The 144,179-nt window shown below is 41.4% G+C and overlaps 1 protein-coding gene and 1 pseudogene across 1 annotated transcript; one reads left to right on the top strand and one right to left on the bottom strand.

Annotated features, from left to right (window-relative positions):
- Positions 1-38,348: 38,348 nt before the first annotated feature.
- ACSL3 (acyl-CoA synthetase long chain family member 3) lies at positions 38,349-114,294 on the bottom strand. Its single transcript, NM_001205468.2, has 15 exons — positions 114,041-114,294; positions 70,789-71,202; positions 60,887-61,064; positions 59,618-59,727; positions 58,628-58,766; positions 56,875-57,025; positions 55,582-55,705; positions 54,773-54,844; positions 52,788-52,927; positions 50,712-50,884; positions 49,019-49,093; positions 47,785-47,976; positions 46,094-46,208; positions 44,559-44,716; positions 38,349-40,434 (listed from the first exon to the last, which is right to left on the bottom strand). The coding sequence occupies exons 2-15, from the start codon at positions 71,164-71,166 to the stop codon at positions 40,277-40,279; spliced, it is 2,163 nt and encodes a 720-aa protein (NP_001192397.1). The 5' UTR covers positions 71,167-71,202; positions 114,041-114,294; the 3' UTR covers positions 38,349-40,276.
- LOC508628 (ribosomal protein S6 pseudogene) lies at positions 107,082-107,911 on the top strand (annotated as a pseudogene).
- Positions 114,295-144,179: the final 29,885 nt, after the last annotated feature.

The raw sequence follows: 144,179 nt of genomic DNA, 5'->3' as shown, positions 1-144,179 counted from the left end.
TGAATGATTTTTGTAAATGCAATTCAACCTCACTGTACCTCTATTCTAACTAGCTAACTTTTTTTTTTTTTTTACCATTTACTGTATGCACAATTTCATATAATCCTTCTCATGACCTATCAGTCGGTTCTGTTACCACCATTTGCAGAGATGGAAGCCGAAGCTCAGAGTCATTAGTTAACTGGCTCAAGGTCACACAGCTAGGACTCTGTGTTTCCCTCCAGGCATGTCAACCACAGCATCCACGCTCTTATCCTCAACACCAATGTCACTGCTCCTGTGTGGGACAGAGGTTCACAGCATGGCAATGAGCAAAACCTTTATGCACATCCGCATTCACATGACTGAGCTACAGATGGTCAGCCAAAGAAGATAACGATGAAAGTTCAAGGTTGCAGAGAGTCAGAGGCACATATTAGCTTTAAAGAGAAAGTCAGTACTTTGTAGGGAGGGGCCTTCCTCTGGTCCCAGGGAAATGGCTCCCAGGCTGTGGTGCAGGATAGCCGGGCTCTGTGAAAAGGCTGCCTTTTGAAGCATTTTTCTGAAAGAGGGATGATCAAAGCTGATATCCTCCACAGGACTTTCCTGGCAGTCCAGAGGTTGGGAATTAGCCTTCCAGTGCAGAGCATGGTGGCTCTCTCCCTGGTTGGGGAACTAAGATCCCACATGCCTTGGGGCCAAAACATAAAAACAAAAGCAATATTGTAACAAATTCAATAAAGATTTTTAAAATTATTCAAATCAAAAAAATCTTAAAAAAAAAAAAAAAAAGCTGACGTCTTTCTTGAATGAAGCACTCAGAGCCACTGAGAGCCCCACAATAGCATCCCTGAGATGAGTGCTTGTCCACTTCTGTGCTCCCGCTTTAAGAGGAGGGTGGGCAAGGTCAGGTTACTGAGGGTGCAGGTAGAGGGAGGGGCGAGCAGTGGGGACAATGACTAATAGTGGGAGCCCTGTAAAAGGGCAGCTGGGAAGATTGTCACAAGCACAAGCGGGAGACAGGGGGCAGACATCCAGAGGAAGTGGTTTTCCTGAAGGCTTGCTAAGAGCACCAGAGGTTCTGGGAACACTGAGGACGTCGTGGGAAGGTGAGTGACCCAGAGCTTATAATATGTGTGTGCTTCTTGAGATCAGAAGATGTCTACTGACTGGCCCCATTTTTTAAATTGGAGCCCTCGTGGATAAACAAGGCTTCCAAATCTAAAAATCTTCATTTTAGTCAAATTCAGCCTGATTTCCATTGAAGGCCATGTTGTTGTGGCTTCAAGACAAGGCTTGAAAGCTCTCCTGAACTTCGGGACACAGGTGCCAGGCTCCCAAACAATTGAGTCCACCTTCGAGGATCAGAAGGGAAAGCAAGAGCAGAAGCACTTGGTCTGTTGCAAAGGTGAGTTGTTTGTGTGAGACACAGGCTGGCCTCGGGTCTTCCAGATATCAAAATCAAAGTGACTATATCCAGTGCAAGTGACTGTATCCAGGCGGCACAGCACTAAAGAATTCAGCTGCAATGCAAGAGATGCAGGAGATGTGGGTTCGATCCCTGGGTCAGGAAGACCCCCTGGAGAAGGAAATAGCAACCCACTCCAGCATTCTTGTCTGGGAAATCTCATGGACAGAGGAACCTGGCGGGCCACAGTCCATATAGTCGCAAAGAGTTGGACACGACTTGGCGAGTGAGCAGACACATACCCAGTGCGAGAGGCCAAAGTGCCCCCCACCAGCCAGACAGGTGCCCTCTGGATTCCCCAAGGCCCTTGGCCTCCCTGCAGAAACAGGGCTTGAAAAGATGAGAGTTTTCAGCAGCCGTTCCATCTGAAATCCTGGGGTTCAAAGATGTCGACAGTGTAGCTCATGAGGGAAGCTGGCCAGCAGTGTTGCTTTCTTTAATCTGAGCATTTAATTTTATTTTATATGGGAAATTCTCTTTAATCTTACAACAAAGAGGTTTATTTTAAGTCTTTAAAAAATCCCTTAAATTAAGGTTTGAGCCATAGGGCCAGAAATAGAGACAGGCTACATCAAGAGATGATCGTTGATTTGTCTTGTGTTGTCTTGTTTTCTTTGGTTTGTTTTGTTTTCTCATCCCCACTTCTTGATCTTTTTCCTTTTATTTGTAATCTATTTAATAAAAGATGAAAGTGGACTAGTTCCGAAGACAAAGCTGAAAGGTTCTTTTACTCCAGCGAGAGTGTGTCCTCATTCAGTGAATATGGGCTGGGCAGATCTGAATAACAAAGGGAGAGGGAGATTGATGTCTTACTCTACGTCTTGTTGTTCTGCTTATCCATTAACTAATTTGTGAAGTTATGTGCTTTGCTGTGCTGTGCTGACTCACTCAGTCTTATCTGACTCTGTGACTCCACGGACTGTAGCCCGCCAGGCTCCTCTATCCATGATTATTCTCCAGGCAAGAATACTGGAGAGGGTTGCCATGCCCTCCTCCAGGGGATCTTCCCACCCCATGGATCAAACAGGAGTCTTCCACATTGCAGGAGGAATTTTTACCATCTGAGCCACCAGGGAAGCCCTTGCGAAGTTAGAGACATCCTTAATTCTTTTTTTAACTTTTACACTAAAATCAAGAGCAATTAACATACAACTATTATACTAGTGGGCTTCCCTGGTGACTCAGTGATAAAGAACATGCCTGCCAATGCAAAAGACTAGGGTTTGAGCCCTGGGTCGAGAAGATCCCCTAGAGAAGGAAATAGCAGTCCTCTCCAGTATTCTTGCCTGGGGAATCCCATGGACAGAGGAGCCTGGTGGGCTACAGTCCATAGTGTCACAAAACAGTCAGACACATCTTGGGCAACTAAATAGCTGCAACATTTCACTAGTACCGTATTCCATACCTGTCTTTATATTTATCTCCATAAAGTGAGTTTTATACTCACTAAATTGCACACATTTAATCTGTGCAATGGAGAAGGCAATGGCATCCCACTCCAGTACCCTTGCCTGGAAAATCCCATGGACGGAGGAGCCTAGTGCACTGCAGTCCATGGGGTTGCTAGGAGTGGACACGACTGAGCAACTTCACTTTCATTTTTCACTTTTATGCATTGGAGAAGGAAATGGCAACCCAGTCCAGTGTTCTTGCTTGGAGAATCCCAGGGACGGGGGAGCCTGTGGGCTGCCGTCTATGAGGTCGCACAGAGTCAGACACGACTGACGTGACTTAGCAGCAGCACAGCAATCTGTGCAATTTTTTGTGTACCAACAAAGCAGTTTAAAAAAATCTAATTAAAAAAAAAAAGAGGGGGAAGAGGAATGTCAGGCCACTTTGTCACACCCTTAGGCACGAGGGAGGAAAGTGTCAAGAGAAACTTTTAAAGAACCATGGACTCAAAGGGACTTCTGGGTTGAAACAGCCTTGGACTATATTTTAACCCCCAAAAGACTCATTGTCACCAAAAGCAGGGGGTCTGGTTGCTCCCTGCTCAAATACCATTAAAGAGTCAAAGTTGGTCAAAAGGAAAGTTTGCTTTACTTTGGATGCCAGCAACCCTGGGAGTGATGGGGGACTCCAGTCCAAAGACTGACTCCCCTCAGTAACAACCAATGGGCAAGAGCTTTTATAGGCTGAGGGAGGGGGCTCCATGCAGAAATAGCACAGTCAGCTCTGACAGTCATCTTCAAATTGTTCATCGGTGATCTGACCAGCGTCATCTTGATTGTTTTAAGTACAATTAACCTTCACTTCCAGGGTCGACTTGTTCCCATTTCCTTGAGGCCAATTCTTGGAATTGTGGCAGCTTATGTCATGGCCACAGTCTGGTCATCATGTAGTTAACTTCTTCCACCTGCTGGGGGTTGCAGACTCTACAAGACAGCTCACAGGATATGGCTCAGAATATTATCTATAGTCCTTGAGAAGAAACTAAAGGTCCTTGACCACGCTTAATGACTAAATTATTATCCGGGCTCCTTTGACTGTTTTCCTTTGTTTCTGCATTTTCTCACTTCTCTGAATTAAACTTGGCGGTGGTGGTTTAGTCGCTAAGTCCTGTCCAACTCTTGCGATCCCATGGACTGTAGCCTGCCAGGCTCCTCTGTCCAGGGGATTCTCCAGGCAAGAATACTAAGTGGGTTTCCATTCCCTTCTCCAGAGGATCTTCCCAACCCAGGAATGGAACCCAAGTCTCCTTCATTGCAGGCAGATGATTTAACAACTGAGCTATGAGGAAAGCCCTCATAACTTAGTCTTTGGCTAGTTAAACTTAGTCTTTGGCTAAAGTTTTTCCACAGACAAAAGCAGGTGGAGGACGTGGCCAGAGGGGAGGGAAAGCAGGGGGAAGGACCATAGGGTTCCACTCCATTTCATTACCACTACCGCAGATAGTCTTGAAAGTGAAACTGTTAGCCACTCGATCATGTCCAACTCTTTTTGACCCATGGACTGTAGACCCCCAGGCTCCTCTGTCCATGGGATTCTCCAGGCAAGAATACTGGAGTGGGTTGCCATTCCCTTCTCCAGGGGATTTTCCCAATCCAGGTACTGAACCCAGGTCTCCTGCATTAACAGCAGATTCTTTACCTTCTGAGCCATTCAGTTCAGTTCAGTTGCTCAGTCATGTCTGACTCTTTGAGACCCCATGAATTGCAGCACGCCAGGCCTCCCTGTCCATCACCAACTCCCAGAGTTCACTCAAACTCATGTCCATCGAGTCGGTGATGCCATCCAGCCATCTCATCCTCTGTCATCCCCTTCTCCTCCTGCCCCCAATCCCTCCCAGCATCCAAGTCTTTTACAATGAGTCAACTCTTCACATCAGGTGGCCAAAATGTTGGAGTTTCAGCCTCAGGATCAGTCCTTCCAATGAATATCCAGGACTTGTCTCCTTTAGGATGGACTGTTTGGATCTCCTTGCAGTCCAAGGGACTCTCAAGAGTCTTCTCCAATACCACAGTTCAAAAGCATCAATTCTTCGGCGCCCAGCTTTCTTCACAGTCCAACTCTCACATCCATACATGACCACTGGAAAAACCATAGCCTTGACTAGATGGACCTTTGTTGGCGAAGTAATGTCTCTGCTTTTGAATATGCTATCTAGGTTGGTCATAACCTTCCTTCCAAGGAGTAAGCGTCTTTTAATTTCATGGCTGCAGTCACCATCTGCAGTGATTTTGGAGCCCAGAAAAATAAAGTCTGACACTGTTTCCACTGTTTCCCCATCTATTTCCCATGAAGTGATGGGAGCAGATGCCATGATCTTAGTTTTCTGAATGTTGAGCTTTAAGCCAACTTTTTCACTCTCTTCTTTCACTTTCCTCAAGAGGCTTTTTAGTTCCTCTTCACTTTCTGCCGTAAGGGTGGTGTCATCTGCATATCTGAGGTAATTGATATTTCTCCCAGCAATCTTGATTCCAGCTTGTGCTTCCTCCAGCCCAGTGTTTCTCATGATCTACTCTGCATATAAGTTAAATAAGCAGGGTGACAATATACAGCCTTGACGTACTCCTTCTCCTATTTGGAACCAGCCTGCTCTTCCATGTCCAGTTCTAACTGTTGCTTCCTGACCTGCATATAGGTTTCTCAAGAGGCAGGTCAGGTGGTCTGGTATTCCCATCTCTTGAAGAATTTTCCACAGTTTATTGTGATCCACACAGAAAATACTGAAATCCCCAAGAATGCAGAGAAGGGGGAGGATAACAGTACAGAAGGGGACATGGAAGCCAATTGAGAGTGGTTCTTAATGAGGGATGGAGACAGGGTGATGGAGGGAAAGGAACCTCCAGCCTCACTACAGGACGTAACCTACACAGAGTACTCAGGTGTTTTTACCTGATTTGCTGGGTGGTTTAAAAACTTGCTGGAGGAGGAAATAATTGCAAATGAAGCAACTGACAAAGGATTAATCTCCAAAATATACAATCAGTTCATGCAGCTCAATATCAGAAAAACAAACAACCCAATCAAAAAATGGGCAGAAGAACTACACATTCATCTCTCCAAAGAAGACATACATATGGCCAATAAACACATGAAAAGATGTTCAACATCACTCATTATTGAGTGAGTGAAGTCGCTCAATCATGTCCGACTCTTTGCGACCCCATGGACTGTAGCCTAACCAGGTTCCTCCGTCCATGAGATTTTCCAAGCAAGAATACTGGAGTGGATTGCCATTTCCTTCTCCAGGAGATCTTCCTGACCCAGGGATTGAACCCAGGTCTCCTGCATTGTAGGCAGATGCTTTACTGTCTGAGCCACCAGGGAAGATCATTATTAGAGAAATGCAAATCAAAACTAGATGAGGTATCACCTTACACTGGTCAGAATGGCCGTCATCAGAAAGTCTGCAAAACAATAAATGCTGGAGAGGGTGTGGAGAAAAGGGAGCCCTCTTGCACTGTTGGTGGGAATGCAAACTGATGCAGCCACTATGCAGAACAGTGTGGAGATTCCTTAACAAAACTACCATATGACCCCGCAATCCCACTACCAGGCATATACCTTAAGAAAACCATAATTCAAAAGACACGTAAATGCCAATGTTCATTGCAGCACTATTTACAATAACCAGGACATGGCTAGATGTCCTAGATAACCTAGATGTTCATTGACGAATAGATAAAGCTGTGCTACATGTATACAATGGAATATTACTCATCCATAAAAAGGAACAAATTTGAGGTAGTTGTAGTGAGGTGAATGAAGGGAGAACCAAGTAAGTCAGAAAGAGAAAATCAAATATTGTATATTAACACACATATATATGGAATCTAGAAAAATGGTATTTGCAATAGCTACCATCAAGTTTTTCAACATAGGATCACTGGTAGGAAAAAATTAGAATCAAACTAAATTGAGGGTGAAAGCAAAAGTGTTACTCATTCAGTCATATCTGACTCTTTTCGACCTCCTGGACTGTAGGTCGCCAGGCTCCTCTGTCCATGGAATTCTTCTAGGCAAGAATACTGGAGTGGGTCACCATTCCCTTCTCCAGGGATCTTCCATACCCAGGGACCAAACCTGGGTCTCCTGCATGCAGGCAGATCCTTTCCTGTCTGAGCCACCAGGGAAGCCCCAAGTTGAGGGTAGGTAGGGTATTTAGTGAGAGAAGGCAATGGCATCCCACTCTAGTACCGCTGCCTGGAAAATCCCATGGATGGAGGAGCCTGGTAGGCATAAGTCCATGGGGTCGCACAGAGTCAGACATGACTGAAGCGACTTAGCAGCAGCAGCAGAAGCAGGGTATTTAGTATCATGCTGGAGTAACCGTGGGCTCCTGCAATACACCTGAAGACCAAGTTGGTGTCCATGAAAGGACCCTTTCTGCCTCTTAATTTCTGTAGCGCTTTGCTGGAAAGCTTTCTTAAGACATCCATTATAGTCTCCCTTGTTTTGTGTTTATTTGTACACTTTTCTTTTCCTTCATAATAGATTGTAAACTCCCTAAAACAGAAACCCGGTCTCTTCAACTTGTTCACACTCACTCCCCAGGAAGTTGCACCCACCCACCTGCACCTCGATGACCACGGATATGACAGGTGGACCAGCAGCCTGAATACACCTCCGCAGTGAGAACAGACCCCCAGGCAAGCGCACACTGGAGACAGCTCGTGATACTGCAAATGCATCTTCTTGAGCCCGAGGCATTGCTTCTTTTCTAAGTGAAAATAAATTGCTTGAATTCAAGAAGACATTTCAGTGAAACAGACACCTGGTGAAGACAGCCCTTGTGGCAACATAAATAGCTGACAGAGAAGGATGGAGAGGTGTTTTGAAGGAGAAAGACAAGGTCGCCCTGCCCTCGGGGCTCATTAGTGGAAATAACACTGCCAGGAAAATAACATCCTTTAAAGATGTCTCGAAGTTTCCTGCCTGATCATAAAATTTCTGGTGGCAATTTAAAGTCTCCAGAATATACAGAGCATACTGTCTGAAAGCAACTTGATTGGCAATTAGGACAGCACAGATTTATGGAGCTAGTCTTGCTCTCTTTAGCTGATAATTAAAAAATCAGTGACATAGTAGGGCCTTGATGCTACTTAATGGGCTAACACCCTTGATGGCAACAACTAATAATATTGGTGAATTCAGGATTTAATCCTCAACTTGATTTCCTGGGATGATTAGACGATGAGCAGCAAGACAGGTCATTTATTCATTTATATCGCAATAAAGCAGGCTTCCCTGGTGGCTCAGACAGAAAAGAATCTGCCTGCAATGCAGGCAGATGCAGGTTTGATCCCTGGGTCTGGAAGATCCCCTGGAGAAGGAATAGCTACCCACTCCAGTATTCTTGACTGGAGAATTCCATGGACAGAGGAGCCTGGCAGGCCACAGTCCATGCGGTTGCAGAGTCAGACATGACTGAGCAACTAATACTTTCAATTCACTTTCATGATTCCCCACAGTGGGAGCTATTGCCCTCAAGTTGAGGTCAGCAGCCTTCACATACAGATGGTGTTCTTGGAAAGATGTACAAGAATCCACGTTGGCCAGACTGCTTCTGGATCCAGTGCCTCCACGATGCAGAGATCATATCCAAAGCCCACAGAGGGCAATGTAGCAAAGACGTTTAAAAAACATGAAGTCAAGAATCAAGCAGACCTGGTTCCAAGCCTAGCTCTGCCTCTCAACACCCTCTTCTTGTAAGTTTCTTAACCCTTCTGAGCCTCAATCTTACTTATCTGTAAAATGACCATAATGTTAATAACTCCCTCAAGATTGTTGTGAAAATTAAATGAGATTAGGCTTAGTGGAGTGTTTAGTTGCTGATACGTGCTAACAGAAATAATATTATCATTATGTTTATTCATCTCTGAAGATGCCTTGTAAGTGAACCATCTCTCTTCACAGAGAATGAGCCATTTTGCAAATATTACTCCACCTGGGAAAGAAGAAAAGACCCCTGCTGACGGTGGGGAAAGAAATTAAATGGACACAGGTAGACTTCTGCCTTCAGCTCTTTGATCAAGGCTAGTTAGGACTCTGCAGGGAGCCTTTCAGATCCTACAGAGGAGACACTCCTTAAATAGTTCACATCATTGTATGTTTATGGTTTCAGAGTAAATGAGGATCTTTGAAGAGTGGTCTTCCATCAGTCATGTTCTTTCCTCTGCTCATAGAAAAAGATCACTTCATTTGGTGCTGGGATGTGACCATAAAAATAGGGATGGCAGACACAAGGCAGTGAAGTAAAACCCTGCCAGCTGAGTGGGACTTTGCATCATGACTAATGAAAAAGGGATGGCATGACAGTGGCCATTCATTAGGAAACGTTTGACTTTCCCCATCCCTGATGATGGAGTTATACAGCCAAGCTTGCCAAGAGGACGTGAGGGATGAGTTTTTTGAGACTGAGACCTCAAAAGAGAGAAGGTATGAAGTCCATCACTTCAGCTGATTGCACACCAAGATGTATAAACTATGTTGACAAATTCCCACCAACATGTATAAACTACTTTGGCCAGCAGAATCTCATCGCAGCTGCCTATGTCAGGGCATGCATGTGAGTGTGTGTGTGTGTGTGTGTGAGTGACTCAGTCACTTAGTCATGTCCAACTCTTTACAAACCTCTGAACTGTAGGACTGTAGATTGCTGGGATCCTCTTTCCACTGGATCCTCCAGGCAAGAATACTGAAGTGGGTTGCCATGCCCTCCTCCAGGGGATCTTCCCAACCCAAGGATCAAACCGCCATCTTTTGCATCTCCTGCATTGCAGGCAGGTTCTTTACTGCTGAGCCACTGGGGAAGCCCTGCCAGGGTATCACCGGCCAAAGTACAACTAAATGGTAGGGTTCATGGCCAAGATGAACTGGAAGAATTTTAAAAAAAAAGAGAGAGGAATGAAAAAGTTTGCCAGATGTTCAACAGGAATCTCCCTAAAACAAACAAAAAAATCAAAAGCCATTTTTCTCAGCTATATATCTGCTATGATATTAACATCTTCATTTAGATATCAATTTGTTGACTTTTAAAACATGGAGAAGTCAGGGTCACAGAGTTAAAGAACCTCTCCCTTGTCTAAGACCTACAATGTCTTCATTTCTATTAAAATTGGGCAAATAATTCCCAAATGCCAATGGGGAGTCCAGGGCTGGTCAGAATCATCTGAGAAACATACGGGAACTACGGATGCCGTGAACTTACCCCACACAGACTTACTGGGACCCCAGGGGTGGGGCCCCATGGTTTTAAGCATCTTGCCAACATCCGCTGGATCATGGAAAAAGCAAGAGAGTTCCAGAAAAACATCTATTTCTGCTTTATTGACTATGCCAAAGCCTTTGACTGTGTGGATCACAATAAACTGTGGGAAATTCTGAAAGAGATGGGAATACCAGACCACCTGACCTGCCTCTTGAGAAACCTATATACAGGTCAGGAAGCAACAGTTAGAACTGGACATGGAACAACAGACTGGTTCCAAATAGGAAAAGGAGTTCGTCAAGGCTGTATATTGTCACCCTGCTTATTTAACGTATATGCAGAGTACATCATGAGAAATGCTGGACTGGAAGAAACACAAGCTGGAATCAGGATTGCCAGGAGAAATATCAATAACCTCAGATATGCAGATGACACCACCCTTATGGCAGAAAGTGAAGAGGAACTCAAAAGCCTCATGATGGATGTGAAAGTGAAGAGTGAAAAAGTTGGCTTACAGCTCAACATTCAGAAAATGAAGATCATGGCATCCAGTCCCATCACTTCATGGGAAATAGATGGGGAAACAATGGAAACAGTGTCAGACTTTATTTTTCTGGGCTCCAAAATCACTGCAGATGGTGATTGCAGCCATGAAATTAAAAGACGCTTACTCCTTGGAAGGAAGGTTATGACCAACCTAGATAGCATATTCAAAAGCAGAGACATTACTTTGCCAACAAAGGTCCATCTAGTCAAGGCTATGGTTTTTCCTGTGGTCCTGTATGGAATGTGAGAGTTGGACTGTGAAGAAGGCTGAGCACCGAAGAATTGATGCTTTTGAACTGTGGTGTTGGAGAAGACTCTTGAGAGTCCCTTGGACTGCAAGGAGATCCAACCAGTCCATTCTGAAGGAGATCAGCCCTGGGATTTATTTGGAAGGAGTGATGCTAAAGCTGAAACTCCAGTACTTTGGCCACCTTATGCAAAGAGTTGACTCACTGGAAAAGACAGATTCTGGGAGGGATTGGGGAGAAAGGGATGACAGAGGATGAGATGGCTGGATGGCATCACTGACTGAGTGAGTCTGAGTGAACTCCAGGAGTTGGTGATGGACAGGGAGACCTGGTGTGCTGCGATTCATGGGGTCAAAAAGAGTCGGACATGACTGAGTGACTGAACTGAACTGAAATGATGATTGTGATGGGTGACTAACTTTGGGAACTGTGGGAAAAGGCCATTTCCTTACCCAACTTTACAGAATCTACACCAGAACATCATCTGCTCATTTGTGATCATCCTTGGAACTTGCCTTTGGGAAGTTGTCCAGCAAGTTCCAAGAAGATAATGTGATACCAGTAGCCCGTTTCCTCTAAGTATCCAGGAGTTTTCCTGCTCCTTTGCTGCAAAAAGTCCCTCCTTCCAAAGTCCTCACACTTCCTGCTTAAACCAGCCATTATCTTGAGCTGTATCTGAACCTCTCCACTCTCAAAGTGGAATCCTGCTTACCCCTTTCCACACTGAAGTCTTTTCCTGTTGAGAATCTGGTAAATGCAATGTAAGTTTACCCTTGGAACATAGTGGTTAAATGTCTAGTAAAAGAATAGTGGGAACCCACTCCAGTATTCTTGCCTAGAGAATCCTGTGGACAGAGGAGCCTGGTGGGCTGCTGTCCATAGTGTCGCATAGAATCAGACACAACGGAAGCGACTTAGCATGCATGCCTTGGAGAAGGTAATAGCAACCCATTCCAGTATTCTTGCCTGGAGAATCCCAGGGACAGAGGAGCCTGGTGGGCTGGCGTTTATGGGGTCGCACAGAGTCAGACACGACTGAAGCGGCTTAGCTGTAGCAGCAGCAGTGCCACAAAGTGAAAATATAGGTCACTAACTACAAACCACCAAACGGTTCCATTTCCACTTAAACCAAGGTCGTACACTTTATGTCTGAACTTTTTTTATTTTTTGTCTTCATTCATATCTTGGTAGTTTTCCCTGCTTTCCAATAAAGTTTTTCTATGAGGGCTATTAAAAAAAAAAAAAAAGAATAGTGGGGAAATAATTAGTCTGACAGGTGCTTAGTAAAAGTCCTAATGCATCCATGGAGTTTCTGCTCAAAAAAAAAAAAAAAAAGACTTTTATTTAGGCTGGGGTGTGTGTGTGTGTGTGTGTCTTGGAGGGGAGGAGAGTTTTGAGTCAGATTTAAGCAAAGCAACAAATTAATTGTGTGTTCCAATAGGGGAAAAACGATTTGACCTGGTATTTGGAAACTAAGGGAAAGACAAGCTTCTCTTTTATCCTTTTGGAAAGATGCCAGGGGTGGAGAGGCAGCAGAGGGCTGTGGAAGAGTAGTTTTCTTTTTCAATCACAGCTTTTAAATGGTTTAATATGTATTGCTTTGTCTACTCCCTAAATCATATTTCAGAGGGAAAAAAAAATCCTTTAACCTCCAGCCTTTCTTTGTGAGAAAGAAAGATGTCATGAAAATATGTTTGTGCCAAAAGCCGGAGACGGTGGAAATGATAGGATTGTTGCCATGACTCCGAAGGAAGTTGTCAGTCTCCCCACAGAGTCGGTAGTCAAGCATCAGGAACGGTCCCCTGGCTGAGACGCCCTGGCCCACTCTGTCCCATTACCCCTGCCAGTATTCAACCCAACCTCTAAAGTCAAATTCAGGTTGATCAGCTCTTCCATATCTTCCTCCCAACTCGGTGAGAGATCTTCCTTCCCCTAAACATTAGCTCTTCAGACCTTGAGTTGGAGCGATGGTTCTTAATCGCAGGACTTTATGCCTCAGGAGACTTGTGACAATGTCTGGACACATTTTTTTTAATTTATTTTTTAACTGGAGAAAATTTGCTTTACAATGTTGGTTTCTGCTGTACAATGCAAAACAGTCAAAATTTTATATATATATATATATATATATATGTATCCCCTCCCTCTTGAGCCTCCCTCCACTCCCCCCAGTTCACCCAGGTCATCACAGAGCACCAGGTTGGACTCCCTGTGTTATACAGCAGTTCCCACTAGCTATCTGTTTTATACAGACAGTGTACACATGTCAACGTTACTTTCTCAGTTCATCGCACCCTCTCCTCTGCACACTTTAACTACAAGTCCATCTTGTACATCTTTATCTCCATTCTTTCCCTGCATATAGGCTCATCAGTACCATTTTTTTAGATTCCATATGTATGCATTAATACATGATATTTGTTTTTTCTCTTTCTGACTTATTTCACTCTCTGTAACAAGCTCTTGGTTCATTCACTTCACTACCACTGACTCAAATTCGTTCCTTTTTATGGCTGTAATACTCCACTGTATATATGTACCACATCTTCCTTATCCATTCATCTGTCAATGGACACTTAGATTATTGCTTGCATGTCCTGGCTGTTGTAAATATTGCTGCAATAAATACTGGAGTACATGTTGGACACATTTTCGTGATTCAGGTATAGTTAATTTACAATGTTATGTTTGTTTGTACAGCAAAATGATTCAGTTATACACATACGTATATATTCTTTCTCATATTCTTTTCCATTAGGTTATTACAAGATAGTGATAACAGCTCCCTGTGCTATACAGCAGGTCCTTGCTGTTAATTTATTTTATACAGTACTGTGTACCTGTTAAGCACAAACTCCTAATTTATCCCTCCCTCTACCTTTCCCCTTTGGTAACCATAAATTTGTTTTCTATATCTGTGAGTTTGAGTAAACTCCAGGAGTTGGTGATGAGCAGGGAGGCCTGGCGTGCTGCAAGTCATGGGGTCGCAAAGAGTCAGACACGACTGAGCGACTGAACTGAGTCTATTCTTGCTTTGTAAATAAGTTCATATGTTTCCATTATTTTAGATTCTACATATAAGTTGTATCATATGATAAACCTTTCTGACTTACTTCACTTAGTACAATAATACCCAGTACCCACGTTGCTGAAAATGGCATTATTTTCTTTTTTTCATGGCTGAGTAGTGTCCCACTGTGTATATATAAATACATACCACATCTTCTGTATCCATTCCTCAATCAGTGGATGTATAGGTTGCTTTCATGTCTTGGCTATTGTAAATAGTGGAAAACTCTAATTCAAAAAGATACATGTACCAGGGAGCTCAGCTCGGTGGTCTGTGATAATCTAGACGGATGCAGGAGAAGGGAAGGAAAGTCTAAGAGGGAGGGACACATGTATAAGTGTGGATGATCCACTTCATTGTACAGCAGAAACACAACATTGTAAAGCAATTATGCTCCAATTAAAAATATTTTATTTCAAAACGAACAAAGAAAAAGAAACATGCACTCTGATGGACACACTTTTTTTATTGTCACCACTGGGAGGGAGGTGCTACTGGCATCTAGTGGGGAGATGCTGGGGGGTGCTGCTAAAGATCTTTCAGCTCAGAGGACAGCCCCCCAACAAAGGATTTCCAGCCCCCAACATCGGCAGCTGAGGTTAAGAAAGCCGCCCTGCTGGAGGCTGCCTCGCGTGCCGGCCCAGCTGACACGCAGAGCTCTCCCTCCTCTGCCCTTTCTCCCACTTGGCTTCCAGGACACCACGCCTGTCATGTCTCCTCCGGCCGCCCTGGTTTGTCCTCCCATCCCTCTGTGTCCCCGCCTCAGTGCCCCAACTTCTAAACACCGGTGTGTGTCAGGCTCGGTCCTTGGATTTCATCCTCCCGCCCAGTCTCACTCCGGTCCACACCTTGAAATACCTGCACCCCTACCCAGACCCCTCCCCTGATTTTAAATCTTGGTCCGGACCTCCCCCCCACCCCTGAATTCCAGGTTCACAGATGTTAATCGTTTCCCATGGACATCTCCAAGTCATCTCAAAACTCAGCACATCCAAAAGTGAACTCCTGATCTTTCCCCCCAAATCCTGCTCCCCCAACCAGCCTCAGTTTATGGCAATTCCATCTGTCCAGTTGCTCAGAGAGATAACCTTGCAGTCACCTTGACTCCTCTGTTTCTCTCACACTTTCAGTTTACCATTAAATCCTATTGACTCAAAACACATATGAAATCTGTTATCACCATGGCCCAAGCCACCCTCATCCCTTGACCAAGAGCATCACAGTGGTCTCCTAACAGGTCTCCCTGCTCCTACCTTTAACCCCTTCTCAGTTCAGGAGCCAGGGTGATCCTTTTATAAGACGAGTCAGAATCCTGTCACTTCTGTATTCAGAATCCTCAATGGCTTCTATCAAAGCCAAAATAAAGCCCAGTTCCTATAATTTCTTAGCAAGGTTTTACACGATCCATCTGCTTCGAAATCCCCTAGTCTACCCCAGCAGTATCTTGCTGACTCATATCCTACTGCTCTTCTTCCTTCACTCTGCAGCCATGCTGGCCAATCAAACACACCCCCAAGTTCAGGATGTCTGCCTTTGCAGTACCCTCTGCCTAGAACAATCTCCCCCGAAAATTCCCCATGGCTTGCCCCATCAGTCTTTCAGGTCTTATCCAAATGTCACCTTCTCAGAGAGACCACATGATTTATTTTTTTATTTTTTTTAATTTTATATTTTTTTTAACTTTACAATATTCTATTGGTTTTGCCATATATCAACATGAATCTGCCACAGGTATACACATGTTCCCCATCCTGAACCCTCCTCCCTCCTCCCTCCCCATACCATCCCTCTGGGTCGTCCCAGTGCACCAGCCCCAAGCTGGCGACTCATTTCATATATGATATTATACATGTTTCAATGCCGTTCTCCCAAATCATCCCACCCTCTCGCTCTCCCACAGAGTCCAAAAGGCTGTTCTATACATCAGTGTCTCTTTTGCTGAGACCACATGATTTAAAAATTGCAGACTTCCACCTCCCTTTGTCAATTTTAATACTTTTCCCACAGTGCATATCACCATATTTTTCTTATCTAGCTTGTTTATCACCATATTTTTTTTTAATCGAATTTGTCTAATCTTCCCAAGAGGATGCAAGCTCTCCACAGGCTGGGGACTTTTGGCACAGCCGCCAGAGCAGAGCCGTCTGCAGTAAACGCCCAATGTGATGAAGGATCGAATCCTCAGCTAGACTTCAAGATGCTCTGGGAACGGGAGATGCTTTGCATCACCCCACCCAGAATTATGTCCAGTCTCTCCTTTCGCTTCCGTCTGGCACTCGTAGAGGCACTCGTACACATTCGTAATTTCATTTAATTTATTAGGAACTCCATCCACTTCTAATTGAACATTCAGTCTGAATACTTAAAATGTCAGAAGGTATCTTCGCCACGGTGAAGGCTTCATTTATCAGTCTACCAGGAGTCTTGCTGAGACTACAAATCTCGCCTCGGAGGAGAGGCTGAGAGCGGAGTTTCTGCACCATCTTGTGGACAGAGTGGGAACTACACCTCCTGGACCGGTTTTTCCTGTGTTCCAGGGCCTGAGACTCGAGGCTTTTGTTTACCTCTCTCCTCCCCATCCTAAAAGCAATGCAACTCCTTCTCTCCTCACCATCTTGACGTCCAAACTCCTCCATGACTGGGAGTGTTTTAGATTGGTGATCTCCTTTTTCAGGAATAAATCGATTTCCTCCTGGCCCAAAAAACCGAGGGTGCCTGAGGTTTTGTCTTCTCCCAAACTGTTCTGCTTAGCAGCTTCACCCAATTCTAGTCAGTAAGTCAGGACATACTACAGGTAACTTCAGTGTTTCATGTGGAAAACAGCTACCCTACGAGGCACGATTTCCATGTCATCATGGAAGGCCAACCATCTCACCCACCAGCCTGTTGGAACTGCTATAATACGATACCTTTGATTTCACTATCAGAACTCAGGCTTCAGATTAAATACTCCTGGGAGAAGTGACAGCTTAATTTCCAATCATGTCAACTTACATGTCCGGTATCCAACCTTCAGGCATGTGTTAAAGAGTGAGGACAGAGGAAGGTCACTTGTCAGCCAGAAGGTGAAGTTTAAAGGCAGATCCCAAGGAGCAGAGCTTGGGACAAAGAAAGTTCAGCAGAGCCTTCAAATTCAACTTCACACACCCTACCCTTTGCTTCCTGCTCAGCCCAGAGTGATCTCACTACCTCCGTCCTGTGTATTTGGGCTTGAGGAGGGGAAAAGGGCAGATCAATCTTCATTTCTGAAAATTCAACATTAAAACAATTGATAAAGCAGTCCTATAACCCTTAAGAATCCCAAACTACAAATTAACTACAGCCACCAAAGTTTCACAAAAGACTGTGGACACAGATGGGTGGTTTGTCATTAACCCATGAGTTGTTTGAAAGGGGCTGGCACTTCCAAAGGATAAGAAGTTTCTTGAAGCACTTTAGCCAAGATGCAGGGGGGTTTTGTTTGTTTGTTTGTTTTTGTAAGATCTGTAAAGAACATGAAAGAGTGTGGGGTCTTGAGTAAATGTAAACAGGAAGGAGAAGGGAAGAGAATAAATATTTATTGAGAGCCTACTTATGGAAAGTTCTATCTAGACTTATTACACACATAATTATCTAAATTTAACAACTCTCTTTAGAGATCAGCTCTGTGACCTTGCACTAGTAATGTAACCTCTTCAAGCCTCATTTTCCTCATCTATAAAATGATTCTGATGCTGCAGAAAACTTTGATGATTCCTTAACACCTTAAGCTTAGAACTACCCTCTGGTCCCACAATTCCTAATCTGGTGTTACATCCCAAAGAAGTGAAAGCAGGAACTCAAGCAGATATTGTACACCAGTGTTCAATACAGCGTGGTTGTCGTTCAGTCACCCACTGGTGTCTGACTCTGTTCAACATAGCATTAGTCACCAAAAAATTGAAAAATGGGAGCAGCCCAAATATCCATAAACAGATGAATGAATAAACAGAATGTGCTACATTCATACATATAGTGAATCCAGCTTTTAAAAGGAATGAAATTCTGACACATTTTACAACATGGATGAAGCTTGAAAGCTGGGTGAAATAAGACAAACACGAAAGGACAATTGTTGTACATGCTGCTGCTGCTGCTGCTGCTGCTGAGTCGCTTCAGTCGTGTCCGTCTCTGTGCAATCCCATAGACGGCAGCGTACCTAGAATAGGTCAATTCAATTCATAGAGACAAAACACTGAACAAGGGTTACTGGAGGGCAGGGCAGGTAATGGGAATGATGCTAATGGGCACAGTTTCAGTTTGGGATGATGAAAAGTTCTGTAAATGAAGAGTGGTAATACTGGCTCAACCTTGTGAATATGTGAATTGCTCACTTAAAATGGTTAAAAGGCTAAATTTTATGTTACATGTTTTACCACAGTGATAAACAGAAAGATAGAGAATGATGCTGAGTTATTATTCAAAGTTGTGTAACTCAGGCTCCCAAAATCAATGTTCTTTTGACTATATTGTCTAATTCCAAAGGGGTTTTATTATGGATTTGTTAAATTTGATTCTGTGAGAATATCTTGAATAGATGTTGTGAATTAACTGTGGTGGTTTTATTAATTACTGAAGCACAGAAAGAAAAGACATGACCATGAATTTTTCCAAGTACACAATATGAAGTAGAAAAGAATCTTCCAGCTTTCCTCCCAAGCTGGACCAGGCATGTCACTAGGAGACCCCAGCAGAACACAAATTTTTCTTCTTCGGCAGTTCAATGAGAAAAGTCTCCATGATGGACTTTTTTTCCATGCACAGTGTAGAAGAATGACTTTTGTCCTCTACATTTAATTGAGATGGAACATTCCAGGGCCAAGAAAAAGCCATGCATTTGAGGATGAGTAAGCTGGACATTATGGGAATGATGGTTACAGGACGTAGCTATTTGCCAAAAATGCGGCCTATGGGATTTAAGGACTGTGTCACAGTGTTCCGCTTGATAATTTTTATTTAGATGAAATGAAAGTACCAATTTGATTTTCTTTTGAGGGGAAAAAATGTCCAAAGTACACTAGGATGTGTGTGTTGGGGGGGGGGTGGTCATGCAGGGGTGCTCCCCAACATATTCAGAGCCATGGGGAAGATGGGACATCACCCCCGACCCAGAGAACAAACAAGATGAACTAGCCTATGTTTCCCAGTGAACCAAACAAGGCAAGAGATAAGGGATAAATGTCCAGGTTATGCTTTCCCCCGGAAAGAAAATAAGCCAAGAGGACTATCACTCTGAAGACAAGTTACAGAATGAATTTCTCTAGATAGAGTACTTACCATATTTCCTCACCTCTTTCAAATCCTGCAGAAGTGCATAGTTAAGACAGAAAATAGAAAGGCCATAAAGTGAAGATTCAAATGGCTCTCCAGATGTAAGTCCATTTTAGGAGAAATTGCACTTGTGAGGATAGATAAAATTGGGAAACAGGAAGAAAAATGGGGAGCTTAAATGTTAAAGCTCAGTTGAAAAACCTTAATGGAGCACCCACATAGAAAAAATTGGGCTAGAGTCCATGAAATAGAGAATAAACATGATCTAAAAGAATATATGCACACACACACACACACACACACACACACAACTGAATCACTTATCTGCACATCAAAAATTAACACAATATGGTAAATCAACTGTACTTCATTAAGGGGGCTTCCCCAGTGGCTCAGCAGTAAAGAATACACCTGCAATACAGGAGACAGGTTTTATCCCTGGATTTGGGAAGATTCCCTGGAGGAGGGCATGGCAATCCACTCCAATCTTCTTGCTTGGAGAATCCCATGGACAGAGGAGCCTGATGGGCTATAGTCCATAGGATCACAAAGAGTTGGACATGACTAAAGCGACTTAGTCTGCATGCACACTTCATTGAAAATAAATAGAAAGAATAAACATCATCTACCGCCTAGAGTAATGAAAATAAAAACAAAAATAAACAAATGGGAACTAATTAAAAACTATTGCACAGCAAACGAAACCATAAGAAAAATGAAAAGACAACCCTCAGAATGGGAGAAAATATTTGCACATGAAGCAACTGACAAAGGATTAATCTCCAAAATATACAAGCAGGTCATGCAACTCAATATCAAGAAAACAAACAACCCAATCAAAAAATGGGTGGAAGATCTAAATAGTCATTCCTCCAAAAAAAGACCTACAGATGGCCAATAAACACATGAAAAGATGCTCAACATCACTAGTTATTAGATAAATGCAAATCAGAACTATAGTGAGGGATCATCTCCCACTCGTCAGAATGGTCATCATCAAACTATCCACAAACAATAAATGCTGGAGAGGGTGTGAAGAGTGTAGAGAAAAGGGAACCCGCTTACACTGTTGGTGGGAATGTGAACTGATCCAGCCACTATGAAGAACAACATGGAGGTTCCTTAAAAAACTAAAATAGAGCTAACTTATGACCCAGCAATCCCACTCCTGGGCATATATCCAGAGAGAATCGGAATTCAAAAGGATGCAAGCACCCCAGTGTTCACTGCAGCACTGTTTACAATAGCCAGACATGGAAGCAACCTACAAGTCCATCAAGAGGAATGGCTAAAGAAGATGTGGTATATATATGCAACAGAACATTAGCCAGTCATAAGAAAGGAAAAAGATAATGCCATTTGCAGTGACCTAGAGCTTGTCATACTGAGTGAAGTAATTCAGAAAGAAAAAGACAAATATCATATAATACCATTTACATGTAGAATCTAGAAAGACAGTTCAGATTACCTTATTTGCAAGTCACAAACAGAGTCACGGACTAGAAAACAACTTATGGTTACCAAGAGGGGAATGAGGGGTGGGATGAACTGGGAAACTGGGATTGACATATATATACTGCTACATATAAAACAGAAAACTAATGAGAACCTCCTGTATAGCACAGGTGACTCTACTCAGTGCTCTACGGTAGGTGACCTAAATGGGAAGCGACTCTAAAAAAGAGTGGATATATATGTAGGTATAACTGATTCATTTTGCTGTACAAAGAAACTAACACAATATTGTAAAGCAACTATATTCCAATAAAATATATATTAATTTAAAAATACTCCAAAATAAAATCAAAACAAACAAGAAAAAGAATAAGCATGATCCTCAACAGCCCAGTTTTTCATTTTTAAAAACCTAGTCTCATAAGCAGAAAATTATGTTGATTTGAATAGCTCATTAAATAAATAGCATAGAAAGTTCTATATGAAAGGTTGAATATATTTAACTCCTTAGTTTTGTTAAAATGGTAACCAGAAAATTTAAGTGGACATGAACCAGCAACAGTGAAGAAAATTAAAGGGGGTGGGGAGCTTAATGATAACTTAACACAGGTCTGGAAGTTAAAAGATGGCTGAAGACATGTTAAAATGAAAATAAGAAGAAATCACAGTCTGGTGAGTCTGTGTGGAAAGGCATCCATTTCAGGAAAAAAAAAAAAGTTGTCTATTCTGCCAATAGACAATCCCCAGTGAGGTTCAGAACTCAGAAACAGCAAGGAATGACGAATGTAGTGAAATGAAGGTATGTACAAGAAGCAGTTGCTCTGCCCCACTGCGCTCTTCTAAAATGCCTGGAAGCCAGACAGCATTTCCCACCCACCCAATTCCCTAAACACCAGAGAGGTCTCCTCAAAACAAATCAAAAGGCCCCCCTAGAAATATCTCTGCATTCTGGCATTCAGTTCAGTTCAGTTCAGTCGCTCAGTCATGTCTGACTCTTTGCGACCCCATGAATCGCAGCACGCCAGGCCTCCCTGTCCATCACCAACTCCCAGAGTTCACTGAGACTCACATGCATCGAGTCAGTGATGCCATCCAGCCACCTCATCCTCTGTCGTCCCCTTCTCCTCCTGACCCCAATCCCTCCCAGCATCAGAGTCTTTGCCAATGAGTCAACTCTTCGCATGAGGTGGCCAAAGTACTGGAGTTTCAGCTTTAGCATCATTCCTTCCAAAGAAACCCCAGGGCTGATCTCCTTCAGAATGGACTGGTTGGATCTCTTTGCAGTCCAAGGGACTCTCAAGAGTCTTCTCCAACACCACAGTTCAAAAGCATCAATTCTTCGGCACTCAGCTATCTTCACAGTCCAACTCTCACATCCATACATGACCACAGGAAAAACCATAGCCTTGACTAGACGGACCTTTGTTGGCAAAGTAACGTCTCTGCTTTTCAATGTGCTATCCAGTTGACAGGTACTGCCCACACACAGGACACTGTGTGTGGGCAGTACCTCACACTTTAATTTGAATGAACACAAGGCTAACCAGCCATTCAGGATAAAGACCTTTATTGCCTCACACTTTAATTTGAATGAACACAAGGCTAACCAGCCATTCAGGATAAAGACCTTTATTTTTTAATGACTCCAACCAATTTAAAGAAAAATGGGGTATAGATGAGAACTCAAAAAAAGAAAAAAAAAAAAAAGAAAACTCTAATTAGTAACTGCACCATAAAGCTAAATAAAGGAAAATTGTAGACCAAAATAAGAGCTATTAAATTTTTTTAACTGTCAACAGAACAAATCATCAAAAGAGTTGGAAAATAAAACCTTGATAACTTTACCAGAATCAGGTCCAAAATATGAGAGATAAAAAATGATGATATAAAAGATAGCAGAGAGGCATCCCTGGTTGTAAAGAATCCTCTTGCCAGTGTGGGAGACACAGGTTCAATCCCTGGTCCAGGAGTATCTCACACTGTGGAGCAACTAAGCCCATGCACCACAACAACTGAGCCTGTTCTCTAGAGCCCAGGAGCCACAACTACAGAAGCCCATGGGCCTAGAGCCCATGCTCTGCAACAAGAAAAGTCACAGCAACTAGAAGCCTGCACAGCACAACTGGAGTCGCCCCTGCTCCCTGCAACTAGAGAAAAAGAGAGAAAAGAAGCAATATACAGTCAGCCCTTTGTATCCGCGGGTTCCACATCCATAGATTCAACCAACCGCCAATGGAAAATATTCCAAAAAAATTCCAGGAGGTTCCAAAAAGCAACGAAGACCCAGCACAGCTGAAAATAAGTAAGTAAATAAATAAATGAAGCTATTTTTTTAAAAAATATGAAAACCTAGAAGACCAATCTATGGATCTAATATCAGACTAACAAGACTTCTCGAAAAAAGAGAAACAAAACAAGTAGAAGAAGATATCAAAGAAGTAATACAAGACAGTGAGAAGTCAGAGGTTCAGGTAGTAAGAAAAGATGGCAAAAGGGGGGTAGTTTTCATCTCAGCCTGGAAGGATGAGCCAGATTCTGACCCATGGGGAGAAGAGAGAATCCAAGACCTGTAAACAAGAGTTTAGACCAGGAAAAAGCATGGTTTGTGCCCATGGAAACCGCATAGAATCAGGCCATTTCCCTAGCATCAGCATCTCCAGGTACTAGTCTAAGCCCCTGCGTACTGTAGCCAGTGGAATCATCACAGCCAGCTTACAGCTCTCATTTATGGATCAGAACACTCAGCCTGGGAGAAAGAAGCAATATATAGCCCTTTGTATCCATGGGTTCCACATCCATAGATTCAACCAACCATCAATGGAAAATATTCCAAAACAATTCCAGGAAGTTCCAAAAAGCAAAACTTGAATCTGTCATTTTCCAGCAACTGTATTAGGTATTATAAGTAACCTGAAGATGATTTAAAGTATACAGGAGGATTGTGCAGATTTTATGCAAATACCATGCCATTGTGTATAAGACACTTGAACACCCGTGGCTTTTGATATCTGAGGGGGTCTTGGATCCAATCCCAGAGGAAACTGAGGGGCAACTGTGTTACACAGCTGGTTGGTGCTAGAGTAGAATTCACCCAGGACGTCCTCAGGTCCCAAATCCATCACTCATTCATTCAGCTGAGACTGATAAATGCTACAACATGGATGAACCTTGAAAATTGTATGCTAAGTAAAAGAAGCCAGTCCCCAAAGACCACATACTGTATGATTATAGACAATGTCCAGAATAGGCAAATCCATAGAGACAGAAAGTACTAGTGGTCACTTAGGGCTAGGAATATACCACAATGGAAGGTCACTGCTAATGGATATGTAGTTTCTTTGGAGGGTGATGGAAATATGCTTAAAATTAGATCATGGTGATGTTTGCACTACTCTGTGAATATATTAAAAAGCATGAATTTTATACTTTAAATGGGTAAATTATATGGTATGTGAATTATACCTCAATAAGACTTTTATTTAAGGCATGATTAGATTTATGTTTGGGAAAGATCAATCTGGTAGCAGTGTGGGAAGAATCAGGAATATAGAAAACGAACACATAAAGATCAGTGAGGAGGCTATTTTCACAGTTGAGGTGGGTGTTGGTGACAGACTGCACTACGGTGGTGGTAACAGGGATGGAGATACAGATCATTCAAGAGAGATTTAGAAGGTGGGATACACAGGAGTTGGTGCCTAGTTGACTAGTGGAAATAAGCGTGAGAGAGAAGCCCAAGATGACACCCAGGTCATGTTAGATGGATAAATGGTTCTATTCACTAAGAGAGAGCATACTGAAACAGCCAAGCTTGTTTTATGGACAGGATCATTATGGGTTTAATTTAGAGGTGCTTTGGGGCTTTTAAATATAGTTGTTCAGTAAACAGAGTCTCTGGATTGGTATTCAGGGAAGACAGCTGGGGAAGGCAGTGTGTGGATGGTATGCGTGCTAAGTCACTTTGGTTGTGTCCAACTCTTTGAAACCCCATGGACTTTAGCCCACCAGCCTCCTCTGTCCCTGAGATTCTCCAAGCCAGAATACTGGAGTGGGTTGCCATACCCTTCTCCAGGGGATCTTCCCGACCCAGGGATCAAACCCACATCTCTTATGTCTCCTGCATTGGCAGATGGGGACTTTACCATTAGCGCCACCTGGCTGTGGGTTCCCAGTATGTTTTGGTAATGAAGTTTGGGGCTTGGACAAGATTACCATGGGAGAGAAGAGGGCTAGGGGCTGAGCCTGAGCAACCCTGTCTGTTTAAATGGCTGGCTAGAAGGAGGTACACCCATACAGGGAAGCTGAAGAAAGACCTAGAAATGTAAGGGGAGTGGTGCCAGAGGGGAGTTATGCTTCCAGGAATCTATATTGTATTTATATTTGTCTATGATATTATTACCTCTTTTATTCAAATGTTCATTGCTCTATATTCATTCTCTTTATCTTCATTCTCCTTTTTGTTTGCATGTGCTTCATAATGTTCATTCTTCTATGGAGTGAGTATGGGTGTTATACATCCCATGCTGGGCTGAAGTTTTCACTCTGTGTTTATAAGCTCCATTTTTTCCCCCATAGCTTGTAACTGGCTCAATTGCTCAATTAAATAATTTTATGATTTTGTTCATTTATTTATTTTGGCAGTGCTGTGTCTTCACTGCTGCACAGGCTTCTCTACTTGCAGCAAGGAGGGCTACTCCTAGTTGTGATGCACTGGCTTCTCATTGTGGTGGCTTCTCTTGCGAAGCATGGGCCCTAGGGAGCGTGGGCTGCAGTAACTGCGGCCTGTGGGCGCAGTAGTTGCGGTTCCTGGACTCTAGGGGGCAGTCTCAGTTGTGGCACAGGGGCTTAGTTGCTCCATGGCACAGGGGATCTTCCTGGACCAGGGATTAAAAACCCGTGTCTCTTTGGATTCTGTGGGAGAAGGCGAGGGGGGGATGATTTGAGAGAATAGCATTGAAACATGTATATTACCATATGTGAAATAGCTCACCAGTCCAAGTTCAATGCATAAAGCAGGGCACTCAAAGCCAGTGCACTGGGACAACCCTGAGGGATGGGATGGGAGGGAGGTGGGAGGGGGGTTCAGGATGGGGGACACATGTACACCTGTGGCTGATACATGTCATGCATGGCAAAGCCACTACAATATTGTAAAGTAACTAACCTCCAATTAAAAATAAATAAATAAATAAAATTTTTAAGTGTCTCCTGCACTGGCAGGTGGATCCTTTACCACAGAGCCACCAGGGAAGCCCTAAATAATTTTAAATAGATGAATTTTAATAAGCACATAATAGTCCATCATAGGATTGTACCTTCATTTTAATCTATACCTCGGTGTTGGGTACAAGATTTCTTCCGTGAGCCTCGTTACATTCCCATCTGCAGACAGGCCCCGTTTGTGTGTATCTCTGCCGTGTGACCATGTCTAGTTTATTTAATGCCTCTAAGTCTCAATTTTTCTCAGCCTCAGGATTGTGTATGCACGTGGAGCACTGGTGTGTGAAGTACCCAAACAAGAGGTGAAGGGATTGCTGTGGACCAAGCGCCCAGGGAAAACAAAGATTTTAGATTCGACGTAGCTCAGCTCAAGGAGCCCAGTTCCTGGTGAGAGGATCTCAGTCCACATACAGTTCACAAGAGGCACATCTGCCTGGCGACTTTTACAAACGAACAACTACGTGAAGTGGACGGAGAAGAGGGGTCTGGGGTTGCATAGGAACACAGCACACTCTCATTCGACTGCCTCCTGAGGTGGGGTGGGGGAGACACTCCATCTACTGGTGCTCTGCTCAACAGCAGAACTGGCAAGCCACCCCCAGGGCTGCCAAAACTGGAAGAAAGATCGTGGGAAGATGACGCTGCAGCCTCATGAGACGGGAGAAGCCACAGAAGCAAACCCACCCACCACCACTCCCCCAAGCTGAGTGGGAGAGCATCGTGGGGAGGGCTGCTCTGACCATGAACCCAGAGAAGTCTGTCTGTGGTACCCAAGGACATGCCATCTCTTTCCTCCCCCATCTCTCCATCAAGGTGAAAGCGTGCATGTGTGCTCAGTTGCTTCAGTCGTGACTGACTCTTTGCGACCCTATGGATTGTGGCCTGCCAGGCTCCTCTGTCCATGGGCTTCTCCAGGCAAAAACACTGGAGTCGATTGCCATGTCTTTCTCTAGGGGATCTTCCCAACCGAGGGATCAAACCTGCGTCTCTTGTGTCTCCTGCCTTGGCAGGCAGGTTCTTTACCATTAGCACCACCTGGGAGGCCCATCAAGGTGAAAGAGCCCATAGAAAGACTGGGCGGAGGCCGGAGGGGAGCCTTCTGGGGCTCCAATGGGTGTCTGTCCCCTGTAGCAAGAGGCTTTGGGTGAAGTCGCCAGGGGAGAGGCGGCAGGTGTCTGAGGTCTCCCTGAAGGAGCCAGCCTCTGAAGCCACAGAGTTTAGAAAACCAACAGCCAGGCTGTTTGCACTGATGCCATACTAACGAAGTCCCAGAGGGTCCACAGTGCAAATTCTGTCCCCTTCCTTGAGAAAGAATTTAAAATCCCAGGATGGAGGCAGGAGGGAGCAAAAGAAGCACTCAGAGTGGCTATAAATGGGCGTGGGACATCTTTATGAGGTCAGAGAAACACTCTATAACTGGCTCGTGGTGGTGGTTGCCCAACTCTATAAATTGACTAAATTTCATTGAATTACACACTTAAAATGGGTGAATTTTATGGTATATAAATTCTACCTCAATAAAGTTTTGGTTTTTTTTTTTTTAAGAAAAAGGAAACCAGTGGATGGAAAATTTTAATGGAAAATGTGGCTCTCATCATCAGATGCAAACCAAAATAGAAACTACTAGAATGACTTGCATGTCAGGAACAGGAGAGCTAGATTGCCCCCTCTCAACCAAAGTTAACAAAGCTCCATTCTAAGGGTATAGTCGTTTTCCTGTCTGCACATAGCCAACGTGTGGTACCCAAGGACCATCATCGGTTTCAACATCATAGGCAGGGAAGTGACCAGTAGTCGTGGGTGTCTTGCTACAGTGCCTGTGTCCGCCATTCTCTCTGCCTCTGGAAATACACTTTCCTGCTGCCCAGAGTCCCCCAAGTCTGCAGGAGATCGCCTCTGTGTCTCTGTCCCATCAGGAAAATAAGAAGCCGCAGTTGATGACCATCCACATGCATGGTGGACAGCATCACAGGGCTGCTGATTCGTGGGAGGAGAAGGGTGGCAGACGGTTGCAGACAGAAGCATCAGTTATCCCCACGCAGCCCTTCCCATAAATGCTCCAGAGGAGGGAAGGCAAGATACATGACAGCAAGGCTGCCTCAAATTCTACAGCAAATGCCCATGTGCTCCTCTTCTGCTCGATTCATGAAACAGTATTGGGCTTACTGTTATTATTAGTCTATTTCCTAGGAAACAGAATGACTCAAAAGGCATATGAAATTATGATTTATAATCAGGGGGAAAAGGGAGGGATGGACGGAGGAAACACATGACCAAAGATCCTAACCCAACACAGGGTCCATAGTGGCTGACTTCTTTCCCCTTCTTTCCTGCATTTTAGCCCAAATTAAAGACTAAGTGATGAACGCAAATCTGTACAAAACACTTACTCAGAATCTCTTAGGAGAAAGACATAGTACACTAGACTTGGAGGATATAAAGAAATCACTACCCTCCAGAATTTAAATTTACCAGAGGAGTTAGGTTACATACAGTCGAAACAAAATACCAGTTGAATAGCCTGCAAAAATTCTAAGGTTTGATCTAGCCAGTCCACTATTAGGGAGCTATCCTGTAGATGAGTTTTAACTTAGGCACAAAATATTAGTAAGAATTGTCTGTTGTCACACTGATCCTAGTAATAAAAACTGAAATAACCTAGATGCCCAGCAATAAAAAATAATTAAATACATAACAATACATTCATGCTATGGAATACCATGAAGCCACAAGAAGATCAAATTATTAATTACTTAGGTAAACTTATGCATGGGTTTCCCTGGTGGTTTAGCAGTAAAGAATTCACCTTCCAATTCAGGACACCATCTGCAATGCAAGAGATGTGGGTTATATCCCTGGGTCTGGAAGATCCCCTGGAGTTGTTCAGTTGCTAAGTTTTGTCCACCTCTTTGCAATCTCATGAACTGCAGCATGCCAGGCTTCTCTGTCTTTCACTATCTCCCTGAATTTGCTCAAACTCATGTCCATTGAGCCAGTGATGCTATGCAACCATCTCATCCTCTGTCGTCCCCTTCTCCTCTTGCCCTCAATCTTTTTCAGCCTCGGGGTCTTTTCCAATGAGTCAGCTCTTCCCATCAGGAGGCCAAAATATTGTAGCTTCAGCTTCAGCATCAATCCTTCCAATGAATATTCAGGGTTGATTTCCTTTAGGATTGACTGGTTTGACCTCTTTGCTACCCAAGGGATTCTCAAGAGTCTTCTCCAGCACCACAGTTCAAAAGCATCAATTCTTTGGCACTCAGTCTTCTTTATGGTCCAACTCTCACATCCATACATGACTACTGGAAAAACCGTAGCTTTGACTAGATGGACCTTTGTTGGCAAAGTGATGTCTCTGCTTTTTAGTATGCTGTCTAGGTTGGTCATAGCTTTTCTTCCAAGGATCAAGTGTCTTAATTTCATGGCTGCGGTCACTGTTGGCATTGATTTGGGAGCCCAAGAAAATGAAATTTGACACCGTTTCCATTTTGTCCCCTTCTATTTGCCATGAAGTGATGGGACCAGATGCCATGATATTAGTTTTTTGACGGTTGAGTTTTAAGCCTGCTTTTTCATTCTTCTCTTTCACCTTCATCAAGAGGCTCTTTAGCTCCTCTTCACTTTCTGCCATAAGGGTAGTGTCATCTGCATATCTGAGGTTATTGATATTTCTTCCAAGAATCTTGATTCCAGCTTGTGCTTCATCCAGCCCAGAATTTCACAAGATATATGCCACATATAAGTTAAATAAGCAGGGTGACAAAATACAGCCTTGACGTACTCCTTTCCCAATTTGAAACCAGTCTGTTGTCCCATGTCCAGTTCTGTTGCCTTTTGACCTGCATACAGGTTTTTCAGAAGAAAGATAATATTGTCTGGCATTCCCATCTCATTAAGAATATTCCACAGTTAGTTGTGATCCACACAGTCAAAGGCTTTAGCGTAGTCAGTGAAACGGAAGTATATGATTTTTTGGAATTTCCTTGCTTTATCTATGTTGGCAATTTGATCTCTGGTTCCTCTGCCTTTACTAAATCCAACCTGTACATCTGGAAGTTCTCAGTTCACATACTGCTGAAGCCTAGCTTGAAGGATTTTGAGCATAATCTTGCTGGCGTGTGAAATGTGTGCAATTGTGCGGTAGTTTGAGCATTCTTTGGCATTGCCTTTCTTTGCAACTGGAATGAAAACTGACCTTTTCCAGTCCTGTGGCCACTGCTCAGTTTCCAAATTTGCTGGCATAATGACTGCAGCACTTTAACAACCTCATCTTTTAAGATTTCAAATAGCTCAGTTGGAATTCCATCATCTCTACCAGCTTTGTTCATAGTAATGCTTCCTAAGGCCCACTTGACTTCACACTCCAGGATGTCTGGCTCTAGGTGAGTAACTACATCTTGGTGGTTATCTGGGTCATTAAGATCATTTTTCGTACAGTTCTTCTGTGTATTCTTGCCACCTTTTCTGAACCTCTTGTGCTTCTGTTGGGTCCTTGCCGGTTTTATCCTTTATTGTGTCCATTGTGTATGAAATGTTCCCTTGGTATATCTAATTTTCTTAAAGAGATCTCTAGTCTTTCCCATTCTATTGTTTTCCTTTATTTCTTTGCACTGTTCACTTAAGGCTTTCTTCTCTCTCCTTGCTCTTCCTTGGAACTCTGCGTTCAGTTGGGTATATCTTTCCTTTTCTCCTTTGCCTTTCACTTCTCTCGGCTATTTGTAAGGTTTCCTCATACAACCATTTTGCCTTCTTGCATTTCTTTTTCTTGGGGATGGTTTTGGTCACCACCTCCTGTACAATGTTAAGAACCTCCGTCCATAGTTCTTTCTGCGCTGTCTACCAGATCTAGTCCCTAGAATCTATCTGTCACCTCCACTGTATAATCATAAAGGATTTGATTTAGGTTATACATGAGTAGCCTAGTGGTATTCTGTACTTTCTTCAATTTGAACCTGAATTTTGTAACAAGGAGCTGATTATCTGAGCCACAGTCAGCTCCAGGTCTTGTTTCTGCTGATTGTATAGAGCTTCTCCATCTTCAGCTGCAAAAAATATAATCAATCTGACTTTGGTACTGACCATCTGGAGATGTCCATGTGTAGAGTCCTCTGGAGTAGGAAATGACAACCCACTCCGGTATTCTTGCCTGGGAAATTCCATAGACAGAGGAGGGTGGCAGACATGACTAAGCAACTAAACCATCACCAAACTTATGTGTACTGACCTAGGAAGATGATCATTGTCCACTCACAATGAAAAGGCTAGTTTCAAAATATACATTGTGGTCCAATTTTGTTCTATACTAACTTGCTGGGGCTGCTAAGACAAATACCATGACCAAAATCTATTTTCTCACAATTCAGGAGGCTGGACATCAGAGGTCAAGGTATCAGCAGGGCTTTTTCTTCTGAAGCCTCTCTTCTTGGCTTGTCTCTCACGTTCTTCCTTCTGTGCACGTCTGTGTCCTAATCTCTCCTCGTAAGGACCAGCCATACAGGGTTAGTAGTAGTGTTGGTGGCTCAGCTGTTTCTGGCCCTTTGTGACTCCACAGACTGTAGCTTACCAGGCTCCTCTGCCCGTGGGATTCTTCGGGCAAGAATACTGGAGTGGATTGCCATTCCCTTCTCCAGAGGATTTTCCTGACCCAGGGATTGGCAGGTCTCTTGCACTGCAGGCAGATTCTTTGCCATTTGAGTTACAGGGAAGGCCCACTCTAAAGGCCTCATTTTAGTTTAATTACCTTGCTAAAGGCCCTGTCTCCAAATAGTCACATTCTGAAGTGCTGAGAACACATGGGCTTCAACACATGAACTGGGAGGGGCATGGGGGAGGGGGCAGAGGGGGGGAGCTGGGGCGGGGAGGCGGGGTTGGGGGGGGCGGAGTCGGGGGTTGGATACAATTCAGCCCATAACATGCTCTTTAAAACATTCTGTGTGTATATGAAAAGTTTTCATTTTCAATCTATATTTCTGAATTGCTAGAAATTTTATGAGTGTAAATTCATGTTAAGTCAGCCATTCTTTAAAAACATTTTTCCAATGTTTTATGTCTATAATTACTTTCAAATGAAACTTTCTTTTTTTTAAAGTGCCAAAAAAAAAAAAAATAGTGTGTTTCAGTAGGCTGGAGCCACAGTCAGGTCCTTTAAAGATGCTTGGTGTCATCACTGCAGGGGAGGCTGCTGGCCTGGGGACAGAGAGGAGACACGACAAGGACACACCGTGCCGAGAACCAGAATCAGAAAATCAGCCAAAGACAGAACCAAAAGGCAAACGAGAACTTTTGCTTTCAGGAAAAAGAGGAGGAAGGTGCCATCTCTCTGATTTTCCATTTCTTGTGGGAGCTGCTTTTAAAGATTTGCAAATTCTCTACATCTGTGACCCTCAGACCTGTAGCTACCAAAGGAGGGGGGACAAATTAGGAGATCGGGATTAACATACATATATACACTACTATGTATAAAATTGATAATTAGTGAGAGCCAGCTGTACAGCACAGGGAACTCTACTCAATGCTCTGTGGTGACCTAAATGGGAAGGAAATTTTAAAAAAAGAATGATATGTGTATACACATAACTGATTCACTTTGCTCTACAGCAAAAACACAGCATTGTAAAGCAACTATATCCAAGAATTTTTTTTAAAGAAAATATTAGCAAATTATCTACACTTAATTAAATGAATGATCTGAAAAACAATATACCACCTGACCTGATACTGATAAAGTTGCACATTAGAGGGGAAGGAGAAGGATGTATAGGATGGATGTACATGAAGGGCCTTAAAAGGTCTGCTTGAAGGACAAAAATGTCCACAGAATTCAGTTATGGTAAAACTCAAAAAGAGTCATGAAACAGTAAATAAGAGGAAAAAATCAGATGAAGGACGTGAAAATAAAGCTATTCAAAAGAGGGAAGGAACTACCAGAGGAAACTTTTTTTTAATGTAAGGGTGGAAGATAGGGGCAGGTAATCACATATCACATTATAAAGACAGAACAAGCAGAACAAGACTGATAAGCAAGAGTGTATTTGAAGAAAGCGTTTCAAAAAACACCCAAATTCAGCTCCAAGCTGAATTGTGCCCCCTGCTCCCCTCCCTCAAAAAAAGATACACCACAGTCCTAGATCCCAAAACTCAGAAAAGAAAAGGAAATCGAAGTTCCTTCAGTTGTGTCTGACTCTTTGCAATCCCATGGACTATAGCCTGCCAGGATCCTCCTTCCATGGAATTCTCCAGGCAAGAATACTGGAGTGGGTAGCCATTTCTTTCTCCAGGGGACCTTCCCGATCCAGGGATCAAACCTGGGTCTCCTGCACTGCAGGCGGATTCTTTACCGACTGAGCCACCAGGGAAGCCAATAGGAGCTTACTTGGGGACAGAGACATCACTGATGGTCTGGTTAAGATGAGGTCATTAGGGTGGACCTTAACTCAATAGGACCAAGTCCTTATGAAAAGAGGAAATTTGGACCCAGAAGATGATGTGAAGACTTGGGGAGAATGCCATGTGAAGACAGAGGATTGGAGGATGCATCTACTTGTCAAGGAATGCCAAAGATCATGCAAACCTCCAGAAACAGAGACAAGGCAGGAGCCCAGCCCAGCTGACACCTGCAGAAACACGAGAGAATGATTCCTGTTGCATTAATCACCCGATTTGTGGTACGATTTTATGACAGCCCTAGGACACTAATATAAATACCAGATTAGAAAATACAAGTCTCTGGTTAGTTCTTTACCAAAACATGAAACAATTTCTAGCCTTCTTTCTTAAAAATTACTATTTCCAGGATCAGAAAAATAAGGCTTTAAACTAGTTGTTCTCACAGTGGTGGTTTAGTCACTAAGTCGTGACTGACTCTTTGTGACCCCATGGACTGTAGCCTGCCAGGCTCCTCTGTTTATGGGATTTCCTAGGCAAGAACACTGGAGTAGGTTGCCATTTCCTTCTCCATAGGATCTGCCCAACCCAGGGATTAACCTGCATCTCTTGCATTGCAGGCAGATTCTTTACTGCTGAGCCATCAGTTGTTCTCATAAGCTTGGATTTTTATGACAGCAGTAATGCCATTGTAAAAAGTTTTTAATAAAACATGAAGAGAAAAATAAGTCAGTCACACTTCATAAACCACCATGTGAGCACACTTCCTTCCAGGCTCTTCTCTAATGCAGTATACACACAACACATACACACGCATTTGTACATACATGTACATACACAATTTCATGACCAGAAGGACCTACTGAATTTTTATTCCCACTTTCTTTTCCCAAATAATGCATAACATTAAATATAAGAAGTGGTAGCAATACTTTTCTTGCCTATGTAATCAATCAGATGAATGTTACATAACACCTAGCTGTTTAGGTATTACTATAAACAACATCAAAATAAAGGTCTCTTGTAGGAACTCTCAAGCCACATTTCAGGTATTTTCTTAGATGCCTAGAAGTGGAATTAATGGGCAGAAAAAAATAATAATATTTTCCGCTTCTTCTGGATTTTGCTTTTCAAAATAAGATGAACTATTGATCAACTGAACAGGTTTAAGTCGGATTCTGGTGGCTACTTGTGACTGGCTATAGAATAGCTATCTTTTCTCCATTTGTGGGAATTTTTTCTTTTTTTTTATTCTCCAAGGTCTTGATGCACTCCTCCTGAGGCCAAAAGTCATTAGACCCAGAGGTAGGTAAGTGATGCTGGCGTCAGCTCTACAACTGAGCAGAGGGCTATTTCGCAGGGCAGGCCAAGTACATAAGCAAAGAAAGGGAGAATGCCCTGGGCTTGCCTGGGAAGTACCCAAAGGGTGCGTGGGGCCTGGGGTGGGCTCTCCACAGGATGGGGGCAGGGTGGAGGGAGGAGTTGGATCCCAGGGCACACACTGCTGGGCTGTTAGGATGTTATTAATGTCTTACACATCAGCACCTTCCTATCCCGTCCCCTCCCTTTCCAACCCAGCCTGAACCCCAACCAAATGGTAGGAGTTGCTTCTGAAAGAATCCCACCAAAGTGAACAGTATTCAAAGGTATCAGTAAAAGGGGGCGTTGATGGGGGTTTGCTGAAGGCTGTTTTTAGAAGCCTGGAGGGACTAGAAAAATGCATTTAACATTAAACATGGACACACATATGCATTGTAATAATGTCAACACTTGAATCTGTTCAAAAAAGTTCAGTCCCATGTCAAGGTCCTGGGATGAGAAGTGATTTCTAAACAGACATGCCCTTACAGTCTGCAAGCTGCACATGGACCAATGAGAAGGGAATCAGAGACAGGAGTAAAGTTTGGGGGGAATCCAATTGAAGAATAACCTGTTTTCATGACTCAAATCAGGCTACACTGGTATATAGCCTGCTGTTTTTAAGGGTTATGTCAGAGGAATCTTTCCATGACAATCTTTCCATGACCTAGCGACCTCATCCTAAAAGTATAAGGTGTATTTAGGATGGTAGAAACATTAAGCTACCTATGTTTAATAAACCGAGCAAAGCTAATGACAGGAATTAGGCACAATCATCTTTTTAAACTGACTCAAATAAAACAAACATTGAAGTTCCCCAGATGTTCTATTAGTTACAAGACTACATTCAAAGACCTACTTTTTACAAAAGTTTAAGTTAGTACAAAGGTACTTATACCCAGTCTTATCAGAAACCAACATAAATGGCAGCTGAAGGCAGGTTTCTGAGACATCAGGCAGGACAGAACACTTCCTCCCACAACCCCAGGATTCTAAGTTGGCACAAAATCTAGTTATTTTATTGCTGCAAATCAGGAAAGGAATACATCAAGGCTGTATAGTGTCACCCTGCTTATTTAACTTATATGCAGAGTACATCATGAGAAACGCTGGGCTGGATGAAGCACAAGCTGGAATCAAGATTGCTGGGAGAAGTATCAATAACCTCAGATATGCAGATGACACCACCCTTATGGCAGAAAGTGAAGAAGAACTAAAGAGCCTCTTGATGAAAGTGAAAGAGGAGAGTAAAAAAGTTGGCTTAAAACTCAACATTCAGAAAACGAAGATCATGGCATCTGGTCCCATCACTTCATGGCAAATAGATGGGGAAATCATGGAAACAGAGACTTTATTTTGGGGGGCTCTAAAATCACTGTAGATGGTGACTGCACCCATGAAACTAAGACACTTGTTCCTTGGAAAAGAAGCTATGACCAATCTAGATAGCATATTAAAAAGCAGAGACATTACTTTGCCAACAAAGCTCTGTCTAGTCAAAGCTATGGTTTTTCTAGTGGTCATGTATGGATGAGCTGGACTATAAAGAAACCTGAGCACCAAAGAATTGATGCTTTTGAACTGTGGTGTTGGAGGACTCTTGAGAGTCCTTGGACTGCAAGGAGATCCAACCAGTCAATCCTAAAGGAAATCAGTCCTGAATGTTTGGAAGGACTGATGCTGAAACTGAAATTCCCAATACTTTGGCCATCTAACGCAAAGAACTGACTCACTGGAAAAGACCCCCATGCTGGGAAAGCCTGAAGGTGAGAGAAGGGGACAACAGAGGATGAGATGGTTGGATGGCATCATCGACTCAATGGACATGAGTTTGAGTAAACTCCAGGAGTTGGTGATGGACAGGGAAGGCTGACATACTGCAATCTATGGGGTTGCAAAGAGTCGGACACGACTGACCAACTGAACTGCTTTTACCCCACAAATTTTAATGCCAAACTTCATCATCTCAAGACTTTATGCTATGTGAATGCTTACGTGCAGAAAACCTTTTATCACCAGAGCATGGCTCCTGTGCTGTCAAAACCCAAGGGAGGACAGGAAGGGCAAGGGCCCAGAGGGCTCAGGGCAAGTGAGGACAGATGCTAGCAAAGTACATCAAGAACAGAACTCCTAGAATCAAGTCTCCCTTCAAATGGATTGCCAGCCCAAGAAAGACAATTCCCCTAATGCCTTTTTCAATGAGTATTTCAGGAATGTCAATTAGCTTTTATGGAGAGAGCTTTTCTTTCTTTGGAAAAACAAAATATTGAGTTTTAGTATCAGAAAATTTTTACCTATCTTTATTCTTCAAACTTCATGTCAAGTCACAAATATATAGTCCATACCACATAGTAGCTATCTTGCTTCTTTTTGATGTGCACTCTTTCAGGCAGAAAGAGCAATAACCAAGAAAACACTGAAAATGAATTCAGTGAACAACCAATTTTCAGTATATAAAGTGTACAGTACATTCCAGTGTGGTCCATTATGTACAGTTTAAAAGTGCATCTCCTCTAAAACATCACAGATGTGCATAATTCTTATCACAAAAGAACCCACACAGAGATTTATTAAGCTTCAAAGCTGTATCACAGGGAATAATTTTTGAAAACTATAAAACCTTGTGTATTCTGGAAGCAAAGTCATTCCAGACTTAACATTGCTGAAAAAACATCAAGCTTTAGAGATCACGGACATCAAATCCATTACTTAAACCAAGTAGCATTTAGAAAGTAGCTAACTTTGTTTTGTTCTGTTGTCAATAAAACTTTCTAATGAAGTTTAAGCTGAGAAATACCAGCAGGGAGAGTGGGGACCTGGGGAGAAGGGAAGAGGGATGGAGGTGGGGGGCTGGTGCAGAGCAGAGATGGCCACCCATCTACCTGATTGTAAACTGCCATATTGTTGGGCTTCCCTGATAGCTCAAGAGGTAAAGAATCAGCCTGTAACACAGGAGACATGGGTTCAATCCCTGGGTCGGGAAGATCCTCTGGAGGAGGAAATGGCAACCTACCCAGTATTCTTGCCTGAAAAATCCCATAGAGAGAGGAGCCTGGCGGGCTACAGTCCATGGGATTGCAGAGTTGGACACGAGTAAGACTGTTTCAGGAGAGACTCAACAATTTTCTATATAGCTTACTTCCAGAAAACAACAGTTAGAAAACATTCTGTTTAGAATTGATACACATATCTGAAAAGAGACTGTTAGATAATTCTTGGAAGTTTCCCTTCAAGTTCTTCTGGTTAAACCAATATTTATTTTTCTTATATTCAAATTATAATTGTCGGGTCAGTTCAGTTCAGTCGCTCAGTCGTGTCCGACTCTTTGCGACTCCATGAATTGCAGCACGCCAGGCCTCCCTGTCCATCACCAACTCCCGGAGTTCACTCAAACTCACGTCCATCGAGTCGGTGATGCCATCTCATCCGTAGCCCACTCCCACTTTTTTTTTTTTCAAATCAACCAACTTTTTATTCTTGAAAGGATAATGTTAAAACATACAAGTTTCCAAGTCACCACAGATGGTTTGGATTAAAGTAATTGGAAAGGGGATGCTACTTAATCTCATTTCTTCCGTGTCATCTGACACCTGGTATCTGATATTTTAGGAATGACAGGAACCATAAAAAGTGAGAAAAATAAGACTGTGTACAGATCAAGCCAGCAATATTAGATGTTTCTGAAAAATAACTTTTATTCTGAATCAGTGATAAGCTACATATTCATCTGCCACTATTTCAAGTCACAATTATACTGACATCTCTCCTTTGAAACAATGAACCGTTTTTTCTACTTTCCAAACAACACTTGAAAGCAAATAATTATTCTAAAGATAAAGCATCAGAAACAAATTCTCTCCACCCAAGGTGACTTTAAGTTTCAGATCACAACATTTTAGAGATACACCATTTAATTTTTCCTATTTTTACTTCTTCTTGGCAGTTTTTTCAAACTGAAAATTTAAACTATGACAAGAAAAGCATTCAAAACATAATACAAATATATACAAGAATACAAGAAAAGTTTAAAACAAAAATATTGTATTGCAGTATCTCCAAATATGATGTGTTCTTGAAATGACCAAAAACCACAGGGTGCAGGCCCGCAACGCTCTCTCATCCTACACAGATCTATGTTCATCTCTCTTCATATATATGTGTTTTTATTTTGCCTTTTGGTGCCTAAAGTAACTGAGACGCAAAAAGATACTTAATATGACATGAAAAACAGGGTACCTATGATTTTTTTACATCCTAATCTGAACACATCTTAATTGGTGCAATATTACTCTTAATAATAGGCAAGCGATACATATGAAACGACATACTATAATACAATGTTTTCAGAATCAAACAATTTCCACAATGACATGAAAAAGCTGCAAATTAACTCACCTCATTATAAAGTGAAATTCTCATATATCATAGTAAGAATGCTACTATTAGAAGCATTCTAAAGTATCTCATTTTCTAGTGTAGAAAGGTTATGGTAGAAAAAATAAGGTGCATTTTTTAATAAGCCACCAACAGACACTTTATAGTGCCTGACACATATACACCCAGTGCAAACTATCCAAGAAAATAATCCTTATTTTAATATGAGATGTTTCACTACACAGCTCGACTAAAGGTAAAATGAGAAATAGCTTTCCATCATTAATATGGCATAATCACAGACAATTCAATGTATATATATATATATGCGGTCAGTGAAAATAAAGAATAACATTCCATCCTTTGATTTATTGTTTTTAAATTCTACCTTACCTTTTAGAATTGTTCCCAATTCTAAAAATTTAGATAGTTTCCTAGTTTCCATAGCTAACTAGAAGACTAGATATTTTGATGGTCAGCTACTAGAGATTAATGGTCCACTGGCGATACCCTCGCTGTGTTTCTTCTTTACTATGAAACCATAACCCTCTATTGCTATTGTTTCATGCAGCACCAACCCAACTTCATTTTTCCCTAAGAAAAAATAAATATATAAAGAAGACACTGTGAGGCATATATTCACAAGGTCTCAATTTCTTAAAACATAAGTATGGGTATATTTATTTCTCTCAAATGCATACAAGACAATAATTACACAGCAACAAATCTTTAGTTCAACAATGATTTGATTCAAAAGCATTTGAATGAAATTTACATAATTTCACATCCATACCCTTGCATTTTAAATACTGTAAGTAAAAAAGCCCCCCAAATAACCAATTCTTATATTTCCTATTTAGTCCTCTATACATCCAAACTTTAAAAAGTTACAAACTGAACATTATACAGAACATATAAATCATGTTTAAAAACTTGAGGTTTTTTAAAATCACTGTTCCCCAATATGATTCATAAAAGTCCTCATGCTGACAAGTGCAGTCCTAGGTGGTAAAGTAAACTGGAGGAGGGGAAGAAAGAAGAGACAGACACAAGTTTGCTGTCTTAATATTTTACTAATCCTGTCAGTTAAAAATGGTGATGTCATGAGAAATAACAGTTTAAGTTTAATATGAGGAATGGACTCTGCCTCACAGTTTGAGACATGCATTTCAAGTATTTTCCTATTTGATCTGAGCTCCCTGCAGCAAACTGATGCTGAAAGAGAATAACTATTTTCTTCCATACATTCGCTCAATGTCCGCCTGGTAATGTGTTTTAAGCTCTTTTCGTTTCAGCTTGAAGGCATCTGTCACCAGACCAGTTTCAGGGGTCCACGGTTCAGGGCTCAAACGAATTTTTACTGGAATTTCAAACTTTTCCAGACTTGCTGAGGTTGTGGAAAAAAGAAATTAAAAAGTAAACACAGAGCCATGAAAAATATACAATTAAAATTCTTAGCAAACAATTTTAACTTCCTCAGTCTCCACACAACCATCAAAATGTAAAATCTACAGCTAATAAATCTCACTTCTAAGCAATTTATCCCTCAGAAATACTAGAAGCAAAACATATATATATATAAGAATTATAATAGCAAAAAACTGTTTAGAAAATCTACATGTCCATCAACAGAATGAGTTGGGTAAATTATGATATAGGCATAAAATGTACACAATTCATTCTTTAAAAATAAGTTAGATCTATTGGTATGGGTATATAAAGATACCATATATTGTTAGGTTTAAAAAAATGATTTTGCCTTGTGTTTGAACACTATATAAACTTACATGCAACTAGATGTGTAGGATGAGGATACAGATAAAATAAACCATATGCTCGAGGGGCTAGTATCCAGGATTAAAAAAAGGAAGTGTCACTTTTGATCTTATACCTATTTGTTTTCTTTGAATTTATTTTTAAAAAATCACTTTAGAGGGCTTCCCTGGTGGCTCAGTGGTAAAGAATCCACCTGCCAATGCAAGAGACACAGGTTCAATTTCTGATCTAGGAAGATTTCACATGCCTCAGAGCAACTATGCCCATGCGCCTCAACTACTGGGCCAGTGCTCTCGAGCCCGGGAGCTGCGACGACTGAAACCTGAGCGCCCTGGAGCCCATGCTCCGCAACAGGAGAAGCCACGGCAAGATGAGAAGCTCACGTGCTGGAATGAGAGGAGCCCCAGCTCTCTGCAACCAGAGAAAAAGCCCACACAGCAACAAAGACCCAGCACAGCCAAAAATAAAATAATTTTCTAAAAATCACTTTAACAACTAAGAAATAATAAAGTTAAAACAGAAATCTAGTGACTGAGCCAGGACAGTCGCCGTGAGCTCTGAGGAAAACTGTGTGCTCCCTACTGTGTTTCTCACACACCGCTCAATATCAAGGAGATCCACAAGAGGGGAAGGATAGGGGGTGGTGGGGGAATGAGATCTGAAGAAGCACGTTTCCTTATTAAGGCTGATTTACTTTTCCAGCACTTGTTTCACAAATATTTACCAGCAAAAATTATTGTGTAAAATGCTTTAGTAAACATTGTTTTAAAATACAAAAATGAATAGTTTCTGCTCTCAACTGGTATACTATTGGGAAAAGGGTAAACACTTAGCCATAATAATACATACATTTTAAAAGAATTGAATTCAAGATATAAATGCCTTAGGAAGAAAAATGATATATTAACTCAAATAACAAAGTTTTATTCTTCAAAGATTACAAGTATTTCAGGAGTGGTTTCTAACTGGAAAAGCCACCATGAGAAAAAGCAGTACAGTAGGGACCAAGCATTAAAGGACACGAGTTTGACAGCACTGAGAGGCGTGGAGACTCGCACGCAGGCCCTGGAAGCCCACGCTCAGCTATAAACACTCAGCACTGCACTCATGATCGGACTCAAAACGATGCTAGCAACAGCGATATCATCTACACCAGGTTTTAGAAAAATGAACAGAGCAACAATCACATGACCAGTTGGGGAAATGGGGACTCTAATAAAAACTATGAGTATTTCTTCCTTATTTTGTTGTGAATATGTTTGTATATATGGTAAGCAAATACTTTTGTTTTCTTCCCCTCATTCTCTTGTCATAATATATTAATAAGTTAACTTTATATCACAGTATTTAAGTTACAGGATATCAAAGTAGCAGAGTTAAAAAATCACTCAGGGGTGTGCAAACACTTCTGGAGAAAAGGTTCATGTATTTTCAGTTGCACACAAGATAACTGTTTAATGTTAGGTGACAGTCTGACTTTGTTACTGTCTTTACTTGGAACTTAAACTATGGTTTAAGGAAATGTATGTGGGTGCCAAGCTGACAACAGGAGGACTGTGGTGGTTTTATGCCTCATCTGGACTAGGCTGGAGTTCCCAGTTATTCAGTTTGAAAGTGGTTTTATAGATATGGCTAAGTCAGTTCAAAGACCTTGAGAGCTGAGCTGAGGCCCCCTCAAAAAAGAAGCAATTCTGCCTATGGACAGGGGCTTTGACCCCTGCCTAAGAGCTCCAGTCCACTTTTTCAACAGTCTGTCCTACAGATTGCCAGTCTGTCCAGCCAGCCCCCAGTGAAAAGGCAAACCAATTCCCTACCTGAAAAGTTTCTATAGTTAAATATATTTAACCTACTGATTCTGTTCTCTGGTGTGAATTGAATATAGACTTGGCTTAAAAATGAAGTTGGATCCCTTCTTCACATCATATATAAAAATGGATTAACTCAAAATGGATTAAGGACCCAAATGTAAGGACAAAAACTACAAAACTCTTAGAAGAAAATAAAATATTTACTTGTAACTTAGATTAGGCAACGGCTTCTCAAATGTGAAGTACAAGCAACCAAAGGAAAAAAAGGAAATTGTTTCTTATAAAAATTAAAATTGTTGTACTTCAAAGGATACCATCAAGAAAGTAAAAACACAACCCAAACAATGGTAGAAAATACTTACAAATCACATATCTGATAATGGATTTGCATCTAAAATATATAAAGACCCATATAGTGACAGATTTTATTTTCTTGGGCTCCAAAATCACTGCAGATGGTGACTGTAGCCATGAAATTAAAAGACGCTTACCCTTTGGATGGAAAGCTATGACAGACCTAGATAGTATATTAAAAGGCAGAGACACCTCTTTGCTGACAAAGGTCCATGTGTAGTCAAAGCTACGGTTTTATCAGTAGTCATGTACAGATGTGAGAGAGACCACAAAGAAGGGGGAATGCCAAAGAAGTGACGCCTTTGAATTGTGGTGCTGGAGAAACTTGAGAGTCCCTTGGACAGCAAGGAAATCAAACCAGTCAATCCTAAAAGAAATCAACCCTGAGTATTCATAGGAAAGACTATGCTAAAGTTGAAGTTCCAATACTTTGGCCAGTAAAAGGAAATGAAGTGTTGATACACACTACAACAAAAATATAGAGATGAACATTTCATGCTAAGTGAAAGAAACCAGTCACAAAAACCCATATACAATATGGTTCGACTTTTACAAAATCTCTAGAACAGGCAAATCTACAGAAACAGAAAGATCAGTGGCTCCCAAGGACTAAGAGGTCTAAGGTATGATGAGAAGTGCCTGCTGATGGACACAATATTTCTTTTTTGAGGTGATGACAAAGACAATGAGGTGATAACAATCTGAAACTGATATGGCAATGTGTACAATTCTGCCAACATACTAAAAACTATTGTATACTAAATGGTTGAGATGTTTGGTGTGTAAATTATATGTCTGTTTACAAAATTTATTTTTAAAAAATATATATTAAGTATATACACTTTAAATTATGCTTGTTTCAGTATTCTACCTTACAGAGAAACAATATAGGTTTCTAACTTAATTCAGCATCAGTGCAAGGATTTTGAGTTACCTAGAAAAGCTGGAAACTATATTCAGGCTGACATGCTAAAAAACATAATTACTCCTGAAATACAGGGTCAGAATAACTTCATCTGATTAAATGAGATCTACATTTTTCATTATCTTGAATGACATATCTAAGGAGAATAAAAATGCACACTTATATTTCACTTAACGCTGATGACTCAGACAGTAGAGCTGTTTTTATTAAACCAAGAATATCAAACTACATCTCTCTGTGCCCACTCCACAAAACACACATACACATACAAAAGGGGTAGAGGACACATGATAGCAGTGTAGAAAGAGTCTTGGACGGTTCACTGTGGGCTGGGGTGTCTGGGAAGCCCAGCAGGGCCTTGGAAACAGCAGAGCAGAGTGGAGAAAGGGCCAAACCGGAAAACAGAAACTGTGAGAAGAGAACGTTCTGATACGTGTACATCAGTGGTGGGCGTGGTGGCCTTGTGTGTCCCCAGAGGAGCTTGAATGGATGGGGGTGACAAGCATGTTCTCCAAACTAATGGTAGGAAAATATGATTGGTTTCTGAGCAGGAAATGTAACCTAAGCCCTTGTAACAAAAACAGAACAAACAAGTTAAAGTATTCTCTCCCCATCTCAGTCCCAGAACCAGTTACCACTCTCACTCACCTGAAATAGCAGCTTCAGAAAGCACTTTCAGTACCTCATTCTCCATTTCACAGCTGTTACACAGCTCCTCCCAAGTCCCATGAAGTCCTTTCCTTCGTGCTAGTTCTGTTAGTTCCTTTTGATTTGGCACAACAAATCCGATGACATAAGAATGATAACTGAAATACGTAAGGGACAACTTGGTTAGGGCACTAAATGGCACACCATGTTAACTGTGGTTACTGATTACACTCAAGTTTAGAAGCCAACTCTCTACCATTTTAAAGAACATACATAATATTTGCCACACTTACTTCATGCAACAGCCACTTTTACTGTCTAATTCATAACACGTTCTGATGCTTTGGCAGAATTCATTGCTAAATAAACCTTAATCTGACATTTCATGATGAATTTCAACTATGTATATAATAACTATTATGAATCATGCTTTTAAAAGAAATTAGAAAATTTAGCTTTAAAAAGTCAGTAATTCACATCAATAGACTATAAACGAAAATAAAAACTAATGAAAGTAAGAAGCTGTTTTTAAGAAAATCTGGCAACAAGTCAAACTAATGTGATTATATATTCTTTTATCATGAGAATTTGTATTCTAGAGGAACTCTAAGCACGCCCACAGAAAGCAGTCACCTGAAGAAACGACAGCATCATCAGAAGAAAGACAGTCCTGGTTAGTATCACACCAGAAAATCCAGAACTGTTAGCATCACTAAAGAAAACACTTCATCACTAACACAGGGCAGAATCATTTATAAATCGATATGGTAAATCTCTAAAGTGGGTTGTACCTCAAACTCTATTTCTAAATTGGTTCTTCTAATATCAGATTTTATTTTTTCACAGTAAGTATTATGTTAACTGCAGCAGTAAGTCTTCTAGGCTGGCCACAAAACACCCAATCACTACCACTGGGGAATGATTGCCACACACAGTAGTGTTACGGAAAAATGTGAACAGTGTGTCAATCTGAAATTCCAACACATTTCCCAAGAGTGCATTCCTGGGATTAACTTTAAACTCTCCTTCCCAGCTGCCTCTGAATCATCATGGGCAAGAGACGCTATGTGTTAAGCCACAGCTTAACCTAGCTTAAGGGGGGAAGGAAGCCCTCCTTTGGGGTTCCTGGGGCCCCAGGCAGGCTCGAATAGAGAAGTGGTAGTAAGAACTGAGCAGAGCACTGTTAGCCGACCAATTTCCTTCTTTACTCAGCTCTCCTCTAGACTGGTTGCGGGAAGCCTCCTCGTGTAGAAGGACAAGTAGCTCAGAGAACCAAAGCAGCGGGAAGGAGGGTTTATTTTCTTCACCTTCCAATCACATGGGATTCTGCACCAAGATGTAAAACAGAAATCAGACAGAGGACAATATGGAGAGGAGCATCACAAGGCAAGAATCAGCCAGTGACTGTAATGAGAAGAGGAAAACCCATGAGAAGGAAGAGGTCTTAGTATAATTTTACAGAGAAGGCCAGCAGAGAAAGGAAGGGCCGACAGCATTACCAAATGTTTTAAGCAGCATAAATTCTATGCTCTTACCTGTTTGCATATGCACAAATGTTATCTATTAGTGGGAGATTCTTCAAAGCAGCCTCCACCTTCCCAAGAGAAACATATTCTCCTGCCTGTAGTTTTACAAGGTCCTTCTTACGATCTGTGCAAAAACAGGGCCAGGAGCAGGGCACATTGGAGGATAGTATCAACACACCTTTAATACATACAAATACTGGCTATTCCCCACAAATACTGGCCATCCCCTACATAATTTGCAATCAGTTAAGTTCCTTATAAGAGTTATACTGAAATTTAAAACACATAATAAAATGAGGCCCTTATTTCTGTACCACTGAATACATTTTTTTTTAAAAACTTAGCTTCTTAAGGGACCCCATCCTCAGGGCTTCGGGTACGTTCTGCTCGACAGATTACGTCCACGGGACACATTAATGCCAGAAAGGTCAAGAATATATACTCAAGTGCCCTGTGAAAGCTCACAGTCTATCTGAAGAGAAGCAGGATGAAAAACTGTATTACTTCAGTACAACATGGTAGTGCTAAGTGTTCAGACTCTCCAACTTGCTGATTTTGGAAGAATTCCTGCAAGTGAGGCCTGAACTGAGTCTTCAGAGAAGACTGAGCAGCAGCCAAGTGGAATGGCACTGGCAAAGAACAGAGCTGTGCCAGTTTGCATTACTGCAGCACAAAAGAGATGGGGGCAGATGGGTGACCGGGGCCACCCTCAACTGAGCCTCTGGGAGCCACTCAAAAGTTTCCAGCAGGAAAGCAGTCAGGGAGATAGGGGTTCAGTAATCACGTGGTGGCCACGATAGGGTGCATTCAGCAGAGGTAGGCACTACAACAGAAGGAATTTCTTGCAACAGGGTGGCAAAAGGTGCAGACCTGACCTACAATTACAGAAACAGGGAGAGATGGACAGAACGATCTTGAGGCATATTTTATAAGGTAAAGTAATGGAATATGGATTAACTATATGGGAGCTGGCTGCAGAGGCTGTCATCTCCTGCCAGTGTCTAGATGGCATGACTGGGATAGAAGTGCCATTAACTGAGACAAAGAACCCAAGAGGAGAAGCAGGAGAATGTATTTTTCACCTGTCAGTCCTGGTACTGAGCTGCCAGGCATTCCTTAGCTCTCAATGGCAAGGGAAGGAAATGCTTCAGACAGGCAAGAGTCTTGCCCAATAACCTCTACATACACAAAAATGATGGCTTCCCAGGTAGCTCAGCTGGTAAAGAATCCGCCTGCAATGCAGGAGATCCCAGTTTGATTCCTAAGTTGAGAAGATCCCCCAGAGGAGGGCATGGCAACCCACTCCAGTATTCTTGCCTGGAGAATCCCCATGGACAGAGGAGCCCAGTGGGCTACAGTCCATGGGGTCGCAAAGGGTTGGACATGACTGAGCAACTAAGCACAGCACACAAAAATGAATACTCCCTACTAAGAATTCGACTCTTTAAGGGTTATCTAGTAGTAATTAAAAATACCACTTCTGAACAGACCTTAAGGCCTCATAACATGTCAAGCCTTATAAATTCCGTACAGTCCCTCTTGTGCATTTTTACACTCCAGGGCTGATACAGAAACCATACCAACATTACAGAAAGATGAATTCTTACACTATTAAACAACTTCTCTAAATATACAATCTCTTTTTTGAAAAGACACTACAGGAACATCTACTTAAAGAAAAACAGTATCAGCTGGCTCACCAATGATCTTCAAACAACCATCAGGGTCAAACTCCCCAATGTCTCCAGTACAGAGCCACCTCTGTCCATTTTCATCTTCAAAAAAATCAGCTTTTGTTTTCGCTTCATTTTTGTAGTACCCCATTGTCACATTTTGGCCACCAATAAGAATCTCACCCCTGGGATGTGGTTTATCGGTATTAAAGTATCCACCTAATAAACAGAATAATTTAGAGTTAATTGAATAGTTTTATCCCTCACACATCAGGTGAATATTTGAAACTGCTAGTTTCCAAATAGGGACATCTGATTTTGATCCAATTAGGGTTTCTCAAAGTAAGGCAGACACTATGAACAAAATTCATCATTAAATCTAGCTACAAATTTTCAGTTACTTAACCATAAGCACTTCTGCTTTCAAACTACTATTCTGAGAAAAAAAATAAATGCAAAAACCCAACATCTAGTGTATAAAACAGTTACATATGTACTATGCAGGTCAGTTCCTTTAAGGATTCTGTAGAGATGCTTAAATATCATACTAATTAACTGATAAAAGTGCTAAATTGTGCATTTTGAGAATCAATCTCAGTATAAAGTCAAACTAGCATACATTTAGAGGATTTATTCCTTACAGATAACTTCAGAATAGTTCCAAGTTTATGAAACATTTTCACTAGTTTTACTAAAAGACAGCTGAAAAGTGACACCCAAGGCTTAGAATCTCTTTGTATAAAAGAAAAGTGTATCCAAACAAACCAGAAATAATATGCACATGTTAATAGGATCAAATATTTTAAAAGTGACTAGTATTTAAACAGAATGAGCAAGACAATTTTACGTAATTATAGTAAAAATTTCCTTCTGATAATTTTGGGTTGAAGCCGTCAAAGAGAAAGAAAAAAGAAAAGAATAGGTAAAAATCTTCCGTTTCATAGAATGAATTTTGCGATTTTGTTTCTATAAAATATGATCATTTGCAATTTATGGGCATTATTCATTTAATACATCTTCAAATTTTCCCCATAATTCTTACTTGCATTTATGTAATAAAACAAAAAAAAAACAATTCTTCAAAATCATCTCTGAAACAAGCATAATAAATTCACTCACAGCTCTAGATAAAAATATTTCTATTTACAAAAGACAAAAGTAAGCACTTATGGGTGATTTTATATTCTAAAATAAGGAAGAAAATGAAGTACAATTCTAATACTATACAAATTAATGCTCTGGGGTTAAAACAGGTTATTACCTTCCTCCCAGTTCTTTAATTTGATTTCACAGCAAACTAATGGTGCTCCCACTCTGCCAGTATTGTAGTCCCACACTATGATGTAAATGAAAAAAAGTATTTGATTATGGTAGTTAATAAATTGCTTCATTTTTTTTTAATTACAAAGATTTATCCCAAAGCTTAGATATCCCCAGAGAACCTTTACAAGCAGAAGTAGCACACTGGTGAACCAGGCTGTGTAGCCCACACTGAGGTGTTTTGTTTCTTTAATCTTAAGTGGTTATAAACAAGACACTTTACAGAAGAGTACAGAATCTCCAAGAGCCGTGGGTCCACATTTCCAGCACAGCAACAACTATAGCCCCTAACAGACAGGACAGGCCTGCTCCAGTTTTCCCAGATTCCATACCATCACATTTTCGAACACCCACTAAGTAGCTGCTTGGTTCATGACTCTGCCTTCCCTGCTTTTAAGGATGAAAGAGTACAATGGTTTACAGCTATTCCACTTTCTTACTCAACTTCACACAGCTTTGCAGGAAAAATAACCTCTCCAGTCTTCAAAGTGAGACCTCTGAAGCTCCCCTCACCTCAGCTTACGCTACCATACCCTATTTAAACTCATACAGTAAGAGTTCAGAGGCCAGGCTGGAGGTTCAGACTGTTCACTTTCAAAGATCTGGGGCAAGACTTCACCACTATTATGAATTACTACTGCATTAGGTTTCTTTTTCAAGGACCATTCAAATATCAGAAATAAAAGTTTGATACATGATACTTTACAGATTTATTTACAACATAAACCATCACTGCTTAATCGCACAACCAATGGAAACCTTAAAAATCAAAGAAATTACAGCTCCTTGGGAACTAAACGTGCATGTTTTTAAGAATGCTTGTGTGTTTTCTGCAAACCAAGACTTACAAGCAGCTTCCAAAAATATGAAAATGATAGAGGACATAACAGAAAACTGGAAAACATGGAAGTAGTGCAGGATAAACCTGGCATAAGAATGGTACACAAAATCACTTAGGGCAAAGAAAGGAACATGAATAAGGTTTAGTGTCTACAAATATCTAGAGAAAACAAAGGAGAAGCATAATTTTTTCTTGGACTTGAGAACAAAGTAACTTTCCTCTATAAAAGAGCACATGGGGCACTAGAGAGTCACCTGGGAACCACCTGGGTGATGGACCAGTCACCTAAACTCGTCACCATGATAAACTCTGGGAATTAGATTCTCCAGACTAAAATTAGATTCTCTAGTTTCTCACTGCACTTATTTTAACACAGACCACTCACCTCAATAAACATTTCTGAATTTGACCCTTTTATAAACCTAAACAAACACACTAATTTTTCTACATAAAAAGAAATTTAATAACTGATATAAGATCATATATGTATACAATACAGCTAATGCTTGTTACTAAACCTTCTTTTCTAGAATGCTGCTGCTGCCATTAAATGCAAGTAGTTTTTAATACTACCTATCGTAAGTTTAACATGAAAAACTCCTCTACGTGAACTAGTGACATTCAGACATACCTAATACATTCTGAAAACTGATTTCAACAATCACAGTACTTGGGATTTACACAAATATTTTAACTGATTTTCTATATATTTGCAAACAACAACCCATACCAAAAGGGCCAGGAGTTGTACCCCAGCCTCTGTTATAGGCACCACTCTTCAGACAACACTAACCTTCTGTAATTGTTCCAGCCCCACAAGATTCAGTGAGTCCATACCCCTGACCAACAGGACAGCAAAAACAGATGTTCATGAATCGCTGTGTGGTTGCAGAAAGTGGAGCACCTCCACACAACAGAAGTCGAATATTTCCACCTAGCAAGCCTCGAACTTTCCGGAAAATAAAGCTAAAAAAAAAAATCCAATCACAGAATTTTAAAGCTGAATGGGATTTTCCAAATCATTTAGACTAATCTCCCAATTTTGATATATAGGAACACCTCGAAGATAATTTAGGGTTTGGTTCCAGACCATAGCAATAGAGAGACAATCACAATAAAGCAAGTCACTTCAATTTTTGGTATCTTGGTACATACAAAAATTATGTTTATACTATACTGTGGTTTATTAACTGTGCAACAGCAGTATGTGTAAACAGCAATGCATACCTTAATTAAGAAATACTTTATTCTTGGCAAATGCTAACCACCTGACAATAGAGGGTCGCCACAAACCTTCCATTTGTTTAAAAAGAAAATCACAGTTACTTGTGAAATACAATAAAGCAAAGCGCAACACAATGAGGTGTGCCTGTGAGACGCTGAGACCAAGTGATTTATCCAAAGTCACAAAGCCAATTTAAGAATTCTCTTGATGCACTATTTAAATCTAAATGTCTATCCAACCAAGTTTACTTGACCAAGAAAATGTGATTTTCTCTTAAGAACTGCAAGAAATATTAGAATTCAAAATTGCCAGGTTTAATTTTGTATAGTAACGGAAATCCTTTGCTTATGGCCAGAATAATTAGTTTTATATCATTATATAATACATATTCATACTGAATAACTTGACTGTATCTTCATGAAGTTTATTATTAAAAGCAAATTATTTTTTTGCTTTAGCTTATTTCATTAGAAATGTATACATATCTGTAAATAGCAATTTAGCTCTTTAGAATTTCACTAATTCAAAGTATCCGGTAAATTTAAAAAGGAAACAACTCTAATATCTAATTGAAATGCTTCTGAAAATACACTAAATAAAGAGACCGCTTACTACCTTGATGAAAAGAGGGGAAGGGTTTTGTCTGTATTTTAATAACTTTGAAAAAGGCAAAGATCAAAAGGCAACCATTTAAAATATGTGTGTATATAAATATATCTAATATATATGTGTATATATAAATATATATGTGTGTATATATAGTAGTGATAGTCACTTAGTCGTGTCTGACTCTTTGCAACCCCATGAACTATGGCCTGCCAGGTTCCTCTGTCCATGGGATTTTCCAGGCAAGAATACTGGAGTGGATTGCCATTCCCTTCTCCAGAGGATCTTCCTGACCTAGGAATTGAACCCAGGTCTCCTGCATTGCAGGAAGATTCTTTACCATCTGAGCTACAGGAAAGTATACAAATACATATCTGTGTATATATAAATACATATATATATGCACATAAACATATGTGCACATATATATATTATGTGTGTGTATAAATACGTATGTATTATATATACATATATGTATATATGTGCACATATATTATATGTGTGTATAAATACATATGTATTACATAAATACATATATGTATATATATAAATATATATAAAATAGGTTTACAAAGCAGTTATGTATCTCACTGGAGAGATTAGTAAAAGGCAGGAAAAAATTATAAAGCTTTAAATGTGACACATTTGAAAACTATTAATATCCCCATAAAAAGTAATTTGAATGTCATCATACTGTTATTTTCTAATTTCTCAACTACTTTACAGTTAAATATACTTATCCTATTAGTGCCATGGGGGGAGGGGTGGAATAGGTCACAAAACGTTTAATACCTGGTTGCCATTTTCTATTCCTATCAAAATAAATTTAAAAGCAAAGAGAAACTACTTCTCAAAATAATTAAAATCATGTAAGTGGCCACCAAAGATATAAACACACTATTAGTACAATAAAATTTTTGGTGATATTTTTCAAATAACTGCTCATATTCTTATGCGAGATGGAATTTTTAGAGACCCTTAAGATAATTAATGTGAACAAATGATCAAATTATGACGGAGGAAGAGCCTTTTACGCACCTATCACACAGCGGAGTACTGTGCCCTTTTGAAATCTGTTCCATTTTGTAATTATAGGCCAGAATAAACAGATTGCGTTGAAAACTGCTCATTTCATTCACTTTATTCATGACATTTTTGTAGATTCGATCCATGATTTCCTAAAAATATACAAATTACTTAATATAGTCAATAATGCTCTCAGCTACCTTATTTAAAAGCTTAACATCAGATTACTATTTCCATTAAGAGAGACATTTTAAAAGAGACATTCTGTCAATAATAAACTTTTAAAATAGAGCCACACTTTGTTTAAAAATGAGATTTCAGTAAAAGCAATTTTTAATAGATGTTTAGCAGTAGTAAAGAAAGGGGAAATATTAAAAACCTTAGGGCAGTAATATGCCACCACTGATTCTTTACACTGCTTTGTTTATTTATCTTACTTGTGTGTGTACTCAGCTGTGTCCAGCTCTTTGCAACCCCGTGGACTGCAGCCTGCCAGGCTCCTCTGTCCATGGGACTCTCCAGGCAAGAATACTGGAGTGGGTTGCCATTTCCTTCTCCAGGTTATCTTACTTATTCTGAGCTAAAAACTAAACTCACTAAATAAATGAACATCTATATGAAACGACTTTTTAAATTCTCCTAATTTTATCTTATGAAGATATGAAGTACTACATTCTTGGCTCACAAAAACCATGGGGTTATTTTGCTTGCTGGTTTTGATTTTTAATGCTGCACCCAGGAAAAAATTTCCTTGCCTGAACTGTATTTTGCTTGCTACTGCTATTACTATGACATACACTTTACTGACTTGAAATAGTTTCTCTCCACAATTTTATACTATATTTAATATTCATATGAATCAAAAATTTAAAGAAAGATATTATTAAGGAAACTACATACCTACTGAAACTTCAAAACTACTGATCATTTATATTTGCCTTTAGAAAAACTACATAATAATGTGAACATTATTATGTGAACATTTGGTGTGTGCAGCAGTTCAGTCATGTCCTCCCTTTGCAACCCTTTGGACTGCAGCCTGCCAGGCTCCTCTGTCCATGGAATTCTCCAGGCAAGAATACTGGAGTGGGCTGCCATTTTCCTCTCCAGGGGATCTTTCTAACACAGGGATAAAACCAGTGTCTCTTGCGTCTCTTGCACTGGCAGGCAGATTCTTTACCAGCTGAGCCATCCGGAACATTTGGTATCCAGTTAAAATTCAAACAAAATCAGAAAGTCTAATGTAAAATGTACATTAGGGGCACAGAGAATCACTATCGCCCCATTTCTATTGGTCTCATTCCCAGGCCCCTCCCTATGCCTGACACGAAATTAAGATGCATAGTGCTTCTCTGTCAGTCATCCAGTTGTGCCCAACTCTTTGCAACCTCATGGCTGCAGCCTGCCAGGCTCCTCCGTCCATGGGATTTTCCAAGCAAGAATACTGGAGTGGGTTGCCATTTCCTTCTCTAGGGGATCTTCCCAACCCAGGGATGGAATCCAGGTCTCCCACATGGCAGGCAGACTTTACCATCTGAGCCATCACAGAGATTCTCGGACAATTCAAAGTGGCACCAACTTCTCTGTCACTTTTTTCTGGTGTCTAGGCCAGACTCTCCCTAAGGGACTCAGGAGGTGTGATTTGCTTAGGAGGAGATGATCTCCAACCTTTCCTCCTATCTCCTGCTGGGCTTCAGGTCTCTACTAACAGCAAACAGATATCACAAAACTGATTTGAGCAAGCAGCTCTTTAAGGAAAGGAATTGATAATATCATATGGAAGCTGAAACTACTATTAAGTTGACTGCTTAATAAACAAGATGAAAAAGATAAAACATGACCGAATAAATACTTCAGAGCTCAAGATAACATAGGTAACAAATAAGGAGTAAATCCTACATAAACTACCTTGTCAACAATGTCTTTTCCACTAGCAGTTACATTCTGGAGATGCTTTTTTTTTTAGCACTCAATATTGATTAATGGTCAATTCTTACCGGGACAGCTGCCATCAGTGTTGGTTTCAACATGGATGTATCTCCTTTGCTTCCTTTTTTTATTTTTGAAGACTACAAAGAGAAAACAGGTTTATATAAAGTGATCATTATTTTAAAAACTCAATGAAACACTTAAAAAATATATTTCAAAATTCTGTAATTTTAATCTGTGATGTGACATGAAAAGTCGCTCAGTCGGGTCCAACTCTTTGTGACCCCGTGGACTATACAGTCCGTGGAATTCTCCAGGCCAGAATAGTGGAGTGGGTAGCCTTTTCCTTCTCCAGGGAATCTTCCTAACTCAGGGATCGAACCCAGGTCTCCCACATTGCAGGCAGATTCTTTACCAGCTGAGCCACAAGGGAAGCCCATTTTAATCCACTCATATTCTAAATAGACCTTAAAAGGCAAGTTCTTTTGAAATGATTAACTGTTATCCTTATAGTATACTGTCATACTGAATGAAAATTGTGTTAAAGATCATTATGGTTTCTTAGTATCTCAAGGAGAAGGCAATGGCAACCCACTCCAGTACTCTTGCCTGGAAAATCCCATGGATGGAGGAGCCTGGTAGGCTGCAGTCCATGGGGTCGCTAAGAGTCAGACACGACCAAGCGACTTCACTTTCACTTTTCACTTTCATGCACTGGAGAAGGAAATGGCAACCCACTCCAGTGTTCTTGCCTGGAGAATCCCAGGGGCGGGGGAGCCTGGTGGGCTGCCGTCTATGGGGTCGCACAGAGTTGGACATGACTGAAGCGACTTAGCAGCAGCAGCAGCAGTATCTCAAATCACAGAAATTCCTTTACCTGATCTGCTAAAGTCTGTGGTGAAGAGTAGCCAATGCGGCATCCATGGGAGAGACAGACAAGCTCAGCACTTAATTCTAAGACGTGGGCCAGAGGCAAATATCCAATGTAAACATCTTTCTCCCTAGAAGAAAAGGAAGATGCAAGAAGCAACAGTCAGGTGCTGTTTCTGTGAAAAGTGACTCCAGCGGGAGCAGCTTTAAAAGGCAATGGGAGGACCCTCTGGGCTCCATGCATGCACGTGTGTGTATGACAGACCCTGGGGGTGTCAGGAGAAAAGCATTACGATACAGCTCCATCTGAAGCTGAGGAGGCAGACACACAAGAAGTGGCTCCGTTTCCAGTCCTCCTGGAAGGTGCTCCCTAACTGAGCGCTGCACAAGCAAAGCTCTACAGCAGAAGAGATCAGGACTCGGAGTGGGTAAAAACATGAGGGATTCTGAAGCACAGAAGAAATCCCCCAAGGAGTGATTTGACAACTAATGGGATATCAAAAAGGACCGTTCAAAGAGAATCCACAATTGCCTGCCAGGAATCTCAGGAAGCGATTCTTGTTCCGAAAGTTAAATTATACATTATATAACAAAATGTATATGTATACATGTGCATATTATTTCAAGAACTGTTCTCATTCTCAAAATATGAAGGGCAACTTCCTAGAAGGAACTAGTTGCTCTTAATTTTTTTCCTGAAAGTTTTGCATACGTAAGAGATTTCTATCTGCATCCCCAAATTCAATTCCACAGTAACATGTGGGTATTTATAATTGTTACACTTAAAGGCAACAAAAATATCCAACTGCTGTACAAGATCAGTCATCACAATACTGATTCCATCTCTGGGAATGTTATCCTTGCTTCCCTAAAACTCTCTCCCGTCTGGCTTCCTCACTGATCTCTTTCACATTCCAGGAGACCCACTCTCCCCTTGCTACTACTCAACTGTGTCTTAAAAGGGAAAATCAGAGACTGAATACAGAAGCTCAATAAATACTTAGTGGATATATTATCTGTTCACTTGAATTATAATATTAAGGTATAAAAATGACTATGATGGTAATAATATGAACTGATTAAAATATTTAAGACATTTAAATCAGGTCAAGTCTGCACTTTTAAAGTAAAAAGTAAATATTAACAATGATACCTTTTAAATCCCACAACTATAATTATTTTGTAATTTTAATGTCTCTTTTGAAGAAATGCCTAACTGTAAACAGACTCTGAAGGACTAATTTGATCATATACTAAGAAATGACATAAATGTAAATAATTAACGTAAATAATAACATACCCGAGTTCTGGAATCCTTTCCGCCATCCCAGTTATACCAGCAATAATGTTACTATGAGAGATCATGACCCCCTTTGGAATTCCTGTGGATCCACTCGTGTACATGATTACTGCAATATCTGAGGGCGCTGGTTTGCTAAGGGGTTTGTTTTCTGCATTAGAGAAGACACATACTCCTGAGAAATTTAGCTATGTCACCAATTTTTTCATAATCATTTGTTAACTCAACAACTACTAACTGTACTCACACAAAGGCCGATAAAATAGATCAAGTCCCTGCACATGAGACATAGTCTACTTGGATAGATGTACACAAATCTATAATTTATAAGAGTTATGAAGAAAAATAAAGCAAGACCAGGTGAGAAAATGTTAGGAAAAGTGGCAGGAAACGAAGGTGAAGTAACTGCCAGGACCCCATCGTGCAGAGTCTCCAAGGTCAGGCCCACGACTCTGGATATCACACTGCGTGGAAAGCAACATCACTTTGAACAGGGGCTTGTCCGCAACAAGGATCACGTTAGCTACTGTGTGGCTACCTAACTTAAAAAGGAAACAACAGAGGGAGAGAGACAAAAGGCTATGCCAGTGATTCAACTAAGAAATTAGACCAGGGTACCGAGGCATTTGCTAAAACTGTTCTCTACTTCACAGTGTGAAGCTAACATGGCTACACTCAGAATTCTCCCCGCTTTGGCACAAGCCCAGGAACAGCAGCCAGCATCCCAGACAGGTGACACAGTAGAAAGACAAAGAGAAGTATGTCACGGGCAGCACCACTCCTCTGCCTGAATTAATCTTGGAACTACCCTAAACGTGGTCTTCTCAGTAAACAGGGAAAACATTTTAAACTTGTTCCCAAGCGCACCCTTGCTCTCGTACCTGTCAAGATGTATTTCTTGACAACTGTTATTACTCAAGTTCTTGCTTCCTAACCTGCCATTCACTCCTCTGTCCCATGGTACCATTCTCCACTGCCACCATTTTCTAGAAACTGTTCTCTGAAGCGACTCTGGCTAAGAAGTCCAATGGTGCTCTTGCAGTCCCTGCGTCACTGGGCTCCTCCAGTGCACCTGGTCCTACGAAAGACTCCAGCCTTCTGAGAGGCTCCTTCACTCGACCCCCATGAGTCACACACCACCGATCTCTTCCTTCTTCTTCGGCCAATTCGTGGTGGCCTTTGAAGGTACCTTTCTCTATGGGTGTCACCTACTCCCTTGGCTTTAATTAAAACCTGTTCTCAGCTTCTAAATCGTTTAACTCCAAACTCCAGCATACTAGACTTGAACACGCCACTGCCCACTACAAAGCTGTATGTGAATTTAGTGCACCTAAATTCAACATGCACAGAATTAACCTCAGCATAACCCTGTTTCCAAGCCGAGTGAAGTACAGTCCCACCATCCTAACAACTTTTGTGAAATCCTACAAGTTTAATGACATTATTTCTAAAACTAACTTTAAACCATCTAAAAAGGAGAACAGGAAAACTGTATCATGGAAAAAAGTATTTTAAATTAATTTCAAATAAATACTACTTTTAGAACATTGATAAATTAATGTTTGTATTTTTCCTTAAGTTTTTTTTTTAAAGAGTAGAAGATGGTATACTTAGGGTGACCTTTCTTCCCAAAGTGATGATCTAGAAAACCAGTTTATCACTTGATCTAACTTTAGAATCAGATACTTGGATCACATCTAGAGAACACAGTCACTGCAGAACACACACAAGGAAGCAAGGACCCGCCACGTACCCATGCTGGCCTTGGCTCCCAGAGCCCGCACGGCCGCCATGGTGTGCACGATGACGCCCTTGGGGAACTCAGACCAGGTCGGCGGCTTTCCATCTACAGTGATGATGTGCCGCAGGCGAGGGACCAGAGAAACGATGTCCTGGAAACACACAAGGATCCACTGCAGTTTTCTCTGAACATGAGTGAACGTGTGTGCGTGCTCAGTCGTGTCCAACTCTGCAACCCCATGGACTACAGCCCACCAGGCTCCTCTGTCCATGGGATTATCCCAGCCAGAATACTAGAGTAGCTTGTCATTTCCTACTCCTGGGGATCTTCCCATGCAGGGATCGAACCCGCACCTCCTGCACTGGCAGGTGGAGGCTTTACCACTGCGCCACCTGGGAAGCATATTCTTCATTACTCTATATTAATGAGCGTGGCAAATAATCCAGGGCACAAGAAAAGTAGTTTACCATGTTTCAAATTGTTAATTTCTTGCCTCAAAAAAGCAAGGGTGAAGTGTACTGGCATGACTACCCCTTTTTTCGGATGGACAACTATTGGTTTGAAATATATGTTACTGCTTTATAACATTAGATTTACTGTGTATACCTGTTCTTTGGTATAATTTTAATCAATAAAGTTAATTCCTTGCAAAAATGGGCATATAAACACATACTGCCTGAACTACAGGGTAGCCAAATGTTCCCCATGCTTTAAGAGGCAAATAAAGATATAGGGAGAGAGGAAGGGAATATTCTTATAAACTTGTTTAAAAAAGGGGGGTGGGGGGATCAGATATTATTGTTTTCATAGAGTTCAGAAACTAAAATTCCTTTCTCTTGTAGTTTCGTAAAGTCATTAACTTTCCTTTAAAAAGTTCTGAAACTTGTACTCAATGCTTCAGAATAAGTGAATTACTAGTTTAAAAATAACGCTTAAAATTAAAAATTTATTGAACATAGACTTGAAAATAGATGAGCACAAGGTAGAAAAGCTAGTTCTCACCTTCAATTTTGTCTGCAAGAGTTCTTTACTAGTAATGATGTTGGTCACCTCTGTTTCATTTAATCCATGAACAATTGCTGGACCCCCTAGAGTAGCATACAGCGTAACAACTACAGGGAAAAGAAAGGGCAAGTCAAATACTTGACATTTCATAGAAGCACCAAGTGCAATTAAATAAAGCCTCTGACCACTGACGGAACATCTAAACCCTAAAATGTTAGATCCATAATTTGTGGTCTAATTGTGCTGTTATTCTAAATTATTTTAATATATTAACATGACGCCTACTCACTCTTCTATAATTCCCCCACAAAATTTCAACATTTAAAAATTTTTTTGTTTTCTTTCACCTACAGATGCTACTCTGAAACTGTGATGTTGAAAGGAATTATATTTGACTTCTAAAATGTCAAAGTCATAGATGTTAACTATTTGATACCAAAATATAAAAAATATACCAATAAAATAAGACACTGAATGTCATATTTAAGATATTATTTCTTTAAAAAATAGCACTAATGAGTGGTAATACTACTTATTCTAAAGTAGAAAAATTTTAAGAAAAATAGTCTTAGAAATGTCAAAATTAAATAATAATGAGAAGTTAAACAAAGTCACTTTAAGAGATAATTTAAAGCTTCTTAAAAGAAACATACTATAAACCCAAACCTATGAAAACAAAAAGGTATACCAGTTTAAAAACAAAATACAGTGGAGGCATTTACAAAAAGAAATTTGATGATAAAAAGTATCCTTTCCATTTCATCTGAAGTATAAAACAATGTCCATGTTTAATACCACAACTGACACCATAACCTCTGAACGAAACTTCTCAGACGACCTCACAGGCATCACAACTTCCACAAGTCGTCTTATATTTATACAACATAAAAAGTCTCTATCGTTTAACTAGCAGCTAGGTTTGAGTGTTGGAAGTGCTTTAGAGGCCAGCTGTCAACTGTAAAAATGGCCTAACAAGATGACACTAACTTTAAAGGACAATTCTGAGAAGGGGTAGCAGAGCAATGACCCACAGGTGTAGATTTAGTTCCCCAGACCCACAAAGTCCCCTCAGAATAGGTTCAAGTCCTCTTACTACACGGGTAATTTGTTCCACAACTGAACAAACCAGTATGTCTTAAATTGTAACAAAGGTTAAAATTAACATCAGAATTTTATCCTGGGAGGAAATACTTATCATAAATAGTAAGTATCATCTCTCCCACAACACCAGGTCCATGCTTCAAGAAGGTAAGGAAGCCCACGTACGCTGAAAATTATACATGAAGCAGGCCTGTGCAGCAACCATCCACTCTGCCCTGGTCTCACAGAAGATGGCGATGTTGGTCTTGGGCTTCTGACCCAGCATCTGTAAGCCGTTTCCAAAATTAAAGGCTCTCACAAAGACATCTTCGTAGGAAAGCCAATTATAGCTTCCAAGAATAACCTGATAAAACAAACAAAAAAACACACAAAGAGCTTTCAATCATCAAAATATTAATCTCCAGAAGGATGCCAGGATGTGTTCCAAATTTCAACAGAAAGTTATGTCTGTATATAAACTATTTTGTTCTAACAAAAAGCTAGAAAGCAAGTTTCAAGGGAAAACTCTATTTTGAAAATTAGCTATTTTGTGGTATCTTCTATGACAACTTAAAATTTTCTGCTAAATTTTTATCATTTGGGCAATTGTTTTTCTTTTAAAAATAACTTCTACTACTTAAGAATTATTGGATTTCAATATCAGATAGTACAATATGATTCACAAACAGACACTGGCCAGACCCAAGCTAACAGAAATGTTTATGGCCATTCAATTTGAACTGCTGTAACTAATTCTGGATACACAAAGTACTGATAGACAAGTCTCCACTGATACAGCCAGGTGGGGTGTAGCTACACTAGTCACCAAAGTCCCTCTGTAGAATACTCACTGGCTCAGCAGGGCTTTCAACATTTCACTTGTGCAGGTAACATCAAGTCTTATCTTAGTAGCAATCCCCTTTCAAGTGTCTAGGAATTTTCTCCAACTTAGATCAAACCATAAATCCTTAATTTTACACAGATTAGACAGAAAGCTATTCTTGCTGCAAAAATCTATTGACAGTTCCCAAACATGCCTGTGTCATTAACATATGTCTCACACACCTTAAAACCATCTAACCATATTCATTTTCAAAAATGCATTTCGATAACAGAATTAAGCAGGTTGGATGAATATAAAAATGGAAAAATAGTTGAATACTGCCCTCTAGGGTCCAATTCCAAGTTGGACTTGAGAAATAAATTCTTACTTTAATGGATAAGGGGCTTCCCTTGTGGCTCAGCTAGTAAAGAATTCGCCTGCAATGCGGCAGACCTGGGTTTAATCCCTGGATTGGGAAGATCCCCTGGAAAAGGGAAAGGCTAACCACTCCAGTATTCTGGCCTGGAGAATTCCATAGACTGTATAGTCCATGGCAGAAAAACATCTACTTCTGCTTTGACTATGCCAAAGCCTTTGACTGTGTGGATCACAAGAAACTGTGGAAAATTCTTCAAGAGATAGTAATACCAGACCACCTGACCTGCCTCCTGAGAAATCTGTACACAGGTCAAGAAGCAACAATTAAAACTGGACATGGAACAACAGACTGGTTCCAAACCGGGTAAGGAGTACATCAAGGCTGTGTATTGTCACCTTGCTTATTTAACTTATATTCACAGTACATCATGAGAAATGCTGGACTGGATGGAGCACAAATGGGAATCAAGATTGCCGGGAGAAATATCAATAACCTCAGATATGCAGATGACACCACCCTTATGGCAGAAAGTGAAGAAGAACTAAAGAGCCTCTTGAGGAAAGTGAAAGAGGAGAGTGAAAAAGTTGGCTTAAAGCTCAACATTCAGAAAACAAAGATCATGGCATCTGGTCCCATCACTTCATGGCAAATAGATGGGGAAACAATGGAAACAGTGAGAGACTGTTTTTAGGAGGCTCCAAAATCACTGCAGATGGTGACTGCAGCCATGAAATTAAAAGACGCTTGCTCCTTGGAAGAAAAGCTATGACCAACCTAGACAGCATATTAAAAAGCAGAGACATTACTTTACCAACAAAGGTCCGTCTAGTCAAAGCTATGGTTTTTCCAGTAGTCATGTATGGATGTGAGAGTTGGACTATAAAGAAAGCTGAGCACTGAAGAATTGATGCTTTTGAACTCTGGTGTTGGAGAAGGCAATTGAGAGTCCCTTGGACTGCAAGGAGATCCAACCAGTTCATCCTAAAGGAAATCAGTCCTGAATGTTCATTGGAAGGATGGATGCTGAAGCTGAAACTCCAATACTTACTTTGGCCACCTGATGCGAAGAACTGACTTGCTGGAAAAGATTCTGATGCTGGGAAAGATCAAGGGCAGGAGGAGAACGGGACAACAGAGGATGAGATGGTTGGATGGCATCACTGATGCAATAGACTTGAGTTTGAGTAGGCTCTGGCAGTTAATGATGGACAGGGAAGCCTGGCATGCTGCAGTCCATGGGGTTGCAAAGAGTCAGACACAACTGAGCGACTGAACTGAACTTGATGGTTAAGGCAACTGAAATTAAGATACTTGTTTAACTTAGTAGTCCCAAACTCTCACTGCACCCTCCCCCCACAAAATGCTCAGCACAAGGAGCTCCAATGACTTCAAAAGGAGCTCTGTGGGGGTGAGAAAGCAGATGAGAATTTGGCCAAAACGTGTAGGATTACAATTTTTAAGAATTTCACACTCCAAAGATAAGCCTATGAGCTACCTCCTAGATTCTAGAATCTAAATGAGTTTCATAAGTTTCAGAGAATATATGTGCTCTGAAAAAGCACTAGATATATAACCCAAATATATAAACTCAAAAGACTCTGCAAAGAAATCAAGCTAAGAGTTTAATTCAAGTGTAAGGGAATTCTGAATTTAATTCTTTAAACCACTGAATTTTCTAGGAGTGATCTTTCCCATAAAGATTATATTTAAGGGACTCCCTACACTGTAATTTTATCTAATTTCTGCTAGAAAAGGCTTCTGATCCTAACTTGGTCCCTATGGTTAATCCAACCTGGAGATTAAATTATTCTATTCCCTGTCTATACTGTTGAACACTGCTGAAGAATACCAAACTTTTAAAATCCAGGATCACACATCTCACCATCCAGCAATCCTACTGCGCTTCCTTGGCATATTCATTTTCTCACCCTATCTGAAACCTCTCTCCTCAAATGTCCTCCACTCTTTCTCTCTCCCTTCTCCATTTCTACCTGATGACACTACCTCACACTCCACTGAGAAATTAGAAATTAAACCGAAACTCCCTTGCTTTCCTACCACCAAGCTCAATACCATACATGTACACACACGGTCTGCAGTCCCCAGGGCATGACAGTGGCTGAAGTGTCCCTGAAGGAAATCCAACTCACTAGGACTTTGAAGAGTTTCCTAAATTGCCATCTCTAGGCCTAACTCGTACTTGGGTACCCAACCTACTTTTTCACTTGATTATTCATCTAAGGATGACTTTAACTGATACTCCCCTCAAAACAGACACTTCCTCCATCTTGCCCTGTCATCCTAGCCCATCTCTCCTGAACTAATGAATGCTGACTGGCCAACTTCCACTCTTATTCCTCTTTAGCCCCTTCTCCCTACAGTAGTGAGTTTTTAAAAACATAAATCCACGTACTGCCCTGCAAGTGTTCTGCCTTTCCAGTAGGAATGGGATCAGAACACCACACTCTGCCTTACAAAGTCCTAAGGGCCCTAGACTTTGGCAGTGTCCCTGGGCCCATCTCAAACCCTCTGTCCTGACTCACTGCCTATAAATACAGCTTTGTCCTTTCTGTCCTTCAAAGAGGCAGCGCGGGAACCAGGATGAGGGAAGACAGGTGCTTAGGACACAAAATTTAAGGAGGCACTCAGTCTCCGGTCTGAGCGCCATTATGAACTCTGCACCCTCATGCTTCACCCAGCTGGGTTGGTTCCTACTTCAGAGCCACTGCACCATCCTGTCCCCCTGCAGAGAGGGTTCCTACCAGATCTTCACAAAGCTAGCGCCTCCGTGTCCTTCAGGCCTCCACTAGGCCATCACTGACTCGAGAGGCTACCCCTGATCTCCAATCAGCTTTCTTTCTTTACAATTAAATCTGTTACCTTCTTACTTATCATCTCTCTTCCTCCCATAGAAACGTAGGATCCAGAGAAGAGTAACCTGTGTGTCTTGCTCAGGAAGTGTCTTCCAGTGCCTAGGCCACTATTAGCACATAGCAGGCACCCAGCAATTATTTGCTAAATGTGTGGAAAGAACTGGTGCAACCCAACAACTTCAGTTCACTCTGGGCCTCAGAGTCTTCCACCTCTCCTCCAGAAGACTCATTTTCTAAAAGATTTCTTTTTTAAAAAGTCTATATGCACCTGATCATTTAACTTCCACGGCTTCTTTTGTTCTGATCATCCTTCAATCGCATACGTCCTGTGCTCCCACCTCAAATATTCTTTTCTGTGACCCACAAGACATAAACATGTCTGACTGTCCTGAGTCAGGAAAATACACAACTAGTGTACCACGGAGTCTGAGCAGTTTCTTCATCTGTAAACCTACTTGGGGGCTAAAGAATCCCTCCAGTCACTTTGCTCTCTCACATTTGATTGGCTGTATTCTTACTCTGTGACAGGTGTGACATACACACAAGTAAACATCAGTGCTATCACTCAAACTGTTGCTGCCAGGGCCACAGAACTCAGGAATTTACTTTTGTTCAGGAACCTATGAAATTAGATACCTAGATTATGCTGATGAGGAAGGCCTCTTATCTCAAAAGAGGACTATAAAAATAAAATGGAGATAAGATACAGAACATGCTATAAAACAAATCACACAATACTTAACCAGTCAGGGCCCTGGAGAATGAGACAGTCTATAAAAATTAACTTTTCAGGTAGCTGAGTTTAACCTTTATCAGCATTAGAAGTTTTACTTTAACCATGCAAAATAGAGGTATTTCAAAAGTATATACTTCCTACCTTCAACAAAGTATACCTGGCTTCATTTTACATTTCTCTCTGCAAATGAGCATCATTCTAAAGAAATTATTGTGAGGGAGCCAGAGAGAGTGAAAATATTCAGTAGATCTGGACAGTTGGTGATAACCATGATGATAAGAAGGCAGCTAACCTCAACTAGTGTTTACTATGTGCTAGGCATACTGCAAGTAACACTCACAGGATTCTAAGATAGTTACTATTATTATCCCTATCTTACAGATGGGAATATTGAGATACTGAGGGAGTAAACATAATTTGCTCAAATCCCAAAGTTATTAAGTGACAGACTAGAATACGAATCCAGGCAGACTCACTCCAGAGTCTAAGCACTAAACCACACACTCCAATTGCACTACAAGAAGGAGTTGGGGTGTTACTGGGCAGGCGAGTCAGGTGGCCTGAATAACAAGTGTAAAAGGTCTGTGTTCAAATGGACTGTATTAATAGTAGAGGCAAGAGTGGAAGCAGAAGACTTGCTTAAAGGAAAGGAGGGGATGGGGGGAGTGGAAAGAGCAGTAAGGAGGGAAATGAAAAAAGAATCAGACTCTTGGGTTTCACCTTGAGCCACCTGGTACACAGTAGAGCCTTTAATAAATGACAGGGTGAGGAGCTAGTGTGGAAAGGAAAACCAAGAGTTCTGGCTGGGGAGAGTATTAATATAATAACCAACCACAAATTCTGACCAAGAGATCAGCCATTATTTTTTATACAAATCAAGCATGTAAATATCCTAATAAGTTAAAAATAAAAGTCATACATGTGCAAACGGGATAAAAATGTGACTCAAGAATGAAATAACACAAAAGCAGGCACTAAGAGGGAAAAAAAGCTAAGTCAACTCCTAAGAACAGAAACAAGTATTTCTAGTATCTTTTTTGATCAATTCAGAAGGAGTAACAGTGAAACTTCTCTTTCTAAGCACTATGACTGCATGCTGCTGCTAAGTCACTTCAGTCGTGTCTGACGCTGTGCGACCCCATAGACGGCAGGCAGCCCACCAGGCTCCCCCGCCCCTGGGATTCTCCAGGCAAGAACACTGGAGTGGGGTGCCATTTCCTTCTCCAATGCATGAAAGTGAAAAGTGAAAGTGAAGTCGCTCAGACTCTTAGCGACCCCATGGACTGCAGCCTACCAGGCTCCTCCATCTATGGGATTTTCCAGGCAAGAGTACTGGAGTGGGGTGCCATTGCCTTCTCCAATTCCTTCTATTTTCTTCTAAGGTATGTAAAACATATAGGGAAAAAATGTAAAGTGTCTCTGGTAGTTAGATCACTAAATGTTTAAGCTGGTTTCATGTTTTCTGTTTCACTGTAAAAAAAATTTTTATTCTTTGCAACTGTTTTATTATAAGTGCATGTATTTCAAAACTGTTCCAGAAAATGATCACTTCATTATTAATTAATTTCAAAAAAACATCAGTACAAGCACTTGCTCCGGGAAGTCTGAAATCAGGAGCTACCAACACTGGTTCCACATGCTTCACTCAGCCACAGTTTTATAAAACCATAGGAGACTCAGAATGACAGCACAACAGTCCTGGACAAGCTTGCTCGGCCTCAGGAACACAGCAGCCTCTGCTCCTCTGCCTTCTGTTCTTGGTGAAGCTGACAGTATCAGCCTGCCCACACTACTGTGGTATGCCCACACTACCACGGGCACAACTGTAGCAGAACCATCACCACCACCTTTTCTCCCACTTACCTTCCCTTGGGAGCTCAAAAAACAGGTTAAGATAAAACGAAAACAAAGCTTCAGAGTTCATAGATTTGAAATAAAGTTTTCAGTATCTTTGTTTCAACCATGCCAGATACATTCTAGGGTTAATCCCCAAAGCTCAGTCTCCCAAAACAGGGAGACAACTTTTGGATATTGCTCATCATTAGCTTTTTTTTCCAACATAAGATTATCTTCAAATATGGAAACTATTAAATGATGATACACTTCAGCAAAAATATTTCCCACTCTCAGTAAGAACTCTGAGCAAAGGCCACACTGCCTAAGCAACTCCACTCTTCCACTGAAGGGCAGGCTGTGAAAGGTCCCCTTCCCTCTATTCTTTCATAGCCAGCTCTGCTACAGCTGCAAGACAGTGGCTGTTAAGTAAGAAACCAAGGGGTGGGGGTGGGGAAGCCTAGTTTAAGACACAGTGGGGATACCCCTGTCCAGCGTGCAGACCAACAGAAACTGGAGTCTCGGCTAACCCACGGTATAGCACATCTTCTTGAGAAAGTTTAACAGAAAATATTTGCTTCATTTATGATACACAAAACCTACTTTCCCAATGAGTCTAATTTCAAATAAGAAGAAATATTATGTATTTTTTATATCAAAGTTTATATAAAGGCTTTTGGAAAAAGTTTGATGAATTACATGCAAATTTAATGGCAAATGTCAGTGTTAGGTAGACCCTCTAACAGTGATGTAGTAGAGACAGAAACGATTAACTGAAAATAGTTTTTCTTGACTTCTAACTTTTACTGGAGTTCAAATATTTCTCTGTTGAATAAACAATGAATACAAACGCAAGAGGGTCAAGGAGGGAGGAAAAGAACCATGTAACACTCACATACATACATACAAACACACATGCAAAAACATGCACAGGGCATAAAAACTTTGCTTGTGACCACTGGGTTATCTGGCCACATTCAAGGAACAACTATGATAGCTCCAGGATTTTATTTTGTCCTAATTACACAGATAACTTGAATTAAGAAGAATTTCATATTCACCATATTTTTCTCCTTTTCAAATACTTGGGAACTAGTTTGCTGCTGTGAGTGCTGAATGACTGATAGTGCTAACTCCATAAAACGCATGTTGTGTGTGGGGGAGACTGGAGAAAAATAAAACTTTCTGCTAAGATAGGATTTTTGTGATATACGCTACATTAAACGTAAGAGAACCCTATCTTTGAATTCAAATAGCAGGAGTTTGTCAAAGGATAGATGTGAATGTTTATTTTAAATACAAAAAGCACAGAAAGAAAGTAGTGAAAAACTTTAGCACTTAAAAGGTGTTTTTATTACCTTTTATAACTACCAGATCTCTCAGAGACAGAAAGAAGGATGGTATGTTTAATCATAAAAAGTAGTGACTAAATATGACAAAAATCAGATGCCACTATAATAAAGTATTTTGCAAATTATAATCTATAGGCTAGAGACGAGTAATCAGACATGTTTAACCATATGATCTCAATTTCTCGAAACGTGCCGTTAACTAACCACAGCTAGATTTCAACTTAGCACCCCCTCCCCGCAAAAAAAATCATTTAAGTGAGGCAAAACTAAGTCAGCAAAAGAGATAGGAAAAATGCCTTAAAAGTAGAGTGAACATAGAATTTATCCAAATCACTCTTGAGATTGCAAGGGGGGGCACTGTTAACGTCTGAGTAACAAGTACAAGTCAGGACTGTTCATATAAAACTAGATAAAACATCAGTCTATTTGAAGGTTAGGAACACATACAGATTCTGCTGTCCAGAGTTAAAATAGAGTTTTTTTAATTTCTAGGACTTACTGATATTAACTTGCTTGACATCTCCTTTATGTTTTGAAGATCACTACAATTTGTGTGGTAAAATTCATGGACCATTAAGTAAAATAATATCATTCTCAACCCCACCACCACCCCCTCCCTACACATTAAGTAAAACAACACACACATACAGACACACACACACACACACACACACACACACACACATTCTGCAGTAATGGGAGGAAATGGGAACATCTCATTCCATCGCTGTGCTTACTTGGACTCTCCTCCAAGATCTGGGACTTCCTTCATGACCGACAGGAAAAAAAGCAGCTGGAGTCAGGATGCAGTTGGAAAAGGTAGTTAAGAGAAAAACAACTTCACCTACACAGGTATTAAACCTCTAACCTAGCCAAATTCTCAACTAACAGATCATCTTACTGACTCTAAAAAAAAACTGTATCTTCAATTTTCACCTACCAGAGCTTCAAGAACAGTTTATAAGAAACACACACACCCGAGTTTAGAAACAGCATTTTCACGCCATTCCTGTTCTTCACAGGGGCTGCACCACGTGCCTTCAGTCACTCACACAGTTCTGCCCAGTGAATTCCCAAATGATAATAGAAGCTACAGCGTTTACACTAGATACCACAAACTATTCCACACACATAAGTATAGAACATACACTCACACACACAAAATCTCTCTCTCAGGCTCTTTCTCTATCAGTTCTCTCAACAGCCCTGAGCTGGGATTAGTCTAAGGAGCACAGAGCTGGTCAGCCTGGGTTCTGCCCAGCGGCCCCCGCCAGCCGCAATGCCCTTGGGCAAGTGACCTCTGTGTGCCTCAGAGCTGTCATCTGAAAAGGAGGGTGTCCCTTTTCACCCTAACCCATGGGGCTTTTTAAGTCTTATCTAAGTTGATAAATGTAAAGCTCTTAAAGCAGCCTGGCTCATCAGGAATGCTAATAAAATGTCAGGAAGGATCATTACTTCCATGTTAAAGATAAAGACCCTGGAGGCAAACTTGTTACGTAGCTTTTCCAAAGCCACACACAGCTGGTGGGCGGCAAGGACAAGACATCCACCCACAGCCTGGATCTGGAGTCCAGGCTCTGAGCCACCAGGTGACACTGCTAGTACAGGAGGTCTTATCCTCTGTTTTCAAATCAATAATGGATGGCTTAATATTTGTGAAAAGAAATTCTCCAAAAGAAAAAAAACAAGGCATTTGTCACAACCCAAGTACCAAGACATTAAACATCCAATGGAACTTACATTATAATCAGAAAAAGCAGGTCACACCCCAAAACCCAGAGCAATCTCAAGCACACAGGTGCTTCTGGAACTACCAGGGAATACAGCTTCAAACCCCAAACTGCCCTAGACCTTCTATTCCAAGCCTTGTAGACACTCAGGTGGCTCAGAAGTGCTCCACACTCAATGTCTTTGTAAAATTCAGAATAAATCCAAACCAGGGGTACAGAAAGGAAACAGACTGCAGTCTAGTCCCTCATACCTCCATTTCTCCTGCCACATCAGCAAATTCCAATAGAAGCAGGTCGCATTTGTCCCTTGTCACCATTTCTTTATTGAGAGCAAATTCAAAGGCTGTGAAAGACCACATTACCTTTTTAAAAACTTTTCCATTCGGTTGCACTTCATCTTCCTCATTTAGTATTTCACGTGTTCCCAAGAGTCTTTTGTCCTTGAATTTGTTTTTTGCATGCATAAAAACTTTATCAAGTGTATCACATCCAGGGTATAATACGGAGGCCAAACCATCCAAGCTGTTAACAGATCTGTATGCAGAGTCAGGTTTTGAATTTACAGGCTTTGCTTTAGTTCGGTTTGATTTTTCTTGTCTTGACTCAGACAAAAAATAATATGGAATGTATGTTAAAATAGTATAAAGTGATATTATGAACTGTATGAAATACAAAAGAATGGGGTTGATGGTGTGTTTCAGCTTCATGGAAGACGGTTTTGAAGACCCGTGGTTATTCATAGTGTTCAAAAAGAATTAACAGCTTTCTGTAAGAATCTAGAAGGAAAAGAAAGAAAGTTATTGGTCAAAAATCATTCTCCAATAATTTTAAAGGAAAAGTCTTCACATTAGTTAGGCAGATGACTTCCCCCGCCCCCCCCCCATAAGTAGCCAACATGCTGTCCACTCCTGCTATTTGTGGGACACTTATTTTGTGCTGTTATCTATTAACCATGGAATTTTTTACAGAAAAGCTTCCACATCATTCTGTAAACAGGTGGCTTTTCCAACCTAACCTCAAGTAACCACAAAGACTTCCCAGTGGTGAGGAGAAAGCAAGCCAGCAGGCCTACGACAGGATGGAGACCAACACTGCACCACTTCCTGTTCTTTGGGGTCTCACTACATTCAGGATGGCAAACACTTAGTACAAGGCCACAGTCTCCTTTCTCCCGGCCCCTGGAGCCACTGCTTTCTTTCCCAGGGCGCCCCCTTGTCTCACTCCAGGCAGCCGCAAGCAACTGGAGTTAGCAAACCGCATGAAATTCCCTTTCCACAGAGATTCTAGATATTTTTCACTTTAGACAGGTTACATTATAAAGCAAGAAGGCAGCGGACTTTGATCATTTTATATGTTGCATTTCTCAGATTTATTGAGAATCTTCTATGTGTTAAGTCAGGGACTGGAACAGGGAAGGAAACAGCCTAAGCCTCTCCTCCCGTGGAGCAGATACATTCCTTGGGAGAGTTTAAGACAACTAGCGCCAGGTGGTGGGTAAGAAACCCGATGAGGAAAGAGTGAACCCAGTCAGGGAAACACGAGGTGACCAGGCAAGGCTGCAGAGGCCGCTCTAGGATTCGGGTGGGCCTCTCTGGCCAGTGATACCTGAGCCGAGTGGGGAAGAAGGACACTAGGCAGAGGACGCAGCCTTTCTACCGCGGGTAGGTGATACTATCAGTTAACAAACTACCAACTACTCCATCCAGCTCTGCCTCCAGGATTGTGATTTCTGACACTCTTCACCTCCATGCTGCAGAAATTCTATTCCAGGAAAGTGTGGCCGAGAGCCCTGAGGAATCCCTTCACCCCGTCTCCGCTCAGGGCAGAAGTTCTACTGCTGATGCAGCAGACCATGAATACTGGGCACTGTGGTTCATCAGGTCGATGCGGGGAGAGCAGCTCCAGACACTAGTGGCTGCACACAAGGCCAGGACCAAGAGCAGAGGACAAGGTGCTGCCCCTGCAGCAGTGGGACGGAGATTCTCCACAAGCCAGAGAAGCAGGTTGAAAGGATACAGAGCCCCTTAGCAGTCACTAACTTAGGACTGACTTAGTTGGAACACAGAACAGACAAGTTCAAGCTCAATGGCACTGGAGAAAACAAAGGAGACATTGGTTGTGAGCACCTAAGATGCAGCTGGTAGGTCCACAATAGAAAACATGCCAAAGGGAAGTTTGGTATCCAGAGAAGTTCAACAGAATCATGGAAAGAGACACTGAGGAAGACCCCTCCTGGAGCCAGGGAAGCTCAGACTGCCTCAAACACAACTCCTACAAAGAGCATCTAATCTAACTGGACACACTGTGGGGCATCTTAGGGCCCACGGCTTTGTCCAAAACAAGAAAGCAACTGACTCGCTAGCAGTGGACAATATGTGCTGGGTGTGGCGCCAACAGAGGCAGGTCATGGAGACAGATGGCTAAAGGGAGCCCTACTAAAACCGTGCTGTCACCCCCTGAAGAGGGCACTTCCAAGTAACTGCATGTGTTCCCAAGGCTAGGCCCTGAAGGAGCACCATCAGAGGACACCCACTGCAGAAAAGGTGAACTTCACCAAAACCGGTCAGCTAAGTCACTAAACAAGCAAACAACACAGGAAGGTGTAGAAAAGGAGGGGGGGGGCATTAGTCTTTAGAACTGCTATCTAAATAAATAACTAAAATGTCCAATTTACAACAAAAAATTAGGAGGCATGCAAATCAACAGAAAAGTATGACCCACACATCGGGGGAAAAACAGGCAGCAGAAATCCTCGAGAGACCCCAAATGTCAGGCTCAGCAGACAAGGTATCAAAGTAGTTACTACAACTATGCTCAGAGAACTAAAGGAAACCATTATTCAAAAATTAAACCACAAATTCTGCAAATTTTAAAAGGTAAGGAACCCCTCTGAATTTGCTCACACATAAAGAAGCAGCCAAAGACTTTGTGAGTAGCCAAAGACTCCCAACTCATCTCTGGGCTCTGTTCACCATTCCCAGCTCTCTTCTTTGACAATGTGTTAGGTAGTACCTTGAAGAATGAGTCCAAAGGATCTAGATTTCTGCCAGAAAGGGAATGGGGAGCCACTGAAGGTTTCCATACAAACAAGTGGTACAATGAAAATAAGGGCCCTACCACTTCCAGGATACCAGAACTGCAGAGAACAGATGCACTTAATAACCCAGGAGAATGACAATACCTCATTAAGTACTCTGAAATTTAATACTGCATATTTCTATCTTAAATTTAAAAATACTGTGATTTAAAAAAACTACCTTTATCCACAGATGATATGACTGCATTATAGAAAATCCTAATGAATACACTGAAAACCTAACAGAACAGAATTCAGCAAAAGATTGCATAAGGTAAATATTAAAAAAAAAAATCAACTGTATTTCTATACACTAGCAATGAATAAAGAAAAGTGAAGGTAAGAAAACAATTTTTTTTACAACCCTTTCAAAAACACCTAGGATGAGATATAACAGGAAATGCAAAACTTGTACCATGAAAACCACAAAACATTGTTTAAAGATTTAAACAGAAAACATTGTTTAAGGATTTTATGACAACATTCCCCAAACTGATGTACAGATTCAATATGAAGCTTATTAAAATCTCTGCTGACTTAAGAGAGTTTGTTGCTCTTAAGAGAGTAATTGTTTCTAAAATTCACAAGGAAATTCAAACTAGCCGGAACAGCCTTAATACAATGCAGTATTAATCAAGACACTGTGCTACTAGCAAGAGGACATACAGACTAATGGAACAAACGGAGAGTCCAGAAATAGACCTTAGGACAACTGATTTCAATAAGACAGCAAAAAACTCAGCAGGGAAAACACAGTCTCTTCAACAAACAGTGGAACAACTGGACTGCTGCTGCTGAGTCACTTCAGTCGTGTCCGACTCTCTGCGACCCCATAGACGGCAGCCCACCAGGCTCCCCCGCCCCTGGGATTCTCCAGGCAAGAACACTGGAGTGGGTTGCCATTTCCTTCTCCAATGCATGGAAGTGAAAAGTGAAAGTGAAGGCGCTCAGTCATGTCTGACCCTCAGTGACCCCATGGACTGCAGCCTACCAGGCTCCTCCATCCATGGGATTTTCCAGGCAAGAGTACTGGAGTGGGGTGCCATTGCCTTCTCCGGAACAACTGGACAGCTACATGTAAAAGAACAAAGATGAACCCCTTATACCATACAAAAAAATTAACTTAAGACAGATCATAGGCCTAAATATAAGAGCTGAAACTATAAAACTTCAGTAAGTACTAATCACTGAGAATGAGTAGTGTTTCAGGAAGAGTACAGTAAAAGGAAGAGGTGGGTTCAGGCTTTTTCTGAAAAGTCTTCTTGGCCCAAACAGTAATTTACTATGATCTTCAAAGTGTGGACAGAGGAAGAGAGATTTTGAATAGATGATACCATATAGCGTGAACACCAAAAGTTCAGGAAACAATCAGCCACCCAGGAGAGCAGGGTAGGGATGAGGAGATGAGGGCAGGGTATTAAAGGCCCCAAATTTTAAAGGTCAAATTGTTGTGGCCTTTGATGCTGAGGAAGAAACTTAGTTTACATTCCAAAGTACAGAAACACACAGTATTAGAAAATAACTGTACACCAAAGATAACCTGAACTTCCCTGGTGGCTCAGATGGTAAAGCGTCTGTCTACAATGTGGGAGACCTGGGTTCGATCCCTGGGTCAGGAAGATTCCCTGAAGAAGGAAATGGCAACCCACTCCAGTACTCTTGCCTAGAAAATCCCATGGACGGAGGAGCCTGGTGCAGGCTACTGCCCATGGGGTCGCAAAGAGTCGGACACGACTGAGCGACTTCACTTTCACTTTCAAGGATAACCTGAAGGCAGTAGGAACTGGAGGGAAGGAAAGCACATTAAAGATAACAAATAATCCTCCCCTCCACGGTTAGGAGGCTGTGTTGAGTAGGACATGGAACAAGCAGCTAGGATCCCCAGCTCCTAACTGCCCAGCGGGTGGCAAAGGTGGCAGCTGTTCCTGCAGCCTTTCCAACTGAAATCTTTCTGCTTTAATACCTGAGGGTGGTTCTGTACCTGGATTGCAAACAGAATAAAGCTGCAAGTTACAGCAGAGGCAAGGAAAGGAGGGCAAACAGTGTGGTGCCTTCAACTGAGACCGAAATACAATGAAGAGGCTGGTCAGTGGCTGGAAGACTGGGGGAAGGGAGGGGCATACAAGTCTGAACATAATGGGTTTAAGATGTCTGTGAGTCATCCAAACACACCAGCTGTGAAAGTTACAAGAAGTCAGAGCTACCCAAAGAGAACACACAGGAGATCGCCAAGATAAGTTCAAGAACAGAAAACTTTGGAGGGAAACAAATGCCAAGACTGAGGGAGGGGAAATCCCAAGGAAAAGATCAATGAAGGAGAACTTGGAGAGGGCGGGGTTAGGAAAGTCAAGGGAGGAAAGAGGCAAGTGGTGTCAGATGCAGCCTAGATGCAACAGTCACATGCAAATAAGATATCTGACTTTTCTACAGTGATTTAGACAAACTAGGTAAAATAACAAAACTCTGCATCCTTCTATCTGCTCAAGTATCTACAGAAAATGTAGACTAGTGTTGACTGAAATAAAAAGAACACACAACCAAAAAGTCGAGTGTTTATGTTTTATTCTGCAGACATACTGAGGACTGAAGCCCAGGAGACAGGCTCTCAGATAGCTCTGAAGGACTGCTGCAGAGAGATAAAGATGGAGCCAGGGTATATATGAGTTCTGCAGAAACAAACCAGGTAGTTGCACATCAAAAGATTTCTGATAATTGAAGAAAAAAACAAACACCAAGTTAATTAATTTATTAATGCCTTTCTATGCATAGGAAGATGCAAGAGCCTGGCTCGCTGAAATCATTCCTTTGATACACACCTTAACTGTCTAGGGCCGGTATTCTGTTCTTCTCTACCCTGAATCTCCTGAGGATTCAGTTCAGGCAGTTGCAGAGGCTTGTGGCTTCCTGGCCACAACATCCTCTGTTTACTGATATGAAAGGCAACATTCTTCATCCACATTAGGAAACCAGTCACAGCTACTGCATTATGTTGCCACACCTTAGAATATGATTATCACCTTCCATTGAACCATTAAGTCTATTAATCTTTTCCTTCACAGTGTGGACGTTTCCAATCTAGTTTAAGAAGGCCTCATCCATGCCAGGATTAAACCACTAGCACCCTATGCCCTATATTTTTTCTAGTATTTGCAAATTCTTTATATTTAATCAACATGGAGTTTATTTTTCTCAATTGTAAGGGAGAAAGCTAACTTTTTCTTTCAGATGAACTGTCTGAACATTTATAAAATAAACCATCATTTTCTCAACTAACCAAAGTGTCACCTTCAATAATTTACAATTCATACTTGGATTCAGTTCTCAGCCCTGTTCTGTTTCTTGGATGTACCTGCCCACAGCTCTGCTGACACACCACACACCAGGGACAGACTCACAGCAGCGCTCCTTTATCTGTGGTCCATGGACCAACCCCTTCAGAACTACCTTAGACCATATTTAATGGAGATTCCTCAGACCCGTCTTTCCCTTTCTCACCTTCCCAATACCTACAAGCTGAAAACTACTGGTGGACTCGGTTTTAAATAGCAACCATGGGATTTTAATGGACACTAATATTTGAGAACTGCTGCTTTAAATATCTGATGAGGCCTTCACTAGTCACAATTTTCAAAATTTTCTTATCAATTCTTACAGATAAAGGAGATCAGTCCTGGGTACTCTTTGGAAGGACTGATGCTAACGCTGAAACTCCAATACTTTGGCCACCTCATGCGAAGAGTTGACTCATTGGAAAAGACTCTGATGCTGGGAGGGTTTGGGGGCAGGAGGAGAAGGGGACGACAGAGGATGAGATGGCTGGATGGCATCACCAACTCGATGGACATGAGTTTGGGTGAATTCCGGGAGTTGGTGATGGACAGGGAGGACCAGTGTGCTGCAATTCATGGAGTTGCAAAGAGTCGGACACGACTGAGTGACTGAACTGAACTGAATTATATATAAATTTTAAAGATTTAATATTTCTTTATGGTGAAACACAATTTAAAAAGATCAAAAAGGAATAAACATATATCACTTATATGGAAAATCTAAAAAATATTATACAAATGAACTTCTTTACAAAACAAAAACAGACTCACAGACATTGAAAACAAACATGGTTACCGAGGGGGAAAGGGTGGGGGTGATAAATTAGGAATCTGGGATTAACAGATAAACACTACTATATACCAAATAGGTTTAAAAAATACAAGGACCTACTGTACAGCACAGGGAATATATTCAATATCTTGTATCTATAATGGAAAAGAATCTGAAAAAGAATATATATAAATGAATCACTATGCTCTTCACCTAAAACACTATAAATCAACCACATTTTGACATTTACGGAAAAAAAAATACCATGACAAGATATACAAAGAATTTCAATAATTTTTTTAATTCAAGCAATAAAAAGGAAAACTAGGCGAAGAACACATACAGAGAAGCCCAAAAAAGGAAAAGCAGATGGCTAAAACATACAGACAATATGTTCTCCTAAACTTGTAATCAAGATTCAAATGAAGGCATACTAATTTTTATCCAATAGTTTCACAAACATGTAAAAGACTACAATATCCAGAGTGCACTGAGATAATCTGGCAGTATTTAAAAAACACACACACACCCCCTTGGCAATCCCACATTCAGAACACTATTCTACAGAAAAGCAAGTGCTTACCAAACACATAAAAACAAGCATTCAATCACTCATTTGCCAAACAAATATTGAACACAGACTCCACACCCAGAACACTTTCAGAAGACGAAGTCATGGTCATAAACAAAATCTGGGGAGCAAACAGACCACGCACAAATAACTAAATACCAAGAGGTACCGGAGCTACTAAGAAAAACAAAGCAGGTGCAAGGGAATAAATTTGGGAGAGCAGACAACTGCTGCATCATAAAACTGTAAGAGGCGGCATCTCGCAGGTTGTGAGTAGACAGTCACCTGGTACCTGGAAGAAGAGCATTCTAGCTGAGCCCAGGGAGGAAGGGAACAGCGAGTGGAGATAAGGGTGGAGAGGATGCTGAGAGGGATCAGATCCTGCAGGGCTGGCACCACCATGAGAACTGAGCTGGCTCGAGTGAGACCATCTGATCTACCGTGCAAAGGATGACTGTGGCTGCTGCGGGGGCTCTGACGGGGATCAGATGATGATACTGGCTTAGATCAGAATGGGGACGAAGGAGGCAGTGAGAAAAGACCTGCTTCTGACTGTGTTTTGAAGGTACAGCTTTGGATACAGTGAGAGAGAAAAAGAGGAGTCAAAAGCAACTCTGAAGTTTGGGGCTTGAGACATCGAAAAAATACTGAGCTGCATTTACTGAGAAGGGAAGACTGCAAGACGGCAGATTTTGCTCCCCTCCCCTCCCCGCCCCGGCCAAAAAAAAACTAATTCTGTTTGATGGAGATAACTTTGGGAATTCTCAGCCTATTTATGATATTTCAACTGTGAGACTGGCTGAGATGACCTCGGAAGTGGGAACACATGCAAATGGCAGACCCTGTGGCATGTCCACATGTAGAAGGGCCAGCAAACAGGGCAGGAGAGGAGAAGCCAGTGTTGACAGAGGAACAGGACAGTGGAGTCAAGGAGGACCGATCAGCTGTACACGTGCTGTCAACCAAGACAAATGTAAACCGAGGCACCGATGAGATGAAACTTCACACCCATTATCAAAAAGGAAGGAAAAAAAAGAATATGACAAGCACTGGCCGGGAGGCGGAAGTGGAGAAACCGGAACACTTACTAATGCTGGTGGGAATGTAAAATGGTACAGCTGCTACTGAAAACAGATGTCCCTTAAAAAATTAAACAACAATCCAGCAATTCCACTTGTGGGCATACTTCCAAAAGAACTGAAAGCATGGACTCAAACAGGTATCTGTACACCAAAGTTCACAGCAGCATTTCATAACAGCTGAAAGACACAAGCTGAATATTCAAGACAGGTAAATGTATAAACAAAATGTGACTGCCACACAATAAAATATTATTCAGCCTTAAAAAAAGAATGAAGTTCTGATACATGCTATATGTATGAACCCTGAAAACATCATGCTAAGTGAAATAAGGCAGACACAAAAGGACAAATATCTGACTCCGCTTATGTGAGATACCTACAATAAGCAAAGGCACAGAGACGGTGAGTTGCCAGGAGCCGAGGGAATGAAAGCTGTGTTTGCTGGATGATGGGAACGTCTGGAGACAGCTGACGGTGCACAACAGTGTGAGCATGCTTGATGCCAATGCACCAGACAACGGTAAACTGTTATATATACAATTTTTTTTTAAATGAAAGTGAAAAGAAAATCAAGTGAAAGTCACTCAATTGTGTCTGACTCTTTGCCACATCAAGGACTATATAGTCCGTGGAATTCTCCAGGCCAGAATAATGGAGTGGACAGCCTTTCCCTTCTCCAGGGGATCTTCCCAACCCAGGGATCGAACCCAGGTCTCCCACATTGCAGGCAGATTCTTTACCAGCTGAGCCACAAGGAAAGACAAAAATTTTTTTTTTAATTCAAAAAAAAAAAAAAAAAAGGAGGACTGAGAATTAGACACTGGATTTGACAATGTGAAGGTCACTATCAACCTTGAAAAGAACTGAGGTTAAAGATCAGAGCCCAACTGGAGACAGTTAAAGAAAAAATAAGAAGAGATCTCTAGGAAGAGGATTAGAGAAATGAGTAATAGGGCAGGACAAAGCCATTCCTTTTGTTTTAAAATTAGAGAGACACGGGAATTCCCTGGCAGTCCAGTGGCTCGAACTTGGTGCTTTCATTGCCAGGGTCCAGGTTCGATTGCTGGTCAGGGAACTAAGATCCCACAGGCTGTGTAGGGTGGCTAATAAAATAAAATTTATAGTAAGAGATAGTATAGCTTGCAAGGACAGTGATGGCTATGACCCAAAAGAGGAAAGATAAGGATTACAGTCATTACTCTGAATCCTAGGAAGACCGTTTCCAGGAAACTCCTGGGATACTCCAGCTGTCTACGTAAAATGACACAGTACAGCCAGCTCTCCATATCCATGGATGCAGATGACAGATATCAAGGGTCAACTGTGTGCAGAAGACAGTAACATCTTTGGGTAGGAGAGAGGGTGAGCATGGGACCCAAGTGGAAGAGGCTGGCCTCAGACAGGAACAGGAAGGCATGTGGGTGGGAAGGAGCTGGTGGGAGATCCTCTTCTGGGTGCTTCTATGTGATCAGAGTAACAGGAAGCAACACCAGCTAAGAGGGAGAAAGAAAGGAAACGCCTAGAAAATTGAAAAAGAAAAATGTAAGATAGTCATCTATCTTACAGGAGACTGAGTGGAGTAGGAGACACAGCAGGCTCACCTGGCAGCTCACAAGGCCCACCTGTGGTCAGCAGTCATGGATGTGAAGTGACACGGATCAAGCCAGCTGTGTGCTTCCCTGACAAGGCCAGCTGGCGGAGCACAAATACGGATCAGGGAGAGCGTAATGAACCAACAATGGGATTTTATCAGGCAAGCACCAGAACCAGTGGCACCCCACTCCAGTACTCTTGCCTGAAAATTCCCATGGACAGAGGAGCCTGGTAGGCTGCAGTCCATGAGGTCGCTAAGAGTCGGACACGACTGAGCGACTTCACTTTCACTTTTCACTTTCATGCATTGGAGAAGGAAATGGCAACCCACTCCAGTGTTCTTGCCTGGAGAATCCCAGGGACAGAGGAGCCTGGTAGGAGGCCGTCTACGGGGTCGCACAGAGTCGGACACAACTGAAGCAACTTAGCAGCAACAGCAGAACAAAACAGGGTAAAGCGGGGGCGGGGGGGGGGGTGGTAATTAAGACTATTTCCAAGGCAGTGAATTAAATGACTGATAAGGGAATTTTAGCTTGAGAAAGGAATGCCATGAGGAGGGAAAGGTTTATGAGGACACAGATCAACAGAAGGAGATCCTCTCTTCCAACAGAATTGTTGGAGTTGAGGTACTAAAAAGGAGTAAGTTGGAACCACAGGAGGTAGTAAGTAGTCTGCGTAGAATGTCTCAAGTTAGGACTGCTGAGGGTGTTTAGTTACTGCTCATGGGGAGGTATACATATAGTAATGGAGAAAGGGGAAGCAGAGGCAGACTGGAATATGAGATCATTTAATAAGGACAGGAGGCCAAGGAGCGGAAAGGCTGTGGTAAGACTGAAACCATTAAGACTCAGGATAGGACAGCAGTAATGAGTGACAGAAAGCCTGAGGTTCTAGTATTTAAGGAACAAAAGGAGAGATGACTATAACAACAAGGAATTATGGTAAGCATATAGTTGGAAGGCAAGGCTTAGAGGATGTAGGTAGTACTGCTTCAAAGGCAAAAAACTGTTGAAGTAACCAGATTAGGCCCAAGATGGAGTAGCTCATGCTAAACCCCATGTTAGCAAAGTACAACCTGGCTAAGTTTCTGTGCTCAGCTTTCCCAGAAACTGCAGGCGTTTGTTATCCAATCAGCCTTGCCTGCTCAGCACAAGTTACTTGACCCGGCTCCAATCCCACCCTTTGCTCCATATAAAGGAAAGTAACCCTCTTGAACCAAGCAGCAAATGCCCAGCATAATTTCCTTTCTCTCACTTATTGTTATCTATAAAAATCTCTTGCTGGGATTTCCCTGGAGGTCCAGTGGTTAAGAATCTGCACTTTCACTGCAGAGGACACAGTTCAATCCCTAGTGAGGAACTAAGATCCTGCATGCCACATGGTCTGCCAGGGGGGAAAAAAAAAAATCTCCTGCTTCGTACAACTCTTTGGAGCTCCTTTCTGTCTGCTAGACTGGATGCTGCCCAATCCCTGAACTAATCCCCAATCCCTGAATAAATCCTACTAGATAGGAAAATTGTCTGGAAATTTTTTTTTGAACAACTGAAAACAGAAAACAATTTAAAATCAAAGAACGGTTAAAGAACTTATACATCCACAATGTAGATGATATACAGCCATTAAAAATAAGTTATATGTACATGTAGTTAACCTAGAGGGACTTCAACGTACCGTACTAATTATAAAAAAATTGAAAGCAGCTATAATTGGTCAAAGTACATTAATCTTTGAAGACTATAATAACGTCCACCTTTACTATACTCTTACAACTGCTAATTAAAATAACAAGATGAGTCAAGTTTAACTTTAGAAGATGACCCATCGTTATTTTGGAGAAGGAAATGGCAGCCCACTCCAGTGTTCTTGCCTGGAGAATCCCATGGACAGAGGAGTTGGCAGCAAACAGTCCATGGTGTCTCAAAGAGTCAGACACAACTGAGCGACTAAGCACTGGCACCATCATTATTTATGCAATGAAAGATTAGTCAACACTAAATCTTTAAATGTGAAACTGTGTGATTATACCTAGTTAGGTTCAAACGCCTGAAATGTTTTTAAAATATTCTATATAGATTGGTCAACTGTATTACGTCAAAATAAGTTATTTACATCTTACATAATTTTACTTAGCTTTTGTTTAAACTCATAATGATCAAGTTAAAAGAAAATCTTTCCCTGTGTGGTATCTATTATTTGAGAAGAACACAGGAGACTTAGAGTGGAGGCAGAAGGAGGGCAGACAGAATTATGAGTAATTGTCAGAAAAGAGAAGACAGAAGTTGGAGTTATGAAAATAATTATACATAAAGTAATGGAGATGAATACTCAGCTGCAAAATCACCTTCAAATAATATGCTTCAGGAGTATATGAAATTCTGATGTTAAATTGTTACCAAGGGGTATCAGTAATATCATAGTCATACAACCTGTATTAACTCCCCCTCCCCACAAAAAGCTACAAATCCTCATATGAAAAGCTTCCAGAGACAACGTGTTTCAATAACAGTAAAAAAAAAAAAAAAAAAAACTGTAAATGCCTGAATTTATGGGGTAGGGGGCACAGGCAGTCAAAGGGACCACCTTCACACTGTAATATTCCATGGTTCTGCCTGCTCAGACATGTTCATCTACAACAATGTCACAGGCTCAGGAGAGATGCCACATAACAATGTCTCAACCCATCAACCTCCACAAGTTGGAGAACTGACAATGGAAACAGGAGTTGCTCTGAATCCACGACCCTTGTCATAGCCACAGGAGGGACAATAAACCTTATTATGTTTACCCTGACAACACAGAGAGTCTTCTACGCTCCTATACTCACCCCCACCAAGAAAATACATCTGAAACTTCAACTTCCAGAGCAGAGAAAGAACCCCTACACTTGAAAATTCTCCTACAAATTCACTGGGGGCAGAGAGAGTGACCCACACAGGGAGAAAAGGTGACAAGAAAATGCTCCAGAGGGGGCATTGTGATGCCCACAGACAATTAACTGATGTCTTGGTTAAACCTTGCCCACCACCCAATTCTATTCCCCGCTCTGTCTTCCTTGTAGCCTACAACACTAAATATGCATCCAGACTACATAACTATTCATATCTGGAAAAATATTCAGCTTAGCATTTTATCTCTAACAAAGTTTAAGTAAGTGAATTGCACAGTGATGAAAAGCAAAAATCTGTATTTGGTGGCAAGAAGTCTAACTATAATTTTCACCCAACTTGCAATAAATGGGAAGCAATTCTGAGTATCAAGCAAAGAAGTACGGTGTAGGGAGCTTTGTATCATCTCATTTTAATTGTCACAAAAACCCAATCTCAGGCAGATTGTGTCCAAAGACACATCTAACAGATGAGGTGAAATTTTAACCAAAATGTTTGACTCCAAAGCCCACCTGAACTTTAATTCCCCACACTCCCTAAACTCTAGAGCTAATACTTTATTATTAGTTTAAAAGGGGGGAAAGGAAGATAAAAAGGCCCTCACGACTTATATATTCTCCTTTCCACAAAAGTTGCAGTCACATTCCTACAGAACCAAAAGAGTCCTGATAAATTATCCAAATTACTTATTCTGAAATGAGAAACTGGGGTCACAAGGGCAGAAAGAAAGATTTCCTTCCCAGAACTAGGCTTTATGAGTTGTAATGGGAAATGCAGCCAGCAATTATGATTTGCTATCAGTAAAGCGTTTCTTTAGGCAGGCCCCTGGCTCTGATGAACATGTTTGCTTCCCAGTCTCCCAATACTAAGATCCTAATAAAATTATGAAACATACACATCTGCTTCAGAAGGATGGTTTTAACATTCACTTACTGTGCGCACTGCTGGAAAAACAAAAACACACCACCCAGACCCAACTGTAGGAAAATTTTTAACTCTTACATATAAGCTAATTTATTACCTTGACTCAGTACTGCACTTATTCTCACTCTTCCTTTACTGAAAAAGATTTTTCCTTTCTAAAACTTCAAATATTAATAAAATCTTTAACAACATTTAAAATCTGAAATCTGACCTCACAGCTGTTACTGTTTTATGAATGAAATTAGACTGTACAGCTAAAAATCAAGCCCATTAATCCATGTAAGTACTTCCTCAATACAACAAATTAAAAAGGTCAAGAGATTCTGGACCAGAAAGTCTATTAAGGACATTTTTAGAGGACTGAGTCATGTTACCATCTGGATTAAATGAACTTTCAGTTCACAACTAGGAAATGTGATGAGGAAATAATGGTTTGATCTTTTCTTTTTAAGAAAACTACAAGGCTTTTATTTATTCTAATCTCAGAAAATAAAGCTTTTGGCGCTAAAGACACATTGGAAGGGAAGAAGAAAGGGAAAAGGAGAGAAAGGAAGGAAGGAGGGAGGAAAATTCAAGTCTTCACCACAAATATATTTAAATTAAAAACTGAAAAGCAGTTAAAAAAATCCCATTTAAAGTTGTATATCAGTGAACATGTACACACTGCTGTATTTAAAAAGGAGAGCCAACAAGGACCTACTATATACTACATGGAACTCTGCCCAATTATTATATAATATATATATTATTATATAATATAGAATTCTATTATACATTCTTTACATATATATACAAGTGAGTATACATATTTATATGTGGCAGCCTGGATAGGAGGGGAGTTTGGGGGAGAACGGATACATATACATGTAGGGCTGAGTTCCTTCAATGTCCAACTGAAACTATCACAATGTTGTTAATCAGCTACACACCAATACAAAATAAAAAGCTTAAAAAAAAAATTGTGTCCAAAAAAAAAAAGCTAGAAATAAATTTAACCAGTCTCCCAAGGCAAATGAAATAAAAGCAAAAATAAACAGATAAGATCTAATTAAACACTTTTGCCCAGCAAAGGAAACCATAAAAAGACAACCTACAGAATGGGAGAAAATATTTGCAACAAGACTAACTAGGAATTAATATCCAAAATGTACAAACAGCTATACAAACAGCTCACAGAGCTCAGTATCCAAAAAAAAAAAAAAGAAACAATCGAAAAATGAGCAGCAGACCTAAATAGATATTTCTCAAAAGAAGACACAGAGACAACCAACAGCCATATGAAAAGATGTTCAACATCACTAATTAGTAGAGAAATGAAAATCAAAACCACAATGAGAATTTCCAAATAACAAATAATGGAGAGGGTGTAGAGAAAAGGAACCCATCCTATGGTGGGAATGCAGTCTGGTGCAGCCACTATGGAAAACAGTATAAAACTAAAAATAGAGCTGCCATATAATCCAGCAGCCCTACTCCTGGGCATATATCTGGAAAAGATGAAAATTCTAATTCAAAAAGACATATGCTTCCCAGTGTTCATGGCAGCTATTACTATTTACAATAGCCATGAACTATTGCTTCTGAATGTCCTAAGGAAAAGCAACCTAAATGTCCACTGACAGAAGAATGGGTAAAGAACACACACACACACACACACACACACACACACACACACACACACACAAATGGGATACTACACAGCCATAAAAAAGAATATCACCATTTACAGCAACATGGATGGATCTATTACCATACCAAGTCAGAGAAAGTATCATAGATATCACTTATATGCAGATCTAAACACAAAGATACAAATGAACTTATTTACAAAACAGAAATAGACCCCTAAGACACAGAAAACAAATTTATAGTTACCAAAGGAGAAAGGGAGGCAGGGAAAATTAGGCACTTGGAAATAACATATACACACCACTATATATAAAATAGATAACCAACAAGGACCTTCTGTATAGTACATAAAACTATACTCAGTATTTTGAAATAACTGATAAAGAAAAAGAATCTGAAAAGGTATTTATATTCTATTATACATTCTTTACATATATATACAAGTGAGTATATATATTTATATATATATATAACAATTCTTATGTGTATTCTTCATATATATAAAAACTGAAATCACTCTGCTGTATACCTGAAACAATGTAAATCAATGATTTAAAATAAAAATTCAGCTTTCTCAAAAGGATAAAAATAATAATAATACAAATGGATCCACATAAAACAAACAGATTCTTAAAACAGAAAACAAACTTAGGTTAGCAAAGGGGAAGGGAGGGAGGATAAATCAGGAGTATGGGATTAAAAGCTACAAACTATTAATACTATACATAAAATAGATAAGCATCAAGGATTTACTGTATAGCACAGAGAATTACATTCAATATCTCATAATAATCTATAATGGGAAAATAATCTAAAATACAGATATCTATCTGAATCACTTTGCCATATACCTGAAATGCACAATACTGTAAATCAACTATGCTTCAATAAAGGAAAAGCAACATTAAATTTCAAAATTAAAATTTTGGAAATATTTTTAAAAATTAAAAAGCTGCTGAAGAGAGACAACTTTACATAATCTTCAGTCCTCCACTGTACTTTTTAGATTTTCAGTCCTTTTATACTAATAGTTGAAATAACTTAGGACTCTTGGGTATTCTCCTTGAACTACAAATACAGTACCTTGACTTCCCTAACCCTGATTGAAATAATTTAAATTTACTACTTTTATTCCACTTTCCTTTTCTAAATAAAGTCCAAGACGGATATTTTTTTTTTTAAAAAGAAAAAATGTTGGGTCTTGGCATAAAATTAAATAAGAAACAAAGAAATTAGACAGGGGAATCTTTATCTTTTTCTGACTGACTTAGAACAAGGATTTTAATAAATACATCTGTGCACAAGAATACTCAAATACACACCTACACCAATCTCAGCTCTGCAACCAAATACTATGTCATTGTTCAAGTCACTAGACCCTAATTTGCTCACCACTAATGTTGATGGAATTAAACTAGTTCTATTCTACTGATGTAAAGGACTCCTAAAATGATTTAGAAGTACCAACAGACCATCAAACATTGGAGATTTAAATGACCTGTGGAACCCATTTCTGTCTTCTATATAAGGTACTTTCCCCTCTCCTTTGGGGGGTAAAGGGAAAACAAGTAAGAAAAGAGTTCTCAGTTTTAAATAACAAACAAGGAAAAACCCTCAATGAGAAGACTTCTACAAATTCATTTCAAAAACTTAATATTTTCCAATCAGATGAGATTGTCTCCACGGTGGGAAAAAGAACAAGTTTAAGAAAGGAGTATGGAAAGCCCTTACTTCCTTTTCATTCTGAATCACATGAATGTACTATTTAAACAGAAGTACTTTTTAACACAAAGTCTAATGATGATGTGGGTAGTCTATGAGATTTAGCTGGTAGATCCAACAAAGAGGAGAGGAGTTCAGATCTGGGTTAAATTTCCTGCCAAGTAAAGGAGAACTGCTCAAATCAACACACACAAGTTTTAATGCATTGGCAAAATCAGATTTCATACATTCATCCTGATCTCTCACATCTCTGGCCACCTGGCTAAAAGAACGAGTCAAGCACCCCAGAAAAGGAAACTGCCAGGTGATCTCTTACACAGATAAATGTATAAAAGCCTGAGGTCCACACGCAAGAAGGCAGTAAAGTGGATTTACACACTGGAATGTCCCTTCACTCTTCCTTAAGGTTGCCAGATTTAACAAATAACAAAAACTCAGTCCAGTTAAAAGCTGAATTTCAACTAAACAACAAATTTCAGCAAACATATGTCCATGCAATATCTGGGACACATAGTAAAACATTATTCAATGCTTATCTGAAATTCCGATGCCTGGTATTTTGTATGGGAACCCTACTCGTATCCCCAATCCGTCACAAAGTGGGACAATCAGGATACTCAACCACTCTGGTTTGCCTAGGACTTTAGGGTTTCCTGGGATTCAGGACTTTTTAGTACTAAAACCAGGGAAGTCCCAGCAAACCAGAATGAGCCAGTCATCCTGCCATTAATCATTTCCTGAACTAAGCAAACCAGTTACAGCCTGAGATCCACCAGTAGTTAAGTGTGATATTAATGAAATAACTTTTTTGTACCTTATTTCCCCATATGCACGAAATTTAAAGTGCAGTAGATAATAAGGGGGACTTTCCCTGGTGGCTCAGACGGTAAACAATCTGCCTGCAATGCGGGAAACCTGAGTTCGATCCCTAGGTTGGGAAGATTCCCTGCAGGAGGGCACGGCAACCCACTTCAGTATTCTTGCCTAGAGAATCCCCACGGACAGAAGAGCCTGGCGGGCTACAGTCCATGGGGTTGCAAACAGTTGGACATGACCTGAGTGACTAAGCACAGAACAGGTAATAAGGGACTCTGGAAAAATGCAAAGGCATGATAAATGCTAGTTAGTAGTATAGCTGGTTTTGGTACAAATTTCTTTTTCATGTGGAGTTTCAAAGCAGACAGGTATTTGCTTCATTTACACACTTTTTATAAGATCTACTAAAGGTCCTACTACCTGCAACACTGGTTTGATTGCACATAAAAACTGTTCAACAGATCTGTTCCTTTCAGAACTACAGCTATGCTCTAGGTTTGATGATGGCCCCTCATTCACCTGCTGTGTAACATGGGACAAGTCAATCAGCATCCCCAAGCTTCAGGTCAATCAGCATCCCCAAGCTTCAGATTCACTGTAAAACTGGGGTGATAACAAATACCTCACAAAACTCCCTTGAGAGAAAAACAGGAAAGTAGGTGAAAGCACTCTACATAAATTACAAAACACAATGTAAGTTTTAGTAGCATTTTAAATTTGTTTATATATATATATAAAACTGTGGGTACCAACATTAATATTTTGTTTTACCTTGATAATTTCTTCTTCCCTCTGATTCTGAAGGTACTAAAGTCAATTCAACTGTACTCTTACTGAAAGCTTAGGCTATAGAGCCAAAAAGACTAGGCTTGACACTTAGCTCAATTGCTTACTAAATGTCAGTCAGTCAGTCCAGTCAGTTCAGTTGCTCAGTCATGGCCGACTCTTTGCGACCCCATGGACGGCACCGTGCCAGGCCTCCTGTCTATCACCAACTCCCGGAGTTTACTCAAACTCATGTCCATTGAGTCGGTGATGGCATCCAACGATCTCCTCCTCTGTCATCCCCTTCTCCTCCTGCCTTCAATCTTTCCCAGCATCAGGTCTTTTCCAATGAGTCAGCTCTTCGCATGAGGTGGCCAAAGTATTGGGAGTTTCAGCTTCAGCATCAGCCCTTCCGATGAACATTCAATGAACATTCAGAACATTCATACTAAATGTCACTTGAGATAAATTATCTAACCCTCGTTTCCTCACCTGCAAAATGGGGAGAGAAATATCTGTATCACATAAACACCTAATGCATGTAAAGAATATAACACTTGCCTCATAATAAGTACACAATTCCCAGCGCTATTATTACTGATTTAATAAAGATTCCCTGGTGGCTCAGGGCTTCCCTGGTGACTCAGACGGTAAAGAATCTGCCTGCAATGTGGGAGACCTGGGTTCAATCTCTGGGTTGGGAAGATACCCTGGAAGAGGCCATGGCAACCCATTCCAGTCTTCTTGCCTGGAGAATCCCCATGGACAGAGGACTCTGGCGAGCTACAGTCCATGGTACCACAAAGAGTCGGACACAACTGAGCGACTAAGCACACAATAAAGATTCAAAAGTTAGAAGAGGCTGAAATCACATATATATCCTTGAGTCCCTTATAAAATAATGGAAAATAACTATGCTTAACACATCTTGTATTTGGAATTGGCACCAGTCCATTCAGCCACCTTAGCCAGCTAGTCAATTTTGGGAATTTCTTTCCATGAGTTTTAGTTAGATAATTACAAATTTATGTTTAAGAAAATACATATACTAGTATTTTTTGCATATCTAATATTCCATGCAAATACTTACATATCCTTGGATTTTATGACAAAGAACTACTGAAGCCCAGTCTCTGGATCCCACTCCAGTCCCATTACATAAAATGCTTTCTTCTTTTCATAAACTCAATTATTTTACCATTAATCTGAACAGGTTTCAAAATTAAAAGCTACTAAGACAAAGAGTTGTCTTCCTGCTCCTCTCTTCCATTCTTCGATGTGCCCAGTTTTTCCTGCCCTCTGCAGCTTTTTCATAAATGTTCAAAAACTAGTTTGTGTTTTAAAAGTAGAAGGTGTAAGAAAAAAGATAGCTATGAGAAGTATTTGGCCTAACTCTAAGAAATCTTTTCATGTGAAGTCAAGGGAGCAGCAACCTTGACATTGTCCCATCTCCTTCCAAACTTCTAATCACCTTCACATACAAAAATAAAATTCTGAATAATTCCTCTCTGCTGCACGACTATACACACAACTAATACTTTCTGCTACCATCCAAATGTAGAATACTGGATCAAGTGAAGGCCATCAAAACTTCGCTACTCTATAAAATATTTTAAATATGAATCACTAGAATCGTGGATAGAATTTCCTTTTTAATCAATATAACTGAACATCAAGAAAGTCATCAACTTGCTGTGAATCTGTAACATAGATTTAAAATACTATTGAGTAGCAATGATAATGAATCTAAATGTATTCACATACAATTCTATTTGTTAATGTTTTCATTTAAATTCTACATGTCATTTTTAGGGGGACTACTAATAACTAATATTAATGTTAACTAATAATACTACTAACAACTAGCATTAAAATAAAATTCTAATCAAAATCTGTTTAACTCTTAGAACTTCTGAATATGAGTAGCTCCCAAATGTGAAGAGGTAGAATTCTAAGTTTTAGAATTCAAGACACTGGGTTTCTCAAATCATCTATGAAATTCTATTTACTTCACAATACAATTAACCTGGTTAATTACAGTCATAATACAATTAAGACTGGTTCCAAATTAGGAAAGGAATACATCAAGGCTGTATATTGTCACCCTGCTTATTTAACTTATATGCAGAGTATATCATGTGAAATGCCAGGATGGATGAAAAAGCTGGAATCAAGATTGCCAGGAGAAATATCAGTAACCTCAGATATGAAGATGACACCACCCTTAAGGCAAAAAAAGAAGAACTAAAGAGCCTCTTGATGAAAGTAAAACAGGAGAGTGAAAAAGTTGGCTTAAAACTCAACATTCAGAAAACTAAGATCATGGCATCCGGCCCCATCACTTCATGGCAAATAGATGGGGAAACAATGGAAACAGTGAGAGACTTTGTTTTGGGGGGCTCCAAAATCACTGCAGATGGTGACTGCAGCCATGAAATTAAAAGACACTTGCTCCTTGGAGGAAAAGCTATGACCAACCTAGAAGGCATATTAAAAAGCAGAGACATGACTTTGCCAACAAAGGTCCATCTAGTCAAAGCTATCGTTTTTCCAGTAGTCATGTATGGATGTGAGAGTTGAACTATAAAGAAAGCTGAGCACCAAAGAATTGATCTTTTGAACTGTGGTGTTGGAGACTGCAAGGAGATCCAAACAGTCCATCCTAAAGGAAATCAGTCCTGAATATTCATTCATTGGAAGGACGGATGCTGAAACAGAAGCTCCCATACTTTGGCCACCTGATGCAAAGAACTGACTCACTGGAAAAGATCCTAATGCTGGGAAAAACTGAAGGCAGGAGGAGAAGGGGACAACACAAGATGAGATGGTTGGATGGTATCACCGACTCGATGGACACGAGTTTGAGCAAACTCCAGGAGTTGGTGATGGACAGGGAAGCCTGGTGTCCTGCAGTCCTTGGGGTCGCAAAGAGTAGGACACAACTGAGCAACTGAACAATTAACCTATGTGAACAATGGATCTCCTTTACCCTTTTTGGGTACCTGATCAAATCTAGGCAAACTTATGAGACAGTTATCTCTGCCACTTTGCCATAGCACTTGTTTCTCCTCTACCCTAAGGAGATGAACTAAAATTCCCAAATCACTTCTTTCTGTATCCCGATCTGGCTGACTCTCAACAAAGGCCATACTAACTGTAGTCATTTATATGAGTGCTTTACTATTTAATACCTATTATTCAATACACAGTAAATTAACTCTGCAATGTCAATATAAATCTGAATTCCATTGATCTATTCTTAGCTACAAATTTAAAATTTGGGGTTTCCAAAGAATTTCCCTTTTATTGTTGCTGAAAGAAATTTACAGAGAAAATACTATGCTCTAATATATTTGGTCACTTCTAAGCATTCCTCATTTAGCCAAGCATATTGCTTAAGAACATGTAGGCAAAGAACTGTCTAAAGTAAAGTGAAGGCACACCAATGGGCAAGGTATAGTCCTTTCTCCATCACACTTGCTTCATTAAAGGATAGCACTCCTGGACATGCATGTTAAGAAGTTTGGAAGACACAGTCCAGATTGGTAAGGGGTAACTCGAGCAAAAGAATCAGGGGACAGGGTAAATGGGATGGAAATCCAATAAACAGTGGATGTATGTATACGCACAGCTGATTCGCTCTGCTGTACAGCAGAAACTAAAACGTTGTAAAGCAACTGTACAACTAAAAAAAAAAAAAAAGAATCAAGAAGTTTCCCTGCAAACACTCTTACACTGTGTAGAGGGGCTTCCCTGGTGGCTCACACAGTAAAGCATCTGCCTGCAATGTGGGAGAACCAGGTTCGACCCCTGGGTCGGGAAGATCCCCTGGAGAAGGAAATGACAACCCACTCCAGTACTCTTGCCTGGAAAATCCCATGGATGGAAGAACCTGGCAGGCTACAGTCCAATGGGGTCCCAAAGAGTCAGACATGGCTGAGCGACTTCACTTTTCACTTTCATACTGTGTATCATTTTTAATAATGAGCACTATTTGTGTAATTTCTTACAAATCAGTAGAAAATGTAAAATCAGTAAACACAACAGATGTGAGCAAAGATTCTGAACTAATCTTCTGAAATAGAAGCTAAATGTCAATAAGCATGATTCTAATAGATAAAACGTTGTTTTTATAGCCTCAAAGCATCTGACCAAACTAGACTCTTCCTTATAACAGTTCTATTCAATTTTATTTTCATTTCTCAAAATGCTAAAAACTTCTAGACACTTGATCTTTAAATTTCTGGCCCAAAACTTTACAAACTCTAACTTACTTCAGAAGTCACAGGAAGGAAAGAATAAAACTATGCTATATTTTACTCCATGACAACTATTTAACAGGCAGCTCTTGCTATAGATTCCTTCCAAAGAACACCCACGGCTGATCTCCTTTAGAATGGACTGCTTGGATCTCCTGGCAGTCCAAGGGACTCTCAAGAGTCTTCTCCAACACCACAGTTCAAAAGCATCAATTCTTTGGCGCCCAGCTTTCTTCACAGTCCAACTCTCACATCCACACATGACCACTGGAAAAACCATAGCCTTGACTAGACAGACCTTTGTTGGCAAAGTAATGACTCTGCTTTTCAATATGCTATCTAGGTTGGTCATAACTTTTCTTCCAAGGAGTAAACCTCTTTTAATTTCATGGCTGCAGTCACCATCTGCAGTGATCTTGGAGCCCAAAAAAACAAAGTCTGACACTGTTTCCACTGTTTCCCCATCTATTTCCCATGAAGTGATGGGACCAGGTGCCATGATCTTCATTTTCTGAATGTTGAGCTTTAAGCCAACTTTTTCACTCTCCTCTTTCACTTTCAACAAGAGGCTTTTTAGTTCCTCTTCACTTTCTGCCATAAGGGTGGTGTCATCTGCATATCTGAGGTTATTGATATTTCTCCCGGCAATCTTGATTCCAGCTTGTGCTTCTTCCAGCCCAGTGTTTCTCATGATGTACTCTGCATATAAGTTAAATAAGCAGGGTGACAATATACAGCCTTGACGTACTCCTAGATTAATGTATACAGATAGATAGATAACCATTTTCCTAGCCTTCGACCTACAGTTTCTGTTAAAATGTCCAGTTAAAAATTTTAAATAAGCATAAAATAAAAGGACCAGCACATGTTGAAATGTTACTGTCTAAATAGTGCTAAAGGTCAGTTTTCATTCCAATCCCAAAGAAAGGCAATGCCAAAGAATGCTCAAACTACCGCACAATTGCACTCATCTCACATGCTAGTAAGGTAATGCTCAAAATTCTCCAAACCAGGCTTCAGCAATACGTGAACCGTGAACTTCCTGATGTTCAACCTGGTTTTAGAAAAGGCAGATGAACCAGAGATCAAATTGCCAACATCCGCTGGATCATGGAAAAAGCAATAGAGTTCAGAAAAACATCTATTTCTGCTTTATTGACTATGCCAAAGCCTTTGACTGTGTGGATCCCAATAAACTGTGGAAAATTCTGAAAGAGATGGGAATACCACACCACCTGATCTGCCTCTTGAGAAATCTGTATGCAGGTCAGGAAGCAACAGTTAGAACTGGACATGGAACAGCAGGCTGGTTCCAAATAGGAAAAAGAGTACGTCAAGGCTGTATATTGTCACCCTGCTTATTTAACTTATATGCAGAGTACATCATGAGAAATGCTGGCCTGGAAGAAACACAAGCTGGAATCAAGATTGCCGGGAGAAATATCAATCACCTCAGATATGCAGATGACACCACCCTTACGGCAGAAAGTGAAGAGAACTAAAAAGCCTCTTGATGAAAGTGAAAGTGGAGAGTGAAAAAGTTGGCTTAAAGCTCAACATTCAGAAAACGAAGATCATGGCATCTGGTCCCATCACTTCATGGGAAATAGATGGGGAAACAGTGGAAACAGTGTCAGACTTTGTTTTTTTGGGCTCCAAAATCACTGCAGATGGTGACTGCAGCCATGAAATTAAAAGACGCTTTCTCCTTGGAAGGAAAGTTATGACCCACCTAGATAGCCCATTGAAAACAGAGACATTACTTTGCCAACAAAGGTCCGTCTAGTCAAGGCTATGGTTTTTCCAGTGGTCATGTATGGATGTGAGAGTTGGACTGTGAAGAAGGCTGAGCGCCGAAGAATTGATGCTTTTGAACTGTGGTGTTGGAGAAGACTCTTGAGAGTCCCTTGGACTGCAAGGAGATCCAACCAGTCCATTCTGAAGGAGATCAGCCCTGGGATTTCTTTGGAGGGAATGATGCTGAAGCTGAAACTCCAGTACTTTGGCCACCTCATGCGAAGAGCTGACTCACTGGAAAAAGACTCTGATGCTGGGAGGGATTGGGGGCAGGAGGAGAAGGGGACGCCAGAGGATGAGATGGCTGGATGGCATCACTGACTCGATGGACGGGAGTCTGAGTGAACTCCGGGAGTTTGTGATGGACAGGGAGGCCTGGTGTGCTGTGATTCATGGGATCGCAAAGAGTCGTACACGACTGAGCGACTGAACTGAACTTCAAATTCTTGCCGAGATACTTAATGAAATTCAACTTGAGGAAAGGCAGGTTAAACAGTACTGCTGAACAACATGGCTCAATGTTCCAATGGGGCTCATATGGAAGTAAAATTAATAGAAAAGCTACTGTCTCATAGCTTTCATAATTCTACAATAACAAAATAGAAAATATTTCTTTCTGATGATTTACCCACATTTGGTTTTAACTTAATACACTTTACACCTAGTAGAAATTTTGTAGTTAAAAAAATTAAACATTTTTAGTTGACAATGGTAGGAGGTGCTAGTGCCTTCAAGATATGTGCCTTTGTTTCAGTACCTGTTAAAACAAACACATGAAGGCAACCATTACTACTCCTCATCTAGTTAATCTGAAAGCCAAAAATCAACCTTTTCCTGGAGATATTTCTACCTCCAAACCTCACAGAAAAATTTCTGCTGAGCTTTTCTGGAATCATCTTCTATTATACTAGCAAATGACACTTATCATGTATACTTTTACCAAAAAAAAACATATTATAAAATCCAAAATACTAACATCACTGGATGCTATAAGAATGCAGATCAACAGGAACTCTCATTCAACACTGGTGGGGATGCAAAATGATAGAGTCACTTTGAGTGACAGTTTGGCAGTTTCTTACAAAACTCAACATACTCTTATCATACGATCTGGCAAATGATCTTGATATTTACTTAAGAGCTGAAAAACGTATGCCTAGACAAAAAACAGCTGCACACAACTGTTTATGGCAGCCTTTGTAAATACCAAAACTTCAAAGTAACCAAAATGTCCTTCAGCAAGTAAATGTACAACTGCTACATCCAGGCAATGGAATATTATTCAGCACTAAAAAGAAATGAGTCATTAAGCCAAGAAATGATGGAGGAAACTCAAATGCGGATTACTGAGTGAAAGAAGTCAATCTAAAAGGTTACATACTATATGACTCCAACTATATGACATTCTGGAGAAGGCAAAGCTCTTGAGACAGATTACAGCAGAAGGTTGCCAAAGGTTAAGGATGAAGGAGGGATGAACAGGCAGAGCAGAGAGGATTTCAGACAGTGGAACTACTCTGTATGATACTACCAGTTGAGTTCAGTCGCTCAGTCGTGTCCGACTCTTTGCGACCCCATGAACTGCAGTACTCCAGGCCTCCCTGTGCATCGTCAACTCCTGGACTTCACCCATACTATAATGGTAGATAAATGACTTACATACTTGTCCAAATCCATGGAAAGCACAACACCAAGAGTGATCTCTAACATACACTGATAGTGATGCACCAGTATAGGTTCACTGGCTGTAATAAATGTACCACTCTAGTGCAGGACGATGAGTATGGGGGTGGCTGTGCAATATGGGAGGACAGAGGATATATGGGAAATCTCTCTACCTTCTGCTCAATTTTGTTGTGAACTTGAAATTACTCTTCAAAATAAAGTCTATTAAGAAAAGATATATCCAAAACTTTTTATAAAGTATATTGAGGTTTTCATTCATTGTTACGATGGTCAAGAAGAATTAGATATATAATAGTATTTCACTGTGTATATAGTAATTTATTAATACTATCTCAATGTTTTCTTAGTCATTTTTAAAGCAGATAGGTTAGCTGTCATTAGTCATTTAAAAAAAAATACATTAACAAACATCAGCCTAAACTCAGAGCCAGAAGTACAGCTAACAGTTAAGTAGAACAAATAATTAAATATTTTGAGTCAAAATTCAGCACACCACTGCCTCACTATTAAATTCCTCATTCCCTACAAGACAGCCAGATATACTTTAAAAGGGACAGGCCTTAAAATTAGATAAATCTCAGTCTAAAATGCCTGCTCTGTTTTTTATTAGCTATGATTCTAGACATGTTCATTCATTTATTCATTCAACTATCCATCTGTCCATAGGGATGGAAGGGATCTTATCAATTTAACTTATTTCTGTGCAAGTTTCCTCGTATATAAATAAGGACAGCAATTACACTGTGAACAATTTATACCCATATTTGTAGACTTCTATAAATAAAAGGCAACTCACTAGAAAACAGGCTATGTATATTCACAGGAAAAAATCCAAATGTCTATTAACTATGAAAAACATGGTCAACATCACTGGTCATCAAGGAAATACAAATTAACACAGTAAAATTTTCCCCTATCAGATTTTTTTTTAAACAAAAAAAACCACAAGTATTGGTGAGGATACAGGAAACAAGGGAGCTCTTGGCATTATTGGGAGAAGTGTAGCCACTATGGAGAGCAATCTGGCAGCAAAAGCTAAAAACGTAAATTCCTATGACTTAGCAAATTCCTTCTGAGAAATTTGCCCTGGAGAAGCTTTGACACAGGTGCATACTAACTTTACCTTGTTTTGTTAATTACTCTAACATGACAAGTCCTAGAATTGAACTGACCCTCAATAAATGCTGAATCTCAACAAAGATTTATTTACCCATACATTTTTGTACAAAAAAGATCTTCATGACCCAGATAATCATGATGGTGTGATTACTCACCTAGAGCCAGACATCCTGGAATGTGAAGTCAAGTGGACCTTAGAAAGCATCACTATGAACAAAGTTAGTGGAGGTGATGGAATTCCAGCTGAGCTATTTCAAATCCTAAAAGATGCTGCTGTGAAAGTGCTGCACTCAATATAACAGGAAATTTGGAAAACTAAGTAGTGGCCACAGGACTGGAAAAGCTCAGTTTTCATTCCAATCCCAAAGAAAGGCAATGCCAAAGAATGCTCAAACTACCACACAATTTCACTCATCTCACATGCTAGTAAAGTAATGCTCAAAATTCTCCAAGCCAGGCTTCAGCAATACGTGAACCATGAACTTCCAGATGTTCAAGCTGGTTTTAGAAAAGGCAGAGGAAAAGAAAAGAAAGACAGCGCTAAGTCGTGTCCAACTCTTAGGATCCCACAAACTGTAGCCCACCAGGCTCCTCTGTCCTTGGGATTCTCCAGGCAAGAATACTGGAGTGGGTTGCCATTTCCTTCTCCAGGGGATCTTCCCAACCCAGGAACTGAACACAGGTCTCCCCCACTGCAGGCAGATGCTTTACCGACTGAGCTACGCAGGAAGCCCCAAGGCAGAGGAACCAGAGATGAAATTGCCAACATCCGCTGGATCATCGAAAAAGCAATAGAGTTCCAGAATTCTGCTTTATTGACTATGCCAAAGCCTTCGACTGTGTGGATCACAATAAACTGTGGAAAATTCTGAAAGAGATGGGAATACCAGACCACCTACCTGCCTTTTGAGAAATCTGTATGCAAGTCAGGAAGCAACAGAACTGGACATGGAACAAACAGACTGGTTCCAAATAGGAAAAGGAGTACATCAAGGCTGTACATTGTCACCCTGCTTATTTGACTTATATGTAGACTGCAGCCATGAAATTAAGACACTTACTCCTTGGAATAAAAGTTATGACTAACCTAGACAGCATATTAAAAAGCAGAGACATTACTTTGCCAACAAAGGTGCGTCTAGTTAAGGCTATGGTTTTTCCAGTAGTCATGTGTGGATGTGAGAGTTGCACTATAAAGAAAGCTGAGTGCCAAAGAATTGATACTTTTGAACTGTAGTGTTGGAGAAGACTCGAGAGTCCCTTGGACTGCAAGGAGATCCAACCAGTCCATCCTAAAGGAGATCAGTCCTGGGTGTTCATTGAAGGACTGATGTTGAAGCTGAAACTCCAATACTTTGGCCACCTGATCGGAACAGCTGACTCATTTGAAAAGACCCTGATGCTGGGAAAGATTGAGGGCAGGAGGAGAAGGAGATGACAAAAGATGAGATGGTTGAATGGCATCACCAACTTGATGGACATGAGTTTGAGTAAATTCTGGGAGTTGGTGATGCAAGGGAAGGCTGGCGTGCTGCAGTCCATGGGGTCACAAAGAGTCAGACACGACTGAGGGACTGGACTGAACTGGAAGAAACTGCAGGCAGTAATGGTATCTTCAAAGGCAGAGGTATTCAACAAAAGGGCCATTTAAGAAAAGTATCTGCCGTAAGCTGATTAACCACCTCAGAGGTATGGGGTCCTAATCCCCGGAAGCGGTGAACATTACCTTACTTGGAAAAGGGGTCTTTGCTGGTGTTATTAAAGTAAGGCATTTGAGATGAGACACTCCTGGGCCTCAAATGGCATCAGGTGTCCTTGAGAGAGACAGAGGCAGTAGATTTGACAGGCACCGTGAAAGCAAAGTGAAGATAAAGCAGAGATATGAAGACGCTGGCCTGGAAGCCTGGAGGGGTGCCACAGGCGCTGAAGAGTGAAAAGCTTCGTTCGTCTCTCAGAGCCTCTGGGGGGCGCCCAGGCCTGACAACACCTTGATTTCAGCCCAGTAACGCTGACTCAAACTTTTGGCCTCTATTAGAGAATAAATTCCTGTTGTTTTAAGCCACCAAATTGTGGCATGACAGCAGTTCTAAGAAGCAAATACTGCACCCCACTCCACTGCCCTGTGTGCCATGCTAGATGCTAAGTGATTTAGACATTATTCAGGTCTCTGAAGAGCGATTCAGATTTTTGTGCAGCAGAACAGCAGAATCATAATCTGCCTCACAATGTTAAATCTAACCCCAATGTTAAGAATTTGTTAATGGGAAAAAACTAGGAACACGAAGATATATCAGAACCAAACATCCGAACAGAAGATAAAGCTCTAAATCACCAGGTACTTGAGGGGCAGAAAATCACAATGAAAGAGATGAAGACAAAAAAGGGGCAGAGGGATGAAACGGAGGTAGGAAAACACAGGAAACACTTTAAATATGTGTATAATTTTCTCAAAGGGATAAGAGAGACCATCTTGTGGATGAAACAAGAATACGATGGCATACAGAAGACAGAAAAAGATCAGTCAACAGGTATATTAGAAAATGAAGCTGGGAATATTTTTCCAGAAAGGAAAGCAAAAACAATGAGGTAGACAACAGGAGGTTAAAAAGTTTTTTTTTTAATCAGGTGTCAAATTAATCCCAAAGGCCAAGTTCCACTAAAAGTTCTATGAAGAAAGAACAAAGAGGATGAAGAGGCAGAAATTACTGAAGCATTCTGCAATAACCTATCCCAGAGTTGATGAACCCTAGTCTTCAAACTGAAAGGGCCTGCTAAGTACTGAGCCGATGAATGTGGGGCTGGGGGGGGAGTGTGAACCTGAACTCCAGACACAGCCCTGTGAATTCTCAGACCACCAGGTGTAAGAAAGCTCCCAAAAAACCACCACCAAGTCACTTACAAATCAGGTAATTCTATAATTAATCAGCAAAGAAGGATACTTCGGAGAGTAAAAGCATGTACTATTATAAGATGAATTTGAAGGCGTTCCAGACAAACGAGGGTGTACAGTCATCCTTCCAATAAAGGAGTAAGAATCCCACTGACAACAGATGGCTCTGCAACACTGCAAGGCCATGAACAATGCCTCCCAAGTTTTGTGGAAAAAATTTTTTAATGTTTATTTATGTATTTATTTGGCTGCGATGGGTCTTAGTTACAGCATGTGGACCCTTAATTGCAGCATGTGGGATTTCACACTCCAGCCAGAAATCAAACCTGGGCCCCCTGCACTGGGAGCAGAGCCTTAGCCACTGTATGCATATACTCCTTTGATAAAAGTCTGAGAAATAATTTTTAAGCCAGAATTGGTCTAAGTTTTATAATCTATTTCATAAGAGAGGTCAGTCCCACAAGACTGTTCCCCAGTTGTAGTTACAAGTCTCCAGTCAGCTATAAATCAGGATTTCCACAAACTCCTCCTCAGGTTCAGTAACTTGTTAACCTCCGATTAAAAATAAATTTGAAAAAGTAACAACAAAAAAATAATTTGCTAGGATGGCTCACAGAACTCAGAACACTCTTACGTTTACCAGTTTATTATAAAGGCTACAACTCGGAAACAGACAAACGGAAGAGATGCACAGGGCAAAGGACCAAGGTCGGGGAGTGACCACACAGCTTCCAAACTCCCTCCAGGGGTGCTGCCTTCCCAGAACCTGGACAGAAATGTTCTCCAACCTGGAAGCTTACTGAATATCCCCTTTTCAAGAGTTTTTACAGAGCTCAGTCTTCAGTCCCCTCGCTCCTTGCAGGAGCCAGGGAGACGGGTTCAAATCCTCAATGAGAAGGGTTGAAAGTTCAAGCCCTCTAATCCCTGGGTCTTTCTGGTGACCAGCCCTGTCCTGAGGTACTCTAGGGACTGGGTCCTAAGTCACTTCATTAAACTCAGGTGTGAGCCAAAGGGGCTTTTTTGAATAAGATTCTGAGAATCAGGAAATTCCAACAGACTTAGGAGTTCTGTGCTAAAAGTGGGGACAAACAGTGTTGCAATGAGCAAGGGGATGCGTACACTTTCTGAATTAATATGGAACATTTTCTTCAGATGAACTGCTGAATTACATGGTAGTTGTAGCCCCAGTTTTGCAAGGAACTTCCATAGTATTTCCCAACCTGGATGCCCACCGTCCCTCCTCTCTGCCAGGTCAATCTCATTCCTTATATTTGAGCTCCTTCTCTGAACTCTCACCTCACTCCCAACCAGCCACTACCTCTCACAACCCTTCCACCTCAAGATGCTCCTGGAGACAACATCTTATTACACCTCAAAAAAGTGTTATACAAACTAAACATTTTTAATCTCTAAGAAGAGCACTACCCGGGCACTATGCTGGAGAGTACACAGGCAGCAGCCTAGAAGGCAGGCACAGTTTCAGAGTCAACGATGAACACCAGTTCTCGGGCTCTAACACACTAGCAGTGTGGCAGTTACAGTACAAAAGGAAAATGACTCCTGGTGTAACTGCAGTGAAGGTCAATTCTCTTTCTGTAAAAATGCCCAGTACAGTTCTAAGATTAATCCACTCAGGTTCATTCTAGTTCTCTATGGAACTAAAACAAACTCCCTACTTCATTTTAGAAGGAACTCAATTACCCCAACCTTCTCCCAAACAAGAGGCAACAACTTCAGGGATCAAGTCAGTTTTCAAAGAGAACAAGAAGATTTCTGACAGTTAATGGTATGGTTAAAAAAAGAAACAGCCAAAGTCAAGGACTAGAATGAGAATCACTTCAACAACCATGATGAAAGTGAAAATAAGAAATTTCACTGATTGAAGTAGCAACTTTTCATAATTCTGGCCAAAATGATAATGAATATTTTATAACCCAGAAACAGCAATGCAGAAAAAAACAAACTGTTTTATGTTAACAAAACCAATTTAGAAAATAATATTCAAAAAGTATGACTGAACCATATTGCTGTACCCCTGAAATACTGTAAATCAACTATACTTCAATAAAATATACATATTTATAAAAAGATTTATGCAGCAGTGTTCAGTTCAGTTGCTCAGTCGTGTCTGACTCTTTGTGACCCCATGAATCGTAGCACGCCAGGCCTCCCTGTCCATCACCAACTCCCAGAGTTTAAACTCATGTGCATCGAGTCGGTGACACCATCCAGCCATCTCATTCTCTGTCGTCCCCTTCTCCTCCTGCCCCCAATCCCTCCCAGCATCAGTCTTCTCCAATGAGTGAACTCTTCGCATGAGGTGGCCAAAGTACTGGAGTTTCAGCTTCAACATCATTCCTTCCAATGAACACCCAGGACTGATCTCCTTTAGGATGGACTGGTTGGATCTCCTTGCAGTCCAAGGGACTCTCAAGAGTCTTCTCCAACACCACAATTCAAAAGCATCAATTCTTCGGCACTCAGCTTTCTTCACAGTCCAACTCTCACATCCATACATGACCACTGGAAAAACCATAGCCTTGACAAGACGGACCTTTGTTGGCAAAGTAATGTCTCTGCTTTTCAATATGCTATCTAGGTTGGTCATAACTTTCCTTCCAAGGAGTAAGCATCTTTTAATTTCATGGCTGCAACCATCTGCAGTTATTTTGGAGCCCAAAAAATTAAAGTCTGACATGACACTGTTTCCCCATCTATTTGCCATGAAGTGATGGGACCAGATGCCATGATCTTAGTTTTCTGAATGTTGAGCTTTAAGCCAACTTTTCACTCTCCTCTTTCACTTTCCTCAAGAGGCTTTTTAGTTCCTCTTCACTTTCTGCCATAAGGGAGGTGTCAACTGCATATCTGAGTAATTAGTATTTAATTAGTGAAAGTGAAAGACACTCAGTCATGTCTGACTCTGAGACCCCACGGACTATAGAGTCCATGGAATTCTCCAGGCCAAAATACTAGAGTGGGTAGCCTTTCCCTTCTCCAGGGGATCTTCCCAACCCAGGGATCAAACCCAGGCAGAGTCTTTATCAGCTGAGTCACAAGTGAAGCCCAGTATTTAATAAAACACATGAAAATGCCCTAGTAAATTACAAGTAGCAAACACGTAAACACAGGGGGAAACACAAAACGTTAACTGATAAAGTTTCAAAGAAGCTGAAAAAAGAAATAAGGCAGAAACAGAAAAAGTCTTGAGCCAAGTAAAAGGAAGAGATGGAAAGAGAATAAAAGCAAAAAAGCACTGATGGAGAAGCAGCTCACAAGAGCGCTGAGCAAGAAAGCTTTACAGACGAGGAAACAGCTCCTCAAAGGCTAATTGGTATGGGCAGCGCGACACCCACAAACAGCAGTGTTAGAAACAACTCCGGCCAGACCTGAAATGCAGAGTTCATAGGGTTCTCTTCACTTACTGGCTGCCCAGTCTCCCTTCCTATTCCCATCCCTTGCTACCATTCTTTTGACAACTACAGCTGACCCTTCAACAACACAAGGTTTTATAATTACTATATAATTTTATAGTCAGCCCTCCATATTCATGGTTCCACATCCAGGGATTCAACCAACCTTGGATTGTGTAGTGCTGTAGTATACATTGCATTGTGGGGAGGTGGGGAATCCACAAGTAAGTGGACCCACACAGTTCAAACCCATGTTGTTCAAGGGCCAACTGTACTTGGTGAGCTGAAGGAATCAATAAATGAGTCTTAGGCAAGGTCTTAATAGTCTTCATCCTCCAAGGCTCTGGTGTTTTTGTCTCTCTATGACTTATGTTTCTCTGTGACTTATGCTCACAGTTTCTCTAGTCCCCCATAACAGAGGATGCCTCAATTGATTTGTCAATCCTGCTCCTCCCCAATTGCCCTGGACATCCCCATTAGAGTACCTCTACCTTAAACCCAACTGTTTTTTTCTAATCCAATCTATGTTTCATTTGCTCAGCTGATCTTTTCCTGGCGACCCTGGTCAATAGGACCTCTTTCCTGGAGAAGGAAATGGCAACCCACTCCAGTATTCTTGCCTGGAAAATCCCATGAACGGAGGAGCCTGGTTGGCTACTGTCCATGGGGTCATGAAGAGTCAGACACGACTGAGCGACTTCACTATCTCTATAACCTCTGTATTGCTCACTTAACATTAACCATATCTTTTATGTATCTTCAGATAGCTTGAACACTCTCATTCTTAAGGAATTAGTATTTCCTAGTCCCCTTTAAGTAATGTATGCTTGACGGGTTTGCTCACGTGCTGGATTCACAATACCTTGCTACTTCCTGCCAAAAAACTACTTCTGAAGGAAAGAAAAAAAACAAGACCTCCCCTGTCAAGTCTCCCCTTTTCCCTGCCCTGTTCCGTCTGTATGAGCTATACTGCACAGTAACAGCTCGTATACCTTCTTCCCTTATACATATAATGTTCATACATTTCCTTTCATGAATCCTGAGCTCTTTTAGAGCAGGGACGATCCTTAGTCATTTTCAAATTCCCAGTGTCTTGCAAGATATGCACTAATTTGAGTAGATTCCTTAAAAAAAAAAAAAAACTAGGACTAAAACTACAATATGACCCAGCAATCCCACTACTGGGCATATACCCTGAGAAAAACCACAATTCAAAAAGACACATGTATTCCCAATGTTTATTGCAGCACTATTTACAATAGCCAGGACATGGAAGTAACCTAGATGTCTACTGACAGATGAATGGGATAAAGACGCTGTGGTACATATATACAATGGAAAGTTACTCAGTCATAAAAAGGAACAAATTTAGTCAGTTGAACTAAGGTGGATGAACCTGGAGTCTGTTATACAGAGTGAAGTAAGTCAGAAAGAGAAAAACAATTGTAGTATACTAATGCATATATATGGAATCTAGAAAAACAGTACTGATGAACCTATTTGCAGAACAGGAACAAGAGATGCAGACTGGTGGACACAGCCGCGGAAGAAGATAGTGGGACGAACTGAAAGCGTAGCACTGAAACACATACACTGCCATATGCAAAGCAGACGACTAGCGGGAAGCTGCTGTATGACACAGGGAGCTCAACAGGGTTACAAGGTGCTCAGTGACAACCTGGAGGGGTGGCATGTGGGGGTGGGAGGGAGGTTCGAGAGGGAGGGCATACATATACACTTATGGCTGATTCAAGCTGTTGTATGGCAGAAACCAACACAATATTGTAAAGCAATCATCCTCCAATTAAAAACAAATTTTAAAAAAGAAATATATATAAATAAATCAATGCCCCCTACATATCCTCATAATACCTTCACAAACAAGTAGATAACTATAGTTAGCCAGTTTATCCAAAACATTGGTTATTTTGGTATCTTCAGCTCCAAATAAAAATTAGCAGATCAGTTAAACCCGCTGAATCATCTGACAATTCTTTATTCCTCAAAATGGGAAACGTGAAACAAAAGTAAACATATTTCAGTAAAAATAGAAGTTACAGTTTTAAACAAAAAGAATTTAGGCACTTAAAATGTCAGGAAAACAGAAGCAGTCTGAAAACGTTTATTATGAAACTAAAAATAGCACACTGAAGAAATCACAGGATTTAATGTTTATAATGTCTCCTTCTTTATAAAAGAAAAACTATGATCAAAAGTCAGATGAAAGTAGATACTATATTAAGGTGAATAAAATCAAGACTAAGTCACATGTTAAATCAGCTTTACACAATGCTGTGTAGTGAGGTTTTCTAAAAAGACTGTCATGGCTCTTTTTCGTGGCGCCTCGGAGGCTGTCGGCCGCTTCAGAATGAAGCTGAACATCTCTTTCCCGGCCACTGGCTGCCAGAAGCTCATTGAAGTGGACGATGAACGAAAACTTCGTACCTTCTATGAGAAGCGTATGGCCACAGAAGTTGCTGCTGACGCTCTGGGTGAAGAATGGAAGGGTTATGTGGTCCGAATCAGTGGCGGGAACGATAAGCAGGGTTTCCCCGTGAAGCAGGGTGTCTTGACCCATGGCAGAGTTCGCCTGCTACTGAGTAAGGGGCATTCCTGTTACAGACCAAGGAGGACTGGAGAGAGAAAGCGCAAATCTGTACGGGGTTGCATTGTGGATGCCAATCTGAGTGTTCTCAATTTGGTCATCGTGAAAAAAGGGGAAAAGGATATTCCTGGACTCACTGATACTACAGTGCCTCGTCGCCTGGGTCCCAAAAGAGCCAGCAGAATCCGCAAACTTTTCAATCTCTCTAAAGAAGATGATGTCCGCCAATATGTTGTGCGAAAGCCCCTAAACAAAGACGGTAAGAAACCTAGGACTAAAGCACCCAAGATTCAGCGTCTCGTGACTCCACGAGTTCTGCAACACAAACGCCGGCGTATTGCTCTGAAGAAACAGCGTACTAAGAAAAATAAAGACGAGGCTGCAGAGTATGCTAAACTTTTGGCCAAGAGAATGAAGGAGGCCAAAGAAAAACGGCAGGAACAGATTGCCAAGAGACGGAGGCTGTCCTCTCTGAGAGCTTCTACTTCTAAGTCTGAGTCCAGTCAAAAATGAGATGTTCTAAGAGTAACAAATAAATAAGATCAGACATCAAAAAAAAATAAAAATAAAAATAAAAAGACTGTCATGAGTCAGTGAAAAGTGGCTGATTTTTAGGAATTTAACAGTTCTTGGCAATTTTCTGGAAATTGCTCAAGGCTCCATTTTGCATGAACAAGTAACAGCTTCCTGATCTATACTCAACATCCCCCCAGTCAGACACTTTCCCATCAGCATGTTTTTTTTTAAGCTTACCTGTTTTTTTAATTGAAGGATAATTGCTTTACAGAATTTTCTTGTTTTCTGCCTAATATAAACATGAATCAGCCACAGGTATATATCGTGCTACCAATCAACACTCTCCGGAGCAGTTTCCTACTCTTGCAATTCCCATTTTCCCCATCTTCCCCTTACTTCTGCTCCCCACCCCATCCTGACCATCATATCAGTATCTCCTCCCAAGGTCAGCGTGACTTCTCAGTTGCTAAATCCAACAGATGGTGCTCCAGTTTTCACACAGGAGCATTCCACAGTGGTGAGTGCTTCTCCACGGCAGCAGGGACACCTGCTTCAGGCTGTCCCTCTCACATGACTAGCCACTGTGTCCATCTCCTGGACAAACTCAGCCTCTTCCACTTCTCTTTCTAGTTTCTCCACAGGCAATCTCACCCGTCATCTCTCCACTGATGGCACCAAAATGGTAAACTAGTCATCATTCAGCTTCCCCTTCTGCCAATCCACTGACTACTATTAATTACCACATCTGGCAATTTTGCCTCTAAATCTCCCTTTTCTCAGTATTTCTGCTAATGATATAAGGCTGTAAAAATCAAATAAGCTAACATGAAAGCACTTTCATGTTAGCTTAAAAAGGGGAAAAAAATTAAATCTGAGTATTAGTATTCATTAAGTTGAAATCTCCTTGAAAGCAAGGATTTCACAAGTTCATCTTTTTATTTATTGCACATTATGCATCTAGCTCAGTACTCTGCAAATGGAATTCAGTAAAGGCACTGCAATGAGTCACTTGTACTGCTTTAATACACATTCAACTCAAAGAGCCACACATTTAACGGCTTGTATTTCCCAAACCATGTCATCATTTGACTCCTAAGAGATTAGAATTTTAAGTCACTCTGTAAAGGATAAACTACATCAGGTACTTTTGATAAATATATTGCTACTTACCTAAAGTTTGAAAAAACTGTCACCTTTTTTTGGCCTAGCTTTCCTGAAAACATCCAAATCCCAGCCTGATGTCCAAAACTCATATAAAGTTTCTTGCTTCCCAACTGCTCATTTGAACAGGGAAAGTTTAAATATTACAGGAATATTTAAGCTGTAAGTACTCAAAAGGCAGGCAGAATGACGTCTTGAAAAAAAGTCCCTCTCTCATTTTCACATCTTGCAATGTGAGCTGGAGTGACATTCTGAGGAGGAACAGACACTGAGGTTTAAAAAGTACTGTTGCTCAAAAAAGTTCCCTAACTCTTGGTTATATGTACATTTAACTACAGCACCAGAATGCAAGATTGTCATCTAGTAGTATCTAGTAGTATCTCACCAAATCAATTCAAAAATCTCCCCAGAAAAAAAGACAGGCTCTACAGTGAGTGGTGCTGGGAACGCTGGACAGCTACAGGTAAAACAAGTTGGAACATTCCTCCAAACATGTACAAAAATAAACTCCAAATTGTTTAAAGATCTAACGTAAGACAGGGCTTCCCAGGAGGCGCTAGTGGTAAAGAATCCATCTGCCAACAAAGGTGAGGTAAGCAATGTGGGTTCGATCCCTGGGCTGGGAAGAGTCCCTGGAGGAGGAAATGGCAACCCACTCCAGTATTCTTGCCTGGAAAACCCCATGGACAGAGGAGCCTGGCGAGCTACAGTCCATGGGGTGGCAAAGAAATGGACATGACTGAGCAACACAATATAAGACATGACACCATAAAACTCCTAGAAAAGAACACGGGCAAAACACTCTTTGCATAAATCATAGCAGTATTTTCTTAGATCAGTCTCCCAAGGCAAAGGAAATAAAAATACAGTTCAGTTCAGTCTCTCAGTCATGTCTGACTCTGTGATCCCATGGACTGCAGCACTCCAGGCTTCCCTGTCCTTTACCATCTCCCACAGTTTGCTCAAACTCATATCAGTTGAGTCAGTGATGCCATCCAGGCATCTCATTCTCTGTCATCCCCTTCTCCTTCCTCCTTCAATCTTTCCCAGCATCAGAGTCTTTTCTAATGAGTCAGTTCTTCCCACCAGTTGGCCAAAGTATTGGAGCTTCAGCCTCAGCATCAGTCCTTCCAATGAATAATCATGGTTGATTTCCTTTAGAATTGACTGGTTTAATCTCCCTGCCAGTCCAAGGGACTCTCAAGAGCCTTCTCCAACACCACAGTTAAAAAGCATCAATTCTTCGGCGCTCAGCCTTTTTTTTTTTTTTTTAAATATTTTACTATTTTTATTTTTTTAATATGAACTTATTTAATTGAAGGCTACTTTACAATATTGTATTGGTTTTGCCATATATCAACATGAATCCACCACAGGTGTACACATGTTCCCCATCCTGAACTCCCCTCCCACCTCCCTCCCCTCGGCTTTCTCTATAGTCCAACTCTCACACCCATACATGACTACTGGAAAAACCACAGCTCTGACTAGACAGACATTACTTTGTCGGCAAAGTAATGTCTCTGCTTTTTAATATGCTGTCTAGGTTTGTCACAGCTTTTCTTCCAAGGAGCAGGCATCTTTTAATTGACAAATGAGACTTAAAAGCCTTTGCACAGCAAAAGGAACAGTAAGCAAAATGAAAAGACAACCTATGAGAGAAGTATTTACAAATGATGCAACAAAGGGTTAATATTCAAAATATACAAACAGCTCACATAACTCTATCAAAAAAAATTAAAATGGGCAGAAGACCTAAATGGACATTTCTCAGGAAAAAAAGACATACAGATGGCCAACACACACGTGAAAAGATGTTTGACATCATTACCAGAGAAACGAAAAGTCAAAACCACAATGAGGTAGTGATGAGGCTCACACCTGTCAGCATGGCTACCATCAAAAAGTCTACAAATAATAAATACTAAAGGAGAAAAAAGAACCCTACTATTCTGTTGGTGGGAATGTAATTTGGTGCAGCCACTAGAGAAACAGTAAGGAGGTACTTTAAAAGACTAAAAATAGAACTACCACGAGACCCAGCAATTCCACTCCAGAAAAGATGAAAACTGTAATTCAAAATGAACATTTGAATACATATATATTAGCGGCACTATTTACAATAGCCAAGACATGGAAGCAACCCAAGTGCCTGTCAACTGATGATCGGCTTAGAAAGAAATTTTCTACATACTGATACTGGGCAATCCTAATTTAAACAAAATTGGAACCACTAAAAGGGTTAATATATAGTAGTTTATTTTACATATCCATATATTTACTTTCTTAGTGTTCTATACCACTTACTATTACAAACTATTAAAAGTAAATCATAAAAAAAAAGTAACTCATAAAAGGGAAATTTTTAAATTAGTATTTAATACTAGAGGAGACTAAAATAACATGAACTCAAAATGCCAGCTGGTATCATGGACTCAATCCTGGAACACAAAAAAGGGCATTCATGGAAAAATTGGTGATATCTGAACATAGTTTATAATTTAGTTAAGAGTATAGTATCAATATTAACCTTTTGTTTTGACACATGAACCAAGGTTATGCAACATGCTAATATTACAGCAGGGGAGCTGGGCTATGGTATATAGGAATATTCCTGCAACTTTTCTATAAATCTAAAATCATGCCCAAATTTAAAAGTTTTTTTTTTTTTAATAGTACCCAGTCTAGTCACCCAAGCACTTGTCACCCACCATTTAAAAAAAAAAAAACCCTCCCTAGACTAGATTTCCATCTAAATCACAACAGTCTATATACTACTCATTCACATGTTACTTTTCCTTCATTATACATATCATAATTTGTAATTATCTATTATTTATATGATGACCTGTTTCATATTCTTTCCTCCCTAAAGGCAAAAATGGCATCAATTCTGTTCTCTGCTGCATTCCCTTACATGCATACCTTACATGCTGTCTGACACAGAATAGGAATTAAAGGCTCTAAGTGAGCAATTAACTAAATAAGGAATTATTAAACAGGACAGCAGAAGAGCACACAAGCAACGAGAAAATCGTTGGGACTTTTTGGGGCTCTGACGCCCCAAACCAAGCAGGGATTGATTTTCCCCATCCATCCTTCCTTCAAGAAGGATAACATTAAGTCATCCAGTGCACACAGCTCACAAGCCCAGTAACTGAGACCCAAGGACACTAGGTGACTTGTCACCCCAACCCCGTATATCCAGTGTACATCTCCGTACATCCAGCCTACACCCAACACCGCCATCTTACTACAGAACCGACTCTTTTTACAGAAAAAGAACGAACTAGGGAAAGACTAAAAGGAAAATGCCAGTGACTGAAGAAGCCTTACTCATTCCTAAGTGTTAAGAACTGCATAAGAACACTCCAGAACACAAAAGAACAGTCTATACAGTACACTCCCGCGTCGCCACACTTATTCCCAGTAATAACCTTCTAATACACAGTTTTAGGAGCAACTCAGCAGCACCCCTCAACTCCTGAAACAAACCTGGGGAACCAGAAAAGGTTATCATCAAATGACTGCTCTCCTGGCCACTCAAACAAAACTCCACTGTGACAACTATTCAGCCAGCCACCAAAGAGAGGCAGTATAATATAACGCTTGGATAAGAGAGCTCTAGATTTTCACAGGCGGGTCTGATCACAGCTTCCCCTCTTACTTGCAGTCATCTGGGGGCAAGTTAATGTGTCCAAACAGCAATTCTCTCCAGCTATAAAATGGGAATAACTACCACCTTAGAGAGTTGTTAACAGTTTTAGAGATACTATGCAGAAACTCTTCGTAGGAAACCTGGAATGTTATAAAGACTCAGTGTCAGCTGCTTGTCATCTTATTCCGCTACAATCAATTTCACAAGGCCTATTCCCTCTCAGCTGACACTTATTGAGCCTTTATAACATTCCAGGTTTCCTACGAAGAGTCTCTGCATAGTATGTTAACAACTCTCTAAGGTGGTGGTTATTCCCATTTTACAGGTGGAGAGAACTGCTGTTTGGACACATTAACTTGCCCCCAAATCATGGCAAAGAGAAGCTGTGATTCTCTCTGCGATTCCTAGCTGACTCAGTGGTAAAGAATCCCGCTCGCCAATCAGGAGACAAGGGGGTTCGATCCCTGGGTCGCGAAGATCCCCTGGAGGAGGAAATGGCACCCCACTCCAGTGTTCTTGCCTGGAGAATCCCGTGGACAGAGGAGCCTGATGGGCTACAGTCCATGGGGTCGCAGAGAGTCGGATACGACTTAGCGACTAAACAACAAAACACACAATAGCTTAGAGCACTTTTTCCAAAGCCAGCCTGGACAAACCAGCTCAATGTTTCTGGGCCTCGGGTTCCCCATCTGTGAAACGGGCTGCATCATTCCTACCCCGCTCGAGTTGCTCGGAATTACCCATTCCATTACCGGTGCATAATTAAAATATACCTAGGGAAAAGTAAACCTTCAACTCCCAACCCCAGACAAATAGGATTCATCCCAGGCCCATCGCCTCCGATCGCGGCCAGAACAAAAACCAAGGTCGACCCACCTCATATCCCCCAATCTCTCCTCATGGCCGGCAGCAACACACCCCCCGCTCGCCCCTCCAGCCTGGGTTTCGGAAACCGCAGGGGTGTTTCCTCCCGAGGACCGCGTCAGAGCCCGGCTAGTGAAAGTGGCCAACCTCCAACCCACCCCGCCCCCAAAGCGCCCGGAGGGAACCCCGCGCATCCTTCCTCCTCCGGACAACTCGGCCACTCGGGCTGCGGTTCCCCCCGGGTTCACGTGGGCTCTGCGGCCTCGGGCCCCACCTCACCCGCTTCCCAGACCCCACGGCGGCACCTCCCACCCTCGCCGCGGGGCGGCCCGGTACCCCCGCACCGCCGGGCTAGGCGGCGACGTCGGGGATCCGGGGCCTCCAGGCCGGCCGCATCCTTTCCCCGGGCCAGGATCGCCCGTAGGGGGCAGCCCTTCCGCACGCGGAGGCCCCGCCGTGCCCACAACGAGTGCCGCACTCACCGCGACGCCGGGGCCCCGGTTCCTCAGACCCACGCAGGCCTGGGTTGCGCCCCCAGAGCACTGGCGCCCTGGGCCGCCTCCTGGGGACCCTGACGCTGCCGCCGCGGTCGCACTGCGAGGAGACGGCCGTCTGCTATTCGGTCCGCCGCCACCGCCTCGTCCCAGACCCGGCCGCGGCAACAAGCGCGGACTCGCACCCCGGCGCCGGCAGACCAGCGTCTGTTGAGCCGAACCGCCCGGGACGCGCACCCCCGGCCGGCGCTCGTTGCATATGCAGAGAGGCCGCCGCCCATTGGCCCGCGGGCGGTGGCGCGTGCGGGGCTGGGCCTATCGAATTCCGGCCGGGAGCGCGGCGGGCGGCCGGGGGCGGGGCGGGGTTACTACGGGTCATTCGCCCGAGCCGCGGCGGACGGGACCCAGCCGCAGCCTGCGCGGGGCGGGGGCCGGTCGGCGGGGAAGGGCTGGACCGCGGCGGCGGGGGAGGGGAGCCGGACTGTGCGGCCGGGACGTGGGTGGAGGAGGAGCCGTCCGGCTCGGTCTGCGGGAGGGCCCTTCCCCTAGGGTTGGAAAGACCAGCGCCTCGCCCCTCCCAAAAACTACAAACGCAGATGTTGCTGTAATCTATAAATCTTAATATAGCTCTGGAAAAAAAGTGCGCCATTATCTTCCTTCTTAACTGGATTATGTGTTTCGTTCTTGCACAGATTTGTCAGATTTTGGAAAATAAAATGATTTGGGGAAATGTCTGAAGCGAGAGGGGCTCAGGAATTCAAAGCAGGTTTTTTATTCTTGCTTTGGCTTCACCGAACCCAGCAAATAGCCTATCTCCCCTCGATGCACTCACTCTTTATACGCATTGTAGGCAGACGCTTTACCGTCTGAGCTACCAGGGAAGTCATATACAAGATTGATACTTGTTTTCTAAAGGATAAAGTTGACCCCTCAGTACTATTTTTGGACTTCTTTTTATGAAGCTGAACGCGTTTCTGTATTTTGAAGAGTTTGCCATTATATTTCACTTTAGACACTATTAATGGGGAAAAGAGTGCAGGTAGACTGCCTTCCTGCAAGCCAACAAAGCAAAACACAAATGACTAAAATAACAACTACAATACACTATTAAAAAGATGGCTTTCATTACGCAAGCTGTAGTGGGGTTGAGTTTTTTTTTTTTTTTTCTCTCTCTCTCTTTAATTCAACATATTATTTAGTGGTCTGTGAACGAAGTTATAACTTTTAAGTCAGACTCGATTCCACAAGAAGTAAAACATTTGGAGGGTTTCATTTTGTTTTGAAGTAATGAAGGAGCTAGAAATAGCTACTTGAATAGTAAACCACCATGCTATGCAAAACTCATCTTTAAAGTAGGTGAAAGGTGACGTGCATGAGCCAGCCTTGGGCAAAAGCAGGGGCTCGATTTCTCTTGGGAAATCTGTGAAGCCGCCTGAACTTGCGCTGTCTGGAGTGAGGAGTCGAGGAGCAAAGAAAGTTCACTCACCTTGGGCCCCAAGCCAATTTAACTACCTAAAGGAAAGGATCCCTGACCCAGGAAACCTGCTCTTCTTGCTAGAGGAAGAGGTTCAGTTGCTTCCTAATCTGTTGAAGCCCTATCAAAGGATTAAGTCCTGAAGATTTCTTACCTAAAAGACCACCATCATTCTGCATGCTGAGCAAAGTATACCATCAAAGTGGTAGTTCTAGAACCAGGAAAAGTCTCTAGAAAATAAGTAATTTCCAAGGCAGGAATCTTTTTTTTATTCCCCATCAATAATCATAAAGCAGACTTGTAGAATTCCAGCAACATCCTAACATCTTCATTATCTCTTTCGATATTACTAGTGTATGTGTGTGGCTAAGCAGCTGTGTGGGTATGATATATACTTTTAAAAGAAAATGTTCCTTCTAAATTCTCATCCTGTTTGCTTACAGTAAACAGTAATATTTCCAGTCTCTATGATGTTTTGTTGTTTAAATAAAATAATACATGCATAACTGCTCTTCTTTTAGACAGGTTTTCAGTATATTTTTATTTACAGCATCTGAAAGAATAAGGGAATTTGGTTGTATTTCCCTTTTTTTTTTAGGAAAACTCAATTCAGAAGCTGTAATGCCCAACTGAATGAAAACATCCAACAATTCCTTTTACAGTTTTGTTATTTCTCCAAATTGCAGGACTGTTGAGAGGAGACGTCTTTGTAATTTTCATGAATACCTAATGATTGTCTTCTGTGGAGGGGCCCAGAAATAGTTTGTGATTGTAGAGCAAATGATATACTATTAGCATTTTTCATCATCAGTAAAATGTAAAACCAGAACCAGCTGATGTTTAGAAGTTCAACAGAAACTTTTTTTGTTCTTTCATTTCTGGTAGATTAGGAGGGGAAGACATTGGAGAAGGAAATGGCACCCCACTCCAATGTTCTTGCCTGGAGAATCCCAGGAACAGGGGAGCCTGGTGGGCTGGCGTCTATGGGGTCACACAGTCAGACATGACTGAAGTGACTCAGCAGCAGCAGCAACAGGAGGGGAAGACAGTGATTGATGGGCTTTCAGGGTAGCGCAGCTGATAAAGAATCCACCTGCACTGCAGGAGACTGCCGGAGCCACAGGTTCAATCCCTGAGTCGGGAAGATCCCCTGGATGAAGGAATTGCAACCCACTCCAGTATTCTTGCCTGGAAAATCACATGGACAGAGGAGCTTGATGAGCTATAGTCCTCAGGGTCACAGGACTGGAGCTACTGAGCACGCACACACATACGAGACAGTGACTGAAGTGATGTAACAGCCCTAGACCTCTGAGTTAAGATGGCTCTGGCCTCAAGGAGCAGAACATCCAACAACAATCAACTTAGATTATGACATTTATGTACCTCACTTAAATATAACTCAAGAGGCAGGGCAGATCTAAGATGGGTTCAAGGACTCTGCCAGGTCACTGAGGACCTGAGTCTTTACATCTTTCACTCTGGCTTTCTCCTTAGACCATCACACTCACAGATGGCCACCACAGTTTCAAGTGTCACATGAGAACTCAATAGTGTGTAGTCAAAGAATAGGAGAATGTTTCCTAAATGTCACTTCTAATTAAGGAGGAAATCCTTTCTCAGAAAGCTAATAACTGAGTGCTCTTCAAGTCCTATCGGCCAGAATTGGGTCATATGGTCATATTCTAGCTGCAAGGTAAGCCAGGAAAAATCAGCATTTTTGGCCTTTATAGTGGAAGGTGGATTCCATCAACACAGAAATAGCCATGGAAAGGAATAAATGTGAGAAGCCCTAATCAACAGTGTCCACTACGGACATCACTGGAAATTACCCATCTCTGACTAAAAGTGGCTAAAACAATAAAATTATCTCTTATGTCACTGAAAATGTCCAGAGGAAGGCAATTCCAGGATTTCTTCATAGGGCTCACTGGTGTAAGAACCCAGCTCCTTCTGTGTCTTTACTCTGCCACTCTCGGTGTTCATTTTCTTTCTCTTCCTGGTAACAGAATGGCTGCAACTGCTCCAAGCATTTATTTATCTATTTGACTGTGTCAGGTCTTAGTTGCAGAACATGAGATCTTCACTGTGTCACGCAGGATGTTTCGTTGGAATGTATGGGCTATCTAATTGTGGCACGAGAGCACGGGCTTAGTTGCTACACTGAATGTGGAATCTTAGTCCCCCAACCAGGGATCGAACCCATGTCTCCTGCATTGCAAAGCATTTTCTTAACCACTGGACCACCAGGGAAGTCCCTCCATTGTTTTTTGTTGTTGTTGTTGTTGTTTGTTTTGTTTTGTTTTTCTCCATTGTTATCTTTACTTAATATTCCATCCAAAGTCAGAGAGGAAAATTGGCTTCTACATGTCAGTACATGTTTCTTATCTTCCAAGATGTACTCAACCCACTTCCCCTAAAGCAGTAACTATCAAATGAAATTGCCCTGATAAGCTTAGCTCAATCATAGATCATTCACTAGGAGAATGGGAGAGTATATTTTAACAACTGGGGACAGAACATCATTTGACCTTTGGTTCAAAGCATGTCTCATATTTTGAAGTACAGGGTCCCACCCAAAAAAGTATAAACCTCAAGCTGACTCCTTAGCTGGGCCTTTCAGAATTATTTGAGTTCTGTCAGGTGGCATGCATATGGTAGCACCCAAGGATCCTATAGTCACATGCCCATTGCTGCCACTCTGCAGGAAAATGGGCTTCTTATTTGCAGATCAGAGTTATACAAGATGCCATGAAGGCAAATCAGATACTCTGTGAGCCCTCCTCAGATTGTGGAGCTAGCAAGACTCAGAAAGCAGAATTGGAAGACTCGAGCCTGGGTTACATATTAAACCCAATAGGGACAAATTACTGCCTTACACTCTGGTAGAGAGAAAGCTCTAAGATAGAGATCCACAGATGCTGTCAGAATGTCCTGGACTCGAGAATACCTGGTGGTAAATTCAGGGTGTCAGCAGAATCTGCTACAGGTGGACAATCAACAGTGTCTGCCTTTTGTTTCAAAAAAAGCTGAAATGTATTTCAAGAAATTGTCTAATTACTGAGTTTCAAGGGAAGAATCAGAATAATTCTAAGCGATCCTGTGTATCCCAATCCTGTGGTCCTTCTAGGAAGCCCTTTGCTACCCAGGTATCAGCTCAGAAAGGATGTATATGGTTGATCACGGGTTGAGACATCACACTGGGAAAACTTCATATCCACTGTAGACTATAAAGATCTCTAGGAAGTGACATTATAAAACTCAACCTCTTTCCATGACATAGGATTCTGTAAACACTCTAGTAATGTGTTCTTTCTTCAATTTAGGGTAGTTCAACTTTGTTCCACTTTAGTGATTGGGAACCTTCCTTTTGGGAACCTATCAGGGCTTCCCTGATACGTCAGAGTTAAAGAATCTGCCTGCAATGCAGGAGACCCTGGTTCAATTCCTGGTTCGGGAAGATCTCCTGGAGAAGGGATAGGCCACACACTCCAATATTCATGGGCTTCCCTTGTGGCTCAGCTGGTAAAGAATTTGCCTGCAATGTGGGAGACCTGGGTTTGATCCCTGGGTTGGAAAGATCCCCTGGAGAAGGGAAAAGCTACCCATTCCAGTATTCTGGCTTAGAGAATTCCATGGACTCTATAGCCCATGAGGTCACAAAGAGTCGGACACGACTAAGCAGATTTCAAATTCATGAAATGCTTTAAATTCCACTTTTACTTCTTTCTTTTCCAGGCTAGACTATCTTTTTTAAAAAATCTTTTCCAAATGACCTGTTTTATCTCTCTTTAGTCATTTTTATTTTTCTTCTCCCTTCTTCATTTCCTGAAAGACAAAACAGAATATCTAAACTATAGCAAGGGCCTGAAAATTGTAAAATATCTTTAAAGAATCCATTCCAAGTTCTTGCCTGTCAGAATTTCATTAAAATAGCCTAAAATTAATTGACTTTTTAAAGTGATCACATATTTCTTTTTATTCCCAGTTCATTTTGATTAATGATAATTTCCAGTTAAGGCAGTGAACATTTCTTAGCTATATATACTTCAGTTCAGTCACTCAGTCATGACTGACTCTTTGAGAACCCATAGACTACAGCACGCCAGGCTTCCCTGTCCATCACCAACTCCCAGAGCTTGCTCAAACTCATATCCATCGAGTCGATGATGCCATCCAAGCATCTCATCCTTTGTCATCCACTTCTCCTCTTGCCTTCAATCTTTCCCAGCATCAGGGTCTTTTCTAGTGAGTCAGTTCTTCACATCATGTGGCCAAAGTATTGGAGCTTCAGCCTCAGCATCAGTCCTTCCAATGAATATTCAGGACTGATTTCCTTAATGATTGACACATACTTATATGCCTAGGCTTCCCTGGTGGCTCAGACGGTAAAGCGTCTGCCTACAATGTGGGAGACCGTGGTTCGATCCTGGGTCGGGAAGATCCTCTGGAGAAGGAAATGGCAACCCACTCCAGTACTCTTGCCTGGAAAATCCCATGGACGGAGGAGCCTGGTAGGCTACAGTCTATGGGGTCGCAAAGAGTCGGACACTACTGAGCGACTTCACTTTCACTTTATATGCCTAAAAATCTCTTCAAATCCATTGTTGGACTTGTTTACTTTTTTATGAATGAGTCTCTGAATACTTAGCTTTTATATTATAATACTTTTATTAAACCTCTGTAATTTACCAACTCATATGACTTTCCTATCCATCTTTTAAGTATATCTGTAAAGAACTCTGAATTCAGGCAGTTATATTAAGCTGTCCAGTATAGTTAGTTTTCTGTTATTTTTCAAATATATTCTGGAATAGAGACTCTGCTGCTGCTGGTGCTGCTAAGTCGCTTCAGTCATGTCCGGACTCTGTGCGACCCCATAGAGAGCATCCCACCAGGCTCCCCCGTCCCTGAGATTCTCCAGGCAAGAACATTGGATTCTATATGTGATTAAAAAGACAGAGAGAGAAAACCTAGAATATCAGCTAGAATTAATTTTGGCTGCATGTAACTGAAAATGCAAAATAAGTGGCTCTAATATGAGAAGGTTACACATATTCTACAAATAAGGAGTATGAACCAGATACTCCAAGGTTAGTACAACCACTCCATGAAATTATTGTGTGTGCTTAGTTGCTCTGTCATGTCCAACTCTTTGCAACCCAGTGGACTGTAGCCCGCCAGGCTTCTCTGTCCATGGGGATTCTCCAGGCAAGAATACTGGAGTAGGTTGGCATGCCCTCCTCCAGGGGATCGTCCCAACCCAGGGCTTGAACCCAGGTCCCCCACACTGTAGATGGATTCTTTACCATCTGAGCCACCAGGGACCCAGAATGCTTCTCTCTTTCTGTTCTGCTATTCTCGGTGTGTGGCTTCTTCATATGTGACTTCCATATTCAAGGTCATAAAATAGGTGTTAGAGTTCCAGTCATCACACACACATGGCAGTTATCAAGAAGGAAGAAAAGAAGGATGTAAAAGGCAATAGAGCATTTTTAATAATAGAGAGAAACTTCTACATTTTTCTGATAAAGAACCTTCATATAATTGTGAAATAAGTAAATAACCCCTAAGCCTTCTCCTTTCATGAACTGTCTTATTTCTTTTTAGAGTTCCTTATTGAACTTCATTATTGAACTTGGACAAGGAGATACCCCTCGTCCAAGGTAAGCAACAATGGCTGCGCTTTGCTGGAGCAGCCATGAAAAGATACCCCACGCCCAAGGTAAGAGAAACCCAAGTAAGATGGTAGGTGTTGCAAGACGGCATCAGAGGGCAAACACACTGAAACCATACTCACAGAAAACTAGTCAATCTAATCACACTAGGACCACAGCCTTGTCTAACACAATGAAACTAAGCCATGCCCGTGGGGCAACCCAAGATGGGCGGGTCATGGTGGAGAGATTTGACAGAATGTGGTCCACTGGAGAAGGGAATGGCAACCACGTCAGTATTCTTGCCTTGAGAACCCTATGAACAGTATGAAAAGGCAAAATGATAGGATACTGAAAGAGAAACTCCCCAGGTCAGTAGGTGCCCAATATGCTACTGGAGATCAGTGGAGAAATAACTCCAGAAAGAATGAAGGGATGGAGCCAAAACAAAAACAATACCCAGTTGTGGATGTGACTGGTGATAAAAGCAAGGTCCGATGCTGTAAAGAGCAATATTGCATAGGAACCTGGAATGTCAGGTCCATGAATCAAGGCAAACTGGAAGTGGTCAAACAAGAGATGGCAAGAGTGAATGTCGACATTCTAGGAATCAGCGAACTCAAATGGACTGCAATGGGTGAATTTAACTCAGATGACCATTATATCTACTACTGCGGGCAGAAATCCCTCAGAAGAAATGGAGTGGCCATCGTGGTCAACAAAAGAGTCCGAAATGCAGTACTTGGATGCAATCTCAAAAACGACAGAATGATCTCTGTTCGTTTCCAAGGCAAACCATTCAATATCACAGTAATCCAAGTCTATGCCCCAACCAGTAACGCTGAAGAAGCTGAAGTTGAACGGTTCTATGAAGACCTACAAGACCTTTTAGAACTAACACCCAAAAAAGATGTCCTTTTCATTATAGGGGACTGGAATGCAAAAGTAGGAAGTCAAGAAACACCTGGAGTAACAGGCAAATTTGGCTTTGGAATACGGAATGAAGCAGGGCAAAGACTAATACAGTTTTTCCAAGAAAATACACTGGTCATAACAAACACCCTCTTCCAACAACACAAGAGAAGACTCTATACATGGACATCACCAGACAGCCAACACCAAAATCAGACTGATTATATTCTTTGCAGCCAAAGATGGAGAAGCTCTATACAGTCAGCAAAAACAAGACCAGGAGCTGACTGTGGCTCAGACCATGAACTCCTTATTGCCAAATTCAGACTGAAATTGAAGAAAGTAAGGAAAACCACTAGACCATTCAGGTATGACCTAAATCAAATCCCTTATGATTATACAGTGGAAGTGAGAAATAGATTTAAAGGCCTAGATCTGATAGATAGAGTGCCTGATGAACTATGGAATGAGGTTCGTGACATTGTACAGGAGACAGGGATCAAGACCATCCCCATAGAAAAGAAATGCAAAAAAGCAAAATGGCTGTCTGAGGAGGCCTTACAAATAACTGTGAAAAGAAGAGAAGCGAAAAGCAAAGGAGAAAAGGAAAGATGTAAACATCTGAATGCAGAGTTCCAAAGAATAGCAAGAAGAGATAAGAAAGCCTTCTTCAATGATCAATGCAAAGAAATAGAGGAAAACAACAGAATGGGAAAGACTAGGGATCTCTTCAAGAAAATCAGAGATACCAAAGGAACATTTCATGCAAAGATGAGCTCGATAAAGGACAGAAATGGTATGGACCTAACAGAAGCAGAAGATATTAAGAAGAGAGGCAAGAATACACAGAAGAACTGTACAAAAAAAGATCTTCACCACCCAGATAATCACGGTGGTGTGATCACTGACCTAGAGCCAGACATCCTGGAATGTGAAGTCAAATGGACCTTAGAAAGCATCACTACGAACAAAGCTAGTGGAGGTGATGGAATTCCAGTTGAGCTATTCCAAATCCTGAAAGATGATGCTGTGAAAGTGCTGCACTCAATATGCCAGCAAATCTGGAAAACTCAGCAATGGCCACAGGACTGGAAAAGGTCAGTTTTCATTCCAATCCCAAAGAAAGGCAATGCCAAAGAATGCTCAAACTACCACACAATTGCACTCATCTCACATGCTAGTAAAGTAATGCTCCAAATTCTCCAAGCCAGGCTTCAACAATACGTGAACCGTGAACTTCCTGATGTTCAAGCTGGTTTTAGAAAAGGCAGAGGAACCAGAGATCAAGTTGCCAACATCCATTGGATCATGGAAAAAGCAAGAGAGTTCCAGAAAAACATCTATTTCTGCTTTATTGACTATGCCAAAGCCTTTGACTGTGTGGATCACAATCAACTGTGGAAAATTCTGAAAGAGATGGGAATACCAGAACACCTGATCTGCCTCTTGAGAAATCTGTATGCAGGTCAGGAAGCAATAGTTAGAACTGGACATGGAACAACAGACTGGTTCCAAATAGGAAAAGGAGTTCGTCAAGGCTGTATATTGTCACCCTGCTTATTTAACTTATATGCAGAGTACATCATGAGAAACGCTAGACTGGAAGAAATACAAGCTGGAATCAAGATTGCCAGGAGAAATATCAATAACCTCAGATATGCAGATGACACCACCCTTATGGCAGAAAGTGAAGAGGAACTACAAAGCCTCTTGATGAAAGTGAAAGTGGAGAGTGAAAAAGTTGGCTTAAAGCTCAACATTCAGAGAACGAAGATCATGGCATCCGGTCCCACCACTTCATGGGAAATAGATGGGGAAACAGTGGAAACAGTGTCAGACTTTCTTTTTCTGGGCTCCAAAATCACTACAGATGGTGACTGCAGCCATGAAATTAAAAGACGCTTACTCCTTGGAAGGAAAGTTATGACCAACCTAGATAGCATATTGAAAAGCAGAGACATTACTTTGCCCACAAAGGTCCGTCTAGTCAAAGCTATGGTTTTTCCTGTGTTCATGTGTGGATGTGAGAGTTGGACTGTGAAGAAGGCTGAGCATTGGAGAATTGATGCTTTTGAACTGTGGTGTTGGAGAAGACTCTTGAGAGTCCCTTGGACTGCAAGGAGATCCAACCAGTCCATTGTGAAGGAGATCAGCCCTGGGATTTTCTTGGAAGGAATGATGCTAAAGCTGAAACTCCAGTACTTTGACCACCTCATGGGAAGAGTTGACTCATTGGAAAAGACTCTGATGCTGGGAGGGATTGGGGGCAGTAGGAGATGCTACAATTATAGCATGTATTGAGACAAAAATGGTCCTGACCTTCAGGAAGCTTATACCCTAAGGTAAGACATTATAATAAATAGAAGGGGGTGACAGAGGATGAGATGATTAGATATCATTACCAACTCAATGGATATGAGTTTGAGGAAACTTCAGGAAATAGGGAAGGACAGGGAAGGTTTGCATGCTGCAGTCCACGGGGCCACAAAGAGCATGACTTAGTAACTGAACAACAACAACAGTAAATAAATAAAAATAAAAAGATAGTTCCAAAGTTGGAATGCTCTTCCGACATTTAAACAGGATGACTGGGAGAAAAGAGCAATAAAGAATTTTCTATAGGGAGGTCAGGAAAGACAACTCTGAGAGGTGACATTTAAGCCCTCATGAGGAACTGGCTGATATTTTTGGCAGGAAAGTCATCTTGCCACTCAGAGAGCCTCTCCCAGAAACTAAGAACATATTCTTGTGGACATGACCTGGCATTTTTAGAAATCCTGCTCAGTTTGCAGAATCCATAAATATTATAACAAGGAGCACAGTCCCATCACCCCAACGTCCATTAGATCTTGCTTTGTCATTTAAGGCACTGAACTCAGTGTCAAGTGCTCTGGGAAGCTCCCAAGCAAGATTATTTGTCCCATTCTCTCTGCTTTGTTCATGCTATTGGTTAATCGGTGAGGCTTCCTTGGGTTACAAGGAACAGAAAATGCACATTAAACTTGCTAAAACAAATAAAGTTTATTGGTTACGAATTAAAGGGAACATATATGCCTTCAGGGATAGTAAGACAGGGTTCCAAAGGATTAGAAAGAGGGGCTTTAACTTTCTTCATTCCTCAGATCTACTTCCTTGGTGATGGCATTTGCTTCATCCTGACCCTCCCCTCCCCCGATCTCTAGGACAGCAAGGTGGCTGGAGGTTCTGGAAGACTCCTATCCCACTGGAAATTCCAACTCTGCTACAGAAATCTCATTTCCTCTTGAGGAATTATATGTCCCTCCTTGCCCAACGTGTCCACAACAGTACCTGCTGTCTGTCCAGACCTGACTCACTCGCTGCATCCAGGATCCGAGGGTGGAGGTCACGAGGGAAAATGTTGGAAGGTGGGTGTAGATGACCCACAGGGAAATCAGAGCGTGTCCAATAAGAGAAAGGTGAAAGCAAACAAAAGCACCAGGTTGCATTACTATGAGATTAGTGCTTCTTGCGCCGTATTAGGTCAGCTGTGTTTATCTTTCTCTAACTGCATGATGAGCTGTTTGAGAAGAAGTACATTTTCATCTTCTTATTCCCTAAGGTCTGTCTGCTCTACGTGCTGATAGACAATACTTGCGCCAAGTGAGCTCAACAGATATTTGCTAAATTCAACTATTGAATCCTGTACACTCATGTGAAGAATAGAGGGGTACATACACCAGCCATGGTATTTACGGTACATTTAAATCTCTCACAAAACATCAAACTGTAATTTTTTTAAATTTGAGAGACTGTCCTCACACTACATTTGTTTCAGTTCTTGCTTCTGTGATACCTACTTTACTGTTTTTTTTAAATTAATTATTCATTTTATTACTTTTTTTTGGCTGTACTGGGTCTTAGTTGCTGCGAGGGCTTTTTTCTAGTTGCGATGAGTGGGGGCTACTCTCTAGTTGTAATACACAGCCTCGTCTAGGGCTCCCGGGCTTCAGAAGTTGCAGCACCTGGGCTCAGTAGCTGTGCCTCCTCAGCTCTAGGACCCAGGCTCAGCAGTTGTGGCACACGGACTTAGTTACCCCATGGCATGTGGGATCTTCCCAGACCAGGGATCGAACCTGTGTTTTCTGCATTGGCAGGTAGATTCTCTACCACGGAAGCACCAGGGACGCCCCTAGTTTATCTTAATAGTCATTCTTTCTACAGTGAGTTCATTCCTATATATATTTTTTCCTCAATCATATATTTCAATCCACATTTAATTTCCCATTTGGTAAGTCTACAGATCACTTCTAGTCTACTAAAGGTGTGCTCTGTGAGAGGTAGCATAAGCATCACCTGGTTGCTTGTAAAGAAAAAAATTACAAAATCTCAGTCAGGTGCAATCCCAGACCTACTTGAACCACATCTGTATTTTAACAAGATTTTTCAGAGGATTCATAGACAACATTAAAATTGAAGAATTATCAGTCTCCTGCTCTACACTAGCACTGTTGTGTATGTAATTTAAAATTTTCTGGCAGCCACATTAAAAAGTACAAAGCAAATAAGCCAAATTAATTTTAATAGTATATTTTTTATAATTCAATCTATCCCAATTATTATCATTTCAACTTGTAATCAGCTTAAAAAATAATTAATGCGACACTCTTTGCAGTAACTCATTTAAGCCTGGTGTTTATTTTGTGCTTACAGCACATCTCAATTTGGACTAGACCCCTTTCAGGTGCTCAACAGCCATCTATGGTTGGTGGCCACTGCATTCATCAGCATAGCTCTGGACTATAAGATGCATGAAAACAATAGACCACATCGTTTCACTCTCCACAGTGACCCAGTGCCAAACATAGTGCTTGACAGGTAACAGGCACTCAGTAAATGTTAATTGAATTAATACATTTGAGTGGTTGTTGTTGTTCAGTTAGTAAGTCCTATCTGACTCTTTGTGACTCCATGGACTGCAGCACTCCAGGCTTCCCTGTCCTTCATTATTTCCCAGAGTCTGCTCAAACTCATGTTCATTGAGTCAGTGATGCCATCCAACCATCCTGTTCTTTGTTGCTCCCTTCCCCTCCTGCCCTCAATCTTTCTCAGCATCAGGGTCTTTTCCAGTGAGTCAGCTCTTCCCATCAGGTGGCCAAAGTATTGGAGCTTCAGCTTCAGCATCAGTCCTTCCAATGAACATTCAGGGTTGATTTCCTTTAGGTTTGACTGATTTGATCTCCTTGCAATCCAAGTGACTCTCAAGAGTCTTCTCCAACACCACAGTTCAAAAGTATCAATTCTTCAGCACTCAACCTTCTTTATGGTCCAACTCTCACATCTGTAGCTGACTACTGGAAAAACCATAGCTTGGACTATATGGATATTTGTCAGTAAAGTAATGTCTTTGCTTTTTACACTGTCTAGGTTTGTCATAGCTTTCCTTCCAAGGAGCAAGCATCTTCTAATTTTCTGGCTGCAGTCACCGTCCATAGTGATTTTGGAGCCCAAGAAAATAAAATCTGTCACTGTTTTCACTTTTTCCTCGTCCATTTGCCATGAAGTGATGGGTCTAGATGCCATGATCTTAGTTTTTTGAATGTTGAGTTTTAAGGCAGCTTTTTCACTCTTCTCTTTCACCCTCATCAAGAGGTTCTTTAGTTCCACTTCATTTTCTACATTTGAGCAGAGAGAGATTTAAAATATTTAACTAGCACAATGAAAGTATTGACCAAATAAAATCAAAATGGACCCAAGATGTAAACTGTCAGTAATTCCTCACTGAAGGGGAGTGGCATAATATCAGCCATCCCTCAGTATCTGCAAGGGATTGGCTCCAGCAGTCCTCTGTGGATACCCAGATCCAAGGCTGCTCAAATGCCTTATATAAAATGGTGCAGCATTGTGCATACAGAAAGCCCTTGGTATCTGCAGTTAGTGGAATCCGCAGAAGAGAAACTCACAGAAAGCAAAGGCCAATAGTATGGGAACTCGTCCAATCCTTTCATATCTCAAATGAGAACCTGGAGTCCCAACAGGTGGGTGGTGTCTGCTTGGTGGTTTAGTCACTAATTTGTGTCCAACTCTTTTGCAACCCCATGGACTATAGTCCGCCAGGCTCCTCTGTCCATGGGATTTCCCAGGCAAGAATACTGAGTGGGTTACCATTTCGTTTTCCAGAGGATCTTCCTGACCCAGGGATCGAACCCACATCTCTTGCACTGCAGATGGTCTCTGCATTGCAGGAGGATTCTTTACTCACTGACCCACCTGGGAAGCCTGGATGTCTACTTAGTTACATATTTTTGTATTACATACACTACGATTTAGACAAGCAGGTCTTAACTTCCAACCCCGAGAGCTTTCCACTATATTAATGCATTCATTCATTCATTCAGTGAACAACCACTGCATGAAAAAGCATCAGGCTGGACAGTGGGGAAGAGATGTAAAGAGGAATAATATTCATGTGCTTCCAAGAAAACCAGTTAAGGTCATTTTCATTTTCAATGAAACAGAAACCCAACTCAAACTAATTTATATGTGCGTGTGTGGCTCAGCTGGTAAAGAATCCGCCTGCAACCTGGGACACATGGCTTTGATCCCTGGGTTGGGAAGATCCCTGGAGAAGGGAAAGGTTACCCACTCCAGTATTCTAGCCCAGAGAATTCCACGGACTGTGTAGTCCATGGGGTCGCAGAGAGTCGAAAACAACTGAGAGCCTTTCACTCTCACTCTGGGTGTATGTGATATTCGCTCAGTCATGTCTGACTCTGCAGCTCCATAGACTGTAGCCCACCAGGCTCCTCTGTCCATGGGATTCTCCAGGCAAGAATACTGGAGTGGTTTGCCATTTCCTTCTCCAGGGAATCTTCCCAACCCAGGGATTGAACCTGGGTCTCCTGTATTGCAAGTGGATTCCTTACCCACCAGGGAAGCCCAAATTTATATAAAGAACAACATTTATTAGTCATATGATTGAAACTCTACAGGTAGAGCTGGCTTCTCATGCAGCTTCCTCCAGATTCAGGCGTCAGCAGGCTCCTCCATTTTTCTGCCTCTCTGGAACTGTATTTCTTCCTGAGTTGACTTCTTAATCCATGGCTACCCTCACCCTAAGCTACTCTGTGTCAAATCACCAAATCAAGCCCAAAAGAATGATTATCTTTTTCAAAAGTCCTAGGAACATCTTTCATCGTGTTGGCCATGACTGGGTTAGTTGCCATCACTACCTCTAAAACAGCCCATACCTGTTGGGAGACAAAATATTCTGACTCAAGTTAGTCACGGCCCATCCCTAGAGCTGAGAGTGGAGTCAGCAATGGTCAACCCCAGCCAGGGTTTGAGTGAGGAAGGACTTTGAGTAAACGTGCTTCAGGTGGGGGAAAGCAAGCTGATGTTCAAAATACAATAACATCTACACCAGGACCTACATTGTTCCATTTCATTACCCCACTTTTGAGAAGGTAAAAATTAATCCCAAATACCCTCCTCTGCACTCTTCTCTTTATCTTCCCTCCAATTCTTCCTTCTTTTCTTTCCCTCTTTCCACTGTTTCAAAAGTAGAAGCATCAGGTGAACAGAATTGAGACTTATGGTCAAAATCAAAAAAGAGAAGTCATTTTAGTTTTTCTCTGTTTCTCCTCTAGATCTTGAAAAGCTTTATCATTTGCATTTATCTTAGTAAAGAAAGTTTTTAGTCTAGAAATTTTTAATGAAGTAAGGCTATGCCAGAACATTCATTCAATTTTTTAAAATGCTGAAGATTGTTTATTTTTGCATCTTGCTAGTTTATTCTCATTTATATGCTGAGTCTCTAATGATCTTGTGAACATTACTAGGATTCATACACAAATATAAAAACATTTTATATATTATCTATTTTATATACTTTGTACATAATTTCTAAATCACACCACCCTAGTAGTCCTTATGTGGTCACACCTTGCTTAGGAGCATATTTCTCAAATTCATATAAATTGTGGAAGTGTCAAAGCATTAACCAAAGTGAGTACTTGATTTATCACACCTGTGTATAAACAGCTGTAATTCAGTTCAGTTCAGTTCGGTTGCTCAGTCATGTCCGACTCTCTGCGACCCCATGAATTGCAGCACGCCAGGCCTCCCCGTCCATCATCATCTCCAGGAGTTCACTCAAACTCACGCCCATCAAGTCAGTGATGCCATCCAGCCATCTCATCCTCTGTCATCCCCTTCTCCTCCTGCCCTCAATCCCTCCGAGCATCAGAGTCTTTTCCAATGAGTCAACTCTTCCCATGAGGGGGCCAAAGTACTGGAGTTTCAGCTTTAGCATCATTCCTTCCAAAGAACACCCAGGTCTGATCTCCTTTAGGATAGACTGATTGGATCTCCTTGCAGTCCAAGGGACTCTCAAGAGTCTTCTCCAACACCACAGTTCAAAAGCATCAATTCTTCGTCACTCAGCTTTCTTCACAGTCCAATTCTCACATCCATACATGACCAATGGAAAAACCATAGCCTTGACTAGACGGACCTTTGTTGGCAAAGTAGTGTCTCTGCTTTTCAATAGGGGAAAACCTAACTGTCAGGAAAACCTGACATTGGGAAAGAGTCCCTCTTCATTTCTATATGTTTCTGGCAGAAGTACTAGTCATTAACCCTTGTCTGCACTGGCCACAGAACCTGCCTATCAGAACATCCTATCTCCCCTACCCAGCCACTGGGTCAAGGGCCATGATATGGTCCAAGAAGACCCAAGAAGAGTCTGTTCCAAGCATTTTACACCTGTATTCTCAGAAAGAAGCTGAGTTGGGATGATACAAGCATAACGTTTGCTGAATCCAGATCAGCTCTATCTTGGCGGCCATCAAGCAACCCAGTACAGTTCAGGAAAGAGACAGTGGTGAGAAACCCCAAATCTAGTGGTGCTTGAGCCCACTCCTATTCTTTCCAGTTAAATAAGTCAGTACCTGTGTGTGTGTGTGTGTGTGTGTGTGTGTGTGTGAGCTTACTCTCAGTTCAATTCAGTCGCTCAGTCGTGTCCGACTCTTTGCGACCCCATGAATCGCAGCATGCCAGGCCTCCGTATCCATCACCAACTCCCGGAGTTCACTCAGACTCACGTCCATCGAGTCAGTGATGCCATCCAGCCATCTCATCCTCTGTCATCCCCTTCTCCTCCTGCCCCCAATCCCTCCCAGCATCAGAGTCTTTTCCAATGAGTCAACTCTTTCCAGGAGGTGGCCAAAGTACTGGAGTTTCAGCTTTAGCATCACTCCTTCCAAAGAAATCCCAGGGCTGATCTCCTTCAGAATGGACTGGTTGGATCTCCTTGCAGTCCAAGGGACTCTCAAGAGTCTTCTCCAACACCACAGTTCAAAAGCATCAATTCTTCAGCGCTCAGCCTTCTTCACAGTCCAACTCTCACATCCATACATGAACACAGGAAAAACCATAGCTTTGACTAGACGGACCTTTGTTGGCAAAGTAATGTCTCTGCTTTTGAGTATGCTATCTAGGTTGGTCATAACTTTCCTTCCAAGGAGTAAGCATCTTTTAATTTCATGGCTGCAACCATCTGCAGTTATTTTGGAGCCCCTCAAAATAAAGTCTGACACTGTTTCCACTGTTTCCCCATCTATTTCCCATGAAGTGATGGGACTGGATGCCATGATCTTCGTTTTCTGAATGTTGAGCTTTAAGCCAACTTTTTCACTCTCCACTTTCACTTTCATCAAGAGGCTTTGTAGTTCCTCTTCACTTTCTGCCGTAAGGGTGGTGTCATCTGCATATCTGAGGTAATTGATATTTCTCCCAGCAATCTTGATTCCAGCTTGTGTTTCTACCACTCCAGCGTTTCTCATGATGTAATCTGTATATAAGTTAAATAAGCAGGGTGACAATATACAGCCTTGACGAACTCCTTTTCCTATTTGGAACCAGTCTGTTGTTCCATGTCCAGTTCTAACTGTTGCTTCCTAACCTGCATACACATTTCTCAAGAGGCAAATCAGGTGTTCTGATATTCCCATCTCTTTCAGAATTTTCCACAGTTTATTGTGATCCACACAGTCAAAGGCTTTGGCATAGTCAGTAAAGCAGAAATAGATGTTTTTCTGGAACTCTCTTGCTTTTTCCAAGATCCAGCGGATGTTGGCAATTTGATCTCTGGTTCCTCTGCCTTTTCTAAAACCAGCTTGAACATCAGGTAGTTCACGGTTCACGTATTGTTGAAGCCTGGCTTGGAGAATTTTGAGCATTACTAGTAAACTAGCATGTGAGATGAGTGGAATTGTGCGGTAGTTTGAGCATTCTTTGGCATTGCCTTTCTGGTTTTTACTTACTCACAGCACACACTTACTGGAATACAAACAAGAAAATGAAAGAAGGATTTCAAAATGATATTCACTGATGCTCAGGAAGGTATTTTGTTACTATTATGAAACTGTGGTTATGTCTTTAGTAAACAAACAGAGTCATTTACTATATATTCCATCATCCCTTGTCTGTGAAGCAGGAGTCGCATTTCTAGGGCTTCCTTTACTCCCTGCCCTAGGTCATGCAAGCTCAGGTTTCTGGGTGAATAAAAGAGAAACATAAAACAGTGTTTCCTTTTAGACAGACCTTCTGCCTGTGTCACTCTCTCCTCCTCTGTCCTGGTTAACTGAATGGATGGTGTGAAATTTTTTCTGGACTATTCTCTAAATCAAAATGTTAGAGTGGAAAAATAGCACTTGTGTATTGAATCAGTGGTTTGTGTATATTATTTTATTTAAAAAAGCAAATACCCTAGTTAAGTATTTTCCTGTTTCATGGAAGAAAACACTGAGACTTTGTTAGGTACTGCCTGGAGATCCTGAAATTAGTGTGTGGCAGAACCTGGACACATACCCAAGTCTGAGTCCCAGCTCACGATTTTCTCTACGGCACTATATTGCTTCCCAGGGAAGAGGGCAATAGTTCAGTCATCCTGGTGGTTTGTACTCAAATATTTTGGAATTGTGATCAGCATTCTCTAAGCTTCAGTGTAAAATACTTAGCAGGTTAAATAAGATTAAGCCTGAATTAAATGAGAGTCCAAAATGGAAAGCAAATAAAGAAAACACATCCGCCACCCTAAAAAAAAAGTAAGCTGAATCCTGGAGGAGAAGGAAGAGTGATGAATAAAGAGCAAGAAGAGGTTGAGGAAGAGGAAATTTCTACCAGTTAAAGAAAGAGAACTCAAAACAAGAATCATTCATTTTGGGACTTCACAGATGGTCCAGTGGTTAAGAATCCACCTTGCAGGCTTCCTTGGTGGCTCAGTGGTAAAGAATCCACCTGTCAATGCAGGAGTTCAATCCCTGCTCCAGGAAGATCGCACATGCCACTGAGCAACTAAGCCCATGAGCCACAACTACTGAGCCTGTGCTCTAGAGGCAAGGAGTTGCAAGTACTGAAGCCCACACCCAGAGTCCATGCTCCACAAGAGAAACCACCACAATCGGAAGCCTGTGCCCCGCAGCTAGAGAGTAGTCCACGCTCTCTGCAACTAGAGAAAGCCTAGGCAGCAAAGAAGACCCAGCACAGCCAATAAATAAATAAAGAAAAAATGTAAATACTTCATTTAAAAAATAATAAGAAAAATAAAAAGCATCTGCTTTGCAATTCAGGGGACATGGGTTCAGTTCCTCGTCGGGGAACTAAGATCCCACCTGCCTCGGAGCAGTTAAGCCCACACCCTGAAACCACTGTAGCCCACACACCACAATTAGAGAGACTATGCCCTGCAATGAAAGATCCCACAGGATCCACCAAAGGTCACATGACACAGCATAGATCCCGTATGCCACAGCTAAGACCCAAGGCAGCCAAATAAATAAATAAAAGAATCACTCATCAAAGACCATCCATCTCAATTTAGCCATACTTAAAACTCATATGTAGTTAAAAAAAAAAAGTTATCTAGCTTGATTTATCAGAAAAAGGAAAGAATAGATAATATGTCTTTAAAAATTACTGAGTTTTAGTGTGGGTGTTAGTTGTTCAGTCATGTCTGACTTTTTGCGACGCCATGGACTGTAGCCCACCAGGCTCCTCTGTCCATGAACTTCTCCTTACGAGAGTACTGAAGTGGGTTACCATTTCCTTCTTGAAGGGATCTTTACAACTCAGGGATCAAACCCGTGTGTCCTGCATTGCAGGAAGATTCTTTACCACATGAGCCACCTGGGAACATATCTAGCTTGATTTATCTGAAAAAGGAAAGAATAGATACTATGTTTTTTTAAAATTACTGAGTTTTTAAAAAATTACTCAATTGGGCTAAAAATAGAAAAAAATTAAAGTCTAATTGTTGCCAGAAATACAACCAATCACTCAGCCTCAAGATTTGAGAAGAAAGATGGAAAAATTGGGCAGTTGGTCAGGTTTGCTTTTGAAACAGTCCTGCTAGTGCTTCTCACCATACAAGCTCTCAACACCTCAGCAGCCCAATCCTCCCTCTACAGGCTTGTTGTACAAAGATTTCCTGCCCCCTCCTTCAAACCTTGCCCTGTATCTTATTACCTAAGGGCCTGTTCTCTGCCTCTCATAACTTAATCCTTTAATCTTATTATACTTACATGGAAAAGTTTCTAGAATACATAGCTTCTCTCTCTGTATATATATATAAAATGAAAATGCAGAGTAAAAGAACCAGAAAAATACACAATATAATGGGGGGAAGGGGAATGGTGAGGTGGGATCATGAGATGAAGGCAGATTTTCACTTTATTCCATGTATTTATGTATATTTTTAATCTTTCACATTAAGCATGTGTTCATATGTAATTTTTACAAAATGAGTGAGAAGAAATGTAGTTTAACTTATACTTTCTTTTCCAGGAAAGTTTTTTAAAATTATATTTATTTATTTTTAAGTGATTGATGATTACTTTACAATATTGGTTTGATTTCTGCCATATGTCAACATGAATTAGCTTCAGGTGTACATATGTCCCCTCCCTCCTGAACCTCCCTCCCACCTCCTGCCCTTTCCCACCCCTCTAGGTTGTTACAGAACCCCAGTTTGAGTTCCCTGAGTCACACAGCAAATTTCCATTGGCTATCTATTTTACATATGATAGTGTATATGCTTACATGCTGCTCTCTCCATTCATCTTACCCTCTCCTTCCTTCCTTCTGCCCTTGTCCGTGAGTCTGTCTCTATGTCTGTGTCTCAATTACTGCCCTGTGAATATATTCATGAGTACCATCTTTCTAGATTCCACATGTCTGCATTAATATATGATATTTGTTTTTCTCTCTCTCTCTGACTTACTTCTTTCTGTATAATAGGCTCTAGGTTCATCCACCTCATTAGAACTGACTCAAATGTGTTCCTTTTTATGTCTGAGTAGTAGTCCATTGTATATATGTACCACAGCTTCTTTATCCATTCACCTGTCGATGGATATCTAGATTGCTTCCATGTCCTAGCTACTGTAAACAGTGCTACAGTGAACATTGGAGTACATGTGTCTTTTCAGTTTTGGTTTCCTCAGGGTATATACCTAGAAGTGGTATTGCTGGGTTGTATGGTGGTTTTATTCCTAGTTTTTAAAGGAATCTCCATACTGTCTTCCATAGTGGCTGTATCAATCCAGGAAACTTTTTAATAAAAGATTAGAAAGAATCTTTTAGAAAAGATTACTAAATACATAAACGGGGTTTATAGGAAGAGACAGTTCTGGGGTTAGATGAAAATTAGAGGGAAATGTTTTCTGTAGTTGGGACTTTTTAATGTAACTTTACTCTTGGTGCATTTGTGATGAGAACCTACACAATCACAACCACCATCCCGACCTAGACACCATGTGAAAGAATCCACTATGTTCCTGTATGTGTCTACACTGAGTTATAGGGCTTAAAGAATACAAGCTGACTACAGGGTAACCTCTGGAGGGGAGTGATCAATAAAAGCCAGAAGACGTTATGTGTTTTCTGTATTTTAATTTCTATAAGAAAAATGCACTCATGTTTGCTTCATAACTAAAAGTGAAGTCGCTCAGTCATGTCCAACTCCTTGTGACCCCATGGACTGTTGCCTACCAGGCTCCTCTGTCCATGGGATTTTCCACGCAAGAGTACTGGAGAGGGTTGCCATTTTAGCTTAGTAACTAAAAATAAACATAAATCCAAAATAAATTTTGAAAAACCTCCTTGGAAGGAGAGAAAATATGTGTCTCCTCTAGTCAGGCCATAGTTTCAGACCCCCTGCACCCACTAGGACAGTGGTCCCCAACATTTTTGGCACTAGGGACCAGTTTCATGGAAGTAAATTTTTCCACGAACAGGTTGGGTAGGGAAGGGGATGGTTTCATTCACCATTCACGTCCTTCTGTGTGTCCTGGTTCCTAACAGGCCATGGACAGGTGCTGGTCTGAAGTCCAGGGCTTGGTTGCCTCTGTTCTAGGGTATTCTTCTTCAGCATTACTGGTTGGGGCATAGACTTAGATTACTGTGATATTGAATGGTTTGCCTTGGAAATGAACAGAGATCATTCTGTCGTTTTTGAGATTGCATCCAAGTACTGCATTTTGAACTCTTTTGTTGACCATGATGGCTACTGCATTTCTTCTGAGGGATTCCTGCCTGCAGTAGTAGATATAATGGTCATCTGAGTTAAAGTCACCCATTCCAGTCCATTTTAGTTCGCTGATTCCTAGAATGTCGAGGTTCACTCTTGGCATCTCCTGTTTGACCACTTCCAATTTGCCTTTGTTAGGTAGGTAGAATAGGGGAAAGGAGTCCAAAATGGTGGTGGCTAAAAGACAAGGAAGGTCAAAGGAAGATCCAAGGACCAGAGTGAAGACTTCAGGCAGAACAAAGAGCACTCTTGGCTAAGCCCAATTTGCATAGGGCAGGCCCAGGTGGAGGAAAAAACATATACAAAGAGGAGCCAAAGCGCTTTCTCACGGACTCTCTCTCCCGCGTTCGTGTGCTCTTTTCTTTCTCTCTCTCTCCCTCACTCTCTCTCTCTCCCTCCCCACGCACTCCTCCACTCTCTTCTCTTCGAGTCTTGGATTCTCCTGCTATCTTCTAAATAAAGTGGAGCTGTAACACTGATTTGCCTAAGATCTGTAGCACGGTTTGTCCAAGACCCGAGAGCTGTGACACGCCGAGGGCTTTAATGTCCATTGCTCCAAATCTTTGTTGTGATGAGACAAAGAACCGAGGAACATACACTCGCATGACACCTTGATTCATGGACTTAACATTCCAGGTTCCTATGCAATATTACTCTTTACAGCATCGGACCTTGCTTCTATCATCAGTCACATCCACAACTGGGTATTGTTTTTGCTTTGGCTCCATCCCTTCATTCTTTCTGCAGTTATTTCTCCACTGATCTCCAGTAGCATATTGGGCACCTACTGACCTGGGGAGTTCCTCTTTCAGTATCCTATCATTTTGCCTTTTCATACTGTTCATGGGGTTCTCAAGGCAAGAATACTGAAGTGGTTTGCCATTCCCGTCTCCAGTGGACCACATTCTGTCAGACCTCTCCACCATGACCCGACCATCTTGGGTGGCCCCATGGGCATGGCTTAGTTTCATTGTGTTAGACAAGGCTGTGGTCCTAGTGTGATTAGATTAACTAGTTTTCTGTGAGTATGGTTTCAGTGTGTTTGCTCTCTGATGCCCTCTTGCAACACCTACCGTCTTACTTGGGTTTCTCTTACTTTGGATGTGGGGTATCTCTTCACGGCTGCTCCAGCAAAGCACAGCCACTGCTCCTTACCTTGGATGAGGGGTATCTCCTCACCACTGCCCCTCCTGACCTTGAACATGGAATAGCTCTTTTAGGCCCTCCTGTACTCACACAGCCACTGCTCCTTGGAGGTGGGGTTCCTCCTCCTGGCCACTGCCCCTGGCCATGGGCGTGGGGTAGGTCCTCCTGGCCTCGGCCCCTGGCCTCCAGGGTGGGGTAGCTCCTCTCGGCCATTCCTGCGCTGTTGCAGCCTGGCACTCTCAACTGCTGCCACTGACCTCAGATGTGGGGTAACTCCTCTCGGTAACCGTTCTCCTCTTGAACGGTTCTGTGAAGACCTACAAGACTTTTTAGAACTAACACCCAAAAAAGGTGTCCTTTTCATTATAGGGGACTGGAATGCAAAAGTAGGAAGTCAAGAAACACCTGGAGTAACAGGCATATTTGGATTTGGAATATGGAATGAAGCAGGGCAAAGACTAATACAGTTTTTCCAAGAAAATGCACTGGTCATAACAAACACCCTCTTCCAACAACACAAGAGAAGACTCTACACATGGACATCACCAGATGGTCAACATCGAAATCAGATTGATTATATTCTTTGCAGCCAAAGATGGAGAAGCTCTATACAGTCGGCAAAAACAAGACCAGGAGCTGACTGTGGCTCAGACCATGAACTCCTTATTGCCAAATTCAGACTGAAATTGAAGAAAGTAGGGAAAACCACTAGACCATTCAGGTATGACCTAAATCAAATCCCTTATGATTATACAATGGAGGTGAGAAATAGATTTAAGGGCCTAGATCTGATAAATAGACTGCCTGATGAACTATGGAATGAGGTTCGTGACATTGTACAGGAGACAGGGATCAAGACCATTCCTATAGAAAAGAAATGCAAAAAAGCAAAATGGCTGTCTGGGGAGGCCTTACAAATAGCTGTGAAAAGAAGAGAAGTGAAAAGCAAAGGAGAAAAGGAAAGATATAAACATCTGAATGCAGAGTTCCAAAGAATAGCAAGAAGAGATAAGAAAGCCTTCCTCAGCGATCAATACAAAGAAATAGAGGGGAAAAAAACAGAATGGGAAAGACTAGAGATCTCTTCAAGAAAATTAGACATACCAAGGGAACATTTCATGCAAAGATGGGCTCGATAAAGGACAGATATGGTTTGGACCTAATAGAAGCAGAAGATATTAAGAAGAGGTGGCAAGAATACACAGAACTGTACAAAAAAGATCTTTACGACCAGATAATCACAATGGTGTGATCACTCACCTAGAGCCAGACATCCTGGAATGTGAAGTCCAGTGGGCCTTAGAAAGCATCACTACGAACAAAGCTAGTGGAGGTGATGGAATTCCAGTTGAGCTATTTCAAATCCTGAAAGATGATGCTGTGAAAGTGATGCCCTCAATATGCCAGCAAATTTGGAAAACTCAGCAGTGGCCACAGGACTGGAAAAGGTCAGTTTTCATTCCAATCCCAAAGAAAGGCAATGCCAAAGAAGGCTCAAACTACCGCACAATTCCACTCATCTCAGACGCTGGTAAAGTAATGCTCAAAATTCTCCAAGCCAGGCTTCAGCAATACGTGAACCGTGAAATTCCAGATATTCAAGCTGGTTTTAGAAAAGGCAGAGGAACCAGAGACCAAATTGCCAACATCTGCTGGATCATGGAAAAAGCAAGAGAGTTCCAGAAAAATATCTATTTCTGCTTTATTGACTATGCCAAAGCCTTTGACTGTGTAGATCACAATAAACTGGAAAATTCTGAAAGAGATGGGAATACCAGACCACCTGATCTGCCTCTTGAGAAATCTGTATGCAGGTCAGGAAGCAACAGTTAGAACTGGACATGGGACAACAGACTGATTCCAAATAGGAAAAGGAGTACATCAAGGCTGTATACTGTATTCTTGTTTATTTAACTTGTATGCAGAGTACATCATGAGAAACACTGGGCTGGAAGAAGCACAAGCTGGAATCAAGATGGCTGGGAGAAATATCAATCACCTCAGATATGCAGATGACACCACCCTTATGGCAGAAAGTGAAGAGGAACTAAAAAGCCTCTTGATGAAAGTGAAAGTGGAGAGTGAACAAGTTGGCTTAAAGCTCAACATTCAGAAAATGAAGATCATGGCATCCGGTCCCATCACTTCATGGGAAACAGATGGGGAAACAGTGGAAACAGTGTCAGACTTTATTTTTGGGGGCTCCAAAATCACTGCAGGTGGTGACTGTAGCCATGAAATTAAAAGATGCTTACTCCTTGGAAGAAAAGTTATGACCAACCTAGATAGCATATTCAAAAGCAGAGACATTACTTTGCCAACAAAGGTCTGTCTAGTCAAGGCTATGGTTTTTGCTGTGGTCATGTAGGGATGTGAGAGTTGGACTGTGAAGAAGGCTGAGCACTGAAGAATTGATGCTTTTGAACTGTGGTGTTGGAGAAGACTCTTGAGAGTCCCTTGGACTGCAAGGAGATCCAACCAGTCCATTCTGAAGGAGATCAGCCCTGGGATTTCTTTGGAAGGAATGATGCTAAAGCTGAAACTCCAGTACTTTGGCCACCTCCTGGAAAGAGTTGACTCATTGGAAAAGACTCTGATGCTGGGAGGGATTGGGAGCAGGAGGAGAAGGGGATGACAGAGGATGAGATGGCTGGATGGCATCACTAACTCGATGGATGTGAGTCTGAGCAAACTCCAGGAGTTGGTGATGGACAGGGAGGCCTGGTGTGCTGCGATTCATGGGGTCACAAAGAGTCGGACACGACTGAGCGACTGAATTGAACTAAGGTTTGTCATAGCTTCTCTTCCAAGGAGCAAGCGTCTTGTAATTTCATGGCTGTGGTCACCATCTGCAGTGATTTTGGAGCCCAAGAAAATAAAAGTTATTAAAAACAAACAAAGGTTATGCAGAGAAGGTGTGGGTGGTGTTCTAGGTAGAGAGAACAGTACGTGCCCAAGCACAAAGGCAAGGTGAGCCATGGCACATTTTTGTAATTGTAAGGAGGCCAGGTGAACCACAGCACAGGGAGTGTGTAGGAAAGTGGCCTGAGACAAGGCTATAAGGAACAGAAATGAGCTTGTCACCCATGCCAAGTCTGGATGTTTGAAATTTACTTTGAAAGCAGCATTAGCTATTGAAAGTTTTTAGGCAGAAGAAAAATATGACCAACTGTGGCTTTGTTTATTTGTTTAATCATTTCCTCTACAGCAGATTGCATAAGAATAAGATGGGAGGTAGAGAGACCAATGCTCCTGGCAGGTTTTGATAAGGAGGACGAAAACAAAAGACTGTGGGGGCGGAGGAGGAGTGGATGAGCAATGTACAGGAGATGAAGTTGATAAGGCAGAAAAACTAAGGAGCACAAAGGGAAAAAAGGGAGAGGAGAAGAGAGTCTGCGAGCGTTCTCAGTTTTCTGCTTTGGCTGACTGCTTGGTTGATGCTGTCTTTCCAACAGAAACCAAGGCTTCAGAGGAAGAGGATAAATATGGCTGGGGACATCCTGTTGGAGATGTGTGATGGATCCAAGGGCCCAAAGTTCAGCAGAGCCATCAGGGCTGGACATGTAGATGTCATCAGGGGCCGGGAGTAGCTGAAGCCATTGTGTGGATGGGTCAGTCAAGGGGAGGGTATAATATGAAAAGAGAAGTTGGAAGAATCCTGGACGCCACCAACATTTAGAAGTCCAATAGAAAAAGAGGAGTCAAAAAAGAGGCAAAAATGAAAGGAGCAAACATGAAAGGGAACAGTGAGGATTCTGCCTCACCAGGAAGGGAAGCTGTTCTTCACTTGTTTAGTCACTCAGTCATGTCTGATTCTTTTGCCAGCCCATGGACTGTAGGCCACCAGGCTAACTCTGTCCATGAGATTTCCCAGACAAGAATATTGGACTGGAGTCCCATTTCCTTCTCTAGGGAATCTTCTTGACCTGGGGATCAAACTCAGGGTTGAACCCATGTCTCCCGCATTGGCTGGCAGATTCTTTACCACTGAGCCACCTGGGAAGCCTTGTCTTCTTCATAGTCATTTGTAAAACTATCTCTTTCCCTTGCCCTCACCAGCTCCTCCTTGCCAAAGCTGCAGAGTGGAAGTTGGGATAAGAAAAGGCTTTGCAAAAATAAGCAAAAGAGGCTATAGCCTCAACATAATAGCCAGTTGAATATAATTTTCCTCATTTCTGCTTTCCTATGGGCTATTATCCAGAGAAGGCAATGGCAACCCACTCCAGTACTCCTGCCTGGAAAATCCCATGGACGGAGGAGCCTGGTAGGCTGCAGTCCATGGGGTCACGAAGAGTTGGACACAACTGACTTTCACTTTTCATTTTCATGCACTGGAGAAGGAAATGGCACCCCACTCCAGTGTTCTTGCCTGGAGAATCCCAGGGACGGGGAGCCTGGTGGGCTGCCGTCTATGGGATCGCACAGAGTCAGACACGACTGAAGCGACTTAGCAGCAGCAGCATGGATTGTTATCAGGTGATTTTTGCTCACTTCTGAATCTCTGACTGTCTTCCAGGCAACTGAGATTACAAATACATAAAACATTCCAGTGGCACTTTCAAGGTAAACCTTCTCTTTACAAATAATCCATTGGATTTGAGAAAACTGCTCAATTTCCTTTCAGAGGCAGGAAATGCTTCTTTACTTGGCCCCCAGGGACCATCTTCCTTACTAACCTGGAACTATTGTGGTAAAGAAAAAATGGATATTTATATTTGGGCCATCTTGTTAGATTGTAGGTAGAGTAATGTATTTATCATCTAATTAGCACTGGGGAAGGCCTTGGGCTCAAATCTACTCCCAGTTCTTCAGGTAGTAGCTATTTGGCCATGAGACTCTCTCTTTGCCTTAGTTTTCCATTTTAGCATTCTTAATACTCAAAAGAATGCTACAGTCAGTATTATTAATGTTCTTATTTTACATCTGAGAAAATATGCTCAGAAAATTATGTAAGTTGTCCAGATGAAAAGAGATCAAGTCCACCAGACTTCTGAGCTGCCTTCATGGGAGACTGTGTGAGCCGAAGGGAAAAGGTGCTGTCAGGGTGGCTTCCTGGGGCTGCAGTAATAAAGTTCCAGTACTGAGAGGCTTAGAGCTTCCCTGGTGGCTCAGATGGTAAAGAATTTGCCTGCAGTACTGGAGACCCCAGCCCCGATCCCTGGGTCAGGAAGATCCCCCTGCAGAATGAAATGGCAACCCACTCCAGTATTCTTGCCTAGAAAATTCCATGGACCGAGGAGCCTGGTAGGCTACAGTCCATGGGGTCGCAAAGAGTCAGACACAGCTCAGCAACCAACACACTGAGAGGCTTAAACAACAGTCATTGTCTCAGTTCTGGTGGCTCGAATGTTGAGTTGTTCAAACTTCCAAATGGGCTTGCATATAACTTTATAAAGACACTAAAGGACTTTAGAATGTATTTAATTTTAGGGGAAAAAAGTGTTCATTTCTAACTGGATGCCTGCTCTGTATTCCCTAAACTGCTTAAGAATCCTGCCACATACTCTAGGACATCTGGTATTGCAATCTTTTCAAAGGTTAAACTCTTAAGAAATTTGGTTCACAGTGCCTGTGGGCCTGCTTAACTTTTAGCATCGGTTCAAAAGGAAGGTCGTCTATATTTTTAAATTGCTTCAAGATTTATTCTTAAGGTTTTTCCCTTTCCTATGGAATTCATATAGCGTATCTGGAAAAGAAGGTCTTAGGTTTCAGAAATATAATTTGGAACATAAACCTTCATTAACCAAAATATTTTTTTAAAAAAAGATTTGATGTTTCAATTTTTCTTTTGTAAGAAATTAGACTACCTCGTACCACAACTTTTACAGGCTTTTTTTGTTTTTAAAGACATTGCTAGATCTTTGATTTTCTGATGCTGGAAAAGATTGAGGGCAGGAGGAAAAGGGGGTGACAGAGGATGAGATGTTTGGGTGACATCATCGACCCAATGGACATGAGTTTGAGCAAACTCCAGGAGTCGGCGCTGGACCGGGAAGCCTGGTGTGCTGCAGTCCATAGGGTCGCAAAGAGCTGGACACGACTGAGTGACTGAACAACAGCAAGATCTTTGATTTTCACCCAGAAGATCTCTAGACAGAGGGCTGGGGACACAGCCGATGAGGGTTGACTGGGGAAGAAATAAGGAGACAAGGATTGAAGAAGAGAGGATGACGCAGTCTCAGCTCCCTCCCCAATTCCTTCAGGCAGACAGATCTATTCCCTCAGCCCTCAGCCAGCAGCCCTCTGTTGTCAGTCCTCTTCAGGAATTGCCTGGCCTGAGTCACCCAGCCACGCCCAAGGTCACTATCTCTTCCCAGAGCAGCCAGCATCCAAGCACTGGTTCCCATACAGGTAATTGAGATATGGTTGATTTACAATATTACATTAGTT

This window comes from Bos taurus, chromosome 2 (genome assembly GCF_002263795.3).
Source record: "Bos taurus isolate L1 Dominette 01449 registration number 42190680 breed Hereford chromosome 2, ARS-UCD2.0, whole genome shotgun sequence".
Taxonomy (NCBI): Eukaryota; Metazoa; Chordata; class Mammalia; order Artiodactyla; family Bovidae; genus Bos; species Bos taurus.
The sequence above is the reverse complement of the archived record's forward strand: the minus strand, read 5'-3'. Positions and strand labels throughout refer to the sequence as shown.

Excerpts from the sequence above, each read along its gene's own strand:
- ACSL3 (NM_001205468.2), bottom strand. The coding sequence starts at position 71,166 with ATGAATAACCACGGGTCTTCAAAACCGTCTTCCATGAAGCTGAAACAC. Across the intron at positions 61,065-70,788 it reads ATGGAAAAGTTTTTAAAAAG|GTTATTCTTGGAAGCTATAA; the intron begins GTAATGTGGTCT and ends TTGTTTTATCAG. Across the intron at positions 52,928-54,772 it reads CACTGATGGCAGCTGTCCCG|GAAATCATGGATCGAATCTA; the intron begins GTAAGAATTGAC and ends GTATATTTTTAG.